Below are 143,638 nucleotides of genomic sequence, written 5' to 3'. Positions count from 1 at the left end.
GTGAAATCAGATGTTAGTCTGTTTCTCCTTTGTAGGTACTTGGTCTTTCTTTCTACTTTTTTTGAATAGACTTTATTTTTTCTAAGTAAAAATATTTATAAATAAATATTATAAATAATAAATAAAACATTTATTTTTTAGGTTCACAGCAAAATTGAGCATAAATTACATAGAGTTCCCATATATTCCCTGTCTCTTCCCAGGCACAGCCTCCCCCACTATTCATATCCCCCATCAGAGTGGTACCTTTTTTATAATCAATAAACCTGCACTGACCACGCCATTATCACCCAAAGTCCATAACTTCCATTAGAATTCATTCCTTGTGTTGTACATTCTAGGGGTTTTAACAAATGTTTAATGGCATATGTCTACCACCCTAGTATCATACAAACTAGTTTCACAGCATATTCTGTGCTCAGCCTACTTGTCTCTCCCTCCCCCTAACCCTTGGCAATCACCAATTTTTTACTATCTCCATAATTTTGCCTTTTCCAGAATGTCATATAGTCAGAATCAAACTGTAGCCTTTTAAGATTGGCTTCTTTCACTTAGTAATATGCATTTAAGTTTTCTCCATATCTTTTCATGGCTTGATGCTTCATTTCCATTTAGCGCTGAATAATATTCTGTTCTATAGATTTACTAGAGTTTATTTATCCATTCAACCCCTGAAGGATGTCTTGGTTGCTTCCAAGTTTGGGCAATTACGGATGAAATGCTATAAACATCCGTGTGCAAGTTTTTGTGTGGACATAAGTTTTCAACTCATTTGGGTAAATACCAAAGAGCATGATTGCTGGATCATATGATAAGAGTATGTTTAGCTTTGTGAGGAACCGCCAAACTGTCTTCCAAAGTGGCTGTACCATTTTGCATTCCCACTAGCAATGAATGCGAGTCCTATTGCTCCATATCTGGCTGCTTTTATTTAATTGAATTTTTCATCCCTAGAAGTTTCATTTGGGTCTTTTAAGAATCTTTATTTCTCCTCTCATTATGTCCACATTTTTCTTTACATCCCTAAATATCTGAAGCATATTTACAATAGCTGTTTTAACGTACTTGTTGGTTAATTCCATCTTCTGTGTCTGTTTCTGTTTACTGATATTTTGGGCTCACATTTTCTTGCCGCTTTTTATGTCTAGCGACTTTTTATTGGATGCCAGACATTGTAAATTTTAGGGTATGGAATGCTTTATTTTCCTGAGGAGTCATGATCTTTTCCTGACAGTGAGTTAAGTTACTTGCAGACTAGTTTCACCCTTCAGAGGCTTATTTTAAAACTCCTTTAGGACAAGTCCAAAATAACTATTATTTTAAGACTAATTGTGCATCATTTAGAAGGTGTGTTCTTTCTGGGATCTCTGCTAAATGCTCTATATATTCTACAAGGTCTCTCTGCTCTGGCTGGAGAGGACTCAATTCCTGAGCTCATCTGAACTCTGAGAATCTGTTTTATAGCTTCTCAGTAATTTTTCTGTCTTCCAAAGTTGTTCTTGCCAGCCTTGTGGGGGTCTCGCTCTCTGCGTGCATAGGTTAGTATTCAGCCAAAAAGTCAAAAGGACCCCAATGTGGATTTCTCAAACTGTCTGTAGAACTCCTTCCTCACCAGAGCTCTGCCTTGCAGATTCTAGCAGCTGCGGGTTCCCTGAGCTCTGATTTCGAGCTCCTCAAATCAGAGGAAATGCTGGGCAACTGTGTTTGTTATTCATTTACATATCATCTTCTGTGAAATGCCTGTTCAACTCTCTTGCTCAAGTCTTATATTTATAGGGGTTACCTGTATAATCTGGATATGAGGCCATTGTCAAATGTGTATACAGTAAATATGTTTTGCTCTGTTATTTTACTGATGTTGTTTTAAAAATGCAGCAGTTTTAATTATTCCTCTTTTATAGATAGTTCTTTCTGTGTTCTGTCTAGAAAAAAATTGTCTACCCTCAACCACAAAGATATTCCTCTTCATTTTCTTCAAGTTGCTTTAAAGTTTTAGCTTTTACACTTAAGTCTTTAAGCTACCTTGAATTAACTCTTGTATAAGATGTGAGGTATGAGTCAAGGTTTAATTTTTTCCATACTGACATTCCGTTGATCATACTGACATTCAGTATGATTTGCTGAAAAAAGTTTTCTTCCCCTTTTAAACTACATTGGTACCTTTGTCAAAAATTATGTGACTGTATATTTGTCAGTTTATTTCTGGACTCTTTTCTTTTACATTGGTCTCATTGTCTATCTTAATGCCAGTTTCACTCTCCTGATTACTGTACTTTATGGGAAGTTTTAAAATCATGTAGAGTTTGCCTCCCAACTTTGTTCTTCTTCACCATTGTTTTGCCCACTGTAAGAAGTAAATTGTAATGATAGCTTGTCAATATCTACAAAAAGGCCTGCTAGAATTCTTACTGAAATTGCATTGAAACTGTAAATTCAGATTGTGGGAGAACTGACGTCTTTATAATATTGATCATTCTAATCTGTATGCATGGTATATGTCTCCATCTCCTCAGGTCTTTAATTTCTCTCAACCAATGTTTTATAGTTTTTGTTGGTAGAAGTCATTCATAACACTTGTTCAATTTATTTCTAGCTACATTTTTGTGTTATTATAAATGAATTTCATTTTCTAATTGCTTCCATTAAGTTTTCTAAGATTTTTAATTTTAATTCTAGTTAGCTAACATACTGTATTATATTAGTTTCAGGTGTGTAATGCAGTGGTTCAACAATTCTATACATGACCCGGTGCTCATCACAAGCATGCTCCTTAATCTTCATCACCCATTTCACCCATCCCTCCACCCACCTCCCCTCTGGTAACCATCAGTTTGTTCTCTGTAATCAAGAATCTGGTTTTTGGGTTGTTTCTTTTTTTCTTTGCTCCTTTGTTTTCTTTCTTAAATTCCACATATAAGTAAAATCATATGGTATTTATCTTTCTCTGACTATGTCACTTAGCAGTGTACTCTCTAGGTCCATCCATGTTGTTACAAATGGCAAGATTTCACTCTTTTTTATGGCTGAGTAATATTGCAATATATCTCAATCTCTATCTATCTACCTATATATCTACCTACACACACACACACACACACACACACACACACACACGCACCCCGCAACTTCTTTATCCATTCATCTATCAGTGGGCATTTGGGCTGCTTGCATAATATGGCTATGGTAAATAATGCTGCAATAAACATAGGGGTGCATGTATCCCTTTGAATTAGTGTTTTTGTATTTTGGCAGTAGATACCCAGTAGCGCAATTACTGAGTCATAAGGGAGTTCTATTTTTAACTTTTTGAGGGACCTCCATACTGTTTTCCACAGTGGCTGCACCAATTTGCATTCCCAGCAACAGCGCACGAGAGTTCCTTTTTCTCCACGTCCTTGCCAACACCTGGTGTTTCTTGTGTTGTTGATTTCAGCCATTCTGACAGGTGTGAAGTGATATCTCATTGTAGTTTTTGATTTGCATTTCCCTGATGATCAGTGATGTTGAGCATCTTTACATGTGTCTGTTGGCCATCTGGATGTCTTCTTTGGAGAAATGTCTGTTCATGTCTTCTGCCATTTTTTTAATTGGATTGTTTTTGGGGATGTTTTTTGAAATATTTTGGATACTAACCCTTTATCAGATATGTGATTTGCAAATATCTTTCCCCATTTCATAGGTTGTTGTCTAGTTTAGTTGATTGTTTGGTTTTTTGTTTTTTGTTTTTGTTTTGTTTGGGGCTTTTTTTTTTTGGTGTTTTGTTTTGTTTCGTTTTTGCTGTACAGAAGCTTTGTATTTTGACGTAGTCCCAGTGGTTTACTTTTGTTTTTACTTCCCTTGCCTTGAGAGACATGTCTAGAAAAATGTTGCTACAGCCAATGCCAGAGAAATCACTGCCTGTGGTCTATTCTATTTTTATGGTTTCAGGTCTCACATTTAGGCTCTTAATCCATTTTGAGTTTATTTTTGTTATAGGTGAGAAGGTGATCCAATTTCATTCTTTTGCAAGTGACTGTCTAGTTTTATCAACACCATTTGTTGAAGAGACTGTCTTTTTACCATTGCATATTCTTGCCTTCTTTGTTGAAGAGTAATTGTCCATATGATCATGGGTTTATTTCTAGGTTCTCCCTTCTGTTCTATTGATCTATGTGTCTATGTCTGTGCCAGTACCACACTCTTTTGATTATTACGGCTTTGTAGTATATCTTGATATCTGGGACTGTGATACCTCCAGTTTTGTTCTTTTTAAAGATTGCTTCAGCTGTTTGGGGTCTTTTATGGTTCCATACAAATTTTAGAATTGTTTGTTCTAGTTCTTTGCAAAACGCTGTTGGTATTTTGATAGAGATTGCATTAAATGTGCAGATTGCTTTGAGCATATGGACATTTTAACAATATTTGTTCTTCCAATCCATGAGCACGGAGTTTCTTTCCATTTTATTTGTGTCATCTTCAATCTCTTTCATCAGTATTTTATAGTTTTCGGAGTATAGGTTTTTTACCTCGTTGGTTAAGTTTATTCCTAGGTGTCTTATTATTTTTGGTACAATTGTAAAGGGGATTGTTTTTCTTAATTTCTATTTTTGCTACTTTATTATTAGTGTCTAGAAATGCAATGGACTTCTGTATATTGATTTTGTATCCTGCAACCTTACTAAATTAATTTATCAGTTCTAGTAGTTTTTTGGTGGAGTCTTTAGAGTTTTTTATATACAGTATCATGCCATGGGTAATAGTGAAAGTTTTACACCTTCCTTAGCAAATTGAATACATTTATTTCTTTTTCTTGTCTGATTGCTGTAGCTAGGACTTCCAATACTATGTTGAATAAAAGTGGTGAGAGTGGATGGACATCATGTCATGTTCCTGACCTTAGGGGAAAGCTCTCAGTTTTTCACCATTGAGGATGGTATTACCTGTGAGTTCTTCACATATCGTCTCTATTGTGTTGACGTATGTTTCCTCTAGATCTGCTTTGTTGAGGGGTTTTATCATGAATGGATGTTGTACTTTGTCAAATCCTTTGCTGCATCTTTTGAAACGATTGTATCCTTTCTTTTATACTTTCTCTTGTTGATGTGATGTATCAAGTTGAATGACTTATGAATAATGAACTACACTTGCATGCCAGGAATAAATCCCGCTTGACTGTGGTGGATGATTTTTTTTAATGTATTGCTGAATTCAGTTTGCTGATATTTTGTTGATGATTTTTGCATCTATGCTCATCAGAGATATTGGCCTGTAGTTCTCTTTTTTGTTGTGTCTTTATCTGGTTTTCATATCAGGGTAATGCTGGCCTCATAGAACGAATTCAGAAGCTTTCTTTCCTCTTCTAGTTTTTGGAGTAGTTTGAGAAGAGTAAGTATTAGCTTTTCTTTAAATGTTTGGTAGAATTCACCTGGGAAGCTGTCTGGTCCTGGGATTTTGTTTGGTGGGAGGTTTTTTGTTGTTGTTGTTAACTGATCAATTTCATTGCTAGCAATCAGTCTGTTCAAATGTTCTGTTTCTTCCTGATTCAATTTTGGGAGGTTATATGTTTCTAGGAATTTATTTCTTCTAGGTTGCCTAATTTGTTGGGATATAATTTTTCATAATATTCTCTTATAATCCTTTGTATTTCTGTAGTGTTAGCTGTTATTTCTTCTCTTTCACTCCTGATTTTGTTTATTTGAGTCCTCTCTCTCTCTAGATGAATCTAAAGATTTATCAATCTTGTTGATCTTTTCAAAGAAACAACCTGGTTTCATTGATCTGTTCTATTGTTTTTTATTTCATTCATTTCTGCTCTAATCTTTATTATTTCCTTCCTTCTACTGGTTTTGGGTTTTATTTTGTTCTGCTTTTTCTAGATCCTTTAGGTGTAAGGTTAGGTTGTTTATTTGACATTTTTCTTGCTTCTTGAGGTAGGCCTGTTTTAGTATGAACTTCCCTCTTAGAACAGCGTTTGTTGCATCTTAAATTTTTTACCATTGTGTTTTCATTTTCATTTATCTCCATGTATTTTTAGATTTCCTCGTTGATTTCTTGGTTGACCCATTCATTGTTTAGTAGCAGGTTATTTAACCTCCATGTATTTGTTTCCATTAGGTTTTAATTTTTTTTAATAGAAGTTGTATTTGAATCTTTCCCAATTCTATTTGGTCTTCCTTTATTGTTCCTTGTTTCCAACATGTGTTTTTCAATTGGCTTGTTTTTTTTTTTTTTTTACAGCATTTAAAGCATTGGTATGTTAAAAAAAAAACATAGCAATCATAGTTACTTCATAATTGTGTTTGTATATGATGATTCAAGCATATGAAATCTTGTGAGTCTATTTCTGTGTCTGTTGTTTCTCATTTATAGTGCCTCTGCATACACATTGTTCTTTTTATTGAAAGCTGTGCATTTTCTTCGGAATTTTGTTTAAAAAAATTTTTTTCAATGTTTATTTATTTTGAGAGACACAGAGAGACAGAGTGTGAGTAGGGAAGGGGAAGAGAAAGAGGGAGACACGGAATTTAAAGCAGGTTCCAGGCCATGAGCTGTCAGCACAGAACCCGATGCGGGGCTTGAACCCACGAACCGTGAGATCATGACCTGGGCTGAAGTCGGACACCCAACCGACTGAGCCATCCAGGCACCCCAGAATTTTATTTGTGACAATTCTTTCAGGTCTGAGGTAAAGATACGTTCTATCGAGGATTTGCATTTGTTCTTGTAACCTGTACCCCTACCAGTCTCAGGTTACTCTAACAAATTATTGGGTTGAATTTTTTTTTATTTGTGTATTGTTTAGAGCACACAGGTAATACGAATTTGGGCTTTAGACTGCATGAGGGACAGCTTATGCTTCCGGAGTCTATGATAACATTATTTTTCTTTTTTTGCTCCGCATTCAAGTTCTTGCAATTCCCTGCTGGTTGATGGGATTAGTGGTTATTTCTGGTTCACCTTCTCACTGGGAGTGTAGACCTTTGGGGTCTCATCTTCATGGAAGGGGTGCCCAGAGGCTTTGGATGGCCCCTGATCTTTGTACTCTGTGATTCCCTGTATTCTGTGAGACCAGACATCAGAAGCTCAAGTTAATCTGGTTCAATAAGGGCCCTCAGAGCAACAGCCAGCCACAGTGCTCCAACTTCCATGATGAGCTCCTTCTTTCACTTAGTACTTTGGCCGAAGAATCTCTTAGTTTCTTCCCCCCTGATACATGCAGTTAGGAAGATATATTTACCCAGCATTTGATACATGCAGTTAGGAAGATATATTTACCCAGCATTTTTAGGTTTATTCCATGGGAGGGTCAACCCATCAATTATCAGGAATGAAACTCGTGCTATCTAAACCTCCTATTGCACAGGCATCTTCAACATTACTATCAAATATTCTGCTGCAGCATAACACAGTTGTTACTGTTATAAGTACCAAAGGGAATTCAAACAAAAGCTATTTTGCCAATACAGTGTAAAAGAAATTCAGCTTCTGGCATTGTCTCTGCTGCTCCTCAAGCATTAAAAATATGCTCACAGGCTGTCTATCCCACTCGCCTCTGTCAAGCTGGTGTCCCCAAATGCTTGGGTTGCTTTAAGAAAATGTTTTGTTTTGTGTTTTGTATTGTTTTGTTTTCATTCAGGCTTTTGTTGTGGATGTCTACTTTTAAACACACTATGGATAACGAACTTGTCCTATGGATACTTCCTCTGCTTTGGGGACTTTATTTATTTGTGAATGTTTGATTAATTTTATAAATCCCCCATTGATCCTGGAAAACAGAAGTGGACCCTTTTGTACACGTGAATTTTTGTGTTGTGTACGTGTGCATATTTAATCCTGGTAGTTAACCTTTGCTTAATTTTGGTTGCTTGATCTGTAAAGACACAGATGTACATTAAGCTCTCCCCGCCGCCTTCCCTGCCTCCCCAGAGACACATCCTCTGGCTTTCACCACCCTCCTTAACTCAGCGTAGAACGAAAAGGTAACGCCAACTTCCTGGCCCCTGTGAGTTAGGGCTGAGGGCTAGCAGGCCTGAACCATCTTCTCTCTGACCTTGAGAAGCAGTCCCACGGCTGCGGACCGTGGCTGTGTTTGTACCAGTCTTGCCCTCAGACAGTTGGAAAGTAAGCAGTCCCAACCTCCCTCTCGGGGCCTCAGCTTCCAGTGGGATGACAACGAGGTTTCTGCCTTGTTCCCATGTCTAGGCTGAGCTGAGTGGATGAGGCGTGCCGCTGCAGGAGCCAGGCTCCGAGAAGCATCTCATTTGAGTCCAAAGCAACGGCCCGGGAGATTTAGGAGAGATTTCAGTGAGCCTGAGCAATGGCTGAGCACTGCTCAGGTAAGGGCACCCCATGCCCGCATCACCAACTCTGACCTCCAGAGTACAGGTCTCGGCTCCTTCAGGCCCCAAAATGTAACCCAAACTCCTTCCTCATTTCTAGTAAGACAGTTGAGACAACTAGGTACTTTCCAAAGGAATTTAACTGTGAGGCTTAAGGAAATGAAAGAAGAAAATGCTGTAGACCCCCAAGCTTATAGAATCTGTGTGCCTCAGCTTCTGGAAGGTTCTGCGTCACACCCTATTTGAGAGTTCCATTTATAGATGACTCCATATTATACGAGACGGGCTCCTTCGCCCTAATCCCAACAAAAAGCCAGTGTGTGTGTCGGCGGGGGCAGGGGTCAGGCTCCCTGAATGCACTGCTTTCTCTCTCCCAGCCCTCATGAGCAGGGTGGTGTGGGGAAAGATAGGAGCCCCCGGAAGGACAGGACTAAAGCATGAGGTCTTTCCATGCAACTGTTCTTCTTTCCTCTCTCAGACATGAGTAGGTCACCTCCTCCCAGCCCAGCCCTTTTTTTCCTTCTAGGTGCTCACAGTTAAGTGAGGGAGATGGCTGCATACAGTTTTCACTTGTGGGATCTTAACTGCAGCATCACTGGCCCACCTCCCAACTCCTGCATCATGTTTCATCCCAAGAGAAAACGATCTGACTTCCCAAAGCACACACAAGAAGTCGTTTACATTGCTGTCGAAAATAAAATGTTTAGTGGTGCCAGAAAGATTACATTTAAAAGACAAAATGTGGCCCCTGCCGCCCTATCCTCTTCCTCCCTTCCGACAGGCCCCCTGCCCATTCTAACGTCTATGCAGTTAGCCTTCCCCCTCCACTTCTCCCACTACCCAGATCTCTGCCACAAAAGCCCTGTGTGTCTGGTGGGCAAATGTAGACGAGGTCTTGGCAGGCTGCCAGAGAGGACAGGCAGGGCAGTGGCTGCTGTTAGTGTCCACCGTGGTGCAACAGGACAGGTGCGGCCCTGGTGGCCGTCTTCCCTCTCACCACTCTTTCCTCTGTCTGTCCCCAAGCGCTATTGCTCCCCAGGGTCTGTCCCAGGTCTTCTCATTTTGACTCAATTCACACCACTTCCTGGACAACCTCAAATGCTCCCCTGGCTTCCCCTGGCGCGGACATGCTGATGACTCTCAAATCCCTGTTTCCCCAGGAATTCAGCTCCTAAGTGCCCAGGTTCTTCCAACCTGTAAACCACTCCTTGGGGGAACCCAGAGCTTGAGAGAGACCTCTGGTCAACTACAAAGCTCTCTTTAGGGCAGCAAAACCATAACTTTTCTAAGTAGGTTATTGATGATGTAGTTTGGAAGTCACCCTGTGTCTTGTTTGTTTTTTGGTCTCTCCTCCCTCCCCAGCAAGTTCTGGCCCGGGATGGGGCTGGGGCTGACAGTGAATAGCCTTTTTGTGTTTCCGACCAGATTGGGCATCTCCAAAGCATTTATTTGTAAGGTTTTCGGGCCCATCAAAGGATCTGGTTGGATTCCCTAAGAGGCAGATCCCTGGATTAATTGCATCGGTCATGTGTCCCTTCACTGTGGCCGTGGGGTAACATATCTTAGTTTAGGTCTAGGACTACTGCCCATCCATGAACCAATCACGGTGGCAACTGATTGGGATTCTGGCAACTGGTTTAGGTCGGTCCATGGATACTCCCAGAGCCCACCCTAACCACAAGACTATCCCACCGTGGTGAAAGAGGGAATAGGTGGCAAGTTAGCAAGCAGCCAATGTCCCCTGCAAAGTTCCTCTTGAGCAATGGCTTGCAAACATTTTCTGTACATGATCCATAGTAAGAAATACACTTTATGTTGTGACCCAGTACCTGCCCCCACCCCCCACACACGGCTTTCACAAAACTTCCACAAAATACTATTTACCCTTTGCTTGCTACAGGCAACACATGGTGAAATTTTGTGGTCCTGGCTTCTTGGCCACGTAACACCTAATTCTATCGTGGTTTTTTAAAAATCCTGGTCTAAACGCCCAAGACTGATTTCACAACTCGCTAGTGGGTCAAAGCCCATGGTTTGACAAATGCTACTCTGAAGGTTTACATACATTACTTGCATAGTTTAAATGGTTGTTAAATGTGTCATAAATTCTCCAGGAATTTAACAGGGAAATGAGTATGGACGTGGAAGTTGAGGAAGTTGAGTTAATGGAGAGTACAAAGTCATTAAGCATACGGGGGTGGTGCTTGTCACTTATGACTCAGAAAGAAGGCCCTGGGAGTAGGGATTTTTGAATTCCAATGTAGGACTCTAGCTTCAAGTAGTAATCAGTCTATGGGACTTTCCTCCCAAATAGATCAGATTTATGGCTACGAAGGACTTCTCTGAAGAGGCTGTATGGGCATGCAATCCAGCTGGGTGCGCTGAGATGTTTTGTTCCGTGATTTTTGTTACCCAGAACCAATTCCAACCTCTGACCAGACTTCTTCAACCCCTTGGTGACTGGATTATAGTGAGAAGACGATGCTTTTCGGTCATGCGAGGGCCAGGCTCAGCACCTGTTGTGCGCAGGATGTGTCTGTGCACCTGGGGGGGTATGTCAGGGGAGTGAGGATAAATAGGCAATGTACCCAGGTACACAACGTTAAATGACATCCACAAGTATATATTTTTAAGGATACGTTAATATGATAACACAATTCAGAAGAGTGGTTTAGTAGGTTGAGAGAGAGAGAGAGATAGGGAAAGGACACAGGAGGGTCTTCAACAGGGATGGTAACATCTTATTTTTCAATCTAAGTGGCAGATACATGGCTGGTTATTTTATTATTCGTTAAACTTTAAAGATGCAATGAACGCACACACACACACCTATTGGCATTTGTGACAAAACATAAAATAAGCCATGGAGTCCATGCTCCGTGAGCCCACAGACTCAAGCGGAAGACAGACATAATCACAGCAAATATATTACACACTGAGATAATAAGAAATAGAAAGAAGAAATCCATTCTGGCTATCTATATGACCTTGGGTAAGTCATTTTATTTCCTAAAGCCTGACTCTCTTCAGATACATTTGCTACACGGAGAGATAAATGCACGCACACACACCCACACCCACCCACCCACCCCCCCCCCACACACACAATAAGTTTATGGTGAGACTCCATTGATATGTAACGCATGAGAAAATGTCTGACGCGCCGTGAAACACTGTAAAACCTGTGAGATAATATTATCACTCTGGGCGTCTTTGCAACTGCTTATTTCTTCTGTGAAACTGCTATCCCACACAGTTTTGTGCTCGAGTGGCAGTCTGAAGGAAGCAGGTTGTAAGTGACTGTAAATTATTCTCAATCGAACATATTTTGTGTCTAGCACAATGAGGGACAGAAATAAAGACGGCACCGGCTACTACTGAATAGCTTGTGATCACCAGAACAGGGCCTTGGAGCTTCAGAGACCCCTGGGATGACAAGTCTAAGGGGACTAGGACTTTGAACTTGTGGGCTATGAGGGGTTAGTGCTGAGAGGACAGTACTATGCCTCCCCTTTCCTAGGGGCTCTTTCAGTCCAGCTAGTAGGCCCCCCACTGCCATTACCACACCGGGCCCTGGCAGGTGTGCACCTCCTTCGTGCTCGGGCCTAAACATGGACACGAATCCTTCCCCCGGCTCTTATCAGCCTAAGAAAGCACAAGAACACTGTGGCTTCTGATGCTGCCAGGGGAGGCTCCCTTTCAGGATTCCCAGGCCCTGTCCTTGCCCCTCTGCCATATGAGACCTCTGATGCCAGCCAGACAGCAATATGGCTCTGCAGGCTCCTTGCTCAAAGTCCTGATTTCCGGCCACTTGCCATCGCCGTGTGAGCAGTTCCACCCCAAGGTTTGGAGGGGTGTTCTCAGGAAGAATGTGAAAATTCACCATTAAGCCTTAGGAGTCTAGGTTCAAGGACACTCCAGGCAAACTGACTCCTGAACTTAGGCTCCAAACATTGTCTCTCTCAGCATAGAGTATGTCCCAGAGATTAGCGGAGACTGAAGTCCCAGGTTGGAGTCAGGTAGTTTGTCAGTCAGAATCCCAGCTGAACAGGTGACACGTACAAATGGGGTAATTTGAGGAGCGTTTGATGAAAAGACTATTTTCAAAGGGACGGCAGGGTATGGAGAAACCACAAGGGAGAATGCAGAAGCCCAAGGCTCACGGAGGCACCAATAACAGCAGCCCAGCCTGAATGGGTGCAGGAGGAGGAGCTGTGGGAGTGTGGAGAGGGGGGCCCGTGTAGGGAGCCACTTGACTGGAGTGGTGCTTTTCTTTCTTTTTTTTTTTTTTTTAATTTTTTTTTTAACGTTTATTTATTTTTGAGACAGAGAGAGACAGAGCATGAACGGGGGAGGGTCAGAGAGAGGGAGACACAGAATCTGAAACAGGCTCCAGGCTCTGAGCTGTCAGCACAGAGCCCGAGGCGGGGCTCGAACTCACGGACCGTGAGATCATGACCTGAGCCGAAGTCGGCCGCTTAACCGACTGAGCCACCCAGGCGCCCCGGAGTGGTGCTTTTCAAGGGAGGGATGCAGCAGAGCCCAAGACAGGAAACCCTGCAAATAAGTACCCCGACCTCACACCCCTCCCTGCCTTCCATCCGGAGCTACTGGGCTAGCACAGCTGGAAGCCAACATACAAGGGAACCCGCCGCTGTACTGAGGATGCTCTGCAGGGCACAGAGCCTGGTGGGTCTGGAGGGTCAACTGACCCCCAAAGCCTCACTGTGAAAAGTGAGGGGCAGGGTGATGGGGGCGCTGGTCTTGAGCAGCACGGCCCAACAGTCAAGATGGGGAAACACCAGAGATGACAAAAACACACACAAGCAGTCGATTCAGGGAGACCACCCTCAGACCATGGGAATTCAGAGGTTGAGAAGGCCATTGGGAGGCCGGGGCACGTCCTTGATGGCTGAATTCAAGTGTCCTGTGTCTGAACGAGGACCGAGGCACATCTTTGCAGAGATATTTTTGGCATGCAAGAATCGAATTCATTTAGCAATTTCACTTGCAGCAGCAGGTTGAAATTTTTCATCAACTGTTTTCAAGGACATTTAGAAGCAAATGTGCAGCGGACATTCCGTGATTTACTTTATGAAGCAGTCTTGAGTGACTTAATGGAAAGATCCTGGTGTAACAATGCAGAAGACCTCTGTGTTAGACTTCACTTTGCCTCAAACTCACTAAGGTCCTTTCAATCACTCTCTCCCCCTCTCTGGGCCTCAGTTTCCTTTTCTGCAGTGTGACAGGGTTGGCTGCGATCTGTAAGATCTCTTCTGATTCTAGCATGCTGATTTTCTTTTTTTTTAATTTTTTTTTTAACGTTTATTTATTTTTGAGACAGAGAGAGACAGAGCATGAACGGGGGAGAGTCGGAGAGAGGGAGACACAGAATCTGAAACAGGCTCCAGGCTCTGAGCTGTCAGCACAGAGCCCGACGCGGGGCTGGAACTCACGGACCGCGAGATCATGACCTGAGCCGAAGTCGGCCGCTTAACCAACTGAGCCACCCAGGCGCCCCTAGCATGCTGATTTACGTATAAACTGTATGACACATCGGTCTTGGCAGTGACTTTTTGGAGATAGAAAACCAGAAATTCCGGCAACAAAAGCAAAAACGAACACGTGGCACTACACTAAATGCTAAAAACTTCTGCTGGGCAAAGGAAACCATCAACACAGTGAAACGGCAACCCACGGAATAGAAGATATTTGCAAATCCTATATCTGATAAGGGTTTAATAGCCAAAATATATAAGGAACTCATACAATTCTACAGCAAAAACAAACAAAATAAAACCCTAATTTTAAAAATGGGCAAAGGACCAGAATATACATTTTACCAAAGAAGACATATAAATGGCCAAGAAGTATATGAAAAGGTGCGTGATATCCCCAATCATTGGGGAAATGCATGTCAACACTACAATGATACATCACCTTACACCTGTTAGGATGGCTATTATCAAGAAGACGAAAGATAACTAGTATTAGAGAGGATGTGAAGAAAAGGGAACTCTTGTACAGTGTTGGTAGGAATGTAAATTGGTACAGTCTTTATGTAAAATAGTATGGAGGTTCCTTGGAGAATTAAAAATAGAACTACCATATGATCCAGCAATCCCTCTTCTGAGTATATATCCATAGTAAATGAAATCAGTACCTTGAAGATCTATTTGTGCTTCCATGTGCATTGCAGCATTATTCACAACAGCCAGGACACGGAAACAGATTAAATGTCTGTCGATGGTTGAATGGATGAAGAAATTACTGGAGTCGCCTGGGTGGCTCAGTCAGTTAAGCGTCTGACTTCGGCTCAGGTCATGGTCTCACGGTTCATGAGTTTGAGCCCACGTCAGGCTCTGTGCTGACAGCTCAGACCCTGAAGGCTGCTTCGGATTCTGTGTCTCCCTCACTCTCTGTCCCTCCCCTGCTTTGCTTCTCTCTCTCTCTCTCAAAAATAAATATTTAAAAAAAATTTTTTTAAAGAAATTACTCTGTGAAATTTATGTATGTACACACACACACACACAGACACACAGACACACACACACACACACACACACTGGAATATTGTCCAGCCTTTAAAAAGGAGATCCTGCCATTTACAACAACATGGATGAACCCGGAAGACATTATATTAAGTGGAATAGGCCAGACACAGAAAGAAAAATACTACATGATCTCACTCACATGTGGAGTCTGAAAAAAGTCGAATTCATAGAAGTAGAAGGTAGAATGGTGGTTCCCAGGGGTGGGGAGGCAGAGGAAATGGGGAGATGTTGAGCAAGGGGTACAAAATTGCAATTACGAGGTATGAATATGTTCTATAGATCTAATGTACAGCATGGTGACTATAGTTAATAATATTGTATTGTATACTGGAAATTTGCTCAGAGTAGATCTCAGGTGCTCTCACCACACACTCACACTCACACACACACACACACACACACACACACAAGTGGTTACTATGTGGAGAGACGGATATGTTAATTAGCTTAACTGTAGTAATCTTTTCACTATGTATATGTATGTCAAAATGTTGTACACTTTAAATATACACAGTTTTATTTTTTTTAAAAAGAACCAGTCCTGACATATCAGCACAGCCAACTTGGCAGCCACTGTGTGATTCCGTTTTGTAAGTTACAAAATTGTTTCTTTGAAGTCTCTCTTTAACATTGCTCCATTTCTCTGATGCAGCAAGAAGGCAAGGGAAAATAATTGCTTTCCAGTGGACTCATGCCCATGAAAACAAACCCAAGCGTACTGCTGCTAAAAAGAATCCAGTCTGCCACACTTCCTATTTATTTGGCTTTGGAGAACTGGACAGAGCAGAACTGAGGCAGGCGTGATACACCGTATTGAGTCATCATCACCTGAAGTGGCTTCCGCCTCCCAGAGCCTCCTGCTGGCTGGCGAGAAGGCAGGGCCTCCGTTTGCCACCCTCCCCTCCATCCTCCTTTTCTCCACGGAGGAACACGTGGCGCTCGCTGCCTCCTTACGATTCCTGCCCACAACGTGCATTTCTTGTTGGGTTAAAAAAGAAAACAGACCCAGCCTCCGAGTGCGCACGCTTTCTCCGGTTCCTGGACTGCATTCAATCTGACTTCCTGTAAGACGGATCTGTTGGGTTTGCCTGCCTAGCTCCTTTATCCGACTTGTTTAAGAGAAACAGCACTCTCACCTCGTTCGGGTAGAGATCTGGTTGATTCTGGTGGGGCTGCCAGTCGCCGAGTCCTGAGTCCTGACCCCCTCCCCAGGCGATGACGCGACCTAAGCCTGACCAATCACAGAACCCCATCCCGCAGCCTCGAGACTGAAGGAGGAGGCTGGTGGAAGCTGGGACTTAACCTCAGGTTCAGCACGGGGAGGGGAGAGCAGTCTTCTCACTGCCTTGGCACAGCTGAGCTAAATAACACGTCAGGAGTTTCTGGTGGCCATGCTTCCTGTACTCTGTCCTCGCCAGGGTGAAGGCATCCCAAGTAAGAGAAAATGAGGCCGGGGCACAGAGAAACGTCAAGATGAGGGAAGCAGGGGGACGCCCGAGTGGCTCGGTCGGTTAAGTGTCCGACTTTGGCTCAGGTCATGATCTCCCGGTTCGTGGGTTCAAGCCCCGCTTCGGGCTGTCTGCTGACAGCTCAGAGCCTGGAGCCTGCTTCCGATTCTGTGTCTCTCTGCTCCTCCTCTGCTCACGCTCTCTCCCAAAATAAATAAACATTTATATATACACATATATACATACATATATATGTATGTATATATGTATGTATATATGCGCTGAGTGAAGCAGGAAGAGGGATGAGAGTAGAAAGCAAAAAACATGACAATGGCCCACCCTTTGTCCAAACACCAGTAACCCCCCTTTTCTAGGTATGCTAGGGTTAACTGGATTTCTGTCCCACAACTAAAGAAGCCTGAATAATACAGCAATTCGTCCCTATAAATGGAGACTTGTGAGTAATAAGGTAATGGACCCTAAAATGTGGAGCCGGCTGGGGCAAGGGGGTGCGGAGCCACAAGGACTCCCCTTTTCTGGGGGGAGAAGCTGGTATTCGAGGCCATGTGCTGTGAACAGCCGGTTAGATGGTCACTGGCTGTTACAAGAGGTCTATCCCAAAAGATGCCAGGATGTTGGAATGGGTTGTCTGGGCACTACCGAAAAAGATGCTTCCATCAAAGCTGGGTTGTTTGAAAGTGGAAGGATCAACAGACAGATAAAGGAGCAGCTCTTTCTCCTCACGGCAAGATTCCACGGATGCAGAGAGTTGGCTGACCATTTTCCCTGAATAACTGCAAGAGCAGAAATCTGTGGCTGGGAAGGAAGGTGCTGGAGTAAAGAGGAAGCATCTCATCTTGACTGGAACACGGCCCAGGGCCTGTGTAGACCTTCCTCATCACGTGGAGCTTCAAGCCAGCTCAGGCCAGGAAGCTGAGCCCCCAGGAAATGGACGCTTCTCTGGGCCTGGGTGAAGGGCAGAGACTCCTCCACTATGGGGTCCAGTTTGCCACTGCTCGGTGGAATTCTCCCACGTCTCCCAAGAGGCAGGACCAATAGGAGCATGGAGGAATTTGCCCCTCTGCCAGAGAAGTGAGTTTTTGCTGTCGCTGTCCAGAAGGACGAGATATAGGTTGTTGGCAGATGACAACCGGAATTGCTTCCCCAATCCAATTTTTTTAAATGCAATTTTGCAAACATATATGGAGTTAACATATCATTTAGTCGTAAGTGGCAGGAGTATGAGTATGTCCACTAGGCTTCTCGGTTATGACCTGATTAAGCTAGGCAACTAGTCAACACATATTTATTTATTGAGCACCTACTAAGTGGCAGATACTCCTGGGAATACCATAATGAAGAAAACAACCAACCAGCAGTGACTTACGACTCGCGGAGTCATTTCCGTACCAGGAAGTAGGGACACCATCCAGGCAACCGTCCAGGCCCAGACCCCAGGAATCATTCTCTGACTACGGAGCCCTTTCGGTAGCCCCCTCCTAAATCCAACCCAAATGTCCCCACTTCTCACCGCGTCCTTGGCTTAGCCATGGCCCAGGGCATCATCACTTCGCTAAATCACCGCAACAAATTATGAACTGGGCATTTGCCTCCAGCGTTCCCCCACAGTCCATTCAGCACACAGAGGTCACGGTGGTCTTTCCAAAACAAAAATCAATTCATGTGCTGTCAAACCTAACAGATCTGTTGCGAGCAAACATCTAGAGAATAGTGCCTATGTCAATAATAAAATGAATGCTAACAGCAGGAGGCACGCATATGTCGGTGAGACTCTCTTTGTTGTATAGGGTCGGTGCTGGTTTTGTGTTTTTGGACAGTGGAAAATAATCATAATAATACATTCAGTCGTATCATTTGTGGCCTCAAAAATAATAATAAATAAAACCAGTTCATGTCGCCCTCCTGTTTAAAACCCAGTAGCTTCTCAGAGCAACCAGACATAAAATCCAAACAACTTACCTCCGTCCTCAGGAGCCTAGGTGATCTGCAGCTGCCTCCGCCCCATCCGCCCTTGTCTGGCTCTGTCTTCTCCCTTCCTGCCTCTTAATTAAGGTCTTACCAGCTTCTTTCTGCCCCTAAGACACCCCATCTGAGTTTGCATCTCGAGGCCTTTACATTTGCTGTTTCTTCGTCTTGGGACACTCTTCCCCCAGATCTTTGCAAGCCCACACACTTTCCATCGTTCAACAGTAACAGGATACTCAGTGGGCTTTTTCTTGTTGTCCAGGAATTCCAGCTAAACCCCAGAGATGAGGACAAAGAGGCTCTAAGCATTCTCCTTCTCAAGTGAACTGCCCACCCTAGCACCAGACTCTGCTGGGGCTTACTGGAAGGTGTCAGAGTGTCCCTACCAGCCGCCCTCCATCCCTCCTTTCTAATCTTCATGAGATGACTGGGGTGGAGGAAAAGAGGGGGTTAGAGCCAGAATCCTCTGCCTTGTGGGGACAGCAGTGTTTGTGGCGAGCGGTGACCTTCCCCCAAGCCAAATACTGGGGAGACGTCAACGAATCAGCCATAGAGATGGGGTCCCTGATAGACCTGCTGTTCCCAAGCTGATCATCATTTTCGGACTTGCTGCTGGACTTGTGTGAGTCCGGGAGAGGAAGCGTGGCAGTGTTTCCAGCTGGGAGTAGGGGGAGAAGGGGAGTATACTGGCTAGGAGGGAAGGATCTGTCGTTGGGCCAAGTGGACACTAAGGGAGGTAGTTGGGCTCGGGTCCTCCAGACGACACACTAGTATCTGAATGCCCGCCACAGAGAGGGTGTCAGTGGCCACTGTTAGCCGGAGGAGCGGGAACAGCCAATTTAGAAAGAACAACAGCTGTGGCCGTGTGAGTAAAGACACTCTTGTCCGGTTTCCTGTCCCTCTGCCCTCCCCAAACACACTGGGAGAGCGGGGCCTTGAAGAAGGAAGGGGGAGTGGTATCTCAGAACCTATCGCCCTCCTTCCCCATCTGCACTCCCAGCAGCCAGGACCCAGCTCAGGAGAGGCAGAAGAGATTCAAACCATTTGAGACTGATTAAAGTAGACTTTTAATCCCCAGGAGGTCATGAAATGCACCTGCATCTGTCCTGGGCCCCTTTGCCCTCCAGGTACATTTCTCACCCTTTCCCAAACTCGGGGGTGGGAACTTGATCCTGGCAGGCCATGCTGCCCAAGCCACTGGGTCAGCTGGTGGATGGGGGGTTGAAAAGCAGGAGGAAGGGACGCGTTAAGGCATCTTCCTCCACCCTCTCTGCTTCCAGTGTGATTTCCGGCTATGAGGTCTCCTTCCTTTATGAGTCCAGGTCTAGCATGGCCCAACTTTTGCTGTTTGCTCCTGGCCTCTGGGCTTTGGTCACATATCCTCCTCCATTTGCCTCACTTTTGTTAATATCTGGATAGCCTTACTGTGCCTTGCTTAGTTCTTAGGTTTTTCTATCACTTGTGTGACTCATTACAGCAAATTTCCTGTTTCAAATGCTTATAAAGTGTTTTTGTCTTCTGCATGGACCTTTACTCATATACTTCCTGAGAGGTTTATAAGGGCCTATCCTGTAAAGGACTGTGCTATAGATATAGCATAGTTTGGGGACAATATTTGTAAGAAATCAAATTATACCTTAAGGAAGACATCTGAATACACCCGTTACAAACATCCCGACTCAAATGCCATCTTCTCGGAAGGGTATCTCGGCATCCCCTCCCCCAACCATATTCCATTACCTTATTTTGTCTTCTTTTAGCAATTTTCACTACCCGAGTCCATCTTATTTATATATTTCTTTGTATTTGTGTAACTTATTTTCCCTTCTGCTGGAATAGAAGATCCTTGAGGGCAGTTACTCTTTCTCCATACCCTTAGGTGCTCAATAAATGATTAACAATTGACCACCATCAGGGCCTGGTGGACTGGGATGTCACCCAGAGACCCTCAACTTGCAGCAGCTGGATGTGGTAGCTGTGATGTCACTTTGGGGGTGAAGACACCTTTAGTGTATGTGAAGTAAGGCATTCTTAGAATCGTGTGTATGGGAGTTATATATACAGAGAAAGTCTCCCACCCAAGAGGTAGGATATAAAGGGTCTTTTATTTTACTTGCCAATATACATTTTCTTTCTTCTGTAGAACCACCCTTTCGTTGAGGAATCTCTCTTTATCCCAGCCATAACTATCTAAGAATGCAGAATGGGGAAAGACAGCCAGATTTTTTAATAATCTTTTAAATTACACTTGTGGTTAGAATATTCAGGCTATTTATTTTTTTGCATCAGTTTTGATCATTACATTTTCATAGCGCGTTATATCTATGTTTTAAAAATTCATACCAGTAAATTTTATATAGAATCTTCTAATTTTTAAAATGGCTTCTGTTGGGGCACCTGGGTGGCTTAGTCCAGGTCATGATCTCATGGTTCGTGGGTCTGAGCCCTGCATCGGGCTCTGTGCTAACAGCTCGGAGCCTAGATCCTGGAGCCTGCTTCGGATACTGTGTCTCCCTCTCTCTCTGCCCCGCCCCCGCTCACGCTCTGTCTCTTTCTCTCTCAAAAATAAACATTAAAAATAATTTTTTTAACGGCTTCTGTGTCACCGGTTTATAGCCTTTTTCATTATAATCCGTGATTCAGTGAACCACTTCAATCCATAGATAAACTCTTTTCAGCTCAGGAAATTCTCTCTCTCTCTCTCTCTCTCTCTCTCTCTCTCTAACTAATACTTCACTTCTGGGGCACCTGGTTGACTCAGTCAGAAGAGCATGCAACTCTTGATCTCGGGGTCATGAGTTCAACACCCACACTGGGTGTAGAGATTACTTAAAAAAATACTTCCATCCATTTGTCTTTTTGATTCTATGACTCCTGTTACATAAATGTTGGAACATTATATCTATTTTCCCTCCTCCTATTTTTTATCTTACAAATTTATCTTTTCGTCTGTGTTCTGAGGGGATTGTATGAATTCTTATGAGTTTATCTGATAACTCACTAAGTCAGTTTTCAATAGTATACGTACTGCAGTTCTATTTTATTTGGGGGCGCGCACAATCATTTTGCTTTCAAGGATTGTTTCTTGTTCTCCCAGCATCCCACTTCATGCCTTCTCTACCCTCTGACTTTTCACTGAAATGCAAATTTCAACTGGTTTAAAAGTTAACTCCTGCTTTCTGTCATAATTCTTCTTAACTGGCTCTGATTGGCGGTCTGGTGCCATTTTGAGGCCGCACCATCTCCTCAGATGACTAACAAATGCTTGTTATCCGTTGATGTTGAGAAAGTATGAAAGTCTATCCTGAAGAGGACCGGGAGCTCTTCTGAGTGCCGTGAGCAAGTGCACAGGCCATCGTGAGTTTTCCTCGCTGCTCCGGGCACAGGTTTGTCCCCAGTCCCTGCTGGCACGGTCCTGGGGAAATCAGCCCCTGGACGGGCTCACGGGCAGGTGCTGCCTTGCCTGAGTTTGTCAGATAGGCGCTCACACAGGGTTCGCATCCTCCACAAATTCTCAAGGTTTCTGCCTGGTAGGTGTTCTTGAAACCAAACCCGTGTGGCTTCCCATTAGACTGAGCCTGGGTCAGTAGGTTTAGCAGTGCCGGGCCCGTAGACCTCCAACCTCCGACCGCAAGAGTCTACGTAAGAGCTTTCTCTGGCAGCCTGCGCCCCTCTGCCTGGGCCTGGCCAGTCAGAAGTCCTGGCATTTCACGCACCCCTGCTTTTCAGTGACTGATGGTGCAGAACTACCACAGCTCACTCGCCCCTTAGGTGGGAAATTCGGAGGTGCCTATTCACTCCGTACTGGCTCCTAGAGTTCCTAATTGGAGAGCATGACCTGGTCATCCACACTGGTGACTAGATGCCCCTTTGCAGCCTGCCATCCCTTCTCTGTCTCACTTCCCCACACCCCTGTTGATGTGTCCTGGGGCCACTTCCCACATAAACAACTTGCAAATGAATGCTTATCTAAGGGGGAACCCAAATCAAAACACAGACAGTGTGTGGCAGGCTCTTCAGGAAGTTCTCTCTTGGGGCGCCTGGGTGGCTCAGTTGGTTAAGCGTCTGACTTCGGCTCAGGTCCTGCTCATGAGTTTGAGCCCTGCATCAGGCTCTCTGCTCTCAATGCAGAGCCTTCTTTAGGTCCTCTATCTTCCTCTCTCTCTGCCCCTCCCCTGCTCTCTCTCTCTCTTGAAAATAAATAAACATTAAAAAAAAAAAAGAAAGTTCTCTCCCCTGGTGTGGAGGGGGGGAGCTGGAGGCCAGATCAGCCTGGAGGTGTGAGCAGCAGTCCCAGGGAAGGTAAGAGAGGAGCCAACATCCCATTGTGTCTCAAAGACCAACACACGCAGCACAGCACAGTGCCCCAAGATATTGGTTAAATATTGTGACATCGAGAAGAATAGAAATAGCCATCATGGAACCCCAGACTTTGCTGAACTTCCTAGCACTAACTTTTATGGCTTTTTCAAATTACTGATGTTGTTGTTGTTGTTGTCGTCACTACTACTGAAGCATTCAGTCAATATTTGTTGAATGAATGAGTGAATGAAGAAATAAATGACTCCCAGGCTACTGGCTGGGTGGCGGTGCCATTCACTGAGTGAAGGACCAGAGGAAAAAGAGCATGTGTGGGGTAGAGGTGGGGCAGGCAATCTCCCATACAAACATCGCAGATAACAGGGCACTCTGGGTACTTTCTGGAACTCAGGGTGCTGGGCAGGCCTAGGCAGGGGAATAATCAACTATTTTATGGTCATCGTAGCACGTGCTCCTGCCAATCAGGAGGGATCCAGCCCCAGTGCCAGAGCTGAATCCTGGAGCCCCTACAGAGCCAGATGATAACATCTGAGTTGTTGGATTATGGGGAGGAGGAGCAGAGGGCGAGGGTAGCCAGAGGCTTGGGACTCCTCCCCACTTAGGGGCGTGGGACAGTGGATATACACCAACAGGTATAGTTGCACCAGTGTGTACAGGTTGAGCCCAAGCCCTGGGCTTGAGGTCAGGCAGAGAAACCAGATTAGAAGACACCATCCAGCAAGGCAAGACCTCAGCTCCTCCTGAGAAACCTGAGGGCAGGCCAAGGATAGTGAGCACTTATGGATGCTTAGTGTGAGAACCCCCTTTCTAGAGTTTCCAACAGCTTAACTCAATAGAGGGCAGGTCCTATTACTATCTTTATTTTGCAGCTAAAGCAACTGAGCTGCAGGGAAAGGTTGAATGTAGGGGACAATCTTCAGTAACCTGCCTATGATTACAAGGCTCTTAGAGGGCAGAGCCCAAATTCAAACCCAGACCAGGGCCTGTCTACACTCCACTGCCCTGCAAGTTGGAGTACCAACTGGAAAGCAAAGGAAAAAGTCGGCCAGTGGGGATCTGAGAGCTGTGAGGGACTCAGTGGTGCCTCAGTGACACAGGAGCTCAAGGAGTAACCAGAGAAGTGCTTCTCCAGTTGCTAGCTTAGGCAGAGATTGCACATATACACTTGCCTCAACTGGTGAGGTCTCTGTGGAGTTGGCTGGGGGAAAGGAGATATATGTGAGATCTGAAATAGTCTGTGGCATGAGAATGAGTTCAGTGGGTTTGAAAAGTGGGAGCATCATCTGTCTTCCTACTTCCAAATCCAAACATAGTCCTGGATTCAAAATCATTATTCAAAAAGTACTTCTGGGGGCTCCTGGGTGACTCAGTCAGCTAAGCGTCTGACTTTGGCTCAGGTCATGATCTCACGGTTTGTGAGTTCGAGCTGCACATCGGGCTCCGTGCTGACAGCTCAGAGCCTGGAGCCTCCTTCGGATTCTGTTGTCTCCCTTTCTCTCTGCTCCTCCCCTGGTCTCTCTCTCTCTCTCTCAAAAATAAATAAACATTAAAAAAAAACTTTTTAAAAGTATTTCTGAACAGATGAATGAATAAACAAAAGACCTACTTGATTTTTGTCGAAGACCTGATCTCGTATCTAATCTTCTTAAAATCTTCCCAAGGTGTGCCAATTGCAGAATCAAGTTCAAATGTCTTCTTCTAGAATTCAAGGCCAGTGTGATCTCCCCTCTATCATCCACCACCACACACCCCACACTCAGCCCTTCCCTGGTGCTGTGTGTGTTGGAATTTTTATTGGTTTGCTTGTTTGTTGTTTTCTCAACTTTCTGAGTCTCCGTTTTCCAGTCATTGTAAGCCTCACGTTTTGGGTGGAGGATATGTTCTTTCTGCACAACTCATCTTGGGGGGAGCTGCCAATCCCACTTACAGGCACACAACATAGGTGGGACTGATCGCGTCCTTTCCAGGAAGTACTATAATCCCAGAAGGGAGAGGAAGTCTCTTCTCTGAGGGCAGTCTCTGGGGTGGTGGAGTAATATACGCCTGGAGCTGTCTGGGAACAACCTGTGCCACACGGAGAACTCTTGTTCCTCTCTGGAGGGAAGGAAGCCAAGTACAGAGAGAAGCAGAAGCAAGAGAGCAGACACGCAGGCACACACACACACACACACACACACACACACACACACACACAGAGAACAGACTAAGTGACCACATCACGAGTCTGTTGCATCCCCCGCCCTTCTTCCTGGTTTCCAGAGCCGTTCCTTTTTGTTTGTTGTTTTATGTTTTTTTGGCTTATAAATTCAACTTGTGTCTCCCTTACCGATGAGTATTCAGCTCTACTGTATTGCTGACAGTTCCCTGAATTCCGCGCTGTCTCCTTCTTGCACTCTCTACGGGTTCAGACAATGTAGTGCAAGCCATACGAAGTCCAGTGGGTGCAGGAAATCGGAGAGTGGCTCTTGGGATCCATCCTCCTCCTTTCCTCAGTTCCCCTTCAGACACCAGCACATGGCCACGTTCAGCTTGGCAGAGAGTATCACCCTGGACCTTCTCCATGCTTTGTCTTCACCACCTCCCATACCCTCTCAGTCTCTTGGCTCCTCTTTGCCCTTCAAAGTCTGTCTCCTCACGGGGCCTGGCCCCTCATATATGTTGACATCTGCTTCCGTCCTTCTGGTTTTGCTTCTGGACAGGGGAGCTTCGACACTGTGGGCTTCAGACCTTGATGCTCTGTGGACTCAGGGCAAGTACCCAAAGGCCTCCAGTGCTGTAAAGATGAACTACTGGGGGCATAGTTCCTTCCCTATTATTCCTGAGAGAATTAGCCCGTTTCCTGGTCTTGAGGTACATTCAGGAGTAAGCAAAGGCTTAGGGACCTTTCAGCCTCTGTTTCAAGTATGTACCTAGCACCTGAGGTGTTCAGAGGAGGAAGAATACAAACGGCAGACAGGTTCAGGGGACTGGGGGATGTCGAGGACGAAGCAGTGTCTGCACTGGCTATCAGCGAGCGGGCGAGGCTAAACGTAGACTGGTGATGGCTATCCCAGGATGGGGTGGGCCGTGAGCAACGGTCTTGCAGAGGCCTATGTGACTCACTTAAGTAACCATGAGGAGACCGGGCTGGTAGCCTTTGACAAGTGACAGGAAAGCTGATGTTCACTGAAGGGTCTTGAATGCCCAGGATTTTAACCATCATTCTCCGAGACTGAAAGGGCTGGGGTTGATTCAGGGCCTCTTCCAGGAGGGCCGGTTGGTTACACCTACTCCCATGGAGAAAGAGGACTGGGAAGCCAGGGCATACAACTCAACCTCCCTTCCGGGAGTTAGCAGAAGGAGTGTCTGCTCCTTTTCACTCTCTCTGGCTGCTCTGTGACCTGTAAATATTGTCCTGCCTGCTCTGTGACCCAGGCCCATGGTAGGCTCTGACTAAAATGGATGACATCTTCACTTCATGACCTCAGGAGCCTCGTGTCCCTCTCCTGTCTCTGTTCCTGTCTGTACCAGGCACCTCCCAGCCCCCACTCACTTGGTGGATGGGCTGGTCCTCAACAATCCAATTCTGGGGCTTTCCAACCTATAGCTGTCTTTTATTCCATGACTCATTAGAGATTCTCATCACTCTTCCACTTAGGAAGCCCCCAAGTGAGGTTATGGGCTGTCTCCTTTTATTGTTTTGTCCTCAATTTCCTTCCTACCTCAAGGACTATTCGGGTGGATTCACGTTGCAGAGCTTCTGGGCCAGCCCAGCTCAATGGGAGGAAGTATCCCAGCATGCCCCGTGCCTGGTGATTCTGCTTCTCTGCAGGGTCAAGCCAAGAGCCAGAGCGCCACAGACTCAGAGCTGGAGGGAGCAGACAGGAGGCCTCGTGCAGTGGCTCCTTGCAAAGATCTGACACAGACCTACCACTCACCAGCTGGGTGACCCGAAACAAGGGACTTCCTGAGCCCTAACTTTTTTTTTCCATTTATAAAGTGGAGCTAAAAATACCTACCTTGCAGGGTTATTAAGAAAGGTAAATGGGCCTTATAATAAGTCTGATGTTTAATAACTGGGAGCTGATATGGTTATTTTATCCCAACCTCCTTGAAAAAACAAGGCGGGCTTGCCCAAGGTCACGCACTGCAACAGTCATAGTTCACCCTGTTTTCCTCGCTGGGGTCCTTCTGCCCTACCCCACGCTGCGCCCTCCAAGTGGGAGACAACAGGCAGGGGTGGAGGAGCGTGACGGGAAATGCTCCTGTTCTCTGATCATCTCCCGAGGGCTGTGGAGCAGTGGCAGGGTTAGCAAACCCACCCCAGGGCCACTTCCACATCAGTGGTGGAGAATAAAGGAACTAGGGGAAAAGAGTCAAACAGAAGAAAGCACCTGGAAAAGACGTTTTTATGTTCACTTACATGGAAAAAAATCAAAGCATATAGCACAAAGATATATGTGTCTCAGAAAATTCATCCTCATGAACCTGTTTGTTCAACGCCGTTATAATTCGAGAGTTGCCCCGCAAAAGTCATAAAATCTGGGGCAGAGGGTGGGGAGGGCCTGCCAAGGGAAAGGTAGTCTTACACATTATTTCTTTTCTAGTTTCAGATAATTTGGAGTTTAACCTTTTCCAGCAAGTCGGAGTTATATAAACAGATGCCATACTAAAATATTGTGTAAAAATCTAAAACTCCTAAAGCATGATGGCAAAAATATTTTAGGAAATAAACATTAGGGTCTGGTAATATCAGAAAATACAAATAGGATCATTTGAGCAGTTCTGTGTCTCTGTATGAACAGCAAAGGACGGATGTATATTATGGATGTATGAAGAATAAAGCATTCGGTCTGCACATAACTTAGGGTAACATTTCTAAACGCTGACTTTGTGAGAAAACATGAAGGACATCTTACACTCAACAACAATGGTTAAAGGAAGAAATTACTTTCTGAAGGATGCAGTGGGCAGAAAGCCAAGGCCTTTGTTTTCAACTCGCTCTTAACCGTGCTGGGATGTGTTCACACTGCATGGGGTCTCCTGCAGAATCTATAGCACCGATAGATGGATCAGATTTTACTTTTGATCTGAGTCCTTTATGTCTTCAGTTTTGAGTGTATTGAGGTATGTTTTCTTTGGCTGCTGTTGTGACGGATGTGTAATAAACAATTAATATTTACAACATTTAAACATTTTCGATTTCAGTGTTGGCTCTTCACATACGAAAAATTGGAAAACTCTTAAGAATCATTGGAGGGTCATTACTTCCTAGCATCTGTCATGAAACTGTTTTCGATACACAGAACAATTAGCCTATTAGCACAGCTATATGCTTTCTGGTCCAGAATCTTCCCTGTGCTCAGTGGGGAGGCCAGTCCCATGACAGCCATGTCGGCGGTTCGCCACGCTTCACAGTACTTATCCACAAGACGTACTCCATGGGTGCTGGAGCCGTGCCAGATGACCTTCTGGGGCCTGCAAAAGAATTGTGCCACGTTACTTTTGACATGTCACTTCTTTGTGGCCTATCCCATCGGTGAACAAGCTGGCCTAAGTAATGAACCAAGTCAGACTCCTGAGTCCTTCATGGTCAGACCCCACCACTTGGAAAGTTGCTCTTTTCGGCTAGCTGAACATCCTGTATTCCGACCAGACCCAGCTTGGACTTTCTCAGATCAGACTCTCCACTTTTGTGAATCTGAACCTTTGCTCATAAGGTCTCTTAGCCTGGAGTAGCTTCTCTCTCATTTTCAGATCAGTGACCCCTTCTCATCTTCCAAAGTCCATTAAATGCTTCCTTTTACAGGAAGCCCTCTTAACTGTCAGCCCCAAACAAGGACGAATCTTTCCTCTGTGCTTGTGTCATCTTTATCTGTTTCTCCATTTTACAATCACAGTGTTCTGTCCAGAATTGTAGCTGGTTCGTGTCTGTCTTCCCCTGTAGACCACGAGCATTGTAAGGGCATGGGGTCATGTAGTTTATTACTGTGCCTTTCAAGGGGGGCATCAGGCCTGGCATAGGGTAGACACTGAGGAAAGCTTTGCCAGTTCGTTCTGATCTTAATGAGCACACGTATTGAAAGAATTAGAGCACAGCTCCCACAGCACAGGGTTAAAGGGTCACTAAGAACAGCGTTCCTTACCAGGTATCGAGTGCCTACTGCATGTTGGACAGTCTCATACTTACCATTTGATGCTCACAGCAATCCTAGGGGATAGATGTGATTATTTTGACCATTTTACAGACGAGGCAGCTGAGGCTCAGAGAGTGGGAGAACCAGGAAAGGTCCTTTATTAAGGTACTGGACTCAGGTCCCCTGGCTGCGAGGCCAGGACTCTCTCCATGGCCCTCAGCTGGCTCACTGAGGCTCAGTCTAGCAACAGCCCAGAGGGGCAGCTGATAAAAGCATCACATTGTTAGAAAGTCTCTTAAAACAGTCTATAGCCCCATATACTTTGAGGGCTTCTACCTTTACTTACCAGGAAGGATCTGTCATCACGTCTCGGCCATCAAACGAGTATATTGGAACATGTGTATTGAACTGACCTCCGTGGCCAGAAAAAATTGAGTCCCAATTATTGAAAAGTACTTGGCCCTATGGAGATAGAAATGCTACATTGGAATTCTTCTGCCATCAGCCTGCAAATGGACTGGCTATTTATTCATTCTTCAAGGCCCGCACACCACCTCACACCAAAGCCACCAGCCCCAATCCCAGAGCCTGGACAGAGTGGGAGTTCAGGAGCTGTTTGTGGTTTGAGTTCATCATCCATCCCTGAACCCTTTTGGTTTTATGGTCCTATTTCTTGTGGTAATTTCTCTTATCATATGTGTATGAAGGCTGCTCCCCAACCAAAGTGTGTTTCATGTCTTCATTAATTTTTATCTTAAAAATTTTATACATATACACCAAACTCCAAATCTGTGCCAGGCCTGTGTCAATCTACACTGTGGGTGATACAGAGATGACTCTCTTACTTCTTTTCCTGAAGGAGCCCAGTTGCCTTCAGTTATTTGTATTCTAAGAATACCAACAATTTGGGTGAATGTGGCAGAAGAGAACCTCAGGAGAAGGGGTTATGGGAGCTATGGGGTCAGGATGGAACTTGCTAGCCTCAAGGTACCAAACTGGAGCACTGGGGTCACAGGGACTTAAGGGTCTCAAAGCACTTTTGAGATATGGGGAGAGGTCAGGATCCAGGATGGGTCTGAGCAGTAACTGAGCTGTCCCTCTGTAGCCTTAAAGGAGCCAGCTATTTCCATGGAATAACGGGAGGCCTACAAGGCCCTGCCTGGCCAGCGAAAGGGGGCAGAGAAATGTCTGGCAGGTTTGGGCAGCTTAGATATGCGGAAAGGACCAAAGTAGGGTGCAGGATGACGTGGCTCCGCTCTGGGACCAGTGCTAAGTAGGTCTTCTCTGGTGCCATCCAGTCAATGCCCTACAGAAAGCAGCCTCGGGCGGAACTGACGGCCCTGGACTGCGAGTCAAGGAAAGGAATTCTGGTTGGTAGTGACTTCCGGGCAAACTCTTTTCTCCCTCTGAGCTTCAGTTTCCTCATCTGACAACCTGAGGAAAGAACAACTCCCTCTTTTATTGGAAGTATCTGTTAAGATAATGGATATACAGTAAACATTTTAAGAGCTATGTAAGTGAAAGAGGGGATTATTATTCCTTCCTTTTGTCTGCCCCAAGAGTCGTACTGTCCAAGGGCCACTGTAAATACAAGGAAACTGAGGCACAGAGAGGTTAAACTGACCCACCCAAAGTCACATAGCCAATCAGAGGCAGGTGAGGTCTCGGACCAGCACACTTCTGATGGTGTCAGGAAGTGGCAGTTGCCTACAGACTCTGTGGAGACCAGTGTGCCCGGGAGACAATGGGAAGAATATTTATTTTCACCTTGAGGTTCACTATTGGAAGGCTATATCTCTCTGCTTTCCTCACAACCGTGGAGAGGTCTTGCAAATGGGACGATAAGAATGCTCGATAGGTGGACAACAGTCCCGCAGCCCTGGCCTGCTGGAAGCACTGAAAGTCAGCTCGAATGTCTCCAGAAAATGGCGTGTTCAGAGCGACCAAGTGCAGCTGAAAAAGGGAAGTGAGAGAAAAGACAGTGCAGTTAGTTAAAAAGCAACCCCCAACCCCCACACCCATCTCACGTTCCTAGTAAGATCCCAGACTTGCTGGGATGGAAGGCGCTAGAGGTCATCATATTCAGCCTCCACCTGACAGTGGCATTCCAGCCCCAGCCTGACCATCTATCTCCAAGGCAGGAGAGCTCAGATCCCAGGCAGGCTGCTTCAGCTCTCTGAACAGCTCTAAATGGTGGAAATTTCTTCCATATATGAAACAAAAAACAAAACAAAACAGAGCACTTCAGAGATCTGAATCTAGTGTGCAGGCCATTTGCTGGAAGCTTCTGGGTATGTCCTAGTTCAGCTTCCAGGAGGGTTTTGAGTGGTTTTGGTCCTGGATCCCAGAGCTACACCAAGCTTTCTGACCTTGCCCTTTCTTCTACTTCCCCAGTAGGCCTGGGGCTGATTGTGAGAGGCCCAGAGGGAAAGGCACTGAAAGGAGAAGGTCAGGACATTTATTGCTAAGACTGCTGGGCAGACCCTTTTAGAAACTAGGGGTCGCACAGTAATTCTAGCCTTGCATTCCTGCCACTTTGGTCAGCAGCCAAAATAAAAGTCCTTCCATAGTCTTGTTTTCTCCCACACTTCCTCCCTCAAAACCCATCCCTCATTCCCGGCCTTTGTGCTGTGCCCTCTGGAGAAATACATTCTGTGGCATGTGTCCAGGAGTGGTCCTTTCCCTCCTCGATGTCACCTCAGGAGTGGCTGTCCTCTCACCAGCATAGAGCTGGGAGGGCTGGTGCAGACCCTGTGCCCAAGTCTCCAGAAAAGAAAAATATTTCAAACGATCTCAAACCAAAGGGCATGCAAATGAGCCCTGTGTGGCGAGGTGGGAGGTGGTCGGTGTTTCTCTCCGCACATCTGCGCTGTCTCTCAGGTCTGAATGAGACCCGGCACCAAGCATCTCTGTGGCCCAAGTGCCACCATATTGGCACTCTTCTGCTCCTCCAGCGTCCACCCGGTTGGGCACAGCTTGCCGTGAAGTACAACATCCAGACTGCTCCACGCAGTCCCTGCCCGTCTCTGGACCTTCTTCTCCATTTCACCATCCCCTTCCTGCCCATTTTGAAGAGAACAGACTCCAAGCTCGCCACATCCCCCAATTTCCTCCTTTTTATTCATCCTTGTTTTGCCTGTATCACCAGGCTGGATAGAGGTCCAGGTCAAGCACACCACCCCTTCCAACTGAGATGAGACTTCCCCTGCAGCCCTCCTAGCAGCAGCCCTTAGCATGGGGAGGGGGCTACAGCATGCTGCTCACTCACCACGACCACCTCCAGGCCACCAGACTTGTAGCCTCACATACAAACTCTGTCTTCCTCCCTCCCATGTATCTGCAGACTGTAGCACCTGAGGCAAGAGGCCCTCTGGTCTCATCATCTTCCAACCAGTGGGTTTCTGGTGGCCACACCCAAGGGCAGTCACAGGAGGATGGTGTCCCCATACCAGGGGACACCTAGGAAAGGTGCAGAGGTGAGCACAGGGCTTCCCTGCCATGCCTCCAATCCCACCTGTCTCCACTTCTCTTTCCTTAAAAAAATACATAGAGAACTGTCTGGAATGATGGCTGTTTCTGAATGGTGGGACTGGGGGCTTTGGTGCCCTTACGTCTATATTTCTCTAAGTGCCAGAACATTTTTTATGACGAACACGCTATCATTTTTATGAAGACAAGAATGTTTCAACAATCAAATGTTAAAAGGGTGAGTCTGTGGATGGTTGTAGTTTTGGTAAAGTTACAGCCATGTCCCGTTTCCTTCTCCATTCTTTTTATTTATCGTCCAAATGTTCTAATAAAACAGATTACTTTAGAATTTATAAAATATTATTTTAAAAATCCTTCAGCCGCTGCCCTAGCTTCTCCCCTTCACGGCTGAGCTTTTGGTAGGGTTACCTACACACGCTTCTCTTTCCTCACCTCACCTCCCATTTATTCCTCAAGCAGAGGGAATCTCGTCGGCACCCCCTCACGCTCCAGAAATGCTTTTCTCTGGCTTCTAAATTTGGAGAACACCATTTAGTTCTTTTGATGGACCTCCTGGAAGCATGTGACGCGGCTGGCTTCTACCTTGTTTGGCATTCTTTCTTGCTCTCTGGCTACGGCTTCTATTTGTTCTCACGTTTCTTCCATCAGTTCCTTTTGCTTCTGCTCCTCACAGTCCAAACTCTTCTCAGGGTGCAGATTCTCTTTTGGGAATCCTAGCGCCCTCCGTCACCATTGCCAGGGCTCGGTTGAAGACTCCCAGATCTGTATCTCCAGATAAGGCCCCTTATCTGCCTCCCTCCGGGTGGCCTCCACTCAGGGCTCCCACAGGTGCCCGCACTCAGTGGGCCCCGGATGAGGTCCTGCCTGACAAGTAGCAGCACTGCAGGAAACCCATTTCTGGTGGCTGCCGAGCCCGTGGCTTGTTTTTCGAAAATGTCCCCACAACGCTTGCTAAAAAGAGTGGCCTTAGGTCAATCTCCTTCTCTTGGCTGCTGTTGATCTGGCTGGGAGTGGGCAATTAGCCCAAGGGGACCCATGTAGACTACCTCTCCCCAGACTCTGAATGGGGTGAGGTAGCACTGGGCTCTGCAGCTGCAAGATCACATGGAGCGGAGGCCAGGATCAGCGCCATGGCAACCCAAAGTGGTGTGTGCAAGCTTTGTGGATGTAACCTACATCTGCGCGTTGGGGTGGGGGCGGAAGGGAGGCGGGAAGAAAGACCCTTGCAGGAGCTGGTCTGTAGAGGGAGAGGAGCAGACTAACAGCAGGGACAAGAGTCCACAGACCCAGTTGTACTTCCTGGAATTGAGTGCCAGGAGGTTCCTGCAATTATCTGAACAAAATCTTCACGTAAGCTAGTGAAGGAAAAGGGTCAGAATTTTAATTCCGGTAACAAAATGATCCTTGGGAAGGAAACCAGCACCACTCAATTACCCAAGCAGAAACCTGGGCATCATTCCTGATTTCCCTCATCCTTGCTGCCCCGTTTCCATACCAGTGACCTAATCTGTCACTCTCCTATCTCCTTACTTTCTCTCCAATCTTCCTACTTTTCTACGTGTTCACTGCTGTGATCCTGGTTCAGATAAAACAACAGCCACCTAACTGTCTTTGGGTCCCTGGTCCTGTTCCCTCCAACTCATTTGTACACTGTAACCAAGATAATTTCTCAAATGCCAATCTTATAGACCCTTTTCTTGTTTAAGACCCTTCAGTGGCTGCCCAGTGCCCACTGGAAAAAGTCAGAGTCCTTAGCTAGGATTACCAGCTCTCGATGACAAGTCTCTGCCTTCTGTAGACTCACCTTCTCCCTTCTCTACCTTGAGCTCTGCCTCTTCGGCCAGACTGACATACTTAAAACTACACAAAAGCACACTTCTCTCTCTTGCCTCCCTCTGTTCCAAATCCCCTCTGCCTCAAATGCCCGCTCTCTACCCCCCCACCTGGGTCCCTCCTTCTCTCAGCTCTCCTTTAGGCCTTAGTGTAGAGGTCACCCCCTCTAAAGATGCCAGAATTCTTTGATGTTCCTCACACCCCCAGCCCCCTTTGTTGGCCTTGCCCCAATGACTTACCACACTACTGTAACTACCTGTTTTTTTGTTTGCCCCTCTCTCTAGTCTAGATGCACCTTGAGGGTGGGAACTGCGTACCACGCACGGGGCCTAGCACACAGTAGACACATAGCTCAACATCTGCAGGATAAATGCATGAATTATACTTACTGCAGGCCTCTGGTAATTGACACTTGACAGAGACATCAGTGGAGGCTGTGGCTGATGGGGCTGTTATGGGAAAGACGAAAACAAACAGTCCTGAATATGCATTCAAACTGTTCTTCAGAGTACACGGAGGTTCAAGAGTGATGTCTCTTGAATAGATACTTTAAATAGCTTGCCATTGTTTTGGGGGCCGCTCTTAATTGCCAAGAGTTTCATGTCCCCACGCAGAAATGATCCTCAGAAAGGGAGGGGATATTCTCAAATCTTTTACAGAGAACACTGAACCAAGGAAGAGGAAGACCCATGTTTCATAGTCAACACATTCACTTAATAGAACAGTCAACTCTTCAGAGCCTCGGTTTCCTCAGCTGCAGAATGGGGATGACAAGGCCTGCCTCAAAGGGTTGTTGTGGGGCTGAAAAAGGGACAATGGAAGCTGCCAACGTTCCCAGGCAAAGAAATCTCAGAGTGCAAAAACTAAAGGGCTCTTCTAGATTGCTTATGCCGGCCATCATTTCACGGGTACATAAACTGAGGCTGAGAGTGGGCAAGCCTCTTGCCCAAGAGGATTCAGCTATGATGTGGAAACAGCAGCTCTCCTGCCTCTGGGTCCAGTTCTTCCTCTGCTCTACTAACGAGAACATTCTGTTGGCACTTGGCAATCTCTGGGCTTCCACCAGATACTAAACCATGCAGAGCTGGCTGGCCAGAGCTTGGAGAGCTTGGTTCTGGACAGCAAGGGGGACTCAGAAGCTGCTGCTGCTGAGGGAGGGAGCGAGAAGTCAGGCAGGGCAACCACTCACATTGCTGGAGAGCGCAGGAGGCGGCAGGCTGTCCTCGGGAATGGGGATCAGTTCTCCCAGCTTAAGGAAAACAGGACATTGAAAATGAGACATCAGCTAGAAACTGTTGGGCTATTTTCAAAACAGAAAAATGGTGCTTCCAGGGGTCGATTGTTGTTTTTAAGAGGGGATTTGGAGGCATTTTGTTAAGAGAAGCTTAAAAATTACCTGCAATTTCTTCCACCCATCTCGGACACGAATAAAGAAGTCCGTGCTGTCCCTCAGGTAGATGAACGTCCCTTCGATAACCAAATGTGCTTTCTGCAGCATATCATCCATGCTGCTAAATGCCGTAACCTGTCAGGAAATTTTAAATTCCAGACAATGCAGTCACCATTAGAGCGGTGGTACCATCTGAAAAATCGGCCTTTGCAAATGCAAACAGGCGCCATCCCCGAGAGCCAATGAAAAGGCTCACTGTGCCTTAGAGAGACATGTACCTTGGTTAATAACCAAATGATATTCTTTTCGAGGAAACGAAAACATGAGCTGGCTTAGAACATAAATCGAAACTGTAATAAATAAATGAGAACAGAAAGATAATATTCCGTGAGCGCAAAGACATTAAAAAGCTGTAAACAGAGTTATCTTTGTGGAGTCTTGGCATTAGCGAAGTCGCGGGTGAGCTCTGCGAAAAGCACACTTCCTTTGTGTGAGCCGCTTAGCAGCACTGACGTTAATTGCGTTTACCTCATGCTACTCCTTAAAGAGTTTCAAGTTTGTTTTCATTTGGAATAAGAAAGGCAAGCCAATGAGCGATGCCAGTTAAGTTTTGAATCCGTTTTGCCCAGCTGGGTAGTTGTAACATTAAATACATGATAGAAAATCACGGTCCGCAATTTGTCTAGGAAATGGCCGAAGATTCGACATCCAACTTGGCAAATCCAGGAGCAGACATAGAAGCTGCAGAAATCTATCGAAAAGCATCAAGTCTTAAAGAAATTACCAGTCCAAGAGAGCTTTTACTTTTCGTTTCAACTGAGAAAGATTATAAAATATTAATTTTCACCTAGCCTTGAAAATAATGACTTTGTGCAGCAAGATGGCTCAGAAATCCCCCAAAGGCGCCAGATATCAAAATTCCGTCGTCTGCCGGACGGTTTTTTCATCTGGCAGCCAAATTTTCCAGTTAAATCCAGCCAAGATCCAAGAGCATTCCCAGGACTCCTGACATCCTTGTGAGGTATTTGTCCCTCTTCCTGTGCATCATAATAGGGTCTGAGTGCTACCTCCCCCCTGCGCCAGTGGTGTGTAGGGTGATGAATGTGCAAGAGCCATCCTCTGGCAGGAGAGAGAAGGCTGAATTGCCCAGGGCCAATCTGACCAGCACAGGACCTGCTGCCATATTGTTTCTACTCTCGTGCTTATGTTTTTTGATGTAATACAATCAGTTCCTGTTACAGTCTAGTGAATTAAGGATCAGGAGCGTGGAACCAAAATCATCAATGGTGTTGTAGTCTGTATCTTTTTACTTAATAAGTCACCTACAGAGGTAATACATGCCCTCCGAATGTGGAGTTGTACCGATTCTATTGCCATGGAGGCCTAATTCTTACCTAAAAAGCGTGCCGGTCCCTAAACGCTACAGCTGAAGTTCTAAGTAAATCCACCCAGAGCAGAAGAGAGAATACACACTGATAATAACACTGACCAGGTTTCTGGATCCGGGAAGCCCTGGCTGTCCTGGAGGGCCGGGTGGGCCTGGAAGGGCCACAGCTAAGACAAAGCAGAAAAGACAAGTTACAAAAAAAGCACGCTCTCTGAAAAGTGTCTCAGATGTCTGCTGGTCACTGAGGGGAGTGTTCACCACCTTATTCGGAGCTCTGCACTTTGCAACTGCATCTTGTAGGGGGCTGTGGGCCCAGCCTGGGACTCTGCCACATTGGCAGGTTTGGGAAAGATCTGGGGTTCTTGACTGTAGCCTTGCAGGAAGCCACGCTAGGACTTCTGGGTTTTGTAAGTGAATAAATTATTGGTGCTTCTGTTGTTTATATAGGTCAGCCTGTGCTGAGTTTCCAAATATGTCCTGACTCACGCAAGTTACTTCACCCTAGAGACAAGCCAGTAACTGCTACACAGAGGCCAGCAGGCTCAGAAAGAGGAAGAAAGGTGCTGGGGCTTCAGGAGGACGGGGTAGTGCAGCGACAGTTTCGTCACCTGTGAAATGTAAACAAGCGTTTCTCCTTCACTGGCCTGAGGTGAGAACCGAGAAAAGATACACACTACATAGCACCCAACCAGGGGCTCTCAGCGTTTGAAGAGTCAGTGCCCTCTTCCCCTAGAACAATGCACATGGCTGTGCTCTCCTTCTACCTCTGTAACCTCCCCAAATCTGCAAAGCTCTTGGCAGTGAAGGATGTTTTCACAAGTCCCAGTAAAATTACTGTACGAGATTTTCCAAGTCACGTAAACAGGTCTGCAGTTCCGGCACAGGACCTGAAAATCACGACATAGGTGGTGAACGTCTAGTGAGGGGAGGGTCAGAGGACTTGGATTTGGACCCCAGCCTCGTCTCCCACTAGGATTTGTGACCTCGAGCAAGTCTCTAACCTCTCTGAGCCTCAGTGTCTTCATCCATGAAATGAGTTTTATAGTAATATCCATTTCCTCTCCCTCCCGGGGTTGCTGTGAAGATTAAATGGGATAATTGGTATGAGAGCATTTTGTAAACTGTGGGTTGTGGGCATTACGTTGAGGGGCAATCCTTCAGCGGAGCGAGGAGCCGTGGGCAGCATCCCATACAGAGCTGCTATGAACAACCGATTCTCCACGTCCTGTAATATCCTTCCCCCTCCTGCAACTCCTGCTCATCCTTCAAGGTTATGTTGGCACCTGTGGTTTTATCTGCCTAGCACCTTCCTTTTTTGTGGGACTAGTATCCTCACCCTCTCTTAAGATCTTCCCCATCCCCTCTACCACCATTTGGATTCAGGAGGCACTGCCTCGTTGTTATGTGACCGCACCTTCTGGCCACAGGTGACTGGCCCAAGGTTGGGTATCTGGGCCAGGATGGGTTAGACAGAATTCGATCCTACGTCCTCCACCCCGGGACCTCACAAACTAACACCAAGAAGGAAGGCCAAGATTTCTAGCTGATTGTGGAAGCTCTGAGTTGTCAGTAACCATATTTCCCTTCATGCAGAGGATGTGGTCTGTGGTGAAGAAGCATGAAGCTAGCATACAGAGAGAAGCCATGACAAGAGATGGCCAGAGAATCCTCACAGGGGTTGAGTCCCCGGTTCCGGCTGTGCCTGAGGTCCCGCTGCATGCCGGCCCCTCCGATAAGTTAATGATTCACCTCCTTCACGTCCAATAAATCTCCCTTTTGCTTAAGCTAGTTGGAGTTACATTTCCTTTTTTTTTTTTTTAATTTTAATGTTTTATTTGTTTTTGAGAGAGAGACAGAGACAGAGAGCAAGCAGGGGAGGGGCAGAGAGAGAGAGAGGGAGACACAGAATCCAAAGCAGGCTCCAGGCTCCCAGCTGTCAGCACAGGGCCTGATGCAGGGCTCGAACTCATGAACCCTGAGATCATGACCTGAGCCGAAGTTGGATGCTTAACTGACTGAGCCACCCAAATGGCCCCCACCCATTTTTATTTGAGGAAGTGAGGTAGCTATGGGTAAGGAGAGTTTTTATAGAGTTAGAATCAGTGCTGGTCGTCAAGTCCCTTAAGGGCCAAGCATTGACAAAGCAGTCAAGGAGTTTCCACCCACACATGAAAAGACGTTCCACACCATTAGACCTCAGGGAAAGGCACCGCAGGATATCACTGCACCTGAATGAGTGATGGCTGGAATAAACAATATAGGACAATAATAAGTGTTGGTGAAAATGAGGAAAGCCTCGAAGCTTTGTGCACTGCCAGTGGGAACGCAAAAATGGCACAGCCACTTTGGAAAGCAGGTTAGCAGTTCCTCAAACAGTGAAATAGAGTGAACATACATTCTTCCACCCAGCAATTCCACTCCTGGGTAAACGCCCAGGAGAGCTGCAAACATATGTCCACACAAAGACTTGTGCATGAATGTTTACAGCAGCGTTATTCTTTTTTTTTTTTTTAATTTTTAAGTTTATTTATTTATTTTTGAGAGGGAGAGAATGGGGGAGGGGTAGAGAGAGAGGGAGAGAGGAGCCTGATGCGGGGCTCGGACTCACAAACCATGAGATTATGACCTGAGCCGAAACCAATAGTCAGACACTTAACCAACTGAGCCACCCAGGCATCCCTACAGTGTTATTATTAATAGCCAACAAGTGGAAACGACCCAAATGTCCACCAACTGATGAATGGATAAACAAAACGTACTATGTCCACACAGTGGAAGATTATTAAGTCATAACAAGGAACGAAGTACTGACACATAATACATCATGGAGGATGCTGAGTGGAAGAAGCCAGACACAAAAGGCCACACATTGTTATTATCCCATTGATAGGACATGTCTAGAGTAGGCAAATCCTGAGAGATAAAAAGTGAATCTTCAGGTGCCCAGGTCTGCGGGGAGGAGAGAATGAGGACTGAATGCTAGTTGGTGCAGGGTGTCTTTCTGGGGTGATGAAAATGTTCTGGAATTAGAGACAGGTGATGGCTGCATAACCTTGTGAATACATTAAAAACCACTGAAGCGTACACTTTAAATGGGTGAATTTTATGGCATGTGAATTACACATCAATTTTTTAAAAAAAGGAAAGAAAGAAAGCTCCAACCTGGAAATAGCTCTCTGTCATACAGTGTGGCTCTGACATGCCTGCCCGATGTGGTGACCCTGAGCTCAACAGCAGGGATGGCATTCACAGTACTAACCTGCTCCGAGGATAGCTGGTGGTCCTGGTGGCCCTGGGGGGCCCGGTGGCCCAGGTGAACCAGGTCTTCCAAAGCCAGGAGGCCCAGGCAGGCCAGGAGCACCAGGGGGTCCCTGGGGCCCGACGACAGTCTCCCCTTTCTGCCCCTGTCAAGGCAAGAGCATAGTAACAGAAGAGAGAAAGCAACTGTAAGTCCCAGTAATCACTGTAAGTCCCAGCTCTTCTTTGTGTGAGGATGTTTGTAAAAAGTCAATAAATACGAGCTATTGTTATCATTATCCTCCAATCCAGGCACAACTCAGGTGTAAGACCTAAAGAACAGCAACCCAGTCATTATGTTCAATGTCACTGCATACAACCCCAGAGAGCCCTGGAGTCTGGAGGGCCCAGACTTTGCATTTCACAGATTAAGAAACCCAGGCGCAGAGAGGGGATAGGGCTTGTCCAAAGTGTCAAAGCAAATTAGCAGCAGAGGTAGAAGTAGAATCCTGGTCTCCTGGCTTTGCTGGAGTCTGCCCTCATGGTGAGCTCTGCCCAGGACCAGGGCTTGCTTCTGGTTCCTGAGGGTCATGATCTGGTCATAATCTCACTGGAGACATAACTTGAATTTCTCTTGTGAGCTGGAGAAACCTGGCATCCTAAGAAGACCAAGCCTATCTAGGGGCTCCTTCTTTCGTGAGATTTCAGAAGAATCAAATAGCCCCTCTAAAAATATCTCCCTCACCTTCCATTCTGCCTTTATTATCTGATATGTTCACCATTAGTTAGTAACTCCTTGGGTTGAGCAAATTTTCCACCATTGACATGAATAAGGCAGTGTGGTTAATGACCTGGAAGTTACCTGAACGCATATGGCCATGGCCAGCTCCCTTTCCTCCATGGTCCTCAGCCAACATCCCTATTGGTAAGTAAATACGAGGGAGAGAGGCCGATGCCCAACTCGTACCTCCAGCTTGTGGTGCTGTGACAGACCCTTGACTCTCCAACTGCCTAGTCCCACTGGGGGGCGTCAGGGAAGGCTGTGACTCACTGAGGAAAATGGCGAGGAAAAATCACTACTTACAACCAGGCCGGGACTTCCTGGTAGTCCTGGAGGCCCTGACACAAAGAAGTCACCATGAGAGTCTCCTTTTTCTCCTTTGATCCCCCTGTCTCCATTCTCCCCCTGCAAGCAGAGAACATTCAATAAGAGTAAGGCGAACCAGTGCATACCGTGAGCCCGAGAACTTGGAAACACAGGCCAAATGTCTGGTAGAGAGATACTCACCTTCAAACTGTTTAGAAGGTATCTCAGGTAAGTCGGGTCCACAGGAGGACCTGAAAAAGAAGTGCTGTGTAAAATTCACCACCGTAATCTCAGAAATTCAAAAATAAACTCTCCAACTTGGCATCCATCATTATTCCCCAGTGGAAGTGCCCCCACATTGGTTTAGCTAACAGAGTGGGCACTGGCCTTGGAGGCAGAAACGAGTCCTTGGCTGGGCCCCACAACCCAGACACTGTGGGATCCTGAGCATGTCACTGGCCCTCTTTGGGCCTTGCTTTGCACAGGAACTTCTGGTCTCTTTTGACAGTGTTCCATCTTGGACCCACGACTGGGTCTCTCTAGAACTCCATGGAGCTTGTGGTCAGGGTGATAATATGATCCGTCTTACTTTCTAGCTCAGTTGGATTTCTCAGGAACAGAAATCAAAGGCAAGATCCAGAACAAGAGATAAAATACCTGGTGGTCCCTGGGCCCCCTGGTCGCCTTTTTCTCCTTTTGAGCCGGGAAGACCCCAGGATCCTTTTTCTCCTTTAACACCTGCCATCAAATACACACATATTTTATATATATAAAAAAAATACTGCGGAAAATCACCTTCATTCTATATAAAACGTTTCTGTGACAAGTTTTCAAATTGAGCCCTTTTAGCAAAGTCCACTCAATAAACAAAGGCCTATTGAGGGTATAAAATCGTTTGCTAAATTATGGGGAGGGCAGAGGTAGATACATCAGATGCAATTCCTGACCTTCAAAAGCTCGGTCTCTGTGGGAAGATGGACACGGTGAAGGGTAATGTGAAGCAGGAGGCAGTAAGTGCTGTCTCTAAGGTGCCAGCAATGCACAGTGGGGGCCCAGCAGAAGCTACAGTTAACTCTGTCTCAGACAGCTTCGTGCACACAGCCTGAGGGCTCAACACCCAGTCAGGCCTCCAGTCCCATCTCATCTGTGTGTGTGTGTGTGTGTGTGTGTGGCATGGTGGGATAGGGGAGGAGGGGAACCTTCCAGGTTCCCTCAGAGGACCATAAGGGTGCGAAGTATTCCATGCACAAAGTTGGAAGGATGCCAACTGTGTACCCCACCGCCACCCCTCAGGATTTGTGAGAAGCACTCTCTCTCTCTCTCCAACTCTTTTATAGTGGGGGAGAGGCACGGAGGGAGCCTTCCAGAAGTTCAACATTGGGAAAGGGAAGCAATCCCCTTTCCCCACTTTGATGGGTGGGGTAGACACTAGATCTCCGAATTCCCAGTTCCCAAGAGATGTGACAGATCGACCCAGCAGTGCTCTCGGGCCGAGAGATGGGGTTTGGGTGCTCAGGCTTCCCGGCACGGGAGGAGTGTGAGTACCAGAGGCCCAACGCCACCAGCTGGGGGTCCCCTGGGAGATGCAATCACAGGGCCAGGGCAGCAGCGCCTCCACCCTCCCTGGTGAGATCACAGGAGTGGTGAAGCCCAGAGAAGGGGATGGTGAGCTCGATCACCACCACCGATGTGGCTGCTTATCTCACGAAGCGGGAGTAACAACCACCAGTAAGTAGCAGGACACAGGCTCACCAGGGGCTGTCCTGTCCAGAAAGGTCTCTTCCCTCCCCTGTCTCCCAGAGTGGCCCCGTGGGGATGGGGGAAACACCAGGGATCTGAGACAGCAAATCCAGCTCTACCCTGCCTCCCCAAGGTCCCCCTTGCACCAGGGGCAGGGGGAGCCTTGAACTGGATCTGAGCATGGAGGGTGGAAACAGTCTGGACCTTATAACCAAAACCAACAGAAAACCCATGGGGCCAGATATCATCAGGAAGACCACAGCCTGGCGGGCCATGGACAACAGAGCAGAGCCAGAGGTCAGTATTGGGGAAAAAATGACTTTTCCCTGTTTAAACTGCAAGTGCTCAGACCTCTCAGTCTGAGGGACACACAGAGGGAGAGAGAGTGTGGGGACAGGGGACCAGAGCGACTGCTCCCCTGCAGACTCCTGTCTCCTGGCCTATGCCCCTTGCTGACATTTACTAATCGGATACCTAGAGCCAGCGCCTCTCACACTTTCCTGTGCAGACACAGTAGGGGGCTTAAAGTGCAGCCTCTGATTCAGCAGGTCCGCAGTGGATCTTACACTTGATCTTAGCCCAAAGGCCCGAGAAGCGATTGAGACGCTGCATTTCTAACACGCCTCCAGGAGATGCTAATGCTGCTGGTCCAAAAACACTTTGAAGCAAAGGTCTTCTGAGCTCCCATAGCCCTTCCCTGTATTAGTTCTTGGTATATTACATTAGAATGATTTTTAAAATAGTTCTGTCTAAGGGAGTCTAAGGGCCCGGGTGGCAAGAATGGCGTAGGATTCATCTGCCCAGTGCACGGGATAGATTCACACACTATGGTCTCGGTGGATGCTTTATGAACAAATTAACAAATAAACAGCCAACCTGAGTACTTCCTGCTGGCTGGAAGTCCCAGCCACGATGTATAGAATATACAGATGTGTGACAAAACCGAAGAGAGGTGCCCAGTCCCACAGCGCTGGCTCAGCTACCCCTGATCCCACCACATGCAGCCAGATCTTCCCCACCATGAGTCTTAGGTCCAGCACTGGGAGTGGAGACCACCTTCTGCAGAGCTACAAGGGTCTGGAAAAGTCCCACAGAAACAGAAGGTGAAGAAGAGAAGCTGTACCATGAAAGGTGATGAGTTCTGAATTCCCAGGATGAGTGGTATCAACCTGGAGAGAGAGAAAGGCAAGGTCATAAGGTGCCAACCGTGTCCTGGTGTTTGCATCCACAGGCAGCTGCCACTGTCCCCTGTCCCGGGGGTGTGTGGTAGGAGGCACGATGTCACGGAGTCAGGCCTTTCTTTGGCTCTGGAACCCCCAGAATCCCAGGAGCCCTCATTGCACAGGCATCCCAGGCCTTCAACCGGGGCGGCCCATTATGCAGCCAGCGGGGGGAGGTGAGACCTACTGGTTGAACAACTGTGCGAAGGGAAAGCCCAAAGCTGCAAGACAACAAATCCCGACAGTGTTGATTTAGCCAACCCAGAGCGTTCTTGGCCTGCTTTCTTATCATTTAGGATTGATTCGTGTGAGAGGTCAAGCATCCCAGTGAGTGATGACCCAGGTGTGAGGCTACACAGCCATTAGCTTCGCTACGGTGTATAACCAAGAATGTGCATAATGAACAGGAGCTGATAACGGTAGTGGTAATGAATAAGGGGGGGTTATCATTTGGTTGGAAGGGCTATTCTAGACTCCCCATTAAGTGCTAGGGGTCTGACATCTAAGTTGTCCTAGATAATATTCCTTCCCAGTTCATTTCCAGATTCCTGCATTGTCTTTTCTATAGAACAGAGCCACTGGAGACCCTGCTTTTAATACCCAACTTCCCCTTTTCCCAGTTGATATGTGGAATCAAAATGATCCCTCTGGCACCAGGATCCTCCTACTTTTGGGTGGAGGGTCACAAGTTGCTCAGGGGTCACCCAGAGAAGATGGGGGGAACAGATGAGAATCCCCCAGAAAAGACATTTCAAAGTTAAGGATGTAGGCTGGAGTGGCCAGCTGGTATCCTGTGGCTATGCTGATAGGGTTCCTCCGGTCCCCATGTGGCTAGAAATCATGGTGGTGTCAGGAAGGGGCCGAAATTACAAGGCGGCTTATAGAATGATGGACGTGACAGAAAGCATTTGTTTTTCAAGTGTCCGTTTCAAGAGCTGATCAGGAAATGTCCATGCCCAAGCCCCATGGTGTCCAGCCAGGCAATGTGAAATCAAAAGCTCACCAAAAATGCTCTGAGCTCATCTTTGGTTTCTTTTCTGTAATCTCATGACCCCAAAGGTTGTGGCCACTGGAAAGGGTCCTAGCACAGGTCGTGGTAATTGCAGTACATTTTTAGAACACTCTCACATTTGCTAAGTGCTGTCCCATGACACCTGCAATCATGTTAGCAGAGAGGGGCTTTGGGCACAAACTCTCCAGGAATCTCGAGCAGACCCTTTGCCTCTCTGGGCTGCCGGTTTCTCCTTCTGTATGATAAGGAGGAGGAATGCAGTCATCTCTCAGGAGCGTCCCTCCAGCACTGACATTTTATGTTTCCCTTCAGGCGACCGGTGTAAACATGACCTGGCTTGATGTCGTCCTCACATAGACCAGCAGGCCCCCTGGACGTCTTAGTGGGTCATATCATCTGCATTCTATGCCAGAGTTCCCGGGCCCTGGGCTGCAGACTTGGGTGCCTCAAAGTTTCGACATGGACAGAACTCAGCCAAACTGCGTCATTTTAAAGCCTCTGACCCGAGTCTCAACACCACACCCAACAAGCATCAATTATGAACCCACTTCAAGGAACCTTTCTAAATTGTAATTTGCAAACTTCTGAGAACAGAGGCCACGCCCGTCTAGTTCACCCCTGCATCTCCAGGGCCTCGCACAGTACTTGGCTCTCAGTAAGTCCTCAATAAATACTTGTTGAACAAATGAGGAAATGGTCACGCACAGCTCTGTGACCAATGCCTGTGCACAGGGACAGGCCCACTCTCCCTGGTCTTCCCCAAAGAAATGGGCAAGACCTCAGGGACAGTGCCACTGCCTAGCTGGGGTGACCGGGCACGTGCCTGACCCCTTGGAGTCACAGTGCCTAGTGGTCAGGGGACCCGAGGGATGACCCCAGCTCCGTCAGTACTGAAAGCTTGGACAACTCTGTGAGCTTGTCCCAGTCCCAGTTTGCTTCCTCACTATAAAGTGGGAGGGAGAGTCCTTCCTCTCCTCTCAGAGTTGTATGCTGTTCAACATACCAGATGGGAAGGGACAGCACACATTCACTTACAGGTTTTAGCCAAAAGTTCCTAACGCAAAGAACACTGATTGGAATTGCTTTATTTTCCCATCTGTATTTTTAAGGGGGTTATTTTACTTCTTACTATTTGCTCCAAACGTGAAGCTAATGTGATTATAATAACAAAAGACATTGCTTTTTGATTGCATTAAAAGAAACACTCTGCCAGTGTGTGCACCTTTTAGAAGATCCAGTATGTGTCACCGCCATGGTCTGTTATCTGGGAGCTTCTAGCGACCTACTTAAGGGTCTATATGTAAGTGATAGGAGACATCAAAGAGAACACTGATGGACTGAAGGGGTTCAACACAAAGACGGATCATCTTCTCTGAGTCGCTTTCTATGCCAACATCTGCTCCTCAGGGCAGTGACTGTATACTACTTACCGGCGTTTTGCAGTGTGGCCGGACTGGTATTGGGAAGACAGCCTGCAGGAAGTGAGAACAAGAGAAGTGAGGCCATCAGGATGCCTGACTCCAGCTTAGGCCAGTCTGGGGCCTACTCCCCAGTAGCCCCTGAAGGTCTCCCTCCCCCGCCCTACGCAGCTTACTCCTTTGATGTTGATCACAGCTCCAGGGGGTCCAGGGGGCCCTGGAGGACCAGGTAAGCCAGGTGGGCCCTGAAGGGAGAAAAAGGCCATTCCTGAGTTGAGGTTATTGTGAGTGCAGGGCAGCTGCGGGATACTTCCTCCAGGAACGGGGAAAGAAGACCCTCTAAAGTCGCCTACTTCTCCCACAGGGAGGCCTGACACTTGGAAACAGCACGTCAACATCCATGACCCCATTGCATCTTTACGGCCACCCATGGAAGAGGCAGAGGAGCAAGCACTATCCCTGGTTTACGAATGGAGACAGAGGCCAAGAGAGGGGAAGTGACCTGCTCAAAGCCACACAGCTGGAACCTAGATTCTGCCTCCCAGAGAAGGGCTCAGCCAACACGGAGCCCACCACCTCTCTACCAGCACATCCCTGTTATGGAGGGGCAGGTGGCGTGGGGACCGGAGGGTCCCTCACCTGATACGGTACCTCAGAGAGTGCCTCATAAATGCAAAAATAAATGCAAAACTCTTGTTCACTAGCAGCATTCTTTTCTTTTCTTTTCTTTTCTTTTCTTTTCTTTTCTTTTCTTTTCTTTTCTTTTCTTTTCTTTTCTTTTCTTTAATGTTTATTTAGTTTGAGACAGGGAGTGTGTGAGTGGGAGAGGAGCAGAGAGAGAGAATCCCAAGCTTGCTCCACAGAGTGGCATTATTGTCAAAGCCAGGTCAGCGGCCTTAATGCTGTGCAATGTCTTTTCCTCCAAGCCCGGATCTCAAGCAGGACCTTGCAGCAGGACGGGTGAGGCTCTGACCACAGGTATGAGGAGTCTGGCCCGCTTGGAAGCTGCATGGATCCTCCTCAGTGAAGGCACGAGTGCCTGCTTTACCTAGTAGCCGCAGCGTGCTTGAGGAGTGTGAGCCAGTCCTCACTTGCCTGTCTGATTTCTGGACATGCAGAGCAGAGACAGGATGGTGCAAACAAAAGTAGACTTTGTAGAGAGTCTGGTACATAGTAGGTGCTCAAGAAACACTGGTGTCCTTATTGTAGACCCTGGACCCTGCTGATGCCCCCAGTGTCTGCCACCTTGTGAGGCTCTGCCTAAGTAGCTGACCTACCTTTGATATGCACTCACAAACATGTGCTGAGCCCCTAGAGGTGTGATATCCCTGGGACCGTGTACAGCGGGAAGATGGGGTATTACCCCAGGGTCAGGAGCCTGGGATGTGAGACCAGATTTCCTGAGCATACCCAGATCTCTCTCCCACCCTTCCTCTTGGGTCGGGACAAGGAAGCTTATGTTCCACTTAGGAGCTTTCAGTGGCAGAGACCCTCCTGAGAGTGGGCTGGAGGACAGGAATGGGCTGGAGGATCTTTGGAAGTGGCAATGGAGGAAGGAGACAAACATTCCTGAAGATTCTGTCTGCAAGCCCCACTCACTGGACCCGGTACTCTCTTAGCCGCCCCCACCCCCCACCCCCATGGACACTGGACTCAGGGCTCTGTCCCAGGTAGTGGGGGACTGGGGCACTGGTCATCTCACTCACCGGCATCATGACCCCTCGGTCTCCCTTGGCGCCCTTGAGGCCATTCAGTCCCGGACGACCCTGCAACCCACAGGAGATGCCTTAGTAAACCCACTGACCGCCAGCTGGCCCAGCCCACGCGTCCTCCCCTCACATCCAGTCTGAGGAACAGCGACACCTACGGGTCGTCCGGGGAGGCCAAACTCTCCTTTGTGTCCTGGTGGTCCTTTGGGCCCCTAGAGGCAAAACAAGTATCAGATTAGAAAAGAAGAGAAAAGTCAAGGGCCAGGGCAATGAGGGGCACTGGCCTGCCTTCATGGGCAGTGGTGAGGATGAATCACTGGGCAGGGAGGAGGGAGGACAACAGGCAATTATGAAGTATGCACCTGCCTGGAACCTTGACTCCCAACCTCTCTGCTCTCAGCTGGGACCACCGATTCAACCCCTTTGCACCCCATGGCCTCCTGCAGGATGTACCCCACCCAAGACTCTGGACCCCACCCTCTCAGTCAGGGCTAAGGAAGGAGCAAGAGGCAGTAGCTCAGGGCCACAGCCCCCTGGTAGCTGGGTACTGGGGTAGCTTAGAAGACGGACCTCTGCCCTAGGTCTTACGTCCCAGTCGGAATAACGCAGCCCTGCCTCGCCTCTCATGCTAGCCCAGCCTGAGAACCTGCTCCAGGATTTGGCTCCTGCCTTGCTCCCACCTGTCTCTCAGGACCAGAGTCTTGGCCTGGCACCTCAATTCTTCAGATGAGTCTTTGACCTGTGGACCCTTATTCATTCCAGTGCTGGCTTTCTATGTCTTCATGCTTCTAGAGCCACTGCCCTGTTCCACTCTCCTGCAGGAACCCTTATGCCTTCTGGCATCCAGGATATGTACAATGCACACTACCTCTTCCCAGAACACCCTCTGCCTCCAGCCTACACTTTCCTACTTCTGTAGCTGGGTCTGCCCCGTCCTCCCAGGGGAATGACTAGTTTAAGCCTGGGGTCTCCAAGTCCCTTCTTCCTGCTGACATTAACAAATATAGCCATGCCCTGGAAAATGGCAAATAAAGCTGAGTTAAAACAGGCTCTGTATGTAAAGTACCCAGCCCACAATAGTCCTAAAGATAGAAAAGCAAGAACAGAAGGAGTAACAGGGCACAGGCCACTTGGTGGTATGTTCTAGTGCAGAGCTCTTCTCAAACGTCAGTGTGCCCAGGCGCCACCTGGGATCTTGTCACAACGCAGACCTAGCAGGTCCAGGGTGCGGCCTAAGGCTCTGCATTTCTAACAAGCTCCCAGGTGATGCTGATGATGCTGATCCAGGAGCCACGAGTAACAAGGCTCTAGGGAGCTTGTAAAGGCGCTGTAAGCTATACCAGTCATGAGGGCCACAAGTAGCCCATATGACATCATCATGCGAAGGAGAAGAAGGTCTCCCATGCTGTCTGAGCTTGGCAAGCTGTGCACACACTGGGCTTTGGTAGGAACAAGTGACATGGCCATCTGAAGCGGCGTGCTGGCCACCATTGCTAACTCCTGGAATATTTCCATGGTACTGGATGCTGGTAAGTGATTCACCAGTGGTTAACACCATACTCCCCCAGTCTGTCTTAGCCCACGGTTTCTCCTCTGCAGGGCACCCATTCTGCCTGACTGAAGGGGCCAAAGGCCTCAGAAGGTCCTTTGAGGGATGCAACTTGGAGGTTATGGGCCATTCGTCAAGGACATGTGTCTGTGAGGTCCCTTCTCCTCAGGCCTGAGGTCCAGCTTCAACCAAACAAACCCCATGTACAAATCTCCAGGCCAAAATGCTTTAGAAGAAATGTTTACTGGGGGCAACGGGGAAATCCTGGATACGGACTCCAACAGGCTTGGCTCAAATCCCCAGTGTACCACTTACAAGCTGTGTGACAGCGGGCAAGCTACTCACTCTCTTTGACATCCGTTTCCTGGTCTATAAACTGGGAATTCTGATACCTCTTAGAGCAGTGAGTCTGACATGAGATGGTCTGTGTGAAGTATCAGTACAGCGTCTGACCCACAGTGGACATTTTACACCTGAATTTTCTTGTTGTTGTTCTTGGGGAGGACTCTATGACAGAGAGGTTTACAGTTCATTCTTGAGAGAACTGGGAGCTTAAAAACCATTCAGCAGCCCAAATGGGTTACCGATTCCTAGAGCAAGTAAGCCAAGAAGGGCCCTATCATATTATCTAGTACTAACTGGATACCTTTAACTGTACCTCTGCCTTCTGTAAGATGGGAAAACAGAAGCCCAGACAGAAATGGACTTGCCCAAGGCCTCATAGACACTAGGTCCAAGAAACAAGAGAGACTTTCTGGGGTTCCTCTGAGGGGTTCCTTGGGCAATGGCAATCTTCAGCTAGCAAGCATGTGGTATACCCGCGAGTGATCGGCACCAGTCGATTCTCCTCTCCTTCCTTGACACACAGCTAACCTACACTTCTGAGTTCTGGCCAGTGGAATGTGCTAAAAGTGATGTTCATCATCCTTCATGACCTCTTTCCCCTCCCCAGCCTCAGCCTGCGGAGCTGGAAGATGCCAGTGTGGCTTGGGAAACCACCGGACGGCAGAGTCCCAGGATAAAAGTATCCTGGGTCCCTGAATCACTGCTTGGGGGTAGATGCACACCTAGGAACAACGACCATGGGCTTGGCAAGAGTGAGAAGCTGCTTCTGTGCTAACCCACTGAGATTTTCACTGGACTACAATTAGCATACCCTAATCCACATACATTTGCCACACCCTTGCTATTTTCACAACTTGACAACTCAATCTAACGGAGCCAAAGTATAAGAAATGCTTCAAGCCTCCCAGTCCAGCCCCAGCTGAGAGATGGTCTGGCTTACCATTGGTCCGGGGGCTCCATGCACACCAGGTTCACCCTAAAGCAGGGAGATACGAACTCGTCATTCAGAGGAACACAGTCGGTGCCAGGAACAAACATGGGGCGTTGAAGCGGATGTGTGCCTTCAGGGTCTGGTGACATGATTACCTTTCTCCCCTGCAGCCGTTCCAGAGGAATGTCCCCGGTGAGTATGGCACCTGGCTCTCCCTTCTCTCCCTGCAATTCAGAGAACCTTTCAATGAAATCGGGTCTCTTCCTCACGGCCTCATCCAGAGGCTCCCTTGGGCCCGTGGTCCTGCAGCCCCGATCCCATACCTGCAGCCCCGCTGATCGGACATGACCTGTCCCTGGAGAACAAACTGCAGGGGCCTCCTACCTGAGTACTCGCTCTCTGGGTTACTCCCTCAACACACAAGTCCAGGTGGGCGTCCTGCAAGCCTCAAGGGCTCCCACACCGATGGATCTACATCCTCACCCCCCGACCCTCCAGGAACCAGCCTGACAAGGTCCTCCCCACCTCTTACTACACAGCACCCCTCTGAGAACCTCTGGCTCCTAATTTACTTGGCGGCTTGCCTCCCTAACAATCCTTATTCTCGTTAAAACGCCTACAATTGGGAAAGAGACAAAAGTATGAACACTAGAGGCCTCTCTCAACACAGAGGCCTCGTGTCTCCATGTGGAACTCTGTCCCCAGACTCCGGGATCTTGTGCAAACCTGAGCAGACAAAGCTATCTCAGATGCTGGGGAACTGGGGAGGTGGGTAGCCAGGTGGCCAATCTTGCCCTAGATCCCGTCCTCGGCAGAGCCATCTACTTATCCCAGGAGGCTTCCTAGAAGATATGTGTGCACAGAGAAGGCCAGGTGGAGGGACCTTCCATATCACTCTAACACTCTGGCTCCAAACTTCAGCGCTGGCCCCTGAGGTGCTAGGCTGGCCCACACTAAAGCCCCCCTTCAACGGGGCCAGAAGCAGCCGGGACAGCAGTGCCAAAGCAAGCAGAGCGGCCTCTTCCCTCCGTCCCCCTGAGCCCACACTTCATATTTGGATCTTACCACTGCACTGGCGAGGAAAGGCAGTCCTGAGCACGGCAGCAGTAAGAAGGACAAGCACAGAAGCATTAGAGGCAGAGCGAGAGAAAGTGCGTTTGCTGCGAGGGCTGGAGCAGAGCTGGCTCGGCGCCCATCCCAGTTTTCAAGGTGGTAGGAAATTAGCGGTGGCGACGGTACGTAGGTCCCTCTAAAAATAGTGTTTAAAGCAAGAGCCACTCTGGTTCGACCAGGCCTCCTCCCAAGCCACAGCGGCGGCTTGTCAAAGGCCCAAGGCAGCAAAAAGCATCCCAAGACATCACCCCACATGGTGCCAAATGCAGACCCCTTTGCCCAGCCTTTGAACTCCCTACGCCCTAAAATTATGGTCCAACAGACACTGGAGCCTCTGCTGGGGGGCCAGTGTGGAATGGTGGGGGGAGAACAAAAAGACAGAAGCTTAATGCTCCCTCCTTTTGGAGACATACCCACCCTCTGTGCCTCTCAAGGAAGGATCAGGGGTTTCTGCTATTGGCCTCGCATAGACCACCGTTACAGCAACGGCCATGCTTTCTGTTGGCTAACTGCATGTCTGTTCCCCATGTCTTACTTCTATATCCCTAGTGCCTACTATAGGAACCCGGCTGGCACATGCTTAGGAATGGATATAAGATGGATGAGTACACAAATGGATAGATGAATTCGTGACCCAATCCAGAGTCTTTGCAATCCGTGTATGGATGTTATTCTCCCTCTTATCTATAAAAACCAACCAGGAAGTTAATTCTAAGAGGCAAATACGGAAGGATAGAAAGGTCCGTTCCGTGTCTTGGGAGTTCCCAGGATATTCTTTGCATGCTAAATACTTATTCCAAAGATTTTGGACCAAGACTGCCATCCAAATGCAGAATGATGAACTTATAATTTCTAAATACTAGCATCTATTGTACTGATTAATTTTATGTTCCTTTATCCAATAAATGTCTTGGGTGCCATTTGTGCACCGGATCCTATGCTAAGTACTGGGACCATAGAGAAGAAACTGGCATGTGGCCCTGCCCTCAGGGAGCACACACTCTAATGGGGGTGCCCAACAGGTCGCTAGATAAAGCATGGCACATGGGACTATGATGAGAATCAATGTCCCCACCATGACCCACCTTCACCTTGGAGGGCCACTTAGATCATAAAAGTTAACAGCTGTGGAGTGGCTGCTACTAAATATGGAGTTTCTTTTTGGCACAAAAATGTGCAAGAATTGGGAAGTGGTGATGGCTGTACAACCTGGTGAATATACTAAAAATCACTGAACTCTACAATTTAAAGGAATGGATTTTGCGGCATGTGAATTATATCTCAGAAAACCTTTTTAAAGTTAAAAGCTACTTTCAGCCAATTTGAAATATTTAGCAAATTCTGCAGCATGATCCCACTAAATACCTGGGTCCCTCTTACCTGTTCTCCTTTTAGTCCTGGAAATCCAGGCACACCGGTGTCACCTTTTGGTCCACGAGGGCCCTGAAAGGAATCATCGGAGGGTATTTTGTTGTTTGTTAAGATTAAAATGCTTTAGGGGTGCCTGGGCGGCTCAGTCAGTTAAGTGTCTGACTCTTGGTTTCGGCTCAGGTCATCTCACGGTTCATGAGTTCAAGCCTTGCACCAGGCTCTGCACTGACAGCATGGAGCCTGCTTTGGATTCTCTCCCTCCCTCTCTCTCTGCCCCTCCCCAGCTCTCTCTCTTTCTCAAAATAAATAAATAAACTTAAAAAAAAAAAAAAGAGCTTCTTCTGCTGCTAGGAAGAAGTCACAACTAGCCATGATGTTTTCTTAATTTTAAGTGATGCAAGAATTGTGGTATGGTGGAAAGACGACAGCACTGAGCGCTAGGAGGCCTAGAGGCCCCTGCCTCTGAACTTTGGCTTCCTCTGAGGGGCCCTACTGAGACAGCCTCGTCCTGCTGCCCCTGCTTACCCCATGGCTCCTCCTGGCCACCCCGTGCCCTGCCTCCACCCACCGTTCATCGCCTGGGACTCCCGCTTCCCGTCTGGCTCCCCACCACATATGGGATGGGATCCAAACGTCCCAGACTGACACTCAAACCCATCCCAGCCAGCCTCAGCACCTCATCCCCTGCTCCCCATCACACACCCAGGTGAGCCTTTCCCCTTATCCTCTCTGCCCTGCCCACTGCCTCCGCGCTTCTGCCCACGCCCTTCCCGCTGCGGGAATGCCCAGCCACCCCTCTGCGGAGCCAAGTTCTGCACACCCGGCCAGAGGTGACCTCTTCTCAACTCCAACACTATATACCTGTGACAGTGACTCACAGCCAGATGTCTGCCCCAAAAAGGTGTTTCACACTTTACTGCCATGTAGCTTTTCACAAGTCCCTGTGCAGTCTTGTGGGTTAAAGGGGGAGTTACCCACTAGAGCAGTGGCTTTCAAATATTTGTTATTGTTACTTTTTAGCAATGAAACTCTTTTCATTCCTTTTTTTTTTTTCAAGTAAAGACTTGAATGAAAGCTCAATATATAAAATATGTCAGATGGAGCTTCTTTATTGCAGGTTGGTGGCCTGGAATCCCACTTTGTGGCCCCCTCTTTACTCCCTAAAGTGGCCCTGGGGGCTCCCGCGGGAACACAGCCCTACTCATATAGAAGAAAACGTGTTCTGGATCATGCCCCCGGTTCGGAGCAGCCAAGCCAGGGCCGGAGCTCAGAGGTCTGGCCTCTCCTCCTCTTAACAAAAGAGGTGTTCTCCATGACTGCCACTCTCTCTCCTGTTCCTGAGATCTAGTTCACGTATTGCCAGTGTCATGACAGGATATGCTCCTTTTGCAAAATGTTAAAAGTTCAGGGGCACCTGTGTGGCTCAGTCCATTAAGTGTTCGACTCCAGCTCAGGTCATGATCTCGCAGTTCATGGGCTGGAGCCCCAAGTCGGGCTCGTGCTGACAGCTCAGAGCCTGGAGCTTGGGTTCTGTGTCTCCCTCTCTCTCTGCCCCTCCCCTGCTTGCTCTCTCTCTCTCTCTCTCTCAAAAATAAACATTAAAAAAAATTAAAAAAACAAAATGTAAAAAGCTCAGAAAAACAGAAAGAAACAGAAAGAGAAATCACTTATATTCCATCATCGAGAACAAATTTCTGTCACAGTTTTGTTAAATCTCCTTCATTTGCCTGGAGGCAACGCATACGCTGTTGGCATTAGGACATTTCAGATCTGGAGTGTCTTGGAGAAATTGTGCAGATTTCACGCTGGAGCCTTGAGCGTAAGCACAAGCTCACACTTTTAGACAAAACTGATCACTTTCTATACAGAAATGCATATTCACCTTCCACGGTGGAAGCCACAATAGTGTGCACACAGACTATTAATTGTTGGGCTTCTAGTGTGTGATTGCTCCCCCTCATCCCCCACTGCTCCCATCCTCTCTCTTTAGGACACTGATCTGCAGGGACTGTATACTTGACTCATCCCCTCACATTCATAGGCAGCCAACCACTGGCTCTGGTTTCTGCTGGTACCAGGAGAGAGATTAAGACCCAACCTCCACAAGCTGTTCACAGTACAATCGAGAAAAAAAGACAAGGGTGTGAATAACTTATTAAGGGCAGAAAAGAATCACAGCAGAGGTGGAAATAAAGCCTATGGGACTCAAAGGAGGAAAGGATGGGGCACCTGGGTGGTTCAGTCAGTTAAGCGTCCTGACTCTTAGTTTCGACTCAGGTTCTGATCTCAAGGTTTCATGAGTTCAAGCCCTGCATCGGGCTCCACGCTGACAGTGCGGAGCCTGCTTGGGATTCTCTGTCTCCCTTTCTCTCTGCCCCTTTCCCACTCACGCTCTGTCTCTTTTAAATAAACTTTATTTTTTTTATTTTTTTTTTTTTTTATTTTTTTTAATGTTTATTTTTTTTTTAATTTTTTTTTCAACGTTTATTTATTTTTGGGACAGAGAGAGACAGAGCATGAACGGGGGAGGGTCAGAGAGAGAGGGAGACACAGAATCGGAAACAGGCTCCAGGCTCTGAGCCATCAGCCCAGAGCCCGACGCGGGGCTCGAACTCACAGACCGCGAGATCGTGACCTGGCTGAAGTCGGACGCTTAACCGACTGCACCACCCAGGCGCCCCTAAATAAACTTTAAAAAATAAAAATAAAAAAAAAAAAAAAAAAAAAAAAAAAAAAGGAGGAAAGGATTGCTCCAGGTGAGGGTCAACCAGGGCAGGTTACATGAACAAGATGGTGTCATAGAGAAGGAGGAGAATGGCATTCCAGGTGGAAGGCACAGAATGAATACAGCCCCAGGGCACAGAGGGAAGATGGCTACTGTGGTACTTACTGGAAATCCCGGCAGCCCAGGTATGCCCTCCGGACCCTGTGACATACCAAAGATAAAATAGGCTGGTTAGCAGCAGCATTTCCAGAGCCAGCAGGAACGCTGTGCCTCAGGGGCCCACCCCCTCCCAGCAGCTCCCAAAGACCCAAGCATGTTCCCACGGTGGGGGGTGTCTCACGATCCATGTTGCAGACGAGGATGTTGAGGCCCAAGAGGGGAAGGGACCGTGCAGAGTCACGCGGCTGGTTAGTGACGGAGTCAGAAACTGTGCCCAGGAGCCCAGAGTCCCCACTGCCACCCCACCCCCATGCAGGACTCTGCATTTGAAGGGTCTGCCTTCTCCTCTGTGAAATCACTTGATACATGTTCTTGGAGAAGCAGCCCCTAATTTCTGAGGCGTGGGCTCGAAGGGTGTGCCGAGGTATTTGGGGGTGGAAGACTCAGTGCTTCTTCCTCAGAGAAGAACAAACAGTGTGCGGTTCACTCCACATTGGCCGGGACTCTTCTTCCTGCCGGCCCAGGTACCCACATGCTCATTAAATGTCTGACTTTGGCAGAATACATAGAGAGACAGACAACTGGAGAGCAACACGTTTCTCAACCCACTGTATATACAGTGGGGTGGGGAAGCAGAAGGGTGCCAGCTGGGACTTGAGTCCCCTCAGGGAGGGATGGGCCTCTGAGTAGGAAAATTCTGGCCCTTCATTAGGAACGAAAAGGATCCTTGGATTTGCTAAAGGAAGGACGGGGATTGGCAGGGAAGGCAGATTCTAGGGGTGCGGGGAGGGAGAAGGGATGGGGCAGACAAGCCCCAGGGACTCTTAGGACAGAGATGCCGAATCTTTGATTTTAGAGGGTATTTTCCTTTAGTAATAACCCGCCTAATAACCCCAAACCTCTAATTGTTTGGGAAATACCAAGACCCTTTGTGAGATGACTTTTTCTTGAGAGCTGGTTTGCTTTAGGGGTTAACTATTGGGGTATTTTGAGTGATTTTACAGAAACCAAGGAAAAGAAGCCCCATTGGCTGTAGTAAAGAGACGGCAGAAGTACCCACCAACAGAGGTCCCTCAGCAGGACAGGCTGGCTCTAGAAGAACGTCCCAGATATCTGCAGAAGCCTTGGGGGGAGCACCAAGTTCTCCCCAGAACATGGATGCTGGGGGTGGAGGCCAACCTCATTAGGGACCACAGGGGTGGGTGGGCTGCCCAGCTGTGGAAGTATAAGCCTCAATCTGCATGTGGGCTTGCACCAAGTGCTGCCATTTGCAAAGCAGATTCACATCCACCAACCTCTTACGAGCTGCCCTAAAGGCAGCTGAGGCAGTGTCAGAGGACAGGCTCAGAGGCTCAGAGTGGTGTGTGGACATGGGCTGGAACCCCAGGGCTCCTCAGACCACAGCTCTTTCCTCTCTTTCCGGCTGTCACCAGCAGATGCTAGGAGGTGCAACGGGGATTTATGGCACAGGCTGCAGGAAGGAGCTTCCTTCCTTTTAGGTCTCCTTATGCCATAGGCCGACTCTGCAGACTTGCAGAGATACTGCAGCTTTGCTAAGTGGTCCCGATCTCTAACAGGGGGCTGGAAAGACCAAAGCAGGTCACGTTCTCTCCTTGTGCGCTGGTTTTCCCATTAGCACAAGGCTAGGTCTCCCTAGGCTCTTCCCGTTCTAGGAGATGAGATCATGCAAATAAAAGCAGGCCAAAGGCATCCCACAGACGTCAATCGGTTTGTTACTTAGGATTCTTTGCTTTCCATGACACATACTTCCGATACATGAGACTGGAAGCTTCCACTGCATTGGACACAAAACTTCCCGAGTGATCAAATTAATGTGATAGCAACTTCTCAGAAAACGCAAAGTTCTTTTTTCCATTCTATTCTGACATATTCTAGCTCCATGCTTCAGGAGCTAAAAAGATGCCAAACCAACCCAGCTTAGTTTCAGCAGGGTATCTGGGAAGAACTTCACTCTAGGGCAGCTGTGGATACACACCGGAGGCCCAATGAGCTTAGGGATATCCGAAAGATTCAGGAACCCGTGGGTGATGTTAACCAAAGACTGAAAAGAGAGAAAACAGAAAATGAGACAGAGGGTAGCACATTCCACCTTGTTCCTGGCAAGGAGTCTTTAACTGAAGTCACCCCAGCACCGCAGAGCAGAGGCAAACGCAACACCCTAAACTCACTGCCAGCACATCCATCCCCTCCCCACCCCTTATGAAACAGCGCTGAGCTGCTGTAGACTTTCTTCTTTCAATTAACCTTAAAACTGCACCATCCATGGGGTGTCTGGGTGGCTCAGTCGGTCAAGCGTCTGACTTTGGCTCAGGTCATGATCTCACGGTTCGTGAGGTCGAGCCCCGCGTTGGGCTCTGTGTGGACAGCTCAGAGTCTGGAGCCTGCTTCGGATTCTGTGTCTCCCTCTCCCTCTCTGCCCCTCCCCTGCTTGCACTCTGTCTCTCTCTCTCTCTCTCTCTCTCTCTCTCTCTCAAAAATAAATAAACATTAAAAAATTTTCTTAATAAAAATAAAAAAATTGCACCATCTATGAATGTCTTCTTTTTTGAAATTTTAAACACACACACATATACTTTTAAAGCATATATTTCCATATATGTCTCCATAGAAAGCATGCAGCGTTGACAGTGTGTGTGTCCGTGTGCCTATTTTACGTCAACGGCATCAGGCTGAACGCAGAATTCTTCAACTTGCTTCTTCCAACAATGGAGCATGGATGTCTTTCCACATGGAACTGGGGGGTATGGACACTTTTGTTTTAATGGATTGCTGAAGAGTGGTCTAAAGGGGCCTTGTAACTTACACTGCTACCAAAGCATATGAGACTCACTATTTCACCACACCCTTACCCACCCTGGATATTTGTAATCATTTTTTTTTTTTAACTGTAGGCATCCTTTTTTCCCCAGTTATTTGGGATTTTTCTGTCTCTCTGTCATCTACCAGTATGGCATCACTTGTCTCAGAAGAGCCACAGTTTTTCACCAGTGTGATGCTCTCACGTGAAGGGGACCTTGCTCTGCTCCCTGCCCACACCCCAGCCTTCTCTACAGTTTTCCACCACTCTCTACACCCTCCACACCCATCAGCCTCCTGTGCCTTGGATTCACTCACGTTTTCTGATTCTGTGCTGTGGCTCAGAGTGTGCCTGCCAGCTGAATTCTGGAAGTCCTGTCCTTTGTGCCTACCTGGTAAGATCCTTCTCAGCTCCTAAATCCCTGCTCAAAGACACCTCCTCCAGAAAGGCTTCCTTAATTTCACGTACCCCAAAACATCTTTCCTCACTCTTCCCCCACTTATGTTCCTGTGCCTCTCTGTCACAGCCATTCTCTTGACTGCAGATGCTGCCAATAAGAGGAGTATTCTGGAAGTGCTGTGTGAGAGAACCGTGGTACCGGGGCAGGAGCAGACACAAGGGGTGTGCTGGTAGGTGGAAATGCCAATGCCAGATGCCAGCTACATGCCCTCTGTGTAACCACCATCCCTGAAGTTGTGGACAACTTTCTCTCCCCTTTAGCGAAGGCAGAAAATACATAGTCATGCTCCAACCTGGCTGGTACTCACACTGGACAAGACCTCGATGTGCCCTGGCGGCCCCCTGGGCCCAGGGGGTCCCACAATGCTGGCTCCATCCATCCCTCTGTCACCCTGGATACAACAGTGATAGTGGAAAAAAATTCATTGTACATGGATAATGCTCCTAGAAGCTGGCTGGAAATTTCTCCCACCCCCGCCTCAGATCTGTGACCTCACCTTGGGCCCCTGGTCTCCTTTTTCTCCTTTGGGACCCTGGTAAAACAAACAAAACAAACAAAGAAACAGACATTCTTTGGTTTTCTTCTCTTCACTTTGTTTACTCCTCATCTATCCTCACATCTTGCCATATCTCCCTCAGCTCCCACACGGATTTTGCCCCAGATAAGGGGAGCAAAAGATGTGGGGCAAATCCCCCTTCCAGAATCAGAAGGAAGAACACCCACGGAGGCTCTCTCCTAGCATGGGGTGAGTGTCCTCTTAACCCTGACTCTCAGAGCCCTCTGCATCTGGAGGATAGGGAAGGTCTAATTTAACCGCAGAGAGGGCTATGCTGCTTGTCCCTTCGAGGCTCTGTTTCTGCTGGGCTGGCGTGCTTAGCTCTGGGTCCCATTTGACAAACATAATGAGATCTGGGGGTTGGTCCTCTTGAGAGCAGGAAATCATTGCAGAAGAGGGACAACATCTCCCCAGGGTTGGACGCAGTGGGAAGGGGCACTTGTTGGGAGCACAGGGTTCTGAAATGAGGCAGCAGGTAGGAGGCAATGAAGCAGACATGCTTGATGGTAAGGGACTAGAGAGAGAGGGAAAGGGAGAGAAAGAGAGAGAGAGAGATAAAGATGACTTTCAAGTTTTCCCCTATGATGTTTTGTGCAAAACTCCTGTGCTGCTCCTTAAAGAAACAGGTTGTAAAGAGCACCCAGTCTCCCCGCTGCATGGCTGGAAGCTGGAGGTGCAGAGAGGGTGAGTTACCAAAAGGAACAGGGCCACGGCGGCACCCCACAGCTTCCCCACTCCAGCAGGACAATATGACAATCCTCAAAATGAACGTTTCAAAACTCAACCTACACTTGAAACCGCTGGTCCAGAGATCCTGGGTTCATGCAACAGCCTGATGCTTCCAGACCCTTCGGTATCCTGGAGAAGGAGGAAGAATGAGAATTTCACATCCAATTCCAGAGCACACTCGTGTGCCAGGTGTGGAGCTGGGACCTGGAGCTGGCTGGGCCCAGTGGGGAATCACACACAGCCTCTGCCCTCGGACCCCCATTCTCTTAGCTGGTTTTTCCAACAGCCCCTAGTGCCCATTGTTCTTTAACCACAAAAAGGGTGGGGGAGTACCTCAAATCCAAGTCCCATTGCACATCCAGGGCCTGGGGGCCCTGGGGGTCCAGGAGGCCCTGGAGGTCCCATGACCCCAGGAGCGCCAACTTGTCCGTTTTTCCCCGGAGGTCCTGGTAAGCCTCTGCTGCCAGGGTCACCCTGTAAGGAAGAGGGCGGGCTGATTGTGCAGCCCTGGGGTCGCTGGTAAAAGGAGTAACATACACGCCTGAGTTGGGAAATCGTTCTTTGAACTAAATGAGGTTGATGGATTTTCTGATGGGCACTGCTTCCAGGTACAGAAACCACGGTCTTGCTGACACTTGGAGACAAGCGGATGCGCTCCTGTGCACGTGTCTGTGCGGAGGGAGGGCGTGGGAAAGGAGCAGGTGGTTTCCCCCTCCCTCTCTAGTGGGTCTGCGGTCCCAGAACAGTTCCTGAGATGTGTTTCTCTCTGAGAACACATCTGAGAGATGTGTTTCTCTCCCCGATGCTTATATACTCAGCAGTCCAGCCCAGCAGTCCAATTACAGTAAACCCAGAGAAAGGGGAAGAATAAGAAAGCTTTCTTTTTTTTTTTCTTTTACCTTTTCACCGGCTGACCCATTAGGCCCTCTTGCTCCCTGAGGGGGGGGAAAAAAAAGCAAGAAAAAGGCCCAATTAATATATATTTCAGTAGGTATATTCCAAAGAAAATGCAGAATTAGAGGCTCTCGAGTAACAGGTTATTAGATGAGCTGACTTGAAAAATCCATTTTTCAACTCTTAGCTCATTACCTACCTTAAGAGTAAAAAGGAGAAGTTGGAGGTTAACCAGGGAGAGACTGCAGAAGAAGAATTCCCTTGGAGAATTATCTGTGTACTGGCGGGTCCCTTACCCCACCCCTCCCATGTTGGAAATAAAGAGATAGGTCTGCTACTTGAGGCCAAGAAAGGGACTTCAAAAACTTGATATGTATTCCCTAGACTTTTGGAGAATTGTGAACTGGTGACTGGCTTTCTTCCGGAAATATCTAAAGACAAAGGCTGGCTGGAGTGGCCCCAGAATGGGGTTGGGGAGTGTTTCTCTAAAGCAGGTTACATGTATACCCCTAATGGGGGCCACAAAATAGGTTTTCTGGGGGGTAACATGTGGGTCCCACAGAATGGAGCCGGCTGTGAGCTCTGAGCAGAGGGCAGAACCAATGGGAACTGGTGGCCAGGAGTGGTCAACCACAGGAGATATGGCCCTACATCAGGGGACTGTGGTTGGGGGCCTCCAATGGGAGAAACTCTGAGGACTCACAAAAGGAGTCAGGAAAACATCCTGACACCCGATGATGATGTACCCACCATCTAAGGCTGTGCCCTTCCCCAGTCCCCTCTTATTCTAGGTTGGATTGCCCTTCCAATATCAAATCCACAGGAAGGACAAAGTGGCTAGTTCCAAAATAACATGCTCAAAAATAAGATGGTGAATGACACTGAATCTGAAAATAGTGAGGGATACCAAAGGGGAAAATACAGAAAGCTGAAGCCACAGACTTCAGTAGTGGAAAGAAAGCACAGGGGAAAAAGTATCCTGCAGAAGTGGTGGTGGAAGCGAGGGGCAGGGTGTGGTACTGATGGGCAGATAGGTCGAAATTCCGGAGCAGGAAAGCCAGCCAGCCCTGCCCATTCCCCCTCACCTCCCAGCCCCCACTCCTAGAACAATAAGAGCTGTTTACTGGAGCCAGGGCATCGGATGAGCCCCGGGTGGCTAGGGAATCCTGGGAGATCCAGGGATACCCCAAACTCCTAAGACCAGCTGCTGAGGTGCCCTGCCTGATGGCACACCCCACTGCCCCCATCCTGAAACCCAGTGAAACCTGCAAGCCTCAGAAGTAGCCGCTGCCCAACTCCCCAACAATCTGTATGAACAGAGGCAGAAAACAGACCAAAGAGAGATTCCAACTTTGAAAGCAAACACACGAGCAAGAAACAACACATATCAGAGGGAGGGCAACACTATCAAAGAGAGGCATACAAAAATAAAAACTAAAATAAATAAAATAAAATAAAAATAAACATTTAAGAAAGACAGGCAGCAGTGCCGGCAATACAATGTATGCCCAAGGAAGGAGCGTGAAGAACACAACCTTATCAGGACTTTAAGCGTACAATACATATTCTCAGGGAGAAAAGGGAGGCTATTACAGCCATGAAACATGGACAAATTATTATGAAATAAGCACAATGCTTATAGGAAAGAATGAATTAGAGACCTTAGAAATAAAAATACATGAACTGTTGAAAGGAAGTCATCTGTAAAGGCTGAATAACAAGAGATGCACCTTGTCACAATCAGGCTGCAGTCGCCCAGGGCATTAGCAGGTGCAGGGAGGGGAAGGGGTGCTTCGGCGAAGGAAGCAGTGGTGGCTGGGCTCAGAGGCTTCTCTGCCTGCCGCTTGGCCCTGGAGAAACTACCTGTGACCATTCACCATGGGCAGAAACAAAAACAATCGGGTTCCAGTTTTGCTGCCTAATCTGGAGGCTGCGGTTTCTGCGCCTGCATTTCTTGGGCGTGACCAGCCGCGCCATCATCTGCTGCCTGTCGCAATCTGTCCTTGAAGGAAGTGCCAACCGTATGCACCTTTCCAGTAACAAGTCAAATCACAGTCAGGGAAATTGTGAGAGAGAAGTCAAATTAGCTTCATCTCTTGACTTCTGGACTCTATTCTCTGAAAACCTTACTGTTGTGTTGCCAGCTGAGCCTGTCAAAGAAAATTATGTTTGGAAAGTGAAAAACTGTCTTTTTTAAATTGCCTTCCCAGCTCTTCAAATTAAGAGTATGTCTTGTAGCAGTTTCATAGGAAGTCTAGAAGATATTTTGGACCTTGAGTTACCGGTCTCAGAAGCAGATGATTTTATCCAGCTTGTACATGCAAAAAGGTAGTATTTAGACCCATTCCATTGGCTCACAGATTTGGTGGCCACCATTTTGGAATCTGAGCAGATCAGCTTGCGGATGGGAGTGCTCGTCTTAACTGGAATTTACACGAACAGATCGAGTGACAACTGGGAAACTCCAATTACAAGAGTCAGCAAAGACTCTCTGCTCCCAAAATGATAATGGCAGACCTATATCCAATTCCTCGGGGTGAGGCTTGTGTGTCTTACAATTTCAGCCAGCCAAGCTGCAGGTCTGGTTGTGGAGATGAAGTGTGGAGAGGTCAGTTCTACAAGGGAAATACTGTAAAAGAATGAGGTGCAGGAGTGCTACAAAATCATGCTTCAGAATGCATTAGAAATTTCTGCTCATTATAGTTATCAGATTTGCCAAGGACATTATTAGACTTCAACACACAGGAACATCAAAAAACCTAATAAATACATGGATTGTCGTTTTCTGTTGTGGTATTTCAGATGGCACAACTTACTGCCTTGTGGCTGTCTGTCACTTTTGCTCATGGTGTTTGTTACATCGATAACTTCAATTAGTTACAATTACAATTGACCTTGGTCTATTTGGTTTTATGGAGGCCCATAATCCTGATTTTGTACCAAACACATATGATGGTTAAAGGAGATATTAAATAGGAAATCGGGCCACTATTGGAATTTTTAATTGAAATAAGCTGTTACGAGCTCCAAACCCATTACTGGATCCTTGTTAAACACATGTGGGTCCCATAGAATGGAGCCAGCTGTGAGTTCTGAGCAGAGGGGAGGACCAAAGGGAACTGGTGGCCAGGAGTGGTCAACCACAGGAGATATGGCCCTACATCAGGGGACTGTGGTTGGGGGCCTCCAATGGGAGAATCTCTGAGGATTCACAAAAGGAGTCAGGAAAATATCCTGACACCCGATTATGATGTACTCACTGCTTAGGTTCTTAAGGGGCACCCTGTTTTTAGTGTGTAAGATTTAGATAATTGCTCAAAACCAAACTGGGGTTACATAGAGAAAGGGAAGGCGATGATGAATTACTTGCATTTCTTCTCATCCCATGGGGAAGACAGAATCTGCTTTATAAGGCCCAACACTGACATTTTGGTGGCTCAGTGAGATCATTCAAAGCCCATTACGGGGAACTCCATGTCCCTCAGCAGTTCTGGACACTGAAGAAAATGTCAAAACACAAGCTCTTTTCTGCCTCGGTGTCCCAGCACCTTTTGACACTGAAGAATACAATGAATCATTCAGAGTGTGAACGAAGGAAAAGAGTGACAATAGTAAATGCTACATGTGTGCCGCAGATCCGGCTGTCACAGTGTGCAATGCAAAAAGCAGAAAGGAATGTCATAGAGACGCATCTCCGGCACGTTCTTCAGCATCCTTTCCAGGAACATTCAGTAGCTGAGAAATCAGGATACTCTTCGCCTGTTCCTTCCTGGGCTAAAGATCTCAGAGTAGCTGTTCATCTTAATTTTGGGAAAATAAATTAAGGAGTACTCCTATCATGGAACTCAACATAGAATCAACTATTTATTTCAAGAATTCTTAATGACCATCCACATTTTGATGACAATCCTACATTTGAAAATAATGATTATATATGACAATATTTTTTTTTCCAGTCAGATAAGCTTGGACCTCATTCTCTGGGAAAAAACTCCCCTTTAGACAACTGCCCAGACTGGTCTATGCGCCCTGTAAGTGAGAAGGAGGCTGCTTTCTGAGCAGCATGAGAAAAGATCTCCTTACAAGAATCCATGCAACTGCGGAAGGCACTTCCTGGCAAGAAATGAGTCCCTTGGAGGTGTGCAAGCCTGAAGTACAGATATTGTGGAGGGGAGTCAAGGATCAGCTGTATCATTGGATCTTATGCTGGGTTCCCTCCCAGAGACTGCTCATTTTCTGTAGTACATTTCTATTATTTTACATCCATACTATGCTCCTTGGTTTACTTTTGGCTTTTAAAAGTTATTTTTAGGTAAATGTCATCTGCAACGATTCCTTTGAGCTCTCCAGATGTAAGTTTCCAAGTCCTTCTAGAATCTGCTTTTACTTGACCAGAAAGCATCTTATGCACATAGTGCAATGAATTAGGACTCACAGCAAATTTTGGGGGGTGGAGGTGGGGAATGTAATTGATCTCCAACAATCATCCTATACAAGCCTGCCACCCTGTGCACGGCTGCTCCCCTGAACAGTGCAGAGCGTGCTTACTCTGGTGTCAGCGTGCGGATGTGGGCACGGGTATTTTTAAATGCCAGACGAGCAAGGGAGGGGCATGTGGGGGCGGGTGCAGGAGAGCTGGCAAGAAGGACAGGGAGGAACAGTGTGGGTCTGTGATGTTTCCCGAAGAATCTAATTTCTTATGAAATAGTCGGTACTTATAGAGAGAGTTCTATACAGCTTGACAACCGTTTCTTTCTTCTTTTTCTGAGAAAGGAGGTTTCTGTGAAAATCGAGTTACTGTTTCAATTAAAATAAACACACTGGAGAGCTGTCGGAAACTGGAAAATCAGTTCCGTGAAGATGGTGGTGTCTAGGGAGTTGACATTTTCCACGACTTCATGCCGTGGAGCACACAGAAGACCTTGGTCCTTATCCCAGCTGGGAGGGACCCTTCCTCCTCTGAACCCCAGTTAAACTCATGCCTGCCTGTATCACCACACAGAGGCTTACCTTATCTTTATTGCCCTCCTTTGCAGGGGACTTGGCTTATCTCATCAACCCCGGATGGGAACACTGTAGGGGCAGGAACCCCGCCTCCAAGGCACCACGTGGGGTTTGCAGACCGAAGAGAGACAGGCTTACAGAGAATGAAGAGAGTGAAGGGAGCAGCAGATTCGCCAGCCAAACGCTAACAGGGGCCTGAGCCAGAAACTAAGGACACACAGACAGTGCTAGTGCTGTTTGTCAGGGGAGGGGTGGGGGCACAGGTAAGCTAACATTGGCTAAGAGGAGTCCCAGCAGAACAAATACCGTGCTAACGGAAAGCGCAGGAAGGAGGGCTCCCTTCTGCTAATAGGGAGTCTGAAAGGGCTTCTCAGAGGATGTATCCTAACTGGCCCTTGGAGGATGAGAAAAGGGAAAGATCACCTGAGATGGGGAGAAAGCATGTGCAAAGGCCAGGGGGCTGTCCAGGAAGAGCATGCCCACAGTAGTGCTGCTGGTTGACCCAGAAGCCACGTGAGGGAGCAGCAGGAGATGGAGCTGGGAAGGCAGGTCTGCACACAGTCAGGGTTCAGTGCCTTCTCAGTGGAGAGGGCTGTGACTGGAGAGAGCCTGCAGCAGGAAGATGGACAGGTGCGGCAGGTGGGCAGAAGCTGGGTTACAGGTGGGGAGATGGGACGCTGGCGAGAAGCCTGATGCCATCATGCGGGCCAGGAGAGGTGAACATCAGATCAGGGTGGAGACAGGCAAGAGAGGTGACTGTCAGGCAGGCCAGTCCTAGCAACAGGTGGGGCACGGCAGGAAAAGAGAGGAAGAAGGGGTTAGAGATTCTGCCTTTGCATCCTCGTGACTGGGTAGATGGCAGCACCATTCACTAAAGCTGGAGATGCTGAGCTCAGGTTTGGGCATCAAGAGCCCTGGGATGGGGACATCCAGCAGAGAGAGGATTAGGAGGGGATCAGAAAGGGTCCTTCACCTAAGAGGCAAGGACAGGCCCAGAGGTCAGAGACAGTGTGGGCCTGGTGGCCCCCATGTGTTGGAACCCCCCCTGCCCGTACCTTCTCCCCCTTCATCCCAGGAAGGCCGGAGGCTCCATCGGGTCCAGGCTGTCCCTCGGGGCCCTGGAGAACATCAGCGACAATCAGCTCATAACATCTCTGATAGGAATCAAGCATGAACCTTTCTTGGAAAAGGAGGCCAGGGCTGGGATGACGGAGTGGGTGAGGCCAGTGGGTCCAGGAGCATTGTGTTGGTCCAGGGTGGAATGCTGGTCCCTGGCCCCAGCATGGCCACTGCTGGCTGTGTACCCCTGGACGAGTGTCCTTCATTCTCTGGGTTGCATTTTCCCCTCTGAGGGGGAACAGGAGGTTGAGTCAGACTAGAGGGTCTCTAAGGACCCCCTGCCCCAGGCCCTGCACGTTGATATGTCCTATAATTCCAAGATTCCACGAGTCTGCATTTCCTATACTAAGATAAAGCTGCAAAACAGTGTATAGGATGGTGTGTTTCTCGGCTTCTGCTTCTTATGAGCCTTAGTAATGACTCAGCTGAGGAGGACTTTTGTTTACAAATGTTAGCTAGCTGCTCGTTCTCTATCGTGAGTCTTCATGCTGGGGTATGGGGTCTGTACACCCCACCTTGGATAGAGGAAGTCTCATGGCCATGGAGAGGGGGACATGACCCCAGGGGCTCACCGGGGGCCCAGGTTCACCAGCAGCTCCATCCTTTCCAGGTGATCCAGGGGGTCCCATGAAAACATCAGTTCCTGGTTTTCCTGGAATCCCAGGTGAGCCGGGTGGGCCCGGGGGACCTGGGGGACCCTAAAAGGCAGATACTCTGTTAAGAAACAGCAGGGGAGAAAGACATATGTTTTCACTCACATGTGGAACTTGAGAAACTTAACAGAAGACCATGGTGGGGAGGGAAGGAGAAAAAATAGTTTCAAACAGAGAGGGAGGCAAACCATAAGAGACTCTTGAGTGTGGAGAACGAACTGAAGGTTGATTTGGGGTGGGGGGGAACAGAGGGAAAGTTGGTGATGGGCACTGAGGAGGGCACTTGTTGGGACGAGCACTGGGTGTTGTATGTAAGTGATGAGTCGGGGGAATCTACCCCCAAAACCAAGAGCACACTGTATACACTGTATGTTAGCTAACTTGACAATAAATTATTAGAAAAAAGAAAAGAAAAGAAACAGCGGGGGAGGGGATAAACATATACAGAACATCAGAACATATATGTTCCACCCATTCTCTCTTTTCCTCACAGTAACACTGTAAGTAGAGACTGGTATTCCCACTTAGCTGATGGGGAACTAAGGCTCAGTAGGATATTGTGGCTTGGTTTGAGCTCACCCACTCACAGCTAATATTAGAAAATCTGGGATTTTAACCCAAGTCTTTCTGAGCCCATTATATCATGTTTTCTCCATATATATACATATGTGTGTGTGTGTGTGTGTGTGTGTGTGTGTGTGTGTGTATATATATATATATAATAAAAATCCAATCAGTTGGAATTTTCAGAGGTGCTCTGGCTAACTTAGTTTTCTGATTACCTGGCAGAGTGGTCAAAAACTGCCTGTTGTTAACCCTTATTAAAAGGGTTATATACTACTCTGCAGTGTACTAGTCTCTTTCGCTTCTGGCTGGGTTGGCTGATCCCACCAGCCCGGAAGACCCATGTGACTCCCACTCCACTTATCCAGCGAGTCCAGAACCCTTCCTTCCCTATCCTGAGGAGGAGGCAGATGGGTAACTGAGTGGAGTGTCCTAGGTAGGGATTCAGCACTGGGACTCAGACGAAGGGCTGGCGGGGAGGTTGGGGCCCCGGAACAAAGCCATCAGCTGCAGCTGGAGAAGAGAGGTGCTTCCCAGGAACCAGGGACGATGGGGGCCCCGCCTTGGACTGAAGGCTGGGGGAGCAGGAGCAAAGAGGGAGAAGGAGTGGTCTGAACTGGTAGTAGGGGTTGCATCAGGGTAGGGAGGATTTCAAGAAGGGCCTGGAAGCCAAGTGCTAAATGCTACCTAGAGAAGAGGCCAGCAGTCAGTTCTGTATCATCGGTAAAGGGGATGGGGGCAGAGCCAAGGCAGTGGTGAAGGTCATGGGCATACTTGCTGTGAAATAGCCCCGAATGCCAGGGAAAGGGGGCAAGTGGGAAAGTGGAGGTCCTAAATATAAACTAAGGCTCATATTCACTTAAAACAAAACTGACTGAAGTGGAAAATGCCAAACATATACAAATGTGGAGGGAAAGTATAATCCTCCTGATTATCGAGAGGGCAATCCCAGGCACCAGGTAGTGTCATTCTCACACTTACTCTTAACAGCTCCTCAGTGCGCACGAGGTCCCCAGAGCCAGAGCCGACGTCTGATCCCCAGCCCAGGCCAGAGCCCTCGGCCTCAGCGCTCACCTGGAGAGAGAAGAAAGTCCCACCACTTGGTTTCACCTGCTACTCCAAGGACAGCCACGTCACCAAAACTCTTCCCTGATTCTGTAGCCCAGTAACTGCTGCTGCCCACTTTCCTTCCAGCCTTTTCTCCCACTTCCCCCTCCACTGCTCCCCTCCTCCCTCACCACCTCCCGCTGCACAGCCAATAGGTCCTCAAACATACTATGCTCTTTCACATCTTCTCAGCCTCCCTTCCTGCCTTTCAAACTCCTACTCATCCTTCAAGGCCTAGTTCCACTCTCACCTCCTCCATGAAGCCCTCTTACCTACCCCATTTCCAGGTGGAATTCATCTCTCCCTACTCTGTGTTCCCCACTAACCTCTACTGAGGTCTCGATTTGGTAGTAGGGCCACCTGACTTGAAGCTCAGTTGCATGTGTCTGTCAGCCCCTCTAGACTCTAGACCCAGAATCTGCCCAATCCTGAGATACCTCTGGATGCCCAGTATCTAGCATAAGATCTGGTACCAAGAAGACACTCAGTGCATACTTGTTGAATGCCATCAAATTCCTCCAAAGAACAAAAGGTAATTTCTGAAACTCTTTTCTGGTATTTAATTCCCAAAGACAGGAACCAGGAGAGGCTTAATTCAATCATGGAATGTCCGTGGGGCACCTGCTAAGAGGCTCCAAGGAGGAGTTGGGCTGGGTTTAGAGGGGCGGCAGTGGTGTGCACATGCAGAAGGGAGGTAGTGACAGGGTGGCTGCTGCCACCGTCTGAGGGACCGGGAGGCACTGCACAGCTAGACTCGGGGCTTGTAGACTGACCGGATGGGGTGTGGGAGGCAGAGGGCCACTGCAGGTTGTTTCCTGATTTCTGTCTTGGTGACCAGGAAGATGGGGTGCCACTCCCAGAGACGGGAGCGTCCTGAGGGAGGAGCGGGTCTGGGGGGATGGTGACGAGCTGTTTGGGACGTGGTTGACAGACGCGTGGGTCCTTCAGGGTGCAGGATATGAATGGGACATAAACAGACTCTGCTCCTGAGCTCACTGAGCCCCGAGGTCTCACTGGAGGCATCTTGGATTGAAAGGTAGAATCATTAGGGGCGCCTGGGTGACTCAGTCGGTTAAGCGCCGGACTTCGGCTCAGGTCATGATCCCACGGTTTGCAGGTTAAAGCCCTCCATCAGGATCTGTGCTGAAGGCTCAGAGCCTGGAGTCTGCTTTGGTTTCTGTGTCTCCCTCTCTCTCTGACCCCCCACCGCTTGTGCTGTCTCTCTCTCTCTCTCTCTCTCTCAGAAACGTTGAAAAAATTTTTAAAAATAAAAGAAAGGTAGAATCCTTAGCCTGTGGCTACTTGTCAGCAACCCCAGTCCCTTAACACTGTGTGTGTGAGGAACCTGGACAGGGGGTCTCACCGTGGCTGCAGTAGGCCTGACAGGTTCAGGGTGGCCAGGAAGCCCCTCCCCAGCTTCACCCTAAAGAGAACGAGATGGTCAGTGGAGTGCTAGGCAACCACCCCCCCCCCCGCCACTGTCCCTCCTCTTCTCTGTAGAAACCACTCATCTTTAAGATGAAGCTTCTGCAGGGGTGAAGAAGGCTTTGTTTTCTGCGCCAGCCCAAGGGCACCTTGTCCCACCCTGGGCTCAGGAGCCCTTTGTTTCTGCACCACATGTGTAGGGTAGGTGGATATGGTAGAAATAACCAGGCAGTAGGGACCCTCCCCACCCTGTCACCTAGGACCACCCCCCCCCCCCCCCCCCCATCTAGGTCCTGCCAGAGCCTGGTAGCCAGGCCCAGCATGCCTCCCTCTGAAGCAGGTCCTGGTCGCCCTGCCCCTCCCACCAGCCCTGTAGCCTGTCTTGCCTATAGGCCTGCCTCCTCTGACAAAAAAGGTGTCAGAATGGCCTGAGCCCCAGGAAGGAATGGAAACATGAACGGTAAATCTGCACAAAACCTGAGTGGTATGATGTCCTCCTCTGACTCTCTTACTGCTCCCCAGAACACTGGTGACATCTAAAGTCCACTGAGGAGGTCAGATCAAAGTGAGGACACCACCCTCCCCAATGTCCTCACAGGCAGCCTCAAGAGGCATCAGGGCCGGAGCACCCTCCACCCTGGGAGACGGCCTCAGCCCTGGGGAAGGTGAGGAGGGCAGAGGACCAGGACCAGCGGGCTGACAAAGAGTCTCCAGAGGCAGCCAGGTTGCTGCCTATTGCCAGAGTAGGCTCCCTGAGCAGGACCTCCCCAGGATGTGGGGCTCCTGGGGGGCCATGGCCCTGGTTGCTGCGGGCATATCCCCTCGGCAACAGTTAAACTTCACTGTTGCTTCAGAAGGAGGAGTTTGTTGTTTTTCTGTGGTGACAGACACCAGACAAAGCAGTTCCACCAACATCACCTCATTTCATTCTGACTACTTCTGTGTGGGGTAGTCATCACCACCCCTGTTTTACAGATGGAGAAACCGGAGCACAGAAGGGGTAAAGATCTCTCCAAAAATTCTACAGCTACTACAAGCACACCCAGGTCTCTGAAGCTCCCGTTTGCCTGAAGCTTTCCCAGGAAAAAAATTCAGGGACAGAGCCTGGAGTCTAGCCACAGGACACCAGAATTGGAAGGACCCTCTGATTACAGGTGGAGAAACTGGCTGCAGAGGTCAAGGTCACTGGTTGGTAAGATGTGGCAAGAATTGAGCCCCACAATGTTTTTGTGGGTCTCCCCGACTCTCAATTTGGTTTCTTTGGGGCTCAGTCCTCTCAGTACTCCTGCTATTTCCTTGACCAGAATTGACTAACCCCAAATAACATGCTCAAGGCACATGACCAGATCCAGTGTGGTCTCTAGAATGGTCACAGCACCAGCCTTTTCTCCTTTGGGCCCAACCTGCCCTTCCATTCCCACATGCCCTCTCTGATCCTAAAACAAAAAGATGTGGTTAAAACCTGGTCTATGCATTTGGGACGTGGAGTGGCTCAGCTCTGATGAGTGAGCTGTTTAGCAAGCTGAGGATGGCCAGGGGCCTTGCAGCAAGCCCCATGAAGACAGAGGTGTGGCCCTCTAGTCTCTGCTGTGTCCCTAACACCCAGAAGACACTAGGCTCTTAATAGTATTTGCCAAACGACTAGTGGGAAGACCTTAGAAATGGAGTGACCTCATTTGAACTGCAGGGACCTTGCTGACCAACTTCTGACCTATGTCTGAAGACGGGTGGTTGTGGACACTGCAAAAACCAAAGGTAGAAAGTGCAGACACCAAGGTTTTCACCCCTACTCATCTCCCGGGAGCAATGTGGCCCTGTGTGACCCCTAACCTCTCTGGGCCTCATCTGCAAAATAATTCAATATACTAATTTGTTGAGTGTGTACCATGCACTAGGTAAACTTTTTCATGTGTTAATTCATTTAATCCCCAGCACAACCTGAGACGCGAGTACTATGACCCCATTTTATGTATGAGTAACCAAAGATACAGGTGAGAAATTTGTCACAGGTCTACGGCAGGGCCAGATGTGGATGTCCCTTTCATTCACTGCTTTGGCTGACTCTGAGATTCATAATGATCCTAATAAGGTTCCAGAGTGAGTGCTCGCTTGACTGGTCCCTATTGTGCTTTTAAACCATTTGCTCAAACAGAGGCTTCCATTTCACCTCATTGCCAGTTCCTGACACAGGCACTTAGGGGTGATCTGTTATTAGTCACGTGCCAGGATGAAATACTGTGTGTTTGTCTTTCCCTCCCCACTTCCCTGCCCCCCCCCCCCTCAGCCCAACTCTTCTTAGAGCTTTTAAAAATTCCCATTGTAAAAGCCATACGCTCATGGCGAAAACACCAAACTGTATTAGGAACCTACCATCCTTCCACAGTTCTGCCACTTTGAGACCACAACTACTAACGATCAGGGAGGGCATTTCCTTCCAGGGTTTGTGAGTGTGTCTATTCTTCTTCTTATTTTTTTTTTTTTTAAGTAGGCTTCATGCCCAGTGCAAAGCCCAATGTGGGGCTTGAAGTCATGACCCTGAAATCAAGACCTGAGCTGAGATCAAGAGTTGGACACTTATCCGACTAAGCCACCCAGGGGCCCCAACTTTTAAATAGTTAAGACCACACAACGTAACTGAAGTTTATAACCAGCTTTTATCACCCGACATTATGTTGTATTTCTCCCATCATTAAATACTCCTAAGAAGTATAACTTTAATAGCTGCATGATGTTCCATTACTTGAATATACTTTATTCAATCAACCCCCTACTGTTGTCTAGTTAAACCGTGTTCAATTCTATTCTATTATGGGCAATACTGAGATTAGCAAATTTGCACACAGTTTTTTTTACATATAAGACTACCTCCTTTAGGATTAATTCCTAGAACAGAAGTTTCTGGATCAATAATATGTCGTTTTACGGTTGTTAACATGTGTTGACAAAGAACTTTCTCAGAAATAGTAATCTACCTTCCCACCAACACAGCTGGTCTGGGGAGGCCCTCGAGTGCCAACTTGTCCAAGTGGAAAAAACAAGGGATCGAAGGACAAATGACCCAGTTTCTCCAACAAATTGATGGTACAAAGAAAAAGGAAGGTGGGAGACAATCATAGACCCAAAGAGGCTTAAGAAACACATCAGCCAAACACAGTGTGTAGTAAGTGTTGGGATCCAGAGACAAACTAATTGCAAAAAGGCATTTTTTAACAACTAGGGTATCAGACAATATGAAGGAACCATTGTTAATGTTGTTAGAAGGATAATGACATCCAATCAGAATGACCACTGATGGACAGCATTGTGGCTAATGCTGGAGGGGGGAGTCCCAGATCAACCTATTAGCAATGTGCATTAAAGTATTTACCAGTTAGATGATGCCATATTTGGGATTTACTTAAACATATTTCCAGCCTCCATCTCTGCTCCAAAAAGATGGCCAAAGAAGGTGGAGGAGATAAAGCACACGGGCAAGTTGATATTTATTCACACAGGGTCACGGGTATGGGGGGGGCTTATTATAGTACTCTAAAGCCTTTTGTGAATTTTTACAATTTCCATGATAAAAGGTTTCTGAAAAGGAAAAAGGAGAGCTGGTTCTATGTACATGTGCTGCACTGATGTGGCGTCACTGTGGGGGGATATGGTCTTGGTGTTTTGGCAGTCACAGTGTATGACATCACAGCCATACACTGGGTGGGTCCCAGTGAGTTGTATGGCAGAATCTCCTGGGAGCTTGAACCCCAGGTGGAGGGGCTCCTCAATTGGTCTGGCAGTGGATTCAGACACCTGCAGCGTTTAAAATGTCCTGGTGTCTCTAACGTACCGAGAGCGTTAAAAACCAGAGCTCTTGTCTACCTACCTCTGTTTACAGATGGTAACATTGACATTCAGGACACATCACGGGTCAGTGACATCCCCGGAAAGAACCCTGGCCTCCTGGCCCCCAGTCTGACACCTTTCCACCTCACCACACTCTCAGGGAAGTTCAAGAGCATGAGCTCTGCTGGCCCACATGCCTCAGTTTGAAAGTCACCTCTGCTTCCTCGAGGCATGTAACAGCAGACAGGTTTCTGGAGGTCTCACAACCCTCACCGACAGACTGGGGCCCATTCACCTTGTACCAGACAGAGGTGGTATGAATAGGGTCAGATAAACTCAGAACACAGAGTGTTTCACAAACATCAGTGCAAACAGCTTATTTCCTGCCCCTCAACCGTGAACTCCTTGGGAATAGGAACGAGGCCATGCCCATTTCTATCTCCAAGTGTCTGGACTGAGGCCCTGAGTTGCTGTGCTGAGTCCATGAGTAAGTCAATAAATGAATGGACAGACTCTAAATAAAGAGACAGTTAAGCAGTGCTGACGACCACTGGGCCACTGGACGAGGTCCACACTGGCCTCTGGACGCCAGTGTGCTCTTGAGTCTGATCCCACAGCCCTCCCCTCACGGGCCAGCCCTGGAGCACTGTGAAGGGTCACACGCCTGTAGCTCGAGTCAAGGCTTTGAAAGCGTGGGTAACCAAGTGCTGTTGAGAAGCTGATATACCCTATCTGGTCACCAGATTGTCTCTTAAAAATAGTGACATCTAGGGGCACTTGGGTGGCTTAGTTGGTTGAGCATCTGACTTCAGCTCAGGTCATGATGTCCCGGTTTGTGAGTTTGAGCCCCACATTGGGCTCACGGCTGTCAGACGGTCCACACAGAGCCCACTTCGGATCCTCTGTCCTCCTCTCTGTGCCCTTCCCCCGCTTATGCTCTCTCAAAAATAAATAAATATTAAAAAAAAATAGTGACATCTGGGGGCACCTGGGTGGCTCAGTTGGTTAAGTGTCCGACTCCGGCTCAGGTCATGATCTTGAGGTTCACAGGTTCGGCCTCATGTCAGGCTCTGTGCTGACAGTTCAGAGCCTGGAGCCTGCTTCATAATCTGTATCTCCCTCTCTCTCTGTCCCTCCCCTGCTCACACTCTGTCTCTCTCTCAAAAATAAATACACATTAAAAAAACACTGTGACATCTGAAAGCCATTTCATTCTGATTCACACCCGCCATGCTGACAACCAGCACTAGGTTTCCTCATTCTAAAACACAAAGTTATAGCCCTAAGTGGTAACAGCCCCATGCATGTGTACAGAGCTGTCCAAACATTCCCTGACCTGCGTTCTCTGACATGATCTCAGAGCCACCCTCCCAGAGAGCTGAGGAAATGAGGCCCAAAGTAAAGAAAGTGTTTGCAAGAGGCTACACAGGTATAGCCCAGAAATATAGAAACCCTCGTTGGAAGGGACGTGAGGGTCACCCACACACACCTCCGAGTCCCCACCAAGTCTTACAGGCTTCCCCACATTCAGGATGGGACTCTCATGACATTTGAAATGGGGTCTTTGCATCTTTGCCAGCTCTGCCTATTAGGAAGTTCTCATTTGAAATTGAGGACGATTTGGGACATGAAGCCAGGTGCCCTAGATTTTTATCTCTTGCTTCTTCCTCTGCAAACTGCAGCTTCCTTGTGTGTGCCCAGGATAGACGCCCCTCAAACGCCCAAATTTGGAACTTTATGAACCAAACTGAAACCCGCTCTGAGCCAGCCAGGGGCAGTCCCTCCCAGGACTTTCCTTCTCTCCTCTGTAAGAACGGCCGCGCAAATCTCCGTGCCTCTAACGCCACTTACAGGAGTGACCGTTCTTTCAGAAGCCACTGTGGGTACGGGAAGTGGGGGCCCCTCAGGGAGGGTGCTGTCCAGCTCTTCTGCCACAGCCAGGGGGATGGGCTCCTCCGTGGAGGCGGCTGCTAGGTCTTCCTCATCGCCAGGACCCTGGAAAGCAAAACCAACAAGAGGAGTCACCTCACCTTACCTGTGACGCAACGTGCACACAGCTGCCGGAGAGTCTGGGTGACTGTCGTTTCACAACGCTTTCTTACCTTCGACCGTCATTACCCACCACACATTCGCAGAAGCACAGACTCACAGACTCGGATCCCCCTCCAACAAATGCATCCCCTCTGGTGATGGGGCGCTCCTTCCCCCCTGCCCCCAGCAACCCATTCTGACTTGAGAAAATTCCTGGACAAAGCTAGGAGGTAGCAGGGTCGGGACTCGGATTCTCTGACCCGCTCTGTCATGCTGCTTCCACCGCACCCTGCCTCCCTCCGACGGCGCCTACCCAGCCAGATACGTGCTCTCACAAAGCTGAGGGCTGCATTTGCCCCTGGGGAGGGCCAGTCACTGTTCCTGTCTCGTGACACTGACCCCTCTCCCCGCTGTGAGGCAGACGGGATACCAGAACCACTTACAGAAGTGACCTCTTGCTCAGGGGCCGCTGTGGGTGCGAGGGGAGCCAGACCCTCTGTAGGGACACCACGAGCTTCCTCTTCTTCAGAAGTGCTGAGGGACGCTTCTGCTGCAGCTGCTGCTGTTGTTAACGTTTCTTCACCGACTGGACCCTGAAACAAAATTGGCATGAGAATCGGCCGCCGTTTCTATACCCCTGGGTCAGTGGGTGTGTGAGCGCAGGGAGGAAGCCACGGCCACAGGGATAGCATGGCCAGATAGACAGCCAGATGGATAACACGGCCATAGCTCTGCTCAGGCAAGACCTGCCTTGGCCCACGGACTCCTGGAGCCCCAGGCTGGAGGGCGCCTCTCAGGCCAGTCCACCCACCTCCCGGCTCCCCTACAGCACACCTGTGCCGAGGGCCTGGCCTCAGCCTGCACATCTTTAGCTCCGGGGTAGCTGCTTTCTACTGAGTCAACACTCGCTCCCTACTTCTCTCACCCCATGACAAGTGCTTTGCTTTTCAAGAAGTGGGGGGAGGAAGGAAATGAAGGGGAAAGATAAGGAATGAGGGGTCAAAGATGAGAGATGAAAGAGAAGAAGAAGGAGGAGGGGGAAGAGGAGATAGAGAAGGTGGTGGCAGCCACTTTGTTAATGAAAATAATCCACATAACTTGCAAGGGGCCCAGAAGCGCTATCAGCTGGTCAGGTAAGCATCCCCACTGCAAAGTTTCTCTCGTGGACCAAAGGTGAAAAGGCTGGGAGCAAATGGATGGAGTGATCTCAAAGGCTAATGTTGTTGATATTTGATGGCCAGACAACCCCTCCATTCATGCAGCAAATATCCACTGAGTGCCCACCATCTATGTGCAGGGATAAAGACAGATCAATGAACTAGATGTATATATACTCCCTGTCCTCGCAGAGCTTATGGTTGTAGGGAGCCAGGAATGAACCATTTACCAAGATTATTATTAATTACAATTACGATGAGGCCTTCCAAAGAGAAGTTTGGGCCCCATGAATGTGTCTGAGGAGGAGACTTCACACTCTAGGATGGTCCTTCCATGATAAAGTGGTGTTTGAGCTGAACTCTGAAGGATAAACTGGCATTAAAGGCAGGGCCAAGGGGCGAAAAGGTTCTAGGGAGAGAGGGCAGGGTATGGGAAGATTCTAAGGAAAGAGGCACGTTCAAGAAACTGAAAGAAAGTCAGTGAGGTGGGAGCCCCAAGAAACAGGGAGACGGTGGCCTAAGATGCAGTCACCAAGGCCGGTCAGGCCAGACCCTGCAAGGCCTTGTGGCTGAGTGGGGGAGCAGGGTCTGGAGTGAGGGCGATGGAAGGCTCCATGCACAGGGCTGCCCCTGCAGGAGGAGTCGGGGGAGAGCATGGACAGGTGAGGCAGGGACCTCAGCCCTTGCCTGGATGGGGGACATGCGGTCTCAGTCCACGGGCTGGCATGGGGAAAGGGGCAGGGGAAGGAGGCGGGTCCACAACAGGGAGAAAAACTCAACAAGACTTGATGCTTGACAGGATGTGGGGAATAAGGTAGAGGGAAGAGAATTCTGGATTGGGTAACTAGGGGATGAGGGTCCCAATCATTTGAGGTGGGACCACAAGAGGAGCGGACATGAGGAGTCCAGGTTGGAGTCTGTTGGGTCTGGAGAACCTGAAGGACAGCCACTATGATGACATTACAGGGACAGACCTGCCAAGTGTCCTGTATCTGTATCCCACCTTCATGAGCTGCTAACACTGTCTCCATGCTGCCTAAAAAGAGGGCTGAGAATGCTTGCCCCTGCCTTTGGACCCTGACCTTCCTCTACCCTCTGATAGCCCGCATTTGTGCCCAGAGACAGGCCGTGGCTGTGCCGTCATCACCTCTTCCACTCACGCCCCAGCTCCTGCCCCACTGCTGGTGGGGGTGGTGGGTAATGGGCCCCTGGGACTGCCCCCCGCCGCTGGCTCTCCACCTGTCCCCAGCCTCACTCCCCACCGGCCTGCTGGGACTGTCAGCGTGCGCGGTCCCCAGGCCAACAGGGCTCCACCACATGTGTACCCAGACCTTGGCCGACTCCCCTTCAGAGAAGTGCCCCATCCAGGCTCCTTGGTGTGTGCGGAACAGCATGAAGGCCGGGACCTGCTCCCAGTGGCAACTTCAACCTTGCATCACTTTGCACTCCTTACCAGTGTCACCTGTTCCCCTAGGCCCTGGGTGGACACGGAGAGAGTCACCCCCGCCGTGGGCACGCTGCTGGCCTCCACTTCCCCAGCCGTGCTGACAAGTACCTCGGCCTCTTCAGCTGCTGTGGCTGCCGAGCCTTCTTCAGCATCTGCACCCTGAATGGAAAGGCATCATGAGGGACCTAGCAGCAATCTACTGTGGTCGGCTTGGCTGCAGGCGGCAGACAGCCGAGGCCCGTCGGGCACCTGCACCCTGTTGCTTCCTCGCCTTCAAAGCGCTTGTATATCTGAGACCTCATCCCACACCGCTGCCTCGAATGTGGCACCCACGCAGAAACCCACACCTCACACACCACTCAAGGCAGGAGTCCCTGGACAGCATGCCCCCCGTGTGGCTCACCCAGCTCCTCCCCATAACCCTCAGGGCCACCCACCACGGTTCCTACCGTCTTCGCTCCTCCTAGGAGGGGGGCCTTCGCCGATGCCCAAGTCATGGCGCTGGAGCAAAACCCAGCTTTCCTTCTCGTTAGAGGAGTGAGCTGGCCTCACTGACCACTTCCTCTGATCTCTGATCCCAGCCCCTTGCCTAGACCACAACACAGACCCCAGGCTTGCTTCTCCCACCCCTTCTCCACTTTCTAAATCCTACTCCGACTAGGCCATTAGCCCTTCAGTGATTCCCCACTTCTGAACATGCTCCAGCTCCGACTCGCGGCTCTCAGGTCTCAGAGGCCTCTCCAGCCACATTCCCTACCTCCCCTTGCTCACACGGGACCTCTTTGCATGTTCTTGTTAACGCCCCCAGGGCTCTGTTCCTGCTGGCGTCCCTCCTGGAACACCTGTCTCACTCCCATCTGCCAGGCTCCTTCTAGGTGTCCTCATGGTCTTACCTTCAGCATCTTTTCTCCAGGAAGGCTTGCAGGACCCCAAATCTGGGCTCTTGGCCCCTTTTGGTGCTTCTCCTATTGCACCTCTTACCACTCTGTTCCCAAGAACTGGTCTATCTTATGCACCTGTGCACAGCACATCACTCCACAAACATCCAGATGAGTCAACAGATGCCTCAGCCTCCGAATCCATGTCTATTCAGACCTGATCCCACAAGGCTGTCACTCTGAATTCTGCAGACTGGTAAGGAAACCCAGTGACTCCTCCCACAGAGATGCCCACGACCCCTCAGAAACAGGTGAGGTGGAGAATGGACTCTGAGCTACTCACTGGAGTGACCCCTTCCCCCATGTCCTCAGTGGACAAGGACAGGGCTGGCCCCCTGGTGGGTGCACTGCTGGCCTCCGCTTCCCCAGCGGTGCTGATGGGCACCTCCGCCTCCCCGGCCGCTGCTGTGGCTGCCAAACCTTCTTCAGTGTGCACACTCTGGAACAAAAGCATCGCGAGGGACCACATCACTGAGCCCCTGGCCCTGATCAACGAGCCTGTGGCTGGAGAGAACAGACTGCCCACACCCCTCTCTCTATCAGCTTGCCTTTCTCTAGCTTCTTTTTCTCAAAGCACTTTTCTTATCTTCGACTTCACTGCAGCCCCATGACAGTCCCAGAATCCCAGAATCCCAGGGACAGGAGAGACTACACAATGACTGTATCTGCTGGTTGATTCCAAGCATCTGTTTGCACATGCCAGTGACCAGTGATGCCTGTCTCCTGAGCCAGCCCTGCTCCAGCTCTAAACACTTCTATCTAGAAGCATCTGCCTCCCTGTGACCTCCCCTATGTGCCCATCCAGAAGCTGTAAGAACAAGTAAATGTCTTTGCCCCTGACAGTGCTTCAGAGATGTGTGGGCAGCAGCTCTGACCTCCCCAGCCTTCTCCAGACTGAACTCCATGCTTCCCCCCTTCCCTGTGACTCAGTTTCCCTGGGAAATGCATACCCTTCTCCAGAGGTTACACAGCAGATGCACAAAATAGCAACACCAATTTTGGCTAGGTTTTAAAACCAGGTTTTATCTCAGTTTCCAAAGGTTTTTTTTTTTTTTTCTTTTAAACTTGGGGGTGGGACACAGGTTATTCTGTGTAATTTTGTTTTGTTTTGCAAAAAGTAGTTCTTTTAGACACTAAAAACACTAAGCTGATCAAAGTTAGATTTCCTTGCTGCAAGACTTATAAGGAATCTGTAAGACATGCTATATACTACATAACAGAGTATTTCGCAAGCATATTTGACCACAGAACCCTTTTTTTCCTTGCAGAAATTCCTTGCAGCATGAATTCCTTGCAGCATGAATTTCTTGCAGAATTACTGTCCTCCCCAAAAAAGAGAGAAAAAATGATGTCACAGATTTTCAAAATGAGACTCTTTCTGCTTCAAATTTAGCTGGAGTCCCAAAGGCCTTTACGATAAAGTACAATTAGGAACAATTAATTCACTGGGGTGCTTGGGTGACTCAGTTGGGTGAGCATCTGACTTTTTTGACTCAGGTCATGATCTCACAGTTCATGAGTTTGAGCCCTGCATCAGGCTCTGCACTGACAGCATGGAGACTACTTGGGATTCTCTCTCTCCCTCTCTCTCTCTCTCTCTCTCTCTCTGCCCCTCCCTCACTCACAAGTACTCTCTCTCTCAAAATAAATAAGTAAAATTTTAAAAAAAACAACTAATTCATTGTACAATTAAGTACACTTCCATGAGCTGGAAGAAGCAAGCAGACCACTTGTGTGGGACGGGCTAAGAGACCAGGAAAGGAAAGCAGTTCATCAGGGTAGGCCTACTACCTGCCTCTGGGCTATATAGGAAAAGGTAAAAAATTCCTTTGGAGAGAATTGTCAGTGTGCTGGGACTTTCCCCTCCCTTTTCCCCACTACAAATCATTTGGTGAGCTGGATATGTGTTCTTTGGGATTTGGGAGACAAAGGAACTGAATTTTGGTATTTTGCTGGACTGAACTTTGGAAATAGCTGTGAAAATAGGTTATTATCAGATAGTGACTGAGAGAGCAGGAGAAGTGTCTGAGTTTCATCCCGGGAGAGCAGAAAGAATGAGCTGACCCGTGGGTTTTCAGCAGAGCCGGCTGTGAGAAAAACACACGTGCTTTACTTTCGCACCTTACTGTATCTAGCTTTTAGAAAACCGGCTTTGCGAGTATAAAAGCCGAGTACACAACAACGGGGTGGACACATGTGCAGTCGATCGGATTCTGTCTTAAAGGGGCTCAAAGGGTGGATAAGGCTGTTTATCTTCAGAAATGAGCAGGAGGGAGGTGGGTACCGTAGGGAGGACCCGGTGCTCAGCGCCACGCAGATGTGAGGACAGGCTTCTGCTGCACCTCTCCCGTCTTGGTGCATCCCTGGTGAGCCTCTGGGGCCCCGAAGTCTGCCCTCCTCTGTAGCAGCAGGAGGGAGGCAGTCCCCATGACATCCAACTAAAACCCTCCTCCTTCTTTATGGTGCCCAAGGCAAGCCACCAGCAGGTCTGAAACAAGCAAACTTACTACTGACTTAGCAAATGAAATGAACTATTCACTCACCTCTTCAGTGACATGGATGAGGGTCCCATCCCCCGAGCCAACGTCTGTAACGGGGGCACCGTCCACAGTATGAACTCCCTCCAGTGTGTCGTTCAGGATCTCACCAGACCCTAAGGAAGCAGGCATTCTGCAATTAACAACTGCACTTTGCAATCTTGGAAAAAAATGAAGTATCTCTTTATCTACTGACTTGAAAAAATGTCCATAATACAGGATTAAGGATTAAGAGGAAATAAAAACAAGTTGCAGAAAAACAGATGTTGAGGGGCAATTTTACACCGTGCTTTGATCATGGGTTCTGGCACCAGCTGCGGAGTGGGAACCCCGTTTTGCCACTTACTAGAAACGTGACCCGTGGCGAGTCGTTTAACCTGTGTCTCAGGATCCTCATCCACAAATCGGAAATAACAATTCCTATTTCACAAGGTTGTTCTGAAGACTATGTGCTTATAAGGATTAAATGCATTAATGCAGAAAGAGCATTGAGGACAGCCCCTCAATATAGTTAGCAATTGATAAATGTTCACTGTCAGTGGTTCTATATGGGTAAAGGGAAAAAAAAACTATATGAGTTTATTTGTGTTATTATCATTATACACATAATCATCATTATATATTTAATGCAATTATTAAATAATGTGTGTAATATACAGATACGTGTGTGTGTGTGTGTGTGCAGACATGCCACACACAGTTGGCTAACCCACAATGCTTAATATTGGTTTCCACCAGAGGATAGGAAAGGAAACTACTATCTTGGGGGATTCATACAACTCTGCACTGATTGAACTGTTAGCACAAGCACATATCTCTTTTGCAATTTAAAAAACAAATGGAGGGGCGCCTGGGTGGCTCAGTCGGTTGAGCATCCGACTTCGGCCCAGGTCATGATCTCGTGGTCCGTGGGTTCGAGCCCCGCATCGGGCTCTGTGCTGACAGCTCGGAGCCCGGAGCCTGTTTCAGGTTCTGTGTCTCCCTCTCTCTCTGACCCTCCCCTGTTCATGCTCTGTCTCTCTCTGCCTCAAAAATAAATAAACATTAAAAAATAAAAATAAAAATAAAAAACAAATGGAGTCCTAAAGCAAAGAAAAACAAATTACACTAATATGAATACACGCCTGTTATGGGCTGGGCCCCAGGCTAGTGGTCGGGGCCCCAGCCTAAGCATGTCCCACGCAGTGTCTCATTTCATTCTGCCACTAGCCTATCCGTACTACCTACAAGGACCTTCCCACCACTTGGCAGCTTCGGGGACAGAGCCAGGACAGGAATCTCACGTTTTCAGTCTCCCTACCATCTCCTCATGGCATAGATGTGCTGCTCTGATCCGCACGTTAGCACCTTATTATTATTAACCCCACTTTGCTGAAGAGGAAAAGGGTCCCACAGAAAGTAAGTGACTGGGAGGGGCCCTGAAACCAGGTCGGCCTGTCCCCATGCCAGGCCATCTGCACACACGGTGTGCTTACGCATGTCCCACGGTAAGAACTGACCTATGTATTGTCAGCACACATCACCACTCTCTCTTGTCCTCCCGGCTCTGGCCACCAGGGGGTGCTGTGCAAGCAGCAGGCCAGATCCCATGCCTTTGAGTCCCCACTCTTTGGAGGGTGGGGAATGGGGGTGCCATGGGTCAAGATGGTGTCAGAAAAGCTTAGAATAAAACTACTAGGTGGCTTTTTGCAGCCAGGGAGAGGGCTCAGGGTTCAGGCCTCTTTCTCCTCACCATCTGGGCTGTCCACCCAACCAGCAGAACACAGACACTTCAGCAAGCTCCGTGGTTTCCGTTTGGCCTTTTCTCTGCCAGTTAAGGAGACTGGCTGATCACAGGGAACAGATGAGCTGTGCTTGGACCTGCGTCCCAGTCTGCATTTGGCTCCCACCGCCTTTGCACTCACCCCTCAGTCTAGGAGAGGCCCTGGTCCCAGCCCTGAAGCCCCCCACACTTCCTTGCCCCTCCTCAGAGATCCTAATTCGGCCCAGGAGGACAACACTTGCAATTCATAAACCACTTCCACATCCCTGGCTGGGTTCAATCCTCTAATCTACCTGGGGAGGCAGGGATTAGGAACATTCCCAGGGGGCAGTTAGAGAATCCAAAGCTTGGAAGTGTTAAGCAACATGCCCCAGGCCCAACAGCAAATAGGTGGCTGAGCAGGGCTTCCGTCCAAAGTGTCTGCTCTGTCCCGACTCTTTCCACGGCTACACCCTGACTCAGTGATTGTATTATGACTTTGTTAAATAATTATACAATTTTTTTCCTAATCGGTACTGTATACCATCTCTCATCCATAGACTTCCCAATTTAGTTTTTATTTTTTAAATTGTTTTTTAATGTTTTTATTTATTTTTGAGACACAGAGAGACAGAGCATGATAGGGGGAGGGGCAGAGAGAGAGGGAGACACAGAACCCAAAGGAGGCTCCAGGCTCTGAGCTGTCAGCACAGAGCCCGAAGCGGGGCTCGAACCCACGAGCATCAAGATCATGACCTGAGCCAAAGTCAGACACTTAACTCACTGCGCCACCCAGGCGCCTCCCAATTTCATTTTTAAAGTAACGCTCATTTACTGATGGCAGAGGTAAAAGGAATAATGACACATATGACTGCAGAAGACCTGTCAAACACAGAAGTAAAAAGAGGAAAGAACAGCCACCCACAATCCTTCCACCCAGATAATGACCTATAACATTTTGTTGTATGTTATTCTAACACACACACATATACACTGCTCCACATGGCTATATCCAAGTAGATATAAATAACATATCCAAAATTAGGGTTACAGCACACATATAGTTTTGAAATCTGCTTTTTTTTCATGGAGTATACCATGAGCACGTCCCTGGGACTGAATTTTCTGCATCACCAATTTCAGGGCTGTACCTATGAATGGAATACAATATGCCCAACCAATCCCTCCTCCAGGTAGTCTGAGTGGTTTTTGGCCCTTTTTTCCTGCCCTGCATTTTGGTGCTCTGGCACGGGCAGTACCTTCAATGGAATGGCCACCCCTCTGATAAAAGGCTAAAAGCACAGACCAATCTCAGACCTTGGGACGTGTCAAGCTGCTGCCCGGGGGATCACATCAGATCTTGGGTTTTGGCCAGTGTCCTCTGCACAGCTCGTGGAATAAGAGTTAGGAGTGAGAGCCCTGGATGGGGAGCCAGGAGGCCAGCACCTCCCCCAGGGCCTGCCGCTGACCTGCTGGGCACCTGCCCCTCTCTGGCCACCAGTTTCCCACGTGAGCCACGTAGGAGTTTAGATGACTCGATCCTATCCTCTGAGAGTCAGGAGATGGTGGCCGAAGCTGGAAAGGGTGGGGATTCTGGAGTCAAGCCTGAGCACTGGGTCGGTCCCAACCCTCCCTAGTTGTGTGACTGTGAACATGTCACTTACCTTTCCAAGCATTGGTTTTCCCACCCATAAAATCCTGACCAATAATACCATCTGGGAGATGTATTATCAGGATTGGAGGTAAAGTATGTAAATACTTGGCACACAGTAGGTATTTATTATGCAGCAATAATTACTGTAAGCTTTTCTGTTGGAACTCAGTCCCTACTGGAGTCTGGGAGTTAAAAGTTCAAGTATCCAAGTTCAGGGGCGCCCAGGTGGCCCAGTCGGTTAAGCGGCCGACTTCGGCTCAGTCATGATTTCGCGGTCTGTGAGTTCGAGCCCCGCGTTGGGCTCTGTGCTGACAGCTCAGAGCCTGGAGGCTGTTTCCGATTCTGTGTCTCCCTCTCTCTGACCCTCCCCCGTTCATGCTCTGTCTCTCTCTGTCTCAAAAATAAATAAAAGTTAAAAAAAATTTAAAGTATCCAAGTTCAAACACAGCCATGCCCTTTACAAGCCAAAGAGCCTCAGCTAGGTAACCCAACCTGACTTGATCTCCCCGTCTTGTCTATAAAATGAGGATGGCTAGCATTCCCTCCTCAAAGGACAGAGGGGAAAGTTAAATGAGATGCTCTACGTTGCATACATCACCCAGGTTGGGTACACAGTAACCACTTACTAAAAGACCACTGTATATGAAGGCATATCAGGGACTTGCCTTGCTCAGGGCTGCTGTGCAGGATGACACTCAAGTTGGTGGTTTCCGGAGTCCCCTCAGGTACAGGCTCTCCGGAAAGCTCCCCATCATCAGAAGGAGTGGATGGAGTCGGAGGTGTGTTTATGGGTTCCACTTTTGCTTCTTTAAACTGAAGGGAGGAAAAATGAGACCCAAAAGGATTTACTTGGGAGGAAAGCAGAAAAAAAACAGCAGTGATTATCATTGAAGAAAATAACATACCCACAAGGTGCTGAACTAATCCAGAAAAATGGCTGGACCCGCCTGCCATGTACATAGGCAACTACTGAACCTCCCAGGGCCTGAAAAAGGTACATGCTGGGGGAATTGAGTTCTGTTCCATTTACAGAGAGGTTCTGCTCATCTTGGCTGAAGCTCCAGCACAAGGACCCTGCGCCCTAGGCCAGCACCGAGGAGGTGCCCAATAAAGCTCTGTTAGATGAGGGAATGAATGAGTAAACAAATGAATGAACCAGGCTGCACTCAGTGAGCACCATATAAATCCACTCCCAGATGTGTCCTGAACACCTAAGAACTAGAAGATGAGTGTGATTTCCTTCCAAGGAAACTTTAGGGTCTGTGTTGCTTTTCCAAAGTCAGACAGTGTCTAGACTAACCTTACCAAGTAGAGAAAAACAAACAGACAAAAGCCCCCAACAGTTGGAAACACAGAGCATCTTCAAGATCTAGATGGAAATGGTGATGGGGGGCCATGAATGTCATGATATCATCCCAAGATCCAGAATCCCTAGACCCAGCCTCATCCCTTTCTCAGTTCAAGTGGTTGAGGGCGGTGAATGGAAGGATCCTGCTGACTGGTGTTGGACCCGTGGTATGAATAAGAAAATTCAGCCACTGAGGTATTAGGGCTGATTTGTTAATGGTCACATGACTTGCCTATCCTGACTAGTAATAGAAGGTTACTTCCTTAGTGCCAAAATCCAGTGTACAAACAGTGGATCTCTGGTCCATCAGAACAAAGGGGATTCTTATGGGCACCGTAACTTGGGATTTAATGGTTCGGTTCTTACAGTCAAATCTAGGTCAAATCTCTGCTCTCCACTTACTGGCCACATTTTGTCAGGCAAGTCATGAAACTTCACTCTTCTGTAAAACGGGACAATAGTAATACTCTCAGGGTAGAAAATGCATGGAGATGCTCAGCACTGAGCCAGGCCCATAGTGTGAACCCATCTATGGCAGCTATTATCAACATCACTGGAATTTTAAATTTTGAGAAAGGACAGCACCTCAGTAGTGCTTTTCTCCGGGTGTTGGTATTAGAGGTGATTTTTTATCTGCTTTGCTCATCTGCAATTGGCAGTTTTTTCAGTAACGATTATGGACTATATATGTATTGAAAAACAAAATCTAGGTTACTGTAGTGTAAACTCTCCAGGGTAGAAGCAGGAATGGAAACCTCCAAGAAGTTGGGCGTTGAAGAATGAGGAGAATTTCAGCAGCCAGGGAAGGAGGGAGGTGCTGGGTAAGAAAGGATACAGCATCGTCAGGGCCTGGCAACCTGCGCCTGGTGAGGGTTCAAGGATTGGAGGAGGGAAGCAGGGGGCCGGAGCCAGGAGAGGCAGAGAGCGGGGAGGCCGGCCCTTTGGTGAGAAGTTTGGCCTTGGACCTGGGGCCTTCATGGGATATCAGGCTCAAGAGAAGTGTTGTGCTGTGGGGAGTTCACCCTGACACCAACTGGAGCGTGGATCTGAGGGTTGAAAGAGTTGAGGTTTAGGCCAAGAGACCGGGAGGCTGCACTACAGAGGCCCAGTGAGGCAGGACCAGGGTGGGGGGTGGCAGCAGAGAGTAGGTGCCACCGCAGGAAGGCTGTGGAGAACTCCCAAGTGGTCTTCCCCACACTTCCCCAGCTGCAGTGGTGACCCAGCAGGGTGGTAAGGGCCCTGCCCCGGGCACTTCCTCTCCTCTCCCTTCCAGGAGCATGCGGCACCCTGCAGTGCTTCTCTGATGGTGTCCTGTAGGGGACCTGAGCTTTGGGACAAGGCAGGCAGGTGGGGGTATGAGAAACAGGATAGCAAGGGAACAACGGGCTGAGTTCTGTTACTCAGGATGGCAAAGGTTCTGTTGTACGAAATCCCTGACTCCAGCCTGTCAAGCCCAAACCCTCTTTTGTCACACTCCCAAGAAGTCAGCTACAATGCCCTGTTCAAAGCAGAGCGTGACTCTGGTAAGCCGACCCTCGGTGGTTAGGGCAGCTGTCCTGCCTCCAGCAGGTGGCTGTGGTTTTCAGGGGCTAGCGTGGATGTGGAACCAGCGTGGTCTATGACACAACGGGGCTGTCGGGTGTATAGACTTCGTATTAAAAGTGTAGAGATTTGTTGGGCCTCTCTCTCAACAACAGAGTTACTCATTCCACACATATTTCCTGAGGCTCTACTGTGCGCCAGATCCTTAGGTGATCCCGGGGGATAGAGAAATGAAGAAATAAGGCAGAGCGTCTGCCCTTCAATTATTGGACTATGGGGAGACCCAGACCCAGACACAATGTGGTTGACTGTGCCACGTGGGACAGCAGAAGTGAGAGCCAAGTGCAGGAGGGAAGCTCTGATGAGGGGCTGTGGACTGGATCCTGAAGGAAAAGTAGGAATTGGCCAGGTGGGGCGGGGGAGGGGAGGGCGGGGGAAGGGCCCTCTCGGCAAGCAGACCACTGGGGCCTGGATGAAGGGATGCAATGTATAGAGTCTGGGAAACTGTGAGCATTTGGGTGTGGCTGGAAAAGAGGTCCTGGCTGTGGATCAGAATCACCTGCAGCGCTTTTACACTTTGGTGGGCCTCACTCTCCCAGAATCCGAATGTCCAGGTAGGCAGCAACTGTCCCCCCACCACGGCCCCCCCACCACCTGCCAAGACACACACGTGATTCTGATGCACAGCCAGAGCTGAGAACCGTGGGGACATTAATTCTAACTAGGCATGATAGAACTTTCCAGAAATGGAAAGGTGTGTCAACAGAAGCTGACTTAGCAGGGGGGAAGAACGGGGTAGCAGGGACTCCTGCCCTAAATGGGGAAAGAGGTGAGGAGGGCTGGCTTTTTAAGTCCCTAACTGCTTAGGCAGTCCATGATTCAGTTCGCTGGTCATGGCTTGTGTCTTGCAGGGTGGCAGATTGGAAAGGGTGAGGACAGGAAAGTGAGATTCATTCCAAGAGAGAAGCCAGAGATGGGAGGGGAACGTCTGAGAGAAGAGGGAAACTCCCTGTCCTGGGGTGGCGGGGGGGGGGGGGTGGGCATAGAGGGAGCCACAGAGCCTTTTCCAGGAGATGGTGACATTACTGACGGAGCTCTAGGATCTGGACCCAAGCTGGAGACCTGGCTCTGTCCCCCTCCAAGCCAGGCAGCCCTGGGGACAAAGCTCTTCACCCCTCTGTGCCCCAGTGCCTCCTCTGAAGAATTAATGGAAAAACACCGCCCTGCAAATGGCAAAGGAAGTGAATGCTGTGCAGGTACCTGCGAAAGGGATTCTGATACCAGGAACAGGCAAGTTAGCATCAGGGCCCACAGCCCACAGAGAATTCTGTTAAGGACTGAGGACAGCCACAGGGTTTTGGCATGCTCCGGCAGCCCCAGTCACCAGCCAGGCAGGAAGCAGGTGGTGGGAATGGGACCCCCAGGGGAACAGGGCACTCTGGCACAATAAGCCTATCAGTCAGGACTAATGACAGCCACCGCCATAAACTGAGGGCTGTCATGTGCTGAGTCCCACCCAGGTTTCACGAGGGTCATGTAACTCGCGCTAGCCTATGAAGTAGGCATGCTCCATCTCAACTGAGTGGGAAAAAGTTCCTCATTCAAGGTCAATAAACAGCAAGCGGCAGAGCTAAACCACACCTGGTGAAACTCTGGTATGCACCAGTTCTCTTAAAACCACCGGGGAGAGTGGGGTTGGGAAATCTAGGAACAAGAGTACATCAAATCACTTTTATCCGGACACTTCCTCCCAGCTGCGGTGTGCCCCCACATGCAGTACTGTGGTCCCAGGTTCTGACTTCACCACTGCATGACCCTAGCAAAGCCACCCTGTTCCCCAAGTGTCTGCTGTCAGCTCCCTTACACAGTTGTTGTAAGGATTACATTAAGTCATGTATACAAAAGCAGCAGAGCCATGGTAGGTATGGGGAAATCCTGGTTCTCTTCCGTCCCCTCTCTGTCTCTACCCCTGTTGAGAGCTGCCTGGCTCCAATGCCTCCTCTACCAGAAAGCCCTCCCTGACCAGTCCCAGTCACCACGATCATCTCATGCTCTCAAACCTCACTCCCCTTTCCTGTCCCTCTCGCAGGGCCACCATGGGTTACTGGCATCTCTGCCTGAGTTGGTCTCACTCCTACCTGTGAACAGTTGCACTGGGGGTACCACCACATCAGGCCAGAAGGCCCAAAGGACCACCACTCTGTGCCCTGCTGCATGTGCCCTGGAGATGCCAACAGGGCACCCAAGAGCCGTGGCACACAGGGTTCCAACACTGCCCAGACCAGCCACCTTCCCCACTGCCACCTAGCCCACCTTGGACCTTTGCCTCTTCCATCTCAGCTGCCCTCGCACCGGCTGTGGTCCTGGGGATAAACCTCTGCACTACTGCCCAGGCCAGAAGCACAGGGTTGTGGCCTGAACCCTGGATGGGGCATCAGGGGACCCGTGCTCTAGCTTCAGCTCTCCCCAGGTACCCAAGGGCCAGTCTCTTCCCCTGCCTGGATCTCAGTTTGCCCTGCAAAGGGTAGTTTTCCATATACCTCTCTACAGAAAGAGCACTAACAAATTACAATTCTATTCTGTCCTACCCAAACCTCTGTTCCCACAGGTCTATAATCTATAATTTATAGCCTCTGCCTTATTTCTACCTCCTTCTTTTCCTTTATCAGAGATGACTCTATAGAATGTGCCAGATTACCGGGCCTCTGTGTTCAATGACTCAGACGCTGTTGGCTGTTTTCATTAAAAATGGGCTCCCGCTGTCTCCACAGTCTGACTCAGTGCTTTCAAAACCACTTCCTTGTCTAGGCCACAGGGTGGATTCCCAGGAGGGAGGAGGCCCCAACCACTGGGAGGATGGCTGCCTTTCCCATGGGGCCAGACGGGAGCTCCTGAAAAGACTCTACATCTCACAGGAGTGGCAGCCCTGACTTCTTTCTCATAGCCCAGTGCCTGGAGCAAATGCTACATCATCTCCCATTCAGGGCCACTTCCCCATGCCAGACACTGGGTTGAGACCCGGCCCTGCACTGCATCATCTGGCCTTCACATCAACCCCAGGAGCTAGGACTCTGATTATTACTCTATGGAAGAGGAGCTGAGGCTCAGAGAGGTTGAATGTGTTTGCTAAATTCACAGAGCTTGGAGGCAGTAGGACACAATATCTGCCTTTGGACAGTCCTCTTGTGGCCACAGCACAAGGTGGCCGGGAGACAACTGGCATTCCAGTGCACTGGAGATCTGGCAAAATGCCCTCGGCCAGGACTTTCCCAACCTGCCCAGATGAGCCGACAATGGAAGTCACAGATCTAAGAACAGAGATGTCAGACCTAAGGCTCTGGGCACTCAGCCTCTAAAAGCTGACAGAGAAGGTATGGCTTACCAGCCAGTACTCACCGGGGCTTGAGTGTAGGTGACAGCTTCTAAGATCTCGGCCACTCCCTCTGTCTCCTGAAGCCCGCTGGTCTCTCCCGACCCCTGTATGGAGATAAAACATGCCGGGCACAGGGGGAGCAGTTGACAAGTGGGAAAGTCACATAAGATGACTCCTTTGGAGAAACCCTGTGTGTGTGTGTGTGTGTGTGTGTGTGTGTGTGTGTGTGTGTGCGCGCGCATAAGAGGGAAAAAGAGAAAGAGTGGAACTGAGAGAGAATGTGTACAGTGCACAGGCTTGGCTCTTTTTGCTGTTCCTTCCACATTTTATTGCTCACGCAAACAAAAAGCTACAATCAATGGACAGTCTCTAACATACCTACTTTGGTTTTGTCCAGGTCCCTTCAATCCCTGCCAAAGGCCCTCCCACTTGCGTGGCTGTCACCAGAATCACCGAATTACACAGTGGAGAACAGTAACAGTTAGAGAATGTCTTCCTGTTGCTACCTCTTCTTCCTAATTAGCCTTCTAATGTCAGCCAAAGGGCCTGGGGGCCATCATTTTGTAAATAATGCCTTATTCTTGGACTCTGGGGTTGCTTCTACTTTTCCAGTACTCACAGCACTGCAGAAAAAGGAATGAATATACATAAGGTTTCCCTGCTCCCGGCTTTATCTGAATGTCAGGCCAGGATCGTGGCCTCAGGGAGTGCAGACATTCTTACAGAGCCAAATTCTACCTCCAAAGGGCTTTTCTGCTTTGTTTCTAAATGAATGAAATCAACTTATGCTTTGCTTTGGGGTTGACAGCACCCAAAGTTCTAAGAATGCTTTGTTTGCCTCTGACTTTTTGCAGCAGGCTATGGCTTCTGCCTGAAATGCCTTTTCTTCTTCATCTGGCTAACACTCCCTTGTCATTGGCCAGGCATCAGCACCCCCCTCACCTAGTCTGGTTCCTCTTCTTTCACCTTTGTGCCCCCACCCCCACCCAAGCCAGAGAACCTGGGTTTGAGGACCTCCCCAGTGTTCCAGTCACCCTCAGCTTTGTCACTGCATTGGAGCGTGTAAGTGTGTGTGAGCAGCTGGAGGACAGAGACAGGTGCCAGTGTATCCCTTTATGTCCAGCACCCCCAGGACTGTCACCTAGCAGGGACAGGTGGGGGGGGGAGGGCAAAGGGGGAGGGAAAAGGGGGAGGGACAGAAGGGAAGGGGGGAGGAGCGGAAGGGCCCATCTTTTTTCCCTGCCTACCATATTCCACCCCCAACTTAGGAACTGATTCATTTGCCAGGCACAAAAGCTAAATTTAGGTTCGTTTTTATAGGAATTTACACTCATGTCTTAGAGTTTTAACTTTGATTTTAGAATCCTGACACCCTTTCCTGGCAGGAAGTCTGGAAACCAGGCCACTGACTGCCACAGCCATAGAAGAGCCTAACACCTTACAAGAAACACAATCTCCCCTCCCCCAACAAATAAGATAGCTGAAGCACTTTAAAAAAAAAAAAAAAGCCAAAAAGCCCAAAATAGGACTTGAGGCAGCGCTTGACAAGTTGAGAGATTTTAGAGACTCCATGACGTTGGGGAAGAGGAATTGCCTGGGCACCCAACCCTCCCTGGCCAACTGGCTGCTGGGGGTGGGGGCTCACCGAGGACTCATCGGCTTCACACAGCTCCTCAGGGGTCCTGGGGTCCGGGTGGACAGTGAGCTGCTGTATGGAGCCCTGGGGAAAAGCAGAGGGTCAGAAGCCACCACTTGCACATCTACAGCGTGACCGCTAGTGGGAAACACGATTGTTCTGTAACGGAGAAGACCAAGGGGAAGGACGGGTGCGAGAATGTGCTGCCTGTGGCCGTGACAGTGGAGCCACCACTTGGCCCACTCTCATTTAGGGGGACTCTCCCTGGGCCAATGTAATATGAGCTCCACTACCTGGGGAGGCCCCTGGGGAGTACTGGGTTCCAAGCACGGACTGCCACAGCAGCCTCCTAACTGGCCCCAGGTCCCCAACCTGTCCGTGGCAGGCCCTAAGATGCACGTCTCCCCACTCCCAGAGTGTCTCTCCCCTGGAGCTTGAAGCTTCTTTGCTGGAAGGCCTCCTGGGAAGAAGAGTGGCCGGCCAGCCTCCTGCCTCCACTCCTGCCCCCTCTCTCCACACCTGACAGTTCATTCTCCATGAGGCTTCCAAAGTCAGTGTTGAAAAATTGTAATTGGGTTTTAGCTTCTTAAGATTCACTCACTGTGTCCCCATGTACTGCAAATATACCTGAGCTCTGCCACATGGTACCGTCCTGTACCAGTTAGGTGAGGTATCAGAAGCATGGGTGCTGACTAAATGCGTGACTACGATAACATAGGGATCTTCTTTAGAATGGCTTATTCATAAAAGCCCATTTTGACAGGAAAGTCAATTTTCTGCTATTTTTTCAGGGCACATTGTCTAAAAGGTGAGAGAGAAATGACCTGTCACTCTGGCATTCTAGCTTACTCCACCTTTGCAGAAATTACTTCAATGTAACCGCTGCCCCTCTCCAAAGGAAAAGTCACTGAAGGAATAATAAGCCTTCCTCTTTTTCTAATGCCTTAAAAATGCACAAAGAGGGCACTTGGGTGGCTCAGTCAGTTAAGCATCCCACTTCAGCTCAGATTACGATCTCATTGTTAGCGGGTTTGAGCCCCACATCGGGCTCTGTGCTGACGGCTCAGAGCCTGGAGCCTGCTTCAGCTTCTGTGTCTCCCTTTCTCTCTGCCCCTCCCCTGCTCATGCTGTCTCTCTCTCTCTCTCTCTCTCAAAAATAAAATAAATACACATTTTTTAAAAATGCACAAAGAGCTTCCACTCAGGCTATCCCACTTAAATCTACAACTCCACGGTGTAGGTCTTCTTATCCTAGTGTACACATAAGAAAACCCAGAGAATCCACACTCTGAAGTCATCGGGCTAAATTGGAAACTTAGCACCGGAATCTAGGTTTGGGGTTCCAGGACTAGGACTCTCCACACCACCCACACACGCCTCCTTGAGGCTGTAAGGATAAGACAATAACGAGGGGGTGCCTGGGTGGCTCAGCTGGTTAAGCGTCAGACTCTATCTCCACACAGGTCATGATCTCTTAGTTTCGTGAGTTCCAGCCCCACATCAGGCTCTGCGCTCGACAGTGCAGGGTCTGCTTGCGATTCTCTCTCTCCACTCTCTCTGCCCCTCCATTTGCGATCTCTCTCTCTCTCTCTCTCTCTCTCTCTCTCTCTCAAAATAAATAAACATTAACAAATATTTTTAAAAATAATTAACAGGAATAGTTGCTTATGTTTATCGCGTGGTATCCACTGGCCTCCCTGATCTGCGAGGCTTGGACTCACGGTGAATCTCTCCAGCCCCGTGGCTCCTGCATTGCCCACAAAGATTCCCGCGCTGGGCTCGAAAGCCAAGGCCCGGGAGGACCGCTGGAAGGAGACGTGGCTGTGCTCCTCACAGTCCATGAAGAGGGTCACTTCCTCGCCCTGGACAATCACTGCAAAGCGATTCCACCTGTGGGTCATCACGGGCACTAGGAAGGCAGCAGCCTCGTGGGACACGTGGGAGCCTGGCTCTGTGTAGTAGAGGATGATCCGCTGGCGGCCATCCTCCACACCCGAGAGCCGCAGGCCCAGGTAGATGACCTTCTGGAAGGCATCCGTGATAGCAAAGAGCACACCGCCTGTGGCGCTGCTGGGCTTCACCGTGACGGTGATGGCAAAGTCCCTGAAGAAGGTGGGAGGGATGAGGGTCCTGGCCGGGCGGCCGACGTTGGCACCAGGCCCGAAGCTGTAGGCTGGGAAGCCACCATAGCCCGTGACAAAGGACACGGATGAGGGCAGGGGGACACCGATGAGCTCCGTGAGGTCCAGGTGGCCCGGAGAAACCGATTCTGCAGGGAAGGAGACAGAGGCCATGCCTTACACATATATTCTACCATGCTTGGAAATGAAATAAAAACTCACGAGTGAAATGGGATTCCTCGGAACCCCACGGTAGTGCCTTAATTACTGGCTTTCAAACTTTTTTTTGACAATGACCCACAATAAGAAATGCATTTACATTGCAACACAATATTCCCCCTTCAATAGACATATACCTGTAACACTGAAACCAATGTTTCAGAAAATATTATTTTTTAAATTTTTTTAATGTTTATTTATTTTTGAGACAGAGAGAGACAGAGCATGAATGGGGGAGGGTCAGAGGGAGAGGGAGACACAGAATCTGAAGCAGGCTCCAGGCTCTGAGCTGTCAGCACAGAGCCCAACACAGGGCTCGAACTCACGGACCGCGAGATCATGACCTGAGCCAAAGTCAGAAGCTCAACTGACTGAGCCGCTCAGGCGCCCCAATATTATTTATTTTTAATACCCACCAGGCACTCTGATATTTTCCTCTGTTTCAGAATTCTTCTTTTATTTTCTTAAAAGCATGCTGGCAACGACTCACTACATTGATTTCATTAACCACTAAAAGGTCCTGACCTACAGTTTGGAAACCTTTGAAAAATATCTTCTAGAATATTCCTAGAATATATGATGTTCTCCCATCGACTCAAAGACTGTTCCTCATTTCTTTCTATAAAACTGGGTAAGTTTGTTTTGTTTGTTTAGAATGAGGTCTACTGTTGAAGTGTCCCAGGGTGTGGGGGACAAGTAGGGACAAAGCGAAGGGTTCCCAGACCTCAGGGCAATGAAATTCACATCATCATCATCATCATCATCATCACCATCATTATCGTGGACATTCCCTGAGCTCTCATTCTGTGCCCGACCCTGCTCTGAACTCTTCACACACATCAGTTCATTTAATCCTCATGACAACTCTGGGAGGGTAGGCGCTGTTAACCTCATTTTACTTCCAAGAGAAGTGAAGAAATTTGCCCAAGGTAAGTTCCCTCAGGGTTCAAAGCCAGGGCAACTGACCCCAGAGTCTGAGCTCTTACTGATACCGCAGGGCTGCACTGTGGCGGCCTGGAAAGGCCCCCGGGCTCAGGAGCCTTGGTGCACTGGGAGCAGACTCTGGTTTGGCTTGAAGGGATGTGCACCCGCTCCCGAGGGGATACCCACCATGCCAGCAGTGTGACAGGAAGGCAGGTCTCAGGGACTGGTGGACAGGACCCCTGCAGGCAGGACAATGGACATGCAGAACTCTATGGCCTCAGAAGTGAAGCCAGATCCTGAGGATTCAGCCCCATGAGGAGGTCTGGAGTGAGGGAGGGTCAGAGTGGAGCAGGGTCCTTCCCCAGAGACCAAGGGGCAAAGCAGACACCTGGTGACTGCCTGGGCTACGGCCAAAAGCCAGAGGATCCTGAGAGCCTGAGTGACCATGGGGGACTTGGGTTTGTGTCCAGAGAAGACCCAAGCCACTCAAGGGCGCCATGAGTAAAGCCCTGTCTGATGAATCAAGCCTGCCTTTCAGTTTACACCTTGCCCCTGTCTGGACAACTAACCAGCTGTGTGACCTTGGGTGAGTCATTTCACTGCTCCAAGACTGGGTCTCCTTCAACGATATGGGCCCCACGAAAATGATGAAATAACACCATCCATGTAACCCTGGTAAATAGGGTGGCAATGCATTGAACATTCACTACTCTTTCCTTTTATTACATCCACTCAGCAAGCCCGAGTTATTGCCCCCACTGTGCTGACAGGGAGAAAAGGAGGCCAAGATGGGGCGGGGGGGGGGGTGGCCTGGACACCCTGTCTCTGTGCCCCTGAACTCCCCATACCGAATATAAAAACGACCGGGTTTTTCATACGGGATTTTACTTAGTCCTCACTGCAGCCCCAGGGACTGCCAGTCTCCCACCCTACAGATGAAGAACCCAGGCTTGGGAAGACGGAATGACTCCCTGAGTTACACAGTAAAAGTGGCAGGTGTTTTCAAGCCGTGACTGGTCTGACCTCAGGTTGGTTCACTGCCCAGTCTCATAAGCTGGGTGGGGGGGTGGGGGGTGGGGGGGGGCGGTGCTCCATCCCAGGGGCCTGTGGGTAGCCCAACCTAATTGGCCTGCCATGCCAATGACCCTTTAGCAGCATGACGGTGCAACTGAAGCTCTGGGTGATCGAGGAAAACCCAAACCTCCCTGGAGGATGGGAGAGAAAGAGATGCCCTGACTCCAGTGCCCCACCCCCCAGCACCCCCAGAGAAGGCCGCACAAAGTCAGCAGCTAGCCTGCGTGTGTGTGCGCGTGGGTCACAAAATTATTATGGAATAGTTAGGACATACCAAAAAAGTGTAAATAATAATATGAGACACATATTAAATGTTAAAATGGTTAATTTTGTGCCTTTATGTCTCGCCATCATTTTATTTATTATTTATTGATTTGTTGATTTTTAATTTACATCGAAGTTAGTTAGCATAGAGTGCAATAATGATTTCAGGAGTAGATTCCAGTGATTCATCCCGTCTGTATAACACCCACTGCTCATCCCCACAAGTGTCTTCCTTAATGCCCCTTTCCCATTTAGCCCACCCCCCCACCACAGTCCCTCCAGTAACCCTCTGTTTGTTCTCTTAGGTTTTGTCCCCCTCCCTGTTTTTATATGATTTTTGCTTCCCTTCCCTTGTGTTCACCTTTTCTGTGTCTTGAAGTCCTCATATGAGTGAAGTCATATATTTGTATTTCTCTGACTGACTTACTTCGCTTAGCATAATCCCCTCCAGTTCCACCCACATGGTTGCAAATGTCTTGCCATCATTTCAAAAGGGAGTAACTGTATGCGAGGACTGAAGGAAATAGCATGAGGTGCTGGCACATGCTCAATCAATGGTGGGAATTATCACCCTCATCATCATCATCGTCATCATCATTGACTTTCAGGTTCAGAAAGGAATCTCAGAGGTCCCCCAATATGATCCCTACCTGAGATGTGTGAACCCCACGCTGTCCAAGATGGCAGCCATTACAAGTGTGGCTGTTCGGCACCTGAAATACAGGTCATCGCAACTGACCTGTGCCGTCAGTGTAATGTACAAACTAGATTTCAAAGACTTAGTTTGGAAAAAAGTCTTAGGAAAAATATCTCATGAATAACGTGTATATTGATTACATGTTGAAATGACAATTAGGGGAAGGACTGGGTTGAACAGAATACATTATTAAAACAATTTCTGAGGAATATTATGAGGAACAGGCATGGGTCCACCACTCTGCTTAAGAAAGGACTGATTCAGGGGCACCAGGGTGGTTCAATCAGTTAGGGGGCCGACTTTCGGCTCAGGTCATGATCTCACGGCTCGTGGGTTCAAGCCCCACATCAGGCGCTGTGCTGACACCTCAGAGCCCAGAGCCTGCTTTGGGTTCTGTGTCTCCCTCTCTCTCTGCCTCTTGCCTGCTCACATTCTGTCTCTCTCTCTCAAAAACGAATAAACGTTAAAAAAGGGGGGGGGGGGATAAAGTATTGGTTCAGCAGAAGCTCTCACCACTCTCCAATCCTATCCCGCTGGCCATGCCCCAAAGACAGCCTCTCTGAGGGATGTGGTGTGTATACTCCCATGCATGTCTTTGTATGTTTACGATGTGAGCATGCATGTGTCTGTGACAGAATGCAGAACCACTGTGCGCATCTCTAAACCTCATGTCAGTGTTGGTATGCTGCACGTATGCCTTCTGACACCTTTTTCCCCATGAAAAATTGTTATTTTTTTAAATGTTTCATTTATTTATTTTGAGGAGGAGAGGGGCAGAGAGACGGGGGTGGGGATGGGGAGAGAATCCCAAGCAGGCTCCACGCTGTTCCACGCTGTCAACAGAGAGCCCAATGAGGAGCTCAATCTCACAAGCCGTTAGATCATGACCTGAGCCAGCATCAAGAGTTGGATGCTTAACCAACTGAACCATCCAGGTGCCCCTCAGCATTGTATTTTTAAGACTGATCTGTGTTGATGCAGGAGGCTCTGGATCTCATATTTTCACAACAGCACTCTATGATATAAACAAGCCACACAGAGTGGCTCACTTTTCTGCTGATGGAAAGGGAGATTTTCATCACTCTTCAAAACACTTACTGCTATGTACTTCCTTCCACACATCTCCTCGTGCTCACCTGTGCAGGCAATTCCACCCGAATCATTGGGTGACATGGGGATGTACACCTGCAACTTCACTGAACGCTGCTAAAATGTCCTCTGAAGTTCTCTGAAGTGCTACTTTTTAAAATTAGGACATAAGTGACACATATAACACTGTGTAAGCTTAAGACATATAATGTGTTGATTTCATACATTTAAACGTTGCAACATATACATACGTGTATATATAGGTATATCTATTAGCTTTAGCTAAAACCTCCATTAACATCACATAACTGTCGTGTGTGTGGCGAGAACATTTAAGATGCCACTGTGCCGTCTGACATGCCCACCAGCAGCGTATTCTTACCAACATTTAGGGGAGGCAGGGAGATGCGATATGGGAGCAGTCTGTGGGGCTTTTCAGCTCTAGCAATAATGTTTACTTCCTAAACTAAGCAATATTCAAAAGAAGTATTCATTGTAGTAATCTTTGTGGACCACGTCTTGGAAAATATTTCACAACATTTTAGTGAAAACAATGACCCGTCCTTAACAAAAGAGCAAATGTGATCATGTTGGTGCCCTGCCGAGAGTCTACTATGGCCACCCAGGGCCCTCAGCGTGAGAATCAGGCTGCTGCCTCCTGGTTCCAGAAGGCTCTGCGGTCTGGATGCAGCCACGCTCCCTACTCCCCAGCATGCCCTGACACAGGCCCTGGAGGGCCCCGCACTGCTGCGGGTCCTCCCCTCCACAGCAAGTGCCTCTCCCTCGGCCACCCACACCACCTCACCCCCGTCAGCTCTTCTGCCAGGAGAACTCTTTCTCATCCTGCAAGACCCAGCCCTGGCCTCACCTCCCCGGAAATCCCTTGTCTCACCTCCTGCACCCACACCCTCCCCCTCCCCTCTGGAAGTTGCATTAGAAGCCCTCTCAACACACACTGGGGTCCCCCATCATAGTTCTCAACACACTGCCTGTCACTGTGGGGTCACTTGTCTCTCCCCATCAGACAGTGAGGACAAGGACCACGCCATCCATCTCTGTGTTCCCAGTATCCAGCCTAATTCTGATGAGTGAATGAATGAACGAATGAATGAACAAATAAATGACTGCATGACTAAAATCAAACCCCTCATTTAAAAAAGGTGAAACTGGGGTTAAAAGAGGGAACAGATTGTTGGCTACGAACTCAGATCTGATCCTCAATCCAAGGCTTTTCCTCTCCAGTTTGCAACTTGCATTAAAACAGGAATTAATTTTAAGTAGGAGAAACCCCAGAAGGCGTAAATGAAAAGGCTGATAAATCTGGTTAAATTTAACTGCACAGAAATTCTTAAAGTTCTGCACAGGGAAAAAAAAAAAATCCCACAATGTCAAATAAAATCTCAAACCGGACAAAAATATTTGCCACATATGCCACAGACAACAAACTAGTTACCTAATACACAAAACAGATGAATCCACAGGAGAGCCACAACCAAGTGGAAAGATGGGAAAAGAATAGGAAATTCTTGCCACCGTAAAAAAAAGAAAGGAAAAAAGAAAATGGCTCTTCAACCTCTGAGAAGACACTCACGCTCGTTCAGAATGAGAGAAATACAAGTTAAGGCTACGCAGAGACACCATTTTCCCTCTCAGACTGGCAAACATCAGAATGTCAGAACACTGAGTCGGCAAGGGTGCAAGGAACGGGCCATCCCCACCTCTCTACCCTCGATGGGCCGTTGGGCCCATCAATGCGTATGATGTCTGTGGGAGGCGCTCTGGCAATATTCATCAAAATGAAAAGTAAACATGTACTCCTTGATCCAGAAGTTATACTTCTATGGATTTTTTTTTAACGGATGAAGTTCCGTATGTGAAATAGAAAGCACGTACAAGAACGTTCATGGCAGCATTGTTTAAAATGTATCTAATTGTCCATCTTTGGTGGCATCACCAGTTTTGATACACCATGCAGCCTTTGAAAAGGGTGATTCCTTAGGTACCAATACAAAATAATCAACAAGATGTATTAAGTAAAAACAGACCCCCAAAAAGGGGTGCAGAACAGAATCACTATCAGTTGGAAATGCATACATTAATACATATTTCCCATACAAATATATATATTTTAAAATATATATTAGAATATCTCTAGAAGGATACAGAAGAAACTAGGACCAGAGACTGTCTCTAGGGAGGGGAGGTGGTGGGTGGGGAATAAGAACACACTTTCTTTTCTCTCGATACTCTTTTGTACTTTTTGAAATTTTATACCATATACATGGTGTGAAAAAGACATTTGCATATTGTAAAGGCATTAACTCCTTCCATCCCCTTTTAGAAACTATAAAACCTTTTCTTCTTGCTTTTCCTCCCTCAGATACAGCCTGTCTTTGTACCGAAAGAAAGGGGGAAGGGAAAGAGTGAAAAGAAAAGACGTAGAAATGAAAGCAAACACCCCACTGAGATTTCTTTTCTCCCCTCCACGGTTTAAAGATAAAAACAAAACAAAACCAAATGCACCCTGCTGACAGCCGTGCTTTCTTCTTCCCTGACCCAGTGTAAAGCTCTTCCTCCTGTTCTAATCTCCCCCCTACTGAGAAGAAGAGAAACCCCTTTCTGGTGGGATGGTCCAGGTTTGGACAATGTGTCCTTCCACAGGGAGTAAATGGGCCAGAGCCGCTCATCCAGTCACTGGCTTGTTTCCAAATGGTGTCCTGAGGGTTTCAGGGACAGGTGGGGGTTCAGGGGACCTGGAGGCAGAGGCAGAGAGGCCAGGAAGCCTGTTTCAACCAGCCCAGCGCTGCCATGGCTGGTACAGCCCAGGCTTCCACGTGGCCACTCTGGAAATTCTTTAGTCCCCAAAGAATCCTGCTTTAAAAAAAAAAAATATCACAAATCCATCCAACCTCCTTGCTTTATAAACAGGAAAATGGATGGTCAGGTAGGGAGCTCCATGACTATGAGCCACAGCCAGGAAGTAGCAGATGAGCAGCGAGCAAGGATGGACAGAGGGGAGGTGTGATTCTGCCCCACTGCCCCAGCCCCTTCCGGGCCCAGGCGGTTGGTTGGCCAGCTGGAGAGTGGGCAGAGGAAGCCACCTGCAGAGGAGAGTTCCTGGCATTGGACAGAGCTGGGTTCAGATCCAGCCTTTGCCATTTACCAAGTGGGCAGCCTCTGGGTGGATGACTTAGCGGAGATGTGGGGACATTCAGCCATTCTCACACGTGGGGATCCAACAAAACGAAGGGTGGGAGTTGCAAATGCTCAGTAGCAACCAGGGATTCTATTTGATTTGAAAGGTATAAGCTTAGCCAAAAGCGAAGTGTGCAATGGGAACCCTTCCTAATCGCCCCTGCCCTCCTGCTGCCCAGGTCCCAGCTGCGTGAGGGAAGACAAGTGTGCAGGGGCCTGGCGACAGGCCTTGTTTCCACTGGGTTGGCCACAGAGAGAGCCAAGCTACAATCTACAGGAAGCCCGAGTCAGTCCAGCTCTGCTCTCAGCAACCCCAACCTCCCTCCAAACACAGCGTCCCACAGCATGGTGTGGTGGGGAGCGACCCCTGGCCTAGAATGACCCATGCTCAGGGCTGCGCTGGGCCTGCTGGCTCATTTTTCCTTGGCTTCGGCGGGAGGGCCACCTGCTCTGGTGGCCACCAGGGAGGGGAGAGAGAAGCCAGGGAGCCAAGACAAACAGGCCCAGCAACTTGGTCCACAGGCTTGTCCTGGGATGGCTCTGTGCTGGGCGGGAAGCGGGGAGGGCGTGGGGATCACAGCTGGTGGGAAGACATCCCGCCATCCTGGGGGCTCAAGTTCAGAGGGGGCAGTGCGAAGGGAGGTGGCGGTGTGGGGGAGGGAGGAGCCGATCCTGGAACTCTCTGGCCTCAGGAGCTTCGGGCCCTGGGTGGGAGGGGGCCGCACTTCTCCACAGATAATAACACCTATCTCATAAAACAGCCGTGTCACTTGAGTGAACTAACACACCTAAAATGTTTAGCACCCAGGAAGTGCCAGGTTCAGAGTCCGAGGCCCTGGTTAAGGTCAGTGACATGAGGCTGAGGCTCCACATCTAACAAGGACCTCACTGCTCCTTCATCTCCTGGAGACCCACACGCTGCCTCATTTCCATGGGGTTAGGTCTATGGGCCCAGGAAGCCCTCTGGGCACAGACACGGCCCAGGTGGGGGAGGCAGGACTCATAAGTTGAGTGCCAGCTCTGCCACTGACTCCACCTGTGCTCTCCTGGGCAAGCTGTTCTCCCTCCTGACCGCCGTTTTCCCATGTGCACTTCGAGGAGTTAGACAAGAGGAGATCTCAGAGCCGGAGCCGTTCTGACGTATTCTAGGTATCTTCACTGCCTTCAAAATACCTCCTGGGGCTGATTCCGGCTTCAGTCTTGATCTCTCCCTTCATCAATGCATAGGGATAGCTTCATCTCCAATGGTGGTTTTTCAACACACTTTTCCAATTCATGAATTGATAACACTTATAAAGCCCCCAATTTCTGCCTGTGTGCCATGGGGGATACGACACTGAATCTAGAGTGCAGGTGCCCAAGAAGCTCATGATCTAGGGGTCTTGGTTAGCAGTCACCTATTCATGCTACTTACAAGCCCAAAGCCTTCAATGGCTCCCCAGTGCCTTCAAGATCAAGTCAAAATTACACTGAAGAGAACCTTGGCTGCATTTCTTCATTGTCTCTTCCCCTCTCTCCGTCTCTGCTTATGCTGTTCCTTCTAGTTCCCATCTTCTCACAGCTGAGTCGTCCAAGCTTGCTCAGCTGCACTCCAAGACACCAAGCCCTACTCTCACCCTATACACAGAGCCACACGCATCAATCCCTCCTCTAAATACTCAAATCAGGGCATACAGCAGGCAGGCAATGCCGTGGCCTGATGAAAGGGCAAAGACAGATGCACAGGGGCCTCTCTCTCCTCCAGTCTTTGGGTCAGGCTCCTGAGAACAGCTCTGGGCAGCCCCTCCCAAGGGCACAAGGAGGAGGGATCAGAAAGCTTTAGAGATGGACCAGGCAGAGGAAAATCTGAACAGTCACTGCAGGGTGCAACTTTCCTCCCAGGGGTCCAAAGCCGGTTTCCATGGAAACCAGGGCAGATTCCTAGCAATGAAGAAACAAACAGGGCAGGGTTCAGGTTTTCCTTCCACACAGATGACAGCAACCTGGCCAGAGGAGGTGATGAACAGGAACCCTTCCCTCTCCTCCTTGCAGCCACAGACTCTAGGGCATCTGGTATTTCTCTTCCACAGTCAAGCCTCAGTTTCTCTTTCTGTGCAATGGGCTGGTTCAGCCCTTCCATCTGTGGGGTGCTGAAGCAGTGCCTAGGACAAGCCTGGGCTTTGGAGCCTTGCCTCCCTGGGGAACTGTATTTGGCTTCGCAAAGCTCCATCTCACAGATGATCATCTGGGACCTGAGCCCAGCGCTCGCGCTTGTTAGCATTTAAGGCCGGAAGGAGCTAAGGAGCGTTCCTCTGGCTCCAGGTCAACAAGGGCTGCAGAGAAGCCAGACCGGGAGGGAGGCTGAGGACACCCCAGGATCCTGCATGGCAGCGGCCCCTGGTGGCCACATGGAGAACGACGCCTCCATGAAACCCAAGGAAGGCTTCCCAGGCTACAGCTGTGAAGGACACCGCCTGGGCCTAGGGAAATAGGGAGAACGGGGGTCCCAACAACCAAAATCAGAGTCAGAGGTCCGGGAGGGTCCCAAGAGAGCAGGTCTGAGGTCACGCAGGTTGCTGTGGCAAGCCACACCTAGAAATTAGATGCCTACCTCCTACACTGCCGGTGGGAAAGCCAAAGGTGTCCCGCCCACACATCTCTCATTTCCACCTATGGCTGTGAAGACCCACAGAATACTTTATTCAGCTTAAATGGGGACTAAAGACTCCTTCCGGCTGGTTGGCGTATTCCACTGGGTGCAGGGGTGCAGAGGATCCTATTCCCTGCCCCCTACTGGGGCTGGAGCCAGTAGGCAACGATATGCAGGTAAAGTGGGGGTGACAACCCTGGGAACCCCAGCAGAGCCTCTATGGCCTGGGTTTCCCTGCACCCAGGCCCCGGGGAGAGAGGAGTTCTCCAATACCTCCTTTGCTCCAGCAGCATAAACTGGGGAGCCTCAGAAAACCAAGCGTCCCTCCCCTTGCTCCTTCTCAGGCCATCCTGCCAGGGAGGCAGACATTCTTGCATCTTCTCAGGACCGCTCTTTCCCTTCCCTTTGGACATTCCTACAGGGACATGGCCCCTGAGGACTCTTGGGTTATCAGATCAGACCTCCTGGCTTGTGGCTTCCCTTCCTCTGACTTCCCCAGAGAGACAGGGAGTTCAGCAAGCCACAGACTCCATGCAGGAAGAGCACAGCTCACCATCTGGAGAAGCAGTTTCCTCCACTACACGGCCACCAAAAGGCTATGTGCCATGTGCAAGGTCTCCGTGTGCACATCTCCACTAATGGGGAGTTCATCTCTCTCCTGACAACCCTGACCACTGCTGGACAATCTTTAGTCCTCAGAACTTTCTCCTGATGGACCCAGGCATATCTCCCTTAGCTTGCACCCGCCTGGCTGGGCCCTGCTCGGCACTCTGGGACCACACACAAGTCGGCCTTGACTTTTGCATCATGGCCTCAGAAGCATGCGGCGAGGGAAACGGCCGGCCTGGGAGGCAGACTGCCACTAGCTCAATGTATAATCTTGAGCAATCCCTTCTCCTCTCTGAGCCTCAGGCTGATGGTTTCCAGAGGCCCCTGCCAGGTCTGCGAGTCTCCGATTCGGCATCCTTCTTTTCTCCTGCCTGTTTCCCAGTTCCTCTAACCACTCTTAACCGTCCATTCCTCCAGCCCACAGCCTTCGGGCCTGGAAGGAATGACTACAACAGGGAGCAGGACAAAGCCAGTCCTCCCCACAAACTTCCTGGTCTTTGGGCAGCAGAGCCTGGCCAGAGGCGTGGAGCACTGTGCCCAGGAAAATGTTACAACTCTGCCTGTGAGGAAGCATCGCCCCACCCAGGCGGGAGCCCACGGAGGCTCCTGGCTCTACCTGACTCCCTTCTCGAAGGAAAAGGGACACAACAGAATTCATGCTGCATGGGATCCTTCTGCACCCAGCAAAGATGCAAAAGCCTCTTAGAAAAACCTACCACCCAATGCATTTCTTAGAAAAAGAACCATTTTCCTGCCAGGGAAAAAAGTCCTGGATCAACTTAGAAAGGAGACCTGGGTTTGGCAACAATCAAAGACCTCATTTTTCTGAATTACAGAGGAGCATTTTTCTACATGTAAACTTAGAACGCCTCTTTCCCTTTTCCGGTTTTCATATATAGCATAGGAATTTTCATGCTCAATGAAGTTACTGTGTGAGCTCTTCTCTCTCTCTCTCTCTCTCTCTCTCTCTCTTTCTCTCTCTCTCTCTCTCTCTCTCTCTGTCTCTGTCTCTGTCTCTCTTGCTTTCTTGTTCTTTCAGGCCTAAACTGAGAGAGAGATGGTTTTGAAGGTGCCTGGATGTGGGCGGAGACAGGCAAGGTGTGGGCACTGTGGCTTGGCCACCCCACCCACCCGGCAGGAAGGAGAGGCCATTTCCCCACTCAGCACCTGCTTCAGCTTCCAAAGCATCCTCTCACCTGAGCCCCCACCAGAAGGGAGGCGAGGCAGTGATCATTCTCTCATTTCAAAGAGGAGGAAATTAAGCCCCAGAGAGGGGAAGTAACTTACTTGAAGCCCAGGGCAGGACTCAGCACGGAAGACTCAGTACTAGGCTCTGCCCATTACAACCCATGGCCTCCCGGGTTGCCCTTGGGACCCCTCCAGGTGCACCTGCACACCTCTGTGTCCTCATAGTCCCCACCCACCCCTCCACCCAAACACACCCATCGCTCTGCACTCTGGTGGTGAGTTCCCTTCTCTGATATGACTACATATGGGCATAGACCATGCGGACCCGTCTCAGCCCCCAGTACCAGAAGAGCCTAGAAAGGATGACCTAGGAATGCAGACAAGAAGGAAGCACAGCAACAGCTAAGATTTACTGTGGGCTTGCTGCATGGCAGGCACCGTTTAATGACCTTTCCATGAATCATTTCATTTTCCTCCTGATTATGAGATAGATAATATTATTATCCCCATTTTACAGGTTTACAGACCAAGTCTTGGAGAATTAATTACCATTCTAAGGCCATGAGGATAATAAATGATTAAGGTCAGGATTCCAATCAGAATGGGTGGTATACCGTGGCAGGAAGGTTCCAACCCTGGCCACACATCACAGTCACCCAGGGAGCTTTAAAAAAGACATAGGTCTGCCCCTCCAGCCTGGCCCTGTGGGCTCAGTGTCTTCTAGGGTCTGGCCTGGGTAAGTCTGATGCCCTCTCCCAGTTGGCAGCCACAGGTAAGGGTAACCCCCCCCAACCCCCCCCCCCCCCATCTCCAGGCTTTGCTAGCAGACAGACCTGGGCTGGAGTCCTGAGTTTGCCACTACCCTGTGTGTGACCCTGTGGAAGCCACTTCACTCCTCTGGGCTGTATGTGGGGCAGGAACAGAGGCTGGCTCAGAGTCATCGTGAGGATGGACAACACGGTGAGGGCTGCGCCTAGCAGGGGGCTGGTGCGTCTAGAACTCAGCACCCACTGGCTGACTCTGGGCCCCGTGCTTCCATGCCCTCGCCAGCCAGCCTCCAACTGTTAACCATTATAGAATTAATAATATAATTGGATAAGTAGGCCCAGCAACTAAGGAACTGAAGAGTTTAGCCTGGAGAGAGTATAGTATGACTCGCTCATTCTGAGACCCAGGTCTGCTCACTACCACCTCCTAGACACACACACACACACACACACACACACACACACGCACGCACGTGTATGCTACCCCCTCAGACTAGGCAAAAATTGGCTCCAGTGCAAGAGTAATATGCGAGCCTCAGGAAGCATGCAGTGAGCCCTGCTGTCTTATTGCAGTGAGGGTCTTGTCTTCAGACCCCTCCTTCACCCCTTTTCCAAACTTGTTCCAGAAAACTGGGTACAGAGCCATTCCAGGGCCCACGTGCACCAGGTGGCACATGAAGGCCAGCAGGTGTGGGCAGGCGTGAGCATCTGGGAAGAGTTTTCTAGTCAACTCTTCTCGATTTATGGACCTTCCTTTCCCATTTGGGGAACAAAGACTCTTTGAGTGTGATGAGGGCCTTGAATCCTGAGGATGACATCAACTGAAATGAGTCATCACTCCCAGCAGGCAGCTCTGGAGGACTCCACTCAGGGCACCGCGAGGAAAACTCATGGAAAACGGGCATGGAGGGGAAGGGGCCTGTCGGGGGCACAGGAGGGATGCCGGATGGGAACATGCATTGGCCTGCTGGAAGTGGGCGCCCGGCAACCCACAGCTCCTGAAAACTGCCAGGCTCAGCACTAGAAGGGGACAAAGAGCCAACAGCTGGAGGCCAAGCAGGGTCAGTGTGGACATCTGGACCAGAAGGTTTCAAACTTCATTCCCCAGGACCAGGGGTGGGACTCAGGGGAGGGGGGGTGCACCGCAGGAGAGGGGAGATGGAGAAGGCTTGACTGTTGGGCTCCTAACACACACAAGTATACAGCCACACAGACACACATACACACACAGCACACACTCACCTGTTTACAACACACCCACAAGCATACTCACACACACTAATGCATCTATTCATACACACACGTTCACATGCACACATACGCACCCTCTGACACCTCCACCCACACTCATCCCTCAGACACACTCATGCAGTCACATACACACTCATGTACTCACACACACACACATTCGTTCATGACACTCTCCCACACACTGACACACAATCGCACAAACTCACCTACCCTTATACGCACACTTGCACCAAAGCAACTCAGACTTCCTTTGTTGAACATATCCGGTTCCAGTCACAGCCTCATTTGAAGAAGGTTCTGTAGCTAAAAACCAACCAACCAACCAACCAACAAAAAACCACCATCAAAACCCTTTCACGTCACTGACATTCACGTTGAAGCATTGCAAGGGAAGACATGGGCCTAGGGCCCCACGGAGAGTCTGAAGCCCACTCTTCCTTCCCCGGCTACCTCTTTAAAGGTTTGGAGATGTTTGACTACACTTCCTACACACAGCATTTAGGTTTCTCTAATGTGGGTACATTTTCCATATTATCCCCCTCATCAGTAAAAAGCCTTCTCAGAATATCCGATTTGGGTCACGTCTTCACAAAGCACTGAAACCAACTGACTCATTTTCTTAGAAGCAATGCTAGAAACGGTTGCTCCATGAACAGCTGGCTTGCATACATGGCCAGATACACGGCACACAGCCTGGCACAGGCAGGTGCCCAATAAATGTCAGTTTCACGAACATACGAGTGCACGCATAGCAGGGGCTCATGTGTATTGAGCCCTGACTGGGTCCTGGGCACAAGGGCTTTACCAGCATGGTGGTTCTCAGCTCTGGCTGCACAGAAGAATCACTGGAAGACTGCCAAAAATACTACTCCCCACGCCTCACTCCCAGATATTTCAATTCAGTTGGGCCATGGCCGGGGCTGGTGAAGCTGCACAAGCTCCCCAGCTGGTACTCATCCACAGCCCCTGAGTTCTTCACAACAACCTCATTCTTCTTGTGCCCAATCTACAGGTGTGGGGACAGAGGCAGAGAGAAGTTAAATAACTTGCCCAAGGGCACACAGCTATCAGGTCCCAGAACTGGTGGCTTTAAACCTTCATCTGTCTGGTGTGAGGAGTTGAGGGTTCATCTGCTCCTTTCCAGGAATGTCACTTCAATCTGAGTCTGACCCACTCCAGGAGCACACCCTGACCTCTTAGCCTTCAGTGGCCTCAGGCCCATCTGCTTCTCTATCCCCATCACCCTGATAGCCCCTCCCCATGGCTCTTAGCATCAACACAGCATGTCCTACCAGCTACCAGAAACAGGGCTCTGTGCCAGCCAGAGACAGTCTCTCTTGGGCTTCCTCTTCTGAGCAGATCTGGGAGGGCCAGAGACTCCAGGCCTGCTGGCCCCTGGGAAGCCACAGCTCTCATCTTGGCTGACCGGACATATTTTCAGTGCTAGAAGGATCTCTAAGCAGAATGGTGCTGGGGAGAAAGACAGCTTTGGCTTCAAATCCCAGCTCTGCATTTAAAAGCTGTGCAACTCTGGACAAAATGCTTCCCCTCTCTGAGCCTCAGATTCTAAATGTGTAGCACAGGAATAATGCCACCTGCTGTAGGAAAGAGTTTTGAGAATGACCTGGGATAACAGATATAAAATCCTGAGCTGAGGGCCTAGAGAAAGCAGACATTTAATAAAGCACATTGGGTTATGGCCATTGCCCTCATTATCAATGACATAAACTTTCTTTTCTCTCCCCTGAACTATTGTAATTGCCATGAAAAGTAGCTTGGAGCAACTTTCCCTCTGGGTCTCTGTTTTCTCAGAGGTGAGATAGGGTGATACAGCTTCCTTCACTAGGTTACAGTGAGGGCCCCATGTGGCTCTGAATGGGAAAATGCTTTGTCCAGTGCAGCCAACTCAGGTGTACGGAGCAGTTAATACGGACAGAGGCCTCTGAACAGGTGTCTGGGAGCTGAGATTGCTATTTTTCTCAGATTAATGAAATCTGAACACACGGAGACCCTGTAATATGACCAATGTCACTCCATAAGCAGAACTCCTGCTCCAGCCTGGGAATGGTTGGCGTAACATGGGGCCAGCAGAGAGGAGCTAGAACCTGGAAATCGGCTTAGCACCCCACCCAATTCCTCCCACCCCAGGGCAGGAAGCTGGAGTCAGGCCTAACTGCAGCTGCTGGAAGAAACAACAACTAAGCAATAATAACAATATAATAATCATAATCATAATAGCCATGTTCACAGTAGTAGGTGGAATGATGGCTCTCAAAAAGGATATGTCCACATCCTAGTCCCCAGAATCTGTAAATGTAACCTTATTGGGATGAAGGGTCTTTTGCAGATATATTTAATTTTTTTAACATTTATTTATTATTGAGAAACAGAGAAAGACAGAGCATGAGCATGGGAGGGGCAGAGAGAAGGGGAGACACAGAATCCAAAGCAGGCTCCAGGCTCTGAGCTGTCAGCACAGAGTCCAACGCGGGGCTCCAACTCACAGACCGTGAGATCATGACCTGAGCCGAAGGTGGATGCTTAACCAACTGAGCCACCCAGGCGCTCCCAGATATATTTAAATTAAGGATCTTGAAATGAAGAGATCTGCCTAGATTACCCACGTGTGCCTTAAATCCAATGACAAGTGTCTTTATGAGAGACACATAGGGGAGATTTGACAGACAAAACGTAGGAGACAGTGTGACCACGGAGGCAGACAATGGAGTGAGGCAACCAGGAGTCAAGGAACACCAGCAGCCACCAGAAGCTGGAAGAGGCAAAGAAGGATCCTTCCCTAGAGCCTCCAGAGTGGGTACGGCCCTGCCCACACCTTGACTTTGGACATCTTGCCTCCAGAACTTTACAAGAATAAACTGTTGTGGTTTTCAGCCACCCAACTTGTGGTAATTTGTGACAGCATCCAAGGACACAGATATATTCACCGCACGCTCACTGTATGCCAAGTGGGACCTGGATTGGGGCACGTCATGCTTACAGCCACCTAGTAAGGCAGGGGCCACCTTATCTCTATCTTACGGATGAGGAGACTGAGATGCAGAGGCATTGGTTCACACAGCTGGGAAGTGACAGAGGTAAGATCTGGACCCAAATAGTCTGGGTTCAAGCCCCACAGCCCATGTGCTTAACCACAACACTGGTGGTTCTCAAAGTGTGGCTCCTGGACCAGCAGCAGCAGCATCACCCGGGAACCCAGAGCTACAAATTCTCAGGCTCTACTGCAGGCCTCCTGAATCAGAAACTGCAGCGAGGGCCAGCATCTGTGTTTGGACTAGGCCTCCAGGTGATGATCACCCTCAGGTTGGTGACACCTGTTGTTCGCAGTGCTGGTGGAGGCTGAGGTTGTGGCCTAAGGCTGGAACAGAGGCAGGTGGTGGAGAACCATGGAGCAGGAGATCCGAGCAGTCAGCAGCGGAAAAGTCTGCTTCAGGGTCGGGACACAGGCACAGAGTTGGGCAGGACTCCAGCTGCATTCACCAGGGGACAGACTCAGGCAGGGCCCCAACCATGATGAGCTACAAATGAGCAGCTTCCTATCCAGGCTAATGGAATGCTGGGTCCCCTGAGGGACTAGATCTCACTGATTGGCAACAGGAGGGCCCTAGGGCCTGGACTGAGATGTCCAAGTGGCCCCAGGCTGGCGGTGAGTGAAGACAAAGAGGCTTGGGAGTCCTAGCCCAAGGGCCTGGGTGTGTCAGGTCAGGGTTCTGCAGCCGAGAGTAAGCTGACGGCCTCCAAGGGACCCAATCCCCAAGGGAAAGATGTCCTGAGCAGAAAGAGCCCAGGCCTTCCAGGGGAAATGGGACAGCTACTTCCCTTGCCTCTCCAGCTTCCCCGTGCCCCGTGCTGGGCCTAAGGGCCTACAGTCACCCAGGGAAGCCACTGCAGCCACACTGGGAAGCTGGGGCTCAGGGCCTACTCCTGGATGCCTACAGATGAGTCACGCCATCTGGCCAAGAAAGCCTCCCTGGGTGAATTTCCCAGGAAGCTCCAATTTCTCACTACTCTTATTATCTGTTCACTTGCCTGTGTCTCCCACCAGCCTATGAGCCCTTGAGGGTGCAGGCCTCATGTTCTGCTTTCATTTCTGTATCTCCCACCTTCACCCACCTCTCTAACATGGGGCCTTGCCTGGGGTAAGCAAAAACTGAGCACTGATGGATGGAATGATGATCGGACGGATAGATGGATGAACAAATAATGCACATGTGAGTGAATGGATGAGCTTAATGGATTCTGGATAAGAGTGATTGCAGGCTTGACCTAACATCCTATATTTATTGTCATGAATCGAAAAAGTCTAATGAACTCCAGGTGTTGCCATAGTAATGCCACCAGCACCGTTAGCTCAATATGCACCTAATAGACTAGCTCTCACCTGATACCCACTATTAAGATATAATAAAATAGTATTATTATATTACAAAAGCTTGATGCTAACTTTCCTGAGGGCTGGAGTCTCCCATCCTTTTGGCTGACCCTTAAGCAGGAGGGCTCTGAATGACCAGTCTTTTGCAAAACGCCTGCTCTTGGCTCTCACCCACTAAGTTGGGAGTGCCTCCCTTAAATACACTGGCCTCTTAGACTTCAGACTAAATTCCAGCCGCCTCCACCTTCCCCCTCCCTGAAGTGAGGGTCTGAGTGGAGAATGTGAGCAACATGTGCTTCCCCTTCTCCCTTACATATTGTTAGGGTCTTGAAGTTTTCCCCTTCTCCCTTACATATTGTTAGGGTCTTGAAGTTTGGCTGGAGGCCTCAGGGAAGCTGCCCATACGGGTATCAGACATGAGCTGGGGCCACTGGACAACTGGGATGGGATGGGATGGGACAGACCAGCCCTCCAGGTCCTGGGGGGGAGAACAGAAAGATTCCTGCTCCTGGTTGCATCCCCTAGCCCCATCCCCACCCAGGAAGCAAGACACTGGATGGGAGGAGCTTCAAATGGTGGGAGGAGCTTAAAAGACTGACAGTTCTGAGGCTTTCTAAGCCTTTCTCTTAAGTGAGGTATATTCTCAGGTGTTTCTTGAATTTTTTGGCATGGGTGACACCACCTGGTCAGCAAAATCTCTTAAAGAGCTGCTATCCACGTGGGTCAATTCAGTCATGATTTATATTATCCCAGCCACGATGTGGCCACAAGGGGAGAATGGGTTCTGGAGGGGTCTTTCCTTTCACTCTCTCCTGGTCCCAGTCGAGGGTTCTGACCTTGCCTACAACCAGTGTCCAGTGGCTGACCTTGTCTAGACTTGGCTCTGGGCTGGACTCTGGGAGACCAAGAGGATGTAGTATCTGGTCTACAAGTAGCTCTGAGCCTAGTAGAGGGAACAAGACACCAACGCAGAGTCCTGATACAGGTGGCCTGAACTGGAAGGCTCTGCACAGGTGGACGTGGCGGAGACAGCAGAGCGCAAGCTAACCCACCATAAGGAAAATGAGGGGTATGTGAGCAGTTCCGGGGGAGGGAGCAACAGACCCTAAGATAATCTCCAGCATTCGAGCAGAAAGGAGAGAGTTACAAACTCAGGTAAATACAGATTTAGAAGTGTTAAAGTAACATGCATCACGTAATCTCAGGACAATTTGATAAAGTGGGGACTACTGCTATCTCATTTCACAGATGAAGGCCACAGAGCTGGTGCGTGGGTGGCTGGGACTCAAATGTAGGTGACTTGAGGTCCTCTCCAGCTCTTTCTACTCTTATCATTTTTTCACGTAGGGGACAAGAGCCAGATTGCAGAGAAGCTTGAATCTCAAGTCAAGGAGACCAAAATGTATCCAACAGGCCATGGGGAGCCTCAGCAGGTTTCTGAGGAAAGCCACAGCTGACCATTTTAGGAGGCATCACTACCTCACCCCGAGCTGCTGCCCCTGGCAGCCAGGCCCCCTTCCTTCCCTTGCCAAGGAGAGGGTGGAATTGGTGAATTGGAATGTGGAGCGAAGGCGGTCGTTTGGCAACAGCAGGAGACATACTTTCCTGCAGCCTCTGGGGCACTTGGCACGTTACGCCCCAGGCAGAATGGAGCTTCCCTGGGAGCAGTCCGGGGTGTCCCAGCAGACGAGTCTGTGTGAACTCAGCCAAGGCAGAGAAGCCGCCTGGCAGAATGAGTTCCGGCTTTCAGCAGGCACTGCAAAATCTCACCTACACGGACCAAGGCTGGTGGAGGCCTGTGGAGGCCTTCGGAGCTGGGGGAGGACCTCAGGAAACACAGGTCCAATGTCCCCAAAATGAGAAAACTGGGGCCCAGACTGATGGTGTGAGTCACCCCAGTGCCCATGGCATGTCAGGTTCCCACAGCTGTCTACTCTCCAGGCCACTTCTCCCCGAAACCCTGAAGAAGGCGAGGCACAGGACAGCACCCCACCCAGTGCTTGATACACAGTAGGGGCACAATGTGCAAACGAATGCACGCGTGCCTGTAGTGGGGGCCTGCGGTCCACACGTACAATGACTTGGGTGCTGTCGAGCAGGCGGAAACAAACGACCTAAGAAATTTGTCGTGCAGCTGTTATCGAACACATTGCTTCTCTCTGCAAACTGTCCTGCTCAACTGTGCAAAGACCTGCTCCCTGCTGGATGCTGGAACCCATTTGGCTCTGCAATGGGATGTGGGTTTCGGCGAACAGCTGGAACAGATGGTGACCCTGAAGTCATATTTTGCAACAGGCTGACGCTTGTTTAATCTAGATGAAAGTACAGCTCCATGGTCCTCACATGTTGGCTGGAGGAAGGGTGGTGGAGAGCAACGGGAGGGAGAATCAGAGATTCCAAGGTGAGTATCCAGGAGATACCTCTACCTGGAAACCCGGAACTCAGGGTGACGCGGGGGGAGAGGATCCCAGGAGGACCAGCCTCCCCGACCACAGGTGCAGGGGAAAGGACGCGGAATTGGACTTCAGACAGGCCTGTGTGCGAGTCCTTGCTCCAACGCCTACTAGCCAGTAAACTTGGTCCAGTTCTTTCACATTTCTGAGCATTAGCTTCTTTACCTGGACGTGGAGATGCCAATGTCTGGCTCTCAGGGTGGTGGCGCAGGGCAAGGTCAGGTGCCAAGCACACCTTGTTCGTCCATCATTCACGCATTCATTCACGCATTCACTCAGTCACTTGTAAATATTATCAAGCACCAAGCACCACAGGCCTGGCACTGCTGCTGTTGGAGAGTCAGCAGTGAATAGGACAGACATGCCCCCTGCCTTCATGGCCTGCGTGCTCTAGCACTGAGCTCCTTCCTCATCCCTGGCAAAACCACCACCGGAGGGCCTTAGAACACTGATGCCTGGCTGCCGCCACCCCGGTCGGAATCTCTGGGGATGAGGCTAGGGATGCCGTCATGCGGCAACGTGAGGTTCATGGTTTAGGAAGAAGCTCCCATCCACTAAGGGCATGCTGCCTGCCTCCGGCTCTCTCCGAGCTCTCCCCTAGCGTCACTCGCTGAACGCCTGGCACAGCCCTGGAGGTGGGACCTCTACCCACCTCTCCCCATCCCACATCGAGGTGAGGAATCCGGCACTCTGTCTGAGTGATCTGCCCAAGTCACAAAGCTCAGAAAAAGCGGAATTGGGGTTTGAAGTCCATCTGATGATTCCAGAGCTCAGCTCTAACCACATGCTGCCACAGCCCATAAGCTGAGGGACCTGAGCTTATGTGAATGCCTGCCCTCGGCTCTCCTCGCACGTCCCTGGGGATGGGACAGACTGACTGTGCATCTACTGTCACTCTTGGGACTTGGGAATTTCAGGGTGGTGCCGTGCCCCTCACCTGCACATCAGAAGACCCAGATCCAGGCCTTCTGTATTCCAGCTGTGTGGCTTTCATCTTTGCATCTATAATTTATTTTGGTTTTTTTAATGTTTATTTTGAGAGAGTGTGTCCTGCCCATGAGGGCAAGCGTGTGCATGTGCGGGGGAGGGGCAGAGATGGGGGGAGAGATCCCAAACAGGCTCTGTGCTGTCAGTGCAGAGCCGGACGTGACAGCATGACCTGAGCCAAAATCAAGAGTCAGACACTTAACTGACTGAGTCACCCAGGTGCCCCTCCATCAGTGATGAAGAAATCCTGAAAGTCCCACATGTTCTGTCTGGGTCCTCGAGGCTCCCAGTGGGTTCTGAAGGAGGCAAAGTGTTTGGGGGATCTCCAGGCCCTTTCAGAGGGGAGCTGTAGGAGCCAAGCTCTCCAACATGCATGAATGGTGAACTGTGTCTTCTCCCACAAGAGCCACTATGCGGCATGGACCACATTGGGTAGGAGGCTGTCTCCAAAGGGTGATTCTTAGAAACCCTGAGCCCGAGTGGGACTGGCCGGACTCTCGTATGCATATGCACGAGGAGCGTTTTTCACATTCCCCCCAACCTTCCCATGCTAATGCTACCCCACACACTGATTCCTGGAAAGGTAAATGCAGATCGAGAGGGGAAAGCCTCTTGCAGCCATGAACACATACACACAGCTATTCATTCATCCAGCAGTCACTGAGTACCTGCTGTCCAGCAGGCACTATTCTAGGTGCTGGAGATCCAGCAGTGACAGACAAACAAGTTCCTTCCCTCATGGAACTGACAGTCCTAACACAAGAGCTTCGGAGAGCAGTAATTTTCATCTTGTCAACAACAACAAAAATATTAATAACCCCTTCCACACGCAAGTGCATTAGGCATTTGCAGATGGAGAAAATGTTTATGCAAGAGTGGGTTCTGACACCCACTGCCATAATTCTGAGCCTCCTCCACAAGTTAGGGACCTCAAATCTATATACAGCATCATCTCCACTCAAGCATCCTACCATCAGGGAGAGGGGACCCTATTCCTGACTATCTGGGTCTAGCCAAAGAGCCCCCCAGAGCTTGGAAACGTAATTAAAGCCTCCTGCTTTATCTCTAAAAACCCTCAACTTTTGCACTCCACTCCATAATATATGTGTGCTGTTCCTTTTAGTATAAAATGTTCTAAATTATTCCCCAGTTATTACTGGACTTCCCACCCCACCCCAAGTTACCAACCTCTGAGTAAAGTGGATGCAGAAAATAAACAATGTGGCTTTGCATGCCACAGTCACATAGCCATGGACCATGAGCACAGCCAGTTTGAGAAGGTCTCTAGGGGAATGGCCTAGACAGGAGGGGGTAACGCATCATCTATATCCCACCATTAAAAAATTTTTTTTGACATTTATTTTTGAGAGACAGAGAAGGAATTGGAAAGGGGCAGAGAGAGAGGAAGACACAGAATCTGAAACAGGCTCCAGGCTCTGAGCTGTCAGCACAGAGCCCAATACCGGGCTCAAACTCACAAACTGTGAGGTCATGACCTGAGCTGAAGTCGGTTGCTTAACTGACTGAGCCACTCAGATGCCCCGGTATATCCCACCATTTTTAAAGAAGTTACTCTCTTGCATAAACACTTCTAAAAGTTTCCCACCAGAGTTATTTACTTCCAAGATCTTGTTTCTGTTCCATGGGGAGAGAATTAATTCTGCATTGTGTGTTTATGGATGCACGTTTGGAATACAGAGATCCACAGAGAGGCAGAAATCAAAAGAGATAATATATCTGGATGGGCTTACAGCTGGTCCAATCCCTTCATTTCATAGACAGGAAGAAGCTTTTCAAAGCCAAGGCTAACTGGAGTCTAACTGCAGAGGGCAATTCTTAGAATCCTTTCCCCATGTGACATTCATGGCCTGTTGGTGAGGCAGCTGTGACAGGCTCCGGGTGGCCGAGGCTCTGGGTGGCTCTCACTCCAGCCCTGCTCCCCTATCATTTTGCTGCAAATCTCTTAAATGCACTTCTCCTGTGCAAGAAAGAGATGGAGACCCCAGACCCCCCTCCCTAGAGCAGTTCGCTCTCTGCAATTAGAGGCACCAGCAGGGCAGGAGGCAGGACCCAGAGGCCCCTAGCCCATGGATCCTGGGCTATGAGCACTGCATGGGACCCACGGGACTGAGGGAAGCCAAGATGTTGGCCCCACTGGAGGCCAGGTGTGGGGAAACAGTTTCTGGATGGAGGTTCTGTGTTCATCTCCAGACCCCCCACAGCCTCCCCTCCCACACCACGCTCAGGCTGCACACAGGCTGCTGTTTCCCCCCTCTCCTCATTCTGATCCCTTGATCTGGAACATTCCAATCCTCTTCCAACCCACCAGCCCCACCCCATTTCCTGGCTAAATCGATTCATCCCTCACATCTCCTCTTAAATGTCACTCCTCATGGAGTCTTTCCTGACACCCCGGTGCTGATGAGAGTGGCCAGGTCTGTGCTCTCATAGGTCCCTGTACTTCTTCTTAACATTTGTTTACCATCTACATATATTTAGGGGGTTTTTGTACAATTATTTATTTAGTGTCTATGTCCCCCATAGACGGCCGGCTCCCAGAGGGTGGGAACCATGCCTGTCTTGTTCATCATGTGATGCCCAGCACATACCACATTGCCTTGTAGGCCGTCAATGAATATTTATTCAGTAAAAGTGAGTGAACAAATGAATGAATGAAAATCCTACCAGATATGGCAGGCAGGATGGTGAAGTCTAAGGAGGCCTGAAAGTTTACAATTAATTGTATCCCACCCTCCCTCCCACCCTGGCAAAGTTCTTATTTAGCTATATTTCACTTTTCCCCACAACAGAGTATGGCTTTTTATGTCCCTCCAGTGGAAGGTCAATGATTCCAAAGATGAATGGCCTCATCCCAGCCCTCCTATCCTTGGCAAGACGGATTTGCACGTGAATTCTGATCCCTAATGGAATGAATCAGGTATAAGCACTGTGCTCAGAGCTTTGGGGACATGATTTCATGTCCTCATCACAAGAACTCTGAGATGGGTACTATTATCATCTCCCACTCTACAGATGAGGAAACAGAGGCTAGAAGAGGATTCGTAAATCATCCAAAGTCACCAGCTGGTATGTTCAAATCCTAGAACTGCAGCCAGCTCTGTCTGATCCCACAGCCCCAGCACTTAACCACCATGCCACAAAGGCCATGTACACACGCATCCCCCAGCATCTGGGTGATTCTAACCTGGGGCTTTGCATTTTTTTTTCCATTTTTTCCTTCCTTCCTTCCTTCCTTCCTTCCTTCCTTCCTTCCTTCCTTCCTTCCTTCCTTCCTTCCTTCCTTCTTTCCTTCCCCCTTCCTTCCATCCTTCCTACCTTCCTTCCTTCCTTCTTTCTTTGAGAGAGAGAGTGTGTGAAGGAGGAGCAGAGACAGAGGCAGAGACAGAGCATCCCAAGCAGGCTCCACGATGTCAGCACAGAGCCTGATTCAGTGCTCAATCCCATGAACTGTGGCATCATGACCTGAGCCGAAATCAAAAGTCAGATGCTTAACTGACTGAGCCACCCAGGTACTCCGGGGCCCTGCCTTTCTAACAAGCTCCCAGGTGATGCCAATGTGCTGGTGCAGGGACTGTTTTGAGTAGTAAGTCTATAAAGGAGAAAAGGCGAAAGAGGATTTCAGCAGGGCAGGGAGAGTATTCCAGCCCGCAGGTAGGCACTAGCAAATGCTGGGTGAAGGGAACATACTTGTGAAGTTGAGATCAGCAAGTATCTTGATGTGGCTGGAGCCAGGGCATGAAGACGGATAGGAGGGGACAAACAGTCTGGAGCTTCAGCCCAAGGAGAGTGGAATTTCAGGTGCTGTAATGGAATGCATGGAAGGGTTTTTAAGAGGGGGCACGACATGATGGGACCTGTGTTTCAATGAGCCACTCTACTTGCAGTGAGTGCTTGAGGACGGAAAGATAGAGGTCCTACCAGCAAGGGAGCAGCTACAACAATCCATTAGAAGACAAGACACAGGACTGACTCTGGGCAGATGGATGCAAGCAGGAGATTAGACACCAGAGACATTGAAAGGGCAAGATCAATTTCTTTAAAACAAAGCTGCAGGACTCTTTCCAGGCACTAACAATTTCTCAGCCAGTCCATGCCCTGGGACAACCACACAGAGCTGGTGGCAGATGTAAAATCAGGTGTGGGGCACCTGGGTGGCTCAGTCGGTTAAGCATCCGACTTTGGCTCAGCTCATGATCTCATGGTTTGTGAGTTCGAGCCCCACACCAGGTTTGTGCAGACAGCTCAGAGCTTGAAGCCTGCTTCAGATTCTGTCTCCCTCTCTCTCTGTCCCCCCCTCCAACTCATGCTCTGTCTCTCTGTCTCTTTCAAAAATAAATAAGCATTAAAAAATTAAAATATAAATAATAAAAATAAAATAAAACCAGGTGCATACAATTCCAATGAAGTCCCAACAGTACTCTTAGAAATGGGGCTCACCGACCACTTCTTCCAGTCCAACCACACAGTCTCCTTGGTGAGCCAGGCTTTTCCTGTCCTCGTACAGCAAGTGTCTGAGTCTGAGAATGGAAGTGACTTGGTCAAGCTCCCACAGCCGAGCCCAGAATCGAGGAATCTGACCACTAGGTTAGTGCTGTGCATTTTAGAGAACTTGCCCCAGCAGAGAAAATGAACACATTCAGCTGTAATCTGGTATCAGCCCACACTTGCAAATATTAAACAAGCAAAAACATTCCACTTCTCAGACTGGAAGTTTACATTCTAAAAGGAGGGGGGGGGGAGAGACCCTGAAATGGAGTCATCTACACCAGACAGTTAAACCTGAAGTAAAATTAGAAAATGTGTCACATGGAAAAAATCTGCAGTGAGAAATGGTTTCTGCCCCCCTCCCCCCTTTTTTTTCTTGCTGTGGGAGAGTGAGTAATTTGGCATTTTAACTAGACAGGGGGAGAGGGCAGCTTTGGTCTCTGCTTTGTGCCAAATACACACAGTTGTTGGGCACAGTTCTGTATCCTGACTTGCAGACTGGGATGGAGTAAGGCATCTGCCTAGCAACCAGACGAACAGGGATGAGGGCCACTGAGTTCAATTCTTTTCCCCAAGTGCCACAGCATTTGGCCATCTGAACTCAGGCATCCTATAATATTCATGCTCACAGTGCTTTTAAGGGTTCACCTGCTCTAACCCCTTCACTTCTCAGATGGGAAGCCGAGGCCCATAAAGAGGCAGAGAGCTAAGACAAAAGAAGAACAGGGGAACATCAAAGCTGAGCCTTTGGGAAAGTTTCTTCCGTGCCTCCCCCCACAGTTGCCATACTTGCCTCCTGAATCTAGGGGAACCCCTCCATGGCTGATGGTAACCTGAATGTACCAGGCTGCCATCAGGTTATTCGTTTAGTGAGCGTTGCCTGAGTACCTGCCAGGGGCCAGGCACGGAGCGAGGTACTGGGGGTACAGGGGATAGAATGTCCCCAGTTTAGATTTTTGAGGTGGCCCTCCCCCAGATTCTAGCTACTTTGGAGTTTGTGTGGTTTGAGGTCAGGCTATGAAGAGGAATATTCTGGGAGACAAAGCCAGAACACCACATCGGTGGGACATCCAGGGTCTCAAATGCCATGCTAAGAAGTGCTGTAATCATTTTCTATGGCTGCTATAAGAGATCACCCCAAATTTAGTGACTTATATTAACAAAAGCTTATTATCTTACAGTTCTGTAGGTTAGAAGTCCAGCACAGATCTTATTTGGATAAAAAGTAAGGTATCAACAGACTGTGCTCCTTTCTGGAAGCTTCAAGGGAAAATCCATTTCTTGCCTTCTCCAGCTTCTAGAAGCCACCTGTGTTCTTTGGCTCATAGCCCCTTCCTGCATCTTAACACCAGCAAAGAAAGCTGGTCAAGTTCTCACGTTGTATCTCTCTGCCCTCCTCTCCTGCCCACCCCCTTCCATTCTTAAGGACCCTTGTGATTACACTGGCCCATCTAGACAGTCAAGGATCCTCACCCTCTTTTAAGATCAACTGATTACCAAGCAGAATTCCATCTGCAGTCCGAGTTCTCCTATGCCATGTGACCTCATCTAGTCACAGGCTCTGGAGATTAGGACGTAGACACCTTTGGAGGGCCATGACTGCCTACCACAGGTGGTCAGCATGGGAAGATGACAGAGGGTTTTCAGCACAGGTAACATAATCAGAGTTGGTTTTGCAGTGCTGCTCAAACTGTAACGTGCATGTGAATCACCAGGGATCTTGTTAAAATGCAGATACTGATTTACTGGGTCTGTAGATGAGACTGGAGATGCTGCGTTTTTACCAACATCCCCCACGATGCTGATGCTGCTGGTACATCTGAATAGCAAGAAGCCAGAAGGCTACTGTCGCCGCAGTTGGGGGGCGGTGCAGTGTAGGGTGGAGGAAGACAGACCCGTGTGCTGAAAATAAAGACACAAGAAGCCAACTGCTACGATGTACGTCTGGGAGGGGAGAAGCAGCTGGCTGACCCAACTTCAGATGGAGTTGTGTGTATGATGCCACTGACACTGCATGAACTTAGGTTCGGTTTGTCACCAGCTTTTGGGCTCTCTAGACTTCTATTCTAGAACGGTTATAACTTTCCAGCACCCAAAAGAATACCTTCATTTTTCTTCTGTGACATGCATGCTATCCCTGACATATCTGTTGTATCCAGTCCCTGCTCTCACGCCCACTCTGGTCCTCATACCATCCATCGCAGCGGAGGGCTGCGGGTGGTCTTTCAGCAGGGCTGGAGGCACACACAGACTTCGCTATGGTCAAGGGTTCATAATGCTGGGTTTTCACTAAGATCTCCACAGTCCCGGGCTTTGAATGACTCATTCATTAATGTATTCAAATGCTCATTGTGTCCGTTTGGTGCCATGTCAGATGCTGAGGAAACATGGATAAATAAAACAGGGTTCCCGCCCTCAGGGAACCCACAGACATGTGGGAGCAGGGAAGGAAGGAGGTATTGAATGGGTCCCCAATTACAGGCCCAAGGCTTACCTTGTTAGTCTTCATAGTAGGAATTACTGACCCAATTTACAGGTAGGGATGATAAGGGAAAGGGAGGTCACTCAATGGGAAGTAGCAGAGTTGAGATTTGAACTCAGGACCCAGGCTCCCAGAGCTCCTATGCCTGAGCTACACCCCCTGAAGGTCCCTCTGGGATCCAGTGCGAGCTCTGTCACTCACATGTATTGCAACCACAGACAGGTACTTTCGTCTCTGGGACTCGGGATTGCCACCTCTGAAAGGGGGCCCTTGGACTGCATGGTTTGTTCTCAACCCTGGCTGCACCCTTGAATCACACCAGGAGCTTTTCAAACCCGCCAACGACTAGACTTCACCCCAGAGGAATTCAGAATCCTGGAAGTGGGGAAGGCTGGGCATCACATCATTCTGAATCTCCAAGTGATTCTAAGGTGCAGCCAGGGTTGAGACCCACCAAGGTCCTTGAACATGACCTCTGGAACTCCAATTTCCTGAAGAATCCTCTTCTCTTCCAGCCCTTACAAGGCATGTGCAAAATGAATGAATGAAGCAGGAGGGGAAAAGGGAGGAAGGATTCCCGACTCCATTCAACTAAGGACGGTATGAGGCAGTAATGCAGCACTGTCTCTTTACCTGCTGTCCTTTTCTCCTTTTGGATTAGAGAAACAGCAGCAGCAGATAAAGGAGGGGTGAGCCAGTCTTGTGTGCTGCTGTGGGAAGTGCAAATTACTATCACCTTCCCAAAGAATGCAACAGAAGCTTTCAAAATGGGCATGCATCGGGCCAACAATTTGTTTTAGGAATTTATGTTCGGAAATAACTGCAGAAAAGGTCAAATCCAGAGCTACAAGAGTAGGGTCATCATGATAGTGTTTATAACAGTGAACAGCCAGAAATAGTCTGAAGGCATATAAGGGGGCTAGTTTAATAATGGGGCATACGTACAATGAAATATTATTTAAATTACAAAGGATGTTAGGAAATAATATTTAGTGTCCCAGAGGAAGTGTTTAGATGACTACTAAGGAAAAAAATGCCGAGCAACACAACACAATGTTGACAGAATGATCTATTCTTTTTATAACGTATGTGCATATTTCAGCAAATAACTTTGAAAAACTGTCCACCAAATGTCAGCAGCATCTGTCTCTGAGTCATGAGATAATATGTGACATTTATGACCTCTTTTCACCCCCTAGGTTTTTACAATGACTATTTTTTTTTTACTCTCAATTCTTTTTGACATCACTGAAAAAATAAGTCTCCTCTTTCAAAGGCTGCTTCCCTCCCCCTGCCTGCCCCATCTTCTGGCGGAAATAGACACCCCTACTTTGGTAGTGCTGAGGCTTGCTTGCACCTCCATTAGGACACACAGGATCAGTTCCCCAGCATTTAAGCCAGCTGTTGCTGCACACCGGTCTCTACTACTGAACCAGTAGTCAGTTCTGCTGAGTCCCTCTAGGACAGGTGCTCAGTCCAATGCATCTTTTTAGTCACCCACCACCCACCCCAGAGGGTCTCAGAGAGAGCAGGTGGCCAGGAAATACGGGAAGAAGACAGAAACCTATATATCTACAAACGTATATATCTCTATAGTAGCCAGAACACAGAACAGGGAAGTTTTTCAAAGACTTTAGCAGATGTTTGCTTTGTGAAAAGACTAGTTGAAAAAGCCCTCCTGGTGGTAGATGGGGCTTTTAAGCTGGGCCCCATTTGAGTGCCTCAGTGATGGAAGGATGACTCCTGGAGAGGCTTAAGGCAGGGCTACTCCCTGCACACCAGACTCTAGCTAAGCTCCTCCAAACCCAGGAAGGGGCTGAACTCAGGGATCCTGCTCATTTGAGGGAGATATGCAGACCCTCAGAACAGAACAGATTTCTTCCCTGTCCAATCTTAAGTCATCCATGCCATGCAACAAGTGCAAAAATGAACTGGGTTGGATAAAACTGGTTCAGTTTGGGTTGGCTTGGCTTGGGTTGGGTTGAGGTGGGTTGTACTAGATTAGGTTGCATTGAGTTAAATTGAGTTCTGATGGGGATAAGGGGTGGGATGCACTCATTAGGTGACCCCAGCCTCATAACTCCCTCATTAAATCTTGCCCAATAATAGGTCTGGACCTTCTCCCAGGTTCTGCTCTAACCATAGACTTTTTCTCTCTTTAGTTGGTGTGGAACAGAGGAAGGTGGTCAGCCAGCAAACCTGCTCCTCCCAACGCCTCTGATGCATCTCAGCTCCTCTGGGCTCTGTGTCGACAGCAGCAGCTCAGGCCCCATGATCTGCTGCTCTGACTTTGAAGCCTTATTTGCCATCCATTCTCCTTATTGCACATTAGCGTCTTCAACTGAATCTCACTGTAAGATTTCTTCCTCTTTGATAACCCTCACCTGCTCACCACCTCGCCAACACTCCCAGTATCCAATCATATCATGAAAAACCTGGGTGATAAATCAGTCTGTACTAAAAAATGTATGGCTTAATGAACGAGACAGGGGTGACTTCCCTTACCAGATTTTAAAATATATTACGAAGCAACAATGATCAGGGCTCCTGGATGGCTAGGTCGGTGGAGCCTCCGACTCTTGACTCAGCTCAGGTCATGATCTCACAGTTTGTTGGGCTCCACACTGACAGCGCAGAACCTGCTTGGGATTTTCTCTCTCTCTCTCTCTCTCTCCCTCTCTCTCTCTCTCTCTTTACCCCTGCCCACAAAATAAATAAACATTTTTTAAAGCAATGATCATGAAGACCATGTGGGATTTAAAAAACACGCACATGCATAGGTACAGGGAAGTGACCAAAGTAGAGGTTTGAGAAAAAATTTTTGACCATTAAAGAAACAAACATATATGACGACAACCAGAAGCAACATGATAATTGGTTAATAGCTGACATCTTAATTAGTGTTTTGGAGAATCCTGAGTACCATTTTGAAAAAACAAAACAAAACAAAACACAACTGACTTCAGATTATACCCTATGTAATCTATGTAATTTACCTAATTTATGGTCCGTTTTAAGTAGGTCAAGCTATAGACATTAAAGGAAACCTTGAAAACAAACTCATATATTTAGCTAGCAGAGAAAAGATAAGTGTACAACTCTGGACAAAATGGAGGCCGCTAGGAATAAGATGAGTGGGGATAAACAGGAAAACAAATTGTTTATGCAATTAGATGTAATGAAAAGAAAATCAAGAGCAAAGTAACATTAGCATAAATTCCTAACTAGTTATTAAAGTCACTAAAGGAGAAAAACCTAAAAGCCCCATAATGTACCCTCATTACTCAGCCATGGTCACCCCAGAGTTGGCAGAGCTGTGGAAGAATCGAGACGAATGACAATCCACAGATGATATGGTAAATTGGCGCGTTCTCTCCAGACCACGACCTGGACCTACCCATTCACTCCCTCTTTGATTCACTGAAAGGGTTTTCTGAATGCTCACTCAGGCATTCTGGGATTCAGAGTTGGAAAGACCTAGTCCTGCCTCTTGGAGCTTCCCATGTAGCAGGGGAGGCAAACGAATCACCAGTGGTCACGGTCCGGTCTGAGAAGCCCTGGGACCAAGGGACGAGTGGATAAACAGTGTCAGCCCAAAGGAAAAACACCCAACATGCCAGGCAGAGGAGGGCTTCCCAGAGAGGATACTTAAAGGGTGAATGGGGGGTTGCCAGGTGGACAGGAAGAAAGGCATTCTCTCAAAGAGTGACCAGCCTATGCAGAGATGCAGAGGTGGGACATCGCATGTCTCATTCTGCAAGCTACCGGTGGTTTGGAGTGAGCCCAAGTCAAGAGGGGCTCTGTGTGGCTGGAGACCGGGAAGCCACAAAGGGCCCTCTGCAGCAAGGAGCATGACCCCCATCTTAGGTAGAGTGAGAATCCAGTGAGAGCAATTAAAGGAGGAAGGAAAATGATTAAATTTGTATCTAAGAGAGATCTATCTAAATATGTAAGAAACATGCAACTACTTCTGTCCTTTGATGGGAAAGTAAGTCTGGGGTAATCTAGTCAAAAATAATAATAATAATCTAAAAAGAAAACAAAGATCATTTGTCAGAAGATGGTCCCAGCAGCTCTGTTTATAGTAATGACAAAAGAGCCAAAGTCCAAGTGGCCAACCGTGGACAAATGAGGCATGACCCACACCCTCAAGGTGCTCCCATGGTAAAGAGAGAGAAATAAACATACTGACAGTACAGGGGGACAATGTTGGTGCTGGAAGACAGAGATGAGGGAATGGGGAGTTCAGTGATGAGAAAGCTTGGGCAGAGAGATGCCTCTTCCAGAGCGCCATTTAAGCTGGGATGTAGAATTAGGCCTTAAAGAGAGACAGAAGGTACGAAAGTGTACTCCAGACAGGGAGATTAGTTCACATCATGTGCAAAGCTGAAGAGACTACAAAATCCCAGCACTGCATGGGAAGCTGTGGCTGGTTCAGTGTGCCAGGAGCTTTCAGCCTGCACTCTGCTGTAAAACACACACACGGGGGGCGCCTGGGGGGCGCAGTCGGTTGGGCGTCCGACTTCAGCCAGGTCACGATCTCGCGGTCCGTGAGTTCGAGCCCCGCGTCAGGCTCTGGGCTGATGGCTCAGAGCCTGGAGCCTGTTTCCGATTCTGTGTCTCCCTCTCTCTCTGCCCCTCCCCCATTCATGCTCTGTCTCTCTCTGTCCCAAAAATAAATAAACGTTGAAAAAAAAAATTAAAAAACACACACACACACACGGCACAGGATGTTACCGCAGGAATTCCCTACTTTATACAAAACCAACAAGTTTACCCAGTAATTAAAACACTATAATCATTTATATTCATTGTAATTTCTAATGGCACGTCAGCAACAGTAGCTCACTACAGGCCAGGGCACAGGTAAGGCAGAGGCCAGAGATGGGAGGGTCTCAGGTGTGATTCCTACCCACTTTGCTCTCCTTCAGGAAAGCATATCAGACGGCCATGAGCAAGAGTGAGATGATCTGAGGAAAAACCCAAACTGGCTCTGATTAGCATTCGGATTTGCCCCAAAGAAGATTTACAAATGGTCAAAAAGCACATGAAAAGATGCTCAATATCATTAGTCATCAGGGAAATGCAAATCAAAACAATGAGGGACCACTTCATACCCACTAAGATGACTGTAATTATAAAAAGTGTTGGCAAGGATGTGAAAAAAATCAGAGCCTTTGTACACTGCTGGTGGGAATGTGAAGTGGTACAGCCACTGTGGAAAGGAGTTTGGGAATTTCTAAAAAAAAAAAAAATCTAAGCATGTAATTACCCTGTGACCCAGCAGTTCTGCTAAATATATATACCCAAATTAATGAAAAGAAGTACTCAAATACGTGTATCAAATGTTCATAACAGCACTATTCACAAGAGCTAAAAGGAGGAAACAAATCAACGCCCCCATCAACAAAAGAATGGATAAACGAATTGTAGTATATCTATTCAGTGGAATATTACTCAGCCATTAAAAGGAATGAAGTACTGACACTTGCTACAAAATGGACGAATCTCAAAAACTTCTAAGTGAAAGAAGCCAGACACAAAAGGCACATACTTTATGATGCCATTTATATGAAAGATCCAGAATAGGTAAATCCATAGAGACAGAGAGCAGTTTAGTGGTTCCCAGGGGCTAGTAGGATGAGGATGGGGGCCATGGGGAGTGACCACTTCATGGAAATAATGTTTTTCACTCTTTGGAGAGATGAACATGCTTTGGAACCAGACAGAAGTGACAGCTGTACAACAGTTTGAATGGACCGACTGCCACTGAATTGTACACGTGAAAATGGCTAGTTTTGTTATGTGAATTTTACCTCAATAAAAAAGTCAACCAGGATAACCAGATGTCCGATAAATATATGAAAAGGTAATCAACTTAAATATCAGGAAAACATAAATTAAGACTATAGTAAGGGGTATCTGGGTGGCTCAGTTGACTTTTATCTGACTTTTGATTTCCGCTCAGGTCACGATCTTGTAGTTCATGAGTTCAGGCTCCACACTGGGCTCTGTGCTGACGGCGTGGAGTCTGCTTGGGATTCTCTCTCTCACCTTCTCTCTCTGCCCCTCCCATATGCTCTCTCTCTCTACCTCAAAATAAATAAGTGGAACTGAAATAAAATGTTTTTTTTTAAAAAAAGCTACAGTAAGATTCTCCTATGTACTCATTAGAAGGGCTGAAATTCAGCCCAGTGACAAGATCAAGTGCTGTTGAGGATTTGAAGAAATGGGGACTCTTATACCCAGTGGGTGACCACACACCTCAGTACCACCATAGTGTAAGATGGTCTGGCACTGTCTGTTCAGTTGAAGGATGAACACACCCTGTTACCCAGCACCCCACTCCTAGACACAGAACCAACAGGGATATGTGCACATGTGCACCAAGTGACATGTACAAGAATGCTCGCAAAACCACCACTGTCTCTGCCGAAATGGAAACAACCCAAATACTGGAGACAAATGAATAGATGATGTACAGTACGTTAATACAGTAGAAAATTATACAGCAACAAAGATGAATTAACTACAGCCACACACAACAGTATAGACAAATCTGAAAACTGAATATGCAGTGAAATAAGCCATGTATAAAGTTCAAATTCAAGTGGAACTGTAGAATCTGGGGATACATGCTTGGGTACTAAAGTTATTTCTAAAGAATAAGGAAGCAATCACCATAAAAGTCAAGGTGATGGTTACCTCTGAGGGCAAGGAGGGAACAGTCACATCCAAGGGGCACAAGCTTCTGGGGCTCTCCTATTCTTGACCTGGGTTATGTGGCTGTTTGCTCTGTGATAAACACTTGGGCTGTAATTTTTGTGTGCACTTTTCTGAATGGATATTATATTTCACAATAAAACAGTATAAAGAAAAGTAACTAACTTGCACATATCGGGATTTTATTAACAGGAACAAATAACTTGTGAAACTGCTGCACTTGTCCCCTAAAACCACCTTCTTATCTGCTAAAATAGCAGGTGTTCCAATGACACTGTAACTTTACTTAGCTCAGCCATGACACATGAGGGGCACAAGGATCGGTATAGGGGATAGGGTCCCATTGACAAGGATCTCTTCAAACAGGGCAGGCCAGGAAAAACCCTCTAGAGTTGGGAAGCCTTGAGACTTTGGACCTCGGTTTCCTTATCTGGAGCACAAAGATAACAGTCCCAGTCCCTGACTCCTGGAGCACTTTTGAGGATTGGATGAATGTAACTCGGACATGCCCACACCTCTGCCTGAGCATATAAAGTGGTTTGCTTATAAGTGTTGGCCTTATTAATCGGCATGCGAAACTGGGCTTGCAGGAGGATATCTTACATGTCTAAGAGTTTCTGCAGAGGCCCAGAGGGACACTGAATACCCATCAGTTGCAGATGGCCCTCTCGTGGCCCTTTCCAGCTCCTGGCGGTTTCCTGCCACTCCCTTTTAACGCTTTCGATGGGAACAGGGCTTCCTCTGTGTTGTTTCTAACAACTGACTTGACATCAAGGAGAGCCTTCAAACACAGGAGGAGAAAGAAACACCAAAGTCTCTTTGCCCAGAATCTTCTTCCTTTTGGAGGCAGGGGTTGCAGCAAAATTCACGAAAGCCCATGAAACACAGGCCGCCCTCTACCGCTGAGCTGGCAGTGCCCTATGTCACATGGGAAAGTGCAGCGTTTCGACATGGGGCATGGTGCTGAGAAGCCAGAACTGTGCTCCCTCTGCCCTCTGATCTACAAGAAATGCCAGCCTGGATGTTCCGGTGGGAAAAGTGGCCAGAGGCCAAGGAGACAATGGTCTAGGTTGTCCCAGGCTTTCTCTGGCATACAAAGAGTTAACCCAGGCCACCCCCTCAATCCTCAGTGTCCTTCAAAGGGAGGGAGGTTGCTGCCCCTTCTCCTCAGACACGTATTTTGTCCAGGCTGTGTACTGATCTCCTAAATCCAGGAGGGGTGGGACCCTTTGGAGAACACAGTTCTGCAAACCCGGCATGGAGAAAGGGCTGAGGGTGGAAGGACAGGAGCCTAGGATCCGGGCTCCAGTCCTGCCTTTTGGACAGGCCATTTCCTAAGCCTCCCTCATCCTCAGTGTCCTCTGTAAAAACTGCCTGCATTGCTTTCTAACAGCTATCGCAAGGACCGACCCATAGTTTCTATCGCTTATTTTGTGCCTAGTAAGTGCCACAGTGTAGAAAGCGTATTACCTCTAATACCTCGTTTAATCTTCACAGCATCCCTATGAGGAAAGGCGGTCTAATTATTCCCGTTTTTGGGGGTGAGGAAACTGAGGCACGAAGAGGTGAAATCCATTGCCCAAGGTCACCTAACTCAGCCACGCTTCAAGCCCAGGCAGCCTGAACACAACTTAACCAAAATCTGTTTTAACTCAGACCCTACTAGTCATCCACCCTGCTCTGGGTCCTAGTGAGGAAAGTGAGGCTTGTGGAACAGAAGGGGACCAGATCCCCTGGCTCCCCGCCGGTAGTTCTTCTCACCACCCTGGGTGCCACTGCCCACCATGGATGGGACTCCTTCAGCTAACTCAGGGGTAAGTTAGGCATCGAGGCGATTCAGTCCCGTTATTTCTTGCGCGGCAAAGGTGCCAGGTGTCTCTGCTAGCGATCACGCGGCCGCACCTGTGTGCAGAGCGGGCACCAGACCTGTCCTTACAATGAGCCAGCCGGCACGCAGGACCGGCGTGCGGGCTCCGGGTGAGCTAGAGCTAACTGTCCCCTCGGAGCCGCTGGCGCTGCCCCGTACTTCCAAAGTCCCTCTGTGCCCACGACTGCAGGGGCCGCGCCCTAGCAGCACAGCGTCCAGATCGCGCGCCACCCGCCCGACGGGTCAGGGACCCCGTTCGCCCCTCGCATCCCCTTCACCGCCCGGGGAAGCGGCGCCGGGAGCGCCAGTGCGCACAGAGCGGCGAGGACTCCCTTTTATGTCCAGGAATGAGCGCGCACCGCAGGCACGCCCGCCGCCAAAAACCAACTTCCCCCGGGCGCGCGGAGGCAGCCGGGGCCACCCCCGGGCCGGGTCGCTTACCTGTCGCGGAGCGGGTCCGGGTGACAGAGGGGAGAAGCGCGGAGACCGAAAGCAGCAACAGCAGGGGCCACCACCGTCCGTTCCTCCTGCAAGAAGTGGGGGCGAGAAGGTGAGGCGGGCGGGAGGGGCGAGGGCCCGGGGCGCGGGGAAGCGAGTCCTACCTTGGCGCCATCTCGCAGGCCAGCCGAGTCCCCCGAAGGCACTGTGCGCCCCGGCTGAGCGCTGGCCGCCGCTCGCCCTTCCTGCAGCGAACAAAGGCGGCGCTGGGCAGCGGCGGCGGCGGCAGGCAGGCTCCCGGCTCCCGGCTCCCGGCCCGCGCCCTGAGTCACCCGCGCTCTGAAACCCGACTCCGCCGCGCCCTGCGCTCGCCCGCGCGCCGCGCCCACCTAGGCCGGCGGCGCCGCACTCACGCCCTGGGGGTCCCGGCCGCCGCTGCCGTCCCCACGCCCCTTTCCCCTTTCGAAGGACGCGCGCTCCCGGCCGCGGCCGCCACCCCGGGCCGCCTTATGTAACCTTCGAGAAAAGCCCCGTGCCCGCGCCCGTCTGGGTCAGCGGGACTCCTTCCCTCCCGCCCTAACGTCTGTCCGGGTCTGAGCTGCCCCGCGGCCAAAGCACTCTCCTTTCATGGACCAATGGAATTCTCTCAACAGCCCAGGGAGGCTGGAGTCACTGTGATTTCCTTAAATGACAAATGAAGAAACTGAGGCTCAGAGAGGCCGGGAGAATATACAAGGGCACACAGAAGGACTGAGCTCCTAACTGCTGTGCCTACCCTGCACGCCTGACACACGAACCCCACGTGAATGCCCAGAAATGGCCCCGTGATATATACAAATCCATGCCGCAAAGATAACCCTAATAAAAAATTGAACGTATCTGATATTTCCAAGGTTTTCCGCTGTATAACTTGCCTGCCCCACCCCCCTACTCCCAGCATGGGAATGTAAGTTTCAGGAGGGCAAGAAGATACATTTGTTTTGTTAGCTGGCTAAAACAATACCTGGTGGTAGAAATGCAAATAAACATTGGGTGCCTGAAGGTGAGAGTCTGAGGTGAGACACCTCTCCAGGCACGATGATGATGTGGGAGAGGGGAAGCAGTCTCAGCCATCCCTGGTATGCGTGACTATCCCACGGGGACAGGGCTTAGCACAGGGTCTGGCACTGGCCAACCCCCCACACGGTGGCTCTTTATTATGATTACCAGGCACCACAGAGTAAGGTTTTGGGGTGGGAGGAGGCACCACGGAGGCACAGTTCTGAAGCCTAGCAAGCCCCAGCAATGGCTCTTCCTGACGCACCAAGGAGCCACCGTGGGCCATGGCCCTGTTGTCAGCTCCTGGTTTTCATTTCTAGTAATCCGAGTTAGGCCCCCAGAGATAGGAGGGGATGGATATACTAGCTAACATTTATTGAGTGCTGATTATTTCCCAGACCCTGCGCTAAATGCTTTACAGTTTCCGTCCACTATCAGAAAGTACAGTGGGCCTATGAAATCTTTCATGAGCCAAAGCAGTGTAGAGTGAAGAAGCAATTACCATTAATTTATATGGAAAAAAGTTTTAGCATTCTCAGACCCCCAAAAATTACCCCTCTTAGGTTTTTCTGGAACCTTAGGACACATCTTGCTAATGATGCCCAAAATAACTCGAGATAAAGCACAGATGCTCACAGACACAGTCAAAAGCTACAGCTGAAAGCTGCAGCGGCTTGATGCTGAGATGTCTCCTGGGGCCCATCACACTCTTGGGGTGCTTGCCACATCTTTAACAGCTTGCCCAAAACACCGAACGCTATTTTCGCTTTGCTCCTTTTTTCTGCAACAGTGAAATTGCTCTTCAGATTTCTTTCAGTTACTGAGAACAGGTGTTCCCGCGGGTCTTTTGTAAAAGCAAAGTGGCAAAATGGGAACTTTTGGAAAGCAGAAAATACCTATACCTGTGTTACCTCATTTAATCCACACTACAACCCTGGAAAGGCAGTACTGCAATGATCATTTCATGGATGAGGAAGCCGAGGCTTAAAACATGCCCATCCTATGCGTGACAGTTGCCGATACCCATGCTCTCCACCACTCAGTCACCTACCTGCACGAGAACAGCGGGTTAGACCCACGGGAGATGCGCAGCACTCCGGCATGACAGGGTTAATGCCTGCATGGGCAGGGAGGGCTCCGAAAGACCTCCAGCCCGAGGTCAGGAGCTTGTTTCCAGTCCAGTTCTTGTCTGGGCTACAGAGTAAAGTTGGGCAAATCCTGACATTTTCTGATTTTTTTTTTTTTATTTCTTCATCTGTATAGTAGACACGATGATCCTGACTTGGGTTGTGGTCTCTCGATATGCAACTTGCACACCACAGTGCTCTGTCGCTTGTAAATGCTGCACATATCTACAGATCTGGGATTAATGTGAACAGTCTTCAGAACAGGAAGAGAGCAGCACGTCCTGGAGAAAGCTGGAGAGGCTTCAAGAGGAGAGTGAAGTTCACCCCGGCTCGGTCTGAGGAGAGTTTGAGGGGGATACATTGGAGGAAGGGGAAGGCAGTACTCAGAGAGATGCACTCTCAAGCAATAAATGGATAAAAATTTCCTGGGTTGCAGAGGGGACTGGTGGGCAGGGAAGTGTTACAGAGCCAAGACCTTCAATGACATGCCAGCTGATGGGTGTGTGCATGTGGACTTGAAATCATGGGTATTCCCTGAGCGTTGTGGAATCCCAGAACATTTACAATGGACAGAGCCCTGCGAAACCTGATCCAGCCACCTCCCTCCTGTCCCCATTTTATTGATGGAGAAACTGAGGCTCAGAAAGGCCATGCAATTTACCAAGTCAGAGGTAAGGGCAGAGACACATAAGAGAAGGAGAAAATGGGTAAGGTCTTGAAATGTTGCAGAAGATCCTTAAAGGTGGTGAATTACCTGTCACAAGAGAGATACACCTCTTAACAAACAAGAGGTCCCTGAGAAGGTAGGAATTATGAACTGGTACTCTGGGATCATGCTGCCTGGCGAATCCTGGCTCCATTCTTTATGAGCTATATGAAATGTGGGCAAATCTGTAAGACGAAGGTGACAATGAGTTTTTCCTATCAGCTCTTGGAAGGATGAAGATGTTCCTGGGATGCAAAGCAGTTATCAGTGTCTGGTGCACGATAATGCTCACTGAATGTTAGCGTCTATAATTGATGGTGGCGAGATTCTGGCAAGGGGCATGTCTGCAAGAGAGGCGAAACCCCAAACCCAGCCTTCAAGAGGCTGAGGCACTAGCAGCCAAAGCAGCCATAGAGCTAGGTTGGCCCCACGTGGAATTAACTCACAAGCCAAAGCACATTCTAACAAAATTGTCTGCTTCAGTCTTCTTTCTTCATCGGTTCATATTCTCTGTGAATATGAATTCTCTCCCACGTGCAGCCATTCTTATTTTAGTATGAATCACTAACCATAGGGAATTTGGTCTCTTAGTTCTATATTTCTCTATTGCTTATAAAGTATCACATCAACTGGAAATATAATTGACTTTCTTAGGCCTCAAACTTAGAATATATTTCTACATTGCTTAGAAAGAGCCACATCAACTACAATTGTGTAATAGGTCTATGGCTCGTTCTATTTGACTGTTAAAACCAGAAGTTGTGAACTGGTGGCCATTGGCTCAATTTGGCCCACAGGTTTTGTTTGGCCTGTCTGGTGACAAGCTCAAAATTAAATTAGTTGGAAATGTTTGATAATTAAGTGATTTTATTTTTTTTATTTTTTTATATATAGAGAGAAAGGGCACAAGTAAGCAAGGGAGAGAGAGAGAATCACAGGAAGGGAAGAGAGAGAGAGAGAGAGGGAGAGAAAGATAGAGAGAAGTAGGGATCACCCAAGCAGGACTCAAACTTGCCGGAAGCGGGACTTGAGCTCACCTATGTGAGACTCGAGCTTACTTACCGTGAGATCCGATCTGAGCCAAAGTCAGTGCTTAATGACGGAGCCACCCAGGCACCTGATAATTAAGTGATTTTACATTAAAGTCTAGATTTCTGGCTTCTTTTTAAATTTTTGGAAAACCTGTCAACACGGGGCCTGAATTCCCTGTGCCAACAGTTGATTGGCATTGAAAAGGGGCTGCTACTTTCAGTTAAGAAAGTGGTCTGCCATTTGCCCTGGTCCCCACCACTCCCTATTGTTCCTCAGCACCAAGGATATGAATCATTTGCCATCACATGCACTTTTTCTTTCTTATAAAAAAGAGAAGAGTGGAATAGATTGTGTGCTCATGTCTCTGTTAAAAAATGGGTAAAAAAAAAGGTGTGTATAGATAAACAGGGAGTCAGGTTTCAAAAAACATGTGCAAGAACACATTTCTGCATGTTTACTGTATAAATAAAGTATATCTACCTTGAAAAAAATGAAAACCAAGATGCTATTATGAAACAAACCTTGTCTCCCTCAGGTATGTATGTTACAGGAAGGATGAAGGCATGCCTCCGTTTTGAGTGGTGAGCTTTAATTGTGGTCCCATTTATGGTCCAGGGTCCATACAGGTGGTCTCACACTGATGATGGTTTGATTTTTCGACTCTGTGATGGTATGAAAGCGATATGCATTCAGTACAAACTGTACCTCAAATTTTGAACTTTGATCTTTTCCTGAGCCGGGGATATACGTTCTGATCCTCTCTCGTGGTCCTGGGCGGCAACAAGAAGCTGCAGCTGCCAGCCAGCCAGCGACCACACGGGTAAAGAGCCAAGACAGCAAAAAACAAAACAAAACAAAACAAAACAAAACAAAGAACAACAAACAAACAAACAAAAAGAGCCAATACAGCGACAACCATGCTGTACCCATGCAACCACTCTGTTTTTCACTTTCAGGACAGTATTCAATAAGTTACATGAAATATTCAATGCTTCATTATAAAACAGACTCCGTGTTAAGATGATTTTGCCCGACTGTAGGCTAATGTAAGTGTTCTGAGCACATTTAAGGTGGGCTAGGCTAAGCTACGATGTTCTGTAGGTGAGATGTATTAAATGGATTTTCGACTTAGGATATTTTCAACTTACGATGGGTTTATCACGACCCATTGTGAGCAGAGGAAGATCTGTATGCGTAAGGCAGCAGGTTCCTTTACTATTCTGGCAGGGAGATCCTGTGTGCACATTTCATATTTTGTTGGTTCTGTGTATTGGATAATACCCAGTTCACTGGAATTTTTATTTTTTCCAATTCACTGGAATCTAAAAATGAAGGTCTCCAAAGCACATTTTCTGTACAAATGACTGGAAACAGATGCATGTTAATATTGTTTTTTTTGGGGGCGCCTGGGTGGCGCAGTCGGTTAAGCGTCCGACTTCAGCCAGGTCACGATCTCGCGGTCCGTGAGTTCGAGCCCCGCGTCGGGCTCTGGGCTGATGGCTCAGAGCCTGGAGCCTGTTTCCGATTCTGTGTCTCCCTCTCTCTCTGCCCCTCCCCCGTTCATGCTCTGTCTCTCTCTGTCCCAAAAATAAATTAAAAAAAAAAAAAAACGTTGAAAAAAAATTAAATATTGTTTTTTTTAATTTTTAATGTTTATTTATTTTTGAGAGAGAGAGAGAGGGTCAGAGAGAGAGAGAGAGAGACAGAACCCAAAGCAGGCTCCAGGATCTAAGCTGCCAGCATAGAGCCTAATGAGGGGCTCAAACTCACGAACCGAGAGATCATGACCTGAGCTGAAGACGGATGCTCAACCGTCTGAGCCACCCAGGCTCCCCAAATATTGTTCATTTTGTATCTACTTCACCTGGAAAGGTGGCCCATGTTCGTAGGCAGTAGGGCTCTCATTTTGGAGTTGGGCCCAGAGCTGGGAGCTGTGGGCTCAGGCTGAAGGAAGACAGGGAGGGTGCAGGGCATCCAAATGGTCCCAGCTGCAGGTGTGGGAGGGGTGGGGGCAGGATGCCAAGCAAGGCATTTTGCCTCCTGCCAGACTGTGTTTTGAGGGTTTCAGCAATTTCCTTCCATTCAATATGAAGTGGTAGAAATAGCCAAGAGGAAGCCTCATGTCATACCCAAGCAGGTCTTAAATTGTTTACCACAGCTTCAGTACAATCTGAGAGATTAGGACGTGTGGAGACGTGGGGATCTTATGTCCCGGCTCTTCCAAGACTCAGCTAAATTACCGTGCTGTTCCATTTTCCCATAATCCACCCAAGTGTCCTAGAAAACACAGTCTCCGAAAACATTCTCCAGACTGTCTCCGGCAGCTGGAAGGGGTACAAAAATCAGTGAGAAGCATCCCAAATTTTGGTTTGGGAAGAAGTTACCAAGCACATAGCACACGTCTTCCTGAACCTGTCTCTTCAGTGAGCAGCTTCCTTGTGGAGCTGTGTGACAGAACGCACACAGGCACCCAAAGCTTGCATCCTCATCTGATTCCACGAGCAGAAAAAGAGGAATAAACTTAGCTAGCTGGCTAGAAAAGAATTTACTAGAGTAACTAAAGAGGGCTGCCTTTCGGGTGATCAAGAGAAAACAATGACAGTGTAAGCCCACCAATGCTTTCCAGGGAGGAACCTTGTTGTGATGAACACCTTGATGTGTTTGGATGTGCAAAGGAGAGCCAAGGGCTGCATAAGAGAAAGAGATGAATTTGAAAATCTGACAGTCCCAAAAAGAAGAGGACGAGGAGGGAGAGTGTGTCAGACCCTCTTTGGGGCCACTGTCAGTGCCGGGTCCCTGTCCCCTCTTGCCTTTGTCATCCAGGTGCACTACAGGCAAGGGCCACCACTGCCAGCACCTGCTTCCCTTTACCTGAGTGCTTTCTCTGGCCACTGGAGCCCGCCCTACCCACACACACCTGAAGTGCTGGGGAATTAACGCCGACCAAGAAAATCTTAACCAGTGACCAGCAGGAACTGGTGAATACAAATGTCAGCTCCCTTTCCCACTTGGTGGGAACCCTTAGGCACCCAGGGTCCCTGTCCAGTGCCCCATGCCCATGCGGAGCACCTCTCACTTCCTGCCCCAGGGCTCCCTATTGGTGCTGGCACGTGGCATGATCCATTCAGCATAAGCAGCCTGCAAGTGATGTGGAAATAACACCCTGAGAAGCAAACATGTTGCCAGAGGAAGCCAACAAACACGTTTCTCCCTACCTCTCCCAGATACACTGTCCCGAGAAAGTCATTTATAAGACATCTCAGAAGATTGTCTCAGGGGCACCTGGGTGGCACAGTCGGTTGAGAGACTGACTTTGGCTCAGGTCATGATCTCACGGTTCATGGGTTCGAGCCCCACGTCAGGCTCTGTGCTGACAGCTCAGAACCTGGAGCCTGCTTCGGATTTGATCTCCTTCTCCCTGCCCCTCCCCTGCTCGGGCTCTGTCTTTCTCTGTCTCTCAAAAATAAATAGACATTAAAAAAAAAAAAAGAAAAAGATGGTCTCACAACACAGACATCTGTCATTTAATGCATCTTATTGGCCCCTCCTCCTTCCCCTCCTCAGTCCCCTTTCCTTCACTTCCTCTCCCTGGGACTATACTCCCTAATGCCAGAGAAGCACCGAAAACTTCTGCCTCAGAACCCAGGGGAAGACGGGGGCAGAATTTACCTGTCACTCTCTCACACTCATGTTGTCTTCACAGGGTTTCTAGGCAGCTGTCATTTCCATCTCACCAGGTCCAATCAGTGTTATGCTTTCAATGGAGGGAACCAGCATTGTGATCGGTGGCATGTCAGGATGACAGAGTCCCTGTGGACTATATTACAACCGAGAAAAGGAGAATTAACACGGTCCTGGGGCAAAAATGTAAACACGTAGTACTTTCCTTGCCATATGGAAACAAACTGCTTTCAATTTTCCCCACTGATAGGGATCGTGACTGCCCTTGCCAGGTCACGGTGCGTTTCCAGTGCCGAAGGTGGTGTTGATATATTCCAGTAAAGATACCACATCTGGTATAGCAGCTGCGATTGAGGCTACCATCTGGCCGAGTTTATGGCAATCCACTATTATCCACCGTAATCTGTTTGGCTTTTGCAAGGGCCATGAAAGCGAATTAGCAGAAAGAGAATGGGACTCATCACCCCTGTACCATTTAAGCCTTAATAGTGGGTCTAATCCCTGCAATACTTCCTGGGAGGTGGTATTGCTTCTTACTTACTCTTGAAGATGGAAAAGGGAGGTGGTTTTAAGGACTTCCACTTGACCTTTCTCATCCATCTTCGTAAGTCAAATAGCTTAATACAAGTGTTCTGTCAGAAGCTAAGTATATCTATCCCAATTACATATTTGAGGCCTAAACCGATCTAGAAGGCACAGGTAAATATGTGAACAGGTAGCCCAGATCCCCATGTCACCTACCACTTTGCACTAAAACTCCTTCAATGCACACCTATGGCTTTATGGGTGGTTTCCTACGACCCATAAACAGAGAAGAAAAGAACTTAGGCTGCTTCACAGATGACTCAGTATGATGTGTTGGCACTAGTTGAAAATGGAGTCTCTCTGTATTGCAGCCATTTCAAGGATGGCCCCAAAGGATAATCACAAAAAGAATTTCTTCCAGGGGGGGTAGAACTATGATGGGACACCTGGCTGGCTCAGTGGTTAAGGGTTTGACTTCAGCTCAGGTCATGATCTCACAGTTTGTGGGTTTGAGCCCCGTGTCGGGCTCTGTGCTGACAGCTCAGGGCCTGGAGCCTGCTTTGGATTCTGTGTCTCCCTCTCTCTCTGCCCCTCCTCTGCTCATGCTCTGTCTCTCTCTCTCCCAAAAATAAATAAAACATTTAA

At 48.7% G+C, this 143,638-nt stretch overlaps 1 protein-coding gene and 1 long non-coding RNA gene across 4 annotated transcripts; one reads left to right on the top strand and one right to left on the bottom strand.

Annotated features, from left to right (window-relative positions):
* Nucleotides 1-26,996: 26,996 nt before the first annotated feature.
* COL15A1 (collagen type XV alpha 1 chain) lies at nt 26,997-135,245 on the bottom strand. Of its 3 annotated transcripts, none has more exons than XM_045043847.1 (41): nt 135,049-135,245; nt 134,888-134,973; nt 96,734-97,281; nt 95,022-95,096; nt 93,400-93,480; nt 87,779-87,926; nt 83,725-83,834; nt 81,465-81,620; nt 80,250-80,402; nt 78,083-78,232; nt 77,460-77,603; nt 71,725-71,784; nt 70,236-70,328; nt 68,610-68,735; nt 67,974-68,036; nt 61,920-61,955; nt 61,354-61,494; nt 61,081-61,149; nt 60,232-60,267; nt 60,028-60,126; nt 58,454-58,519; nt 56,464-56,499; nt 53,583-53,645; nt 51,245-51,313; nt 51,099-51,134; nt 48,423-48,476; nt 48,262-48,321; nt 46,732-46,800; nt 46,568-46,609; nt 44,029-44,074; nt 41,823-41,903; nt 41,367-41,416; nt 41,163-41,264; nt 40,101-40,245; nt 36,944-37,008; nt 35,461-35,589; nt 35,254-35,313; nt 34,454-34,513; nt 30,510-30,695; nt 29,089-29,204; nt 26,997-28,083 (listed from the first exon to the last, which is right to left on the bottom strand). In XM_045043847.1, the coding sequence occupies exons 1-41, from the start codon at nt 135,057-135,059 to the stop codon at nt 27,870-27,872; spliced, it is 4,134 nt and encodes a 1,377-aa protein (XP_044899782.1). In that variant the 5' UTR covers nt 135,060-135,245; the 3' UTR covers nt 26,997-27,869. The 3 variants fall into 3 exon arrangements, with proteins under 3 accessions (XP_044899782.1, XP_006939374.2, XP_044899783.1); XM_006939312.3 differs by having other exon boundaries at nt 60,043-60,126; nt 135,049-135,244; XM_045043848.1 differs by lacking the exon at nt 81,465-81,620.
* On the top strand, nt 133,763-135,769 carry LOC109493872. The gene is made up of 3 exons (XR_002148344.2): nt 133,763-134,393; nt 134,792-134,996; nt 135,538-135,769. It is a non-coding gene; the product is annotated as an uncharacterized LOC109493872 (long non-coding RNA).
* The last annotated feature ends 7,869 nt before the right edge of the window (nt 135,770-143,638 follow it).

The sequence above is a fragment of the Felis catus genome, chromosome D4 (assembly GCF_018350175.1).
Source record: "Felis catus isolate Fca126 chromosome D4, F.catus_Fca126_mat1.0, whole genome shotgun sequence".
NCBI classification, from domain to species: Eukaryota; Metazoa; Chordata; class Mammalia; order Carnivora; family Felidae; genus Felis; species Felis catus.
This window is presented reverse-complemented; position numbering and strand designations above follow the sequence as displayed.

Bases quoted from the DNA above. Each gene is read 5' to 3' on its own strand.
- COL15A1 (XM_045043847.1), bottom strand. The intron at 80,403-81,464 runs GTGAGTAGCTCA...CTTTCCATTCAG, and splicing joins TGGGGGAAGGGGTCACTCCA to GGTGCAGATGCTGAAGAAGG. The intron at 28,084-29,088 runs GTAAGTAAAGGT...ATTCTTTTGCAG, and splicing joins GTGATGACAGATCCTTCCTG to GCCCCAGAAGGTCATCTGGC.